Consider the following 136,836-nt stretch of genomic DNA (forward strand, 5'->3'; position numbering starts at 1 on the left):
CACCATCAAACTGAAAGCAGTACTTGAGTCTTTCAGCCAAAGCAGCCAGTTCTATTAAATTAAAATCCAGATTTTAAAATAAATGTTATTACTCTTTCCAAGATCATCCTTGATCCCTTCTTTTAAACCTCAATTTTTTCAGCAGTTAAGTTGCATTTGCCTTATTACAAATGAAAATATCAAGAAATAAATTCTTTTACTACTTGTATTTGTTTGACATTCCTCTCTCACATCTCTCTATTTTTAGTTAAATTCTGTCTCTTCCATGCCATGTGCTAAAACAGTAAACTCAGATTGCCAGTTATTGTGGGTTTTAATAGAAAATTTCCTCACCTTAGGGCTGAGGATTTTTTGCGTTACTGTGCTCCCTCTGCTGGATAGTACCTGTTAATTTTTCGTTCCCTGAGCTGTACTAGTCTCCATGTTCTGTAAACAAGCAATCACGCTGCCTTAAAGAAAGAGGTATAAAAAGTGGGAGTGCGTCATGTTGATCTCCGATAACATGGAAGGTGACATCTGTAGGCTAGGAAAAATCCTATTGTCGGGCAGCTCAAAAAGCCTTCAGCAGACATTTGAGGAATAGTAATTTACTATCTCTTGAGCAAAACCAGATGGACACTAAATAACCTTCTTTCATTTGTATAACTTAGAGAGGGTGACGTTGCTTCTCATACTTTGGTAAGTACAACCGTATCCTCAAATGTCCCTGTAATGTTATTAGTGTCTGAGTCTAGTGGCATGGTTCTCATAACTTGCTTCATCCTTTGGCAAATCTTACAGAGTCACTGCTGGGCCAGTGTTTGCTCAGTGGAAAAAGCAAACGTGCTCTCATGCTCAGTGCCAGCCCCACAGCAAGGTGGTGAGAATACGATCCTTTCCTGTCCCCACTGCAGTGGGGCAAAAAGGAGGAAGAGCAATACTTCAGTTTTGTTTCTAGAGGTGATTTTGGTCTTTGAGGCCTTTGACTTCATGGGGTGCTTTGGGCTTGTTCTCATGCTCACCTTTCTCTGGCTGCTGTCACACAGTGAACCTGGCTTTGTCTGTCCTTCCTTCCTTCCTGCCTCCCTCCCTCCCTTCCCAGTGGGATGTGGCTTGGGTGGGCACTCCCAGCATAACTGATTGAATGTCACAGTCATCTCTCATTTGACCCTGGAACCTCCTGGCACTCCACCCCTCCAGGGCCCACCCCAGCTTCCCCACGGAGCACTGCCCAGATCAAACTGTGTTTCACAGCCTCCCAGCACTTAGCTCTGTGCTGGCTGACCCAGTTGGTTCTATGGAAAGGAAAAGGAAAGTCAACATCCACTTCAGTTGCAGGTGGATTTTCCCCATCTAAGCTACTTCTAACCAGATCTTGAGCCATGGTTTTGCAAGTAAGCCTGATACATTTGCAGTTTCCTTCAAATTTAATGTAATGTTATAAATGTATAATGTTATAAATGTTATAATTGTATAATGTTATAAATGCTACTGCGTATTAGTAACAACAACTGGGATTGTCTGTTTAGCTTGGCATGACTGCCCTTATAGATTGGTCCACATTTCTCCCATATGTTAAAATATATCAGGCTGGTAGCTTATTAATGAAAATAAATAAAAAATTGCCAATTGTTAGGGACAGCAATTTATTTTGTTTAATTTACCATTTATTTAATTTACCATTATTATATAATGGTAACTTAAATTAAGTATCATTATTTACTGTTAATATTTATTTAATTTAATGTTGTTATATAATGGTAACTATTTGACTCCTGGTTCAACTAGGAGATTTGTTTTGGGAAAAGGCATTATGGGCAAATTCTAGTTAAGAATTTTTTTTCTCAGTTCAGTTTTAAATTTCAATATCTGGACATATAAATTAATTTTCCAGGTCTTTAAATCTCCCAAACGGTCTTACAGTGAAGTAATGAACCTAATTATTTTCTCTGATTCTCACTAATAAATTAAACCAACTTCCATCTACATGTACGCTTTCTTTTACAAAAGAAGGTGCTTTTAAAAACCATTTTTAAAAGAAAAAACTGGTTAGAAGAATAAGTTTCCAATCCCTAAAACCTTCAGTTCTTCCTGTTTAGAAGAAAAGAGTTGCTTGGTACATTCTTCTTTTCCTAAATAATAAAAGCTTTTGCTGTCGAATAGATGTTTTTCCTTAATTTTGCAAGGCCTAAATAAAGTCAGCATTAGTATTTGCACAACAATTTGTCCTAGGGTCAATTGATGACAGTTTTGCTGGTGGTGGGGCTGGGCTGAGGAGGCTGGAAAGGACTTCTGCAAAAGGAACCCTTAATGCTGAGGCTTCCAGGATGAGGCTGGAAATCTTTTGCCTCAGATGTCCATTGAGTTATAGCAACTAAAACACTTGACAGTGCTTGTCTCAGCAAGAGCATACACCATATGCTCTGGGACTATTCCCAAACAGAATTCCTATCCTCCTAGTGCCACAGCAAGCTCATTAATACCCCAGTTACCCATTCAGTGGGACTAATCCTGCAGGCCCAGAAGTCAGTGAGGAGATTCAAGTTATCTTTAGGATGCTTGAATAAAACCTTAGACTGCATTTGCATGATTTAAGTCACACCACAGGAATTATTTTCCAAAGTTTTAAATGCTTGCTAATTTGCCAGTTTCTTTATTCCAAGCTACTTGTTTTCCTCCATCTTATGAGGAGCAGTGATATGAACTGGAAAAGGGAATACATTTGTGTATTTGTACATTTTTGCTATTTTCCTAAGTTTTTTCCAAAGAACCACTAGAATAAGCTTGCAATGGAATTGTAACTCAAATGCAAATATATATGTTAAACAAGTTTTTTTCTCCAAATATGTGACCAGTTCATGGGAAGATCTGTGGAAATTTCATAGTTGATGTGCATAAAGAAAATGCCAGTTTAAGCTGCTGTAGTTCTCAGTCAATTCCAGTCATTCTTTATTGCTCTATGGCCACACAATAAATTTAATTGAAAATTAATCTTATTATATGTAAGAGAAGAAGAACTGGTATTTGCCAAAAAGAACCCCCCTTCAGGTCCCAATGTTTTTCCAGACTATGTTTCTTCATATGTTGGAAAATTTTCTTTTCACTCCTATGCATTTTAACAGCAGTTTTGAGGATTTTTTTGTTGGAAAAAAAGATAATTAGGTATGCGGGAAGTGAGAAGGAATGAACCTACAAGCTATACAGACAAAAGATACTATTTCATGTAAGTATATTTATGGTAGTGGGAGGGAAACTTAGATCAAACTTAGATCAAGAAGAAAAGACTGGAGAGGATCTACTCCAGATTCCACCGATGTGATAACAACTGCTATTACTGTACCCAGCTTTTTGAATTGAATATTGATAGAAATAAGTGAATAAAAGTCTGAGTAAACTGAAATGTGTGTTCTGTCTTTGTAAAGTGCACTTTTTTTCAGCATCTGGAGTACCAGAATCAACACCCTTTTATCCAATTAATAGTACTAAATAAGGACATCAGCTGACAGGAAATAAGAAAGTTCCTATGGCAACTAAAAATAAGCACAGGAGGAAAAATGCATCAAATGCTGTCAGCAGACAGCACAAAAAGTGGCTGCGTGTTGATAATACGATACAAGCAGAATTAAACCCTACTTGTAAACATGCACATTTTAATCGCTTTTAGTGGTACATTTGTTTTCTTTTGTTTTGTGTTTTCCCCCCCAAATCAGACTGTGATACCTTGGTTACAGAGTCTATTTGCCAATATCTCAGATTGGTTGCTGGCATAGGATCCTGGTTTTAAAGCCTATGAAAAACAGGGACAGAGCCCTGCATCTTCAGGGGAGCAGCTGTATCCCCTCAGTTTTGGACACTGATCTAAGAAAGCCTTTTGGTGCTTTAAGTCACATGCACCTCTGGCAGTCTCTTTCCACATTACTCTTTGGTTCCTGCACACAAAATGTTTGAGAAAAATTTTGGGTAGAAGCAGAATGTCTGGTACAGCTGTGCCTTGTGGAAGGAATAGAATTGTATACCTCATGTAGATACTACTCACATTCATTTCAAGTTGCACTGAGCCTGAAAAGCTGTAGATGATGAAGTCCCTGGTGGAGGGGAAACCTGGGTATGCAGCTGCACAGCTGAGGCCACGTGCAAGCTGCTCCTTTCATCTCAGTGGGAGAATTAGTTTTAAGGACAGTTTAACTCTTGAAATTCCTGACTTATCTGTTTTTCCTTCCTATCTAATCTTCCTACCTTCACCTCTCTCATAAAAAACAAACCCAAACCCCTCCCACCCCTACCAGACGTGTGCATGGCAGAGAATTCTGCATTGCTTCCTTTTGCTCCCTGAAGTTGCTGCCCTTGCAGACACTTCCAGGCTCCCCCTTCTGATGCACAGATGTGCTTTTCATAGTAGAAGTCTTCTGCTGAGCAGCACAGGACCCTGCCAGAGTGCTTCTGTTCACCACAGCTTGTGGGGTTGACAAACCCACTATCAGTTTCTTGGCTAGCTCAGGAAACTTGGTTTCTGAGACAGAATATTCAGCCTTGCAGGTAGCAATGGGATTGTATTTCTCCCCAATTATTTCTATCCTGTTAAGTGATAAAAATGTGAGAGGATGCCAAAGCAAGGCCAAAAGTAAAAACTGGAAGAAATATGGTGAGACTGTGTTAGTGCCAATGAAGATCCCTATATTTACTCACAACTTCTGTAATTTCTGGTTTTTTATATGTCCATTCTGGTTGCTACCCAAATTTCAAATTCAGTACTCAAATTGTAAAAGGAATTCCATTTTTCCAAAGACAACTTCATTTTCAGTTTTAATGTTATACAACTCAGAGGACCTTCTGGGGTGGGAAGCCCACTCCTCATATATGGTGAGCAGCTATGTCATATAATTGCTTCCATAAAACCATTTTGGGTGTGTTGCTGTATATATATTTATATATGCTTCCCAATCCTGTTCTGTGCTTATATGATAGTGTATGTGAGATGTAACCCATCATTATGTGACTCAGGCTGCAAGTCGACACATGTAACCACAGGCATGTGGAGTATGAATAGATACCAGGCACTGATACTATTATAGCTTACTCTGCACTTTGGGTATGTACAGGCTGCTGCGAACAATACCAGCCCTCTGTGGACTACACTTGCACTGCCTGCATGTCACTGCATGCACAACTCCAGAGAAATTTAGGAACAGATCATTAGGTAGTCCACAAACAAAACATCAGAAACTATGTGATAGAATCACTCAAAGGGAATCACTTTCTCAAACTGGCTGACAAGAACAAGCATAAACATGTTGTGCTTTGCTCTGGCACAATTAGCACAGCAAAGAAATTAGCTGTCTTCTGATTGAGTAAAGATGGATACTACACATAAATACTCCAGCAAACAAAATGCTTCTGAAATTATCTGAACCACGATGTCACTGCAAAGGGAAATTACACATTATATTGTAACAGAAATTCAGGGGATGGCAGCTGGGTGTTGGCAATTACCTCTAGATTGATAACAGACTCATTGTTATTCGTGTCGTGGCTACTGGGGCAGAGCAGCCTGTGTCCGTGGGAGCTGCACGCCTTGTGATAGGAAACATTTGGTCTCTGAGCCACCCGTTCCTGGTAGCAGTGTCAGGCAGGTACAGCCTAAAGCAGGAGTACAACCTGTTCTGTCCTTCCCTCCTGTTTGTGAGCCCACTGTGCTCTTCAACAGCTAGAGGAACTTATTGACCACTTGCCTGGTGCTGCTACGGAGCTGGGTAATTGCAGCGATTACAGTGATCAGATTACAATGTAGTTTTTCCTACTGTGCTTGTGAAATGCTGCAGCTCATCCCACCTTTTATTCATGGCAGATGGCAGATCTGCTGAGTGTATGAATGGGTGCTGCAGGACTAATCCTCTTTCCCCCACCCTGCCACAGCTAGGTTATATTCTTCACCTTGTGTGAACTAGCAGGGCAGTAAAACAGACAGCATGTCTACTTTGTTCAAGTCAGACTTGACATTCAGTTTATCCTCTCACGTTCAACAGCTCTCTGCTGAGTTGAAATAACAGCAACCAACAACAAGCAAAAAGAGCATCAGCAACCTCATAATTTTTGTTCTTTAGGTGAACAGATACTCTTGATTGGCTGAATCTAAAGACAAGTATTAAGAGATAAGTAGAAGAAACAAAATGTGTAGTCTGAATATTTGCATCAAACAAGTTTTAAAGAATACATTGGGACATTGGAATTGCAAAGTTAAGTTGGGTTTTCTTGTGGTTTTGGGGTTTTTAAAATACATTTTTGAGGTAGAAAATGCCACTGTATCTCTTACAAAATTTGTTTAGTTGTAACACAGAATGAACCAAGGTGTTGTACTTATACCTGTAAGACCTATACTAAAGGCTGCTTCTAGAGGCTCGGAACGTGATTGTTGAAATGCTGACGGCTCAAAATGTGAAAATGTATGGAGGTTTAGGTCTTAAAAGTATCTACAAAGCACAAACACCAATTTTCATATCAAAAATGTGCTTCAAACAATTGAAGTGCTAAAAGAATTTCAGAAGTCTTATTTGTGGAAGGGCTAAATGAAATGTCTTTCCTCTCTGCTGTGACATTTGTCATCTTTTGTTCTAGTGAAGTCCACCTCCACCCGACCTGGTGAACGTCTTCATAACATAAGTATTTGGCTTATTTATGCTCATGGAAAAAATTTCTCTTCTAGCAACAGCAACAACTCTTTTGACAAGTGCAGTCAGATTAGTCTGTCCAGCAGTGGCCACTGTGTAGGCCCAGAAGATGAGAGGGAGCCTGCATTGATTATCAGTATTTCAGCAAAGTCCATTGTTGAAAATGTGTCTGGTGTCGAAGAGGGAAAGCAGAGGCACTCACAGAGGGTCTGAAGTTCAGGTAACTCCTACTGACCAAGAATGTGAGCAAACTCCTAAAAGAAAAACACTTTCCAGCTGGAAAGAAGTGAAGATGGGGGGAAAAGGGAGAAAACGGGAATGCCTTTGCAATATTAATGTGTAGTGTAATGGATTTTTCTTTATAATTACTCATGTTTTGAGAATTTCATACTAACAAATCTCATTTAGTGGATCGCTTGCAGATTATGAATGGCAATTCTCTTTGTTTCATTGATGAAAATGTCAACAAATTTTTATATAACAAAGTTATGCTAGTTATTTGTGGACATTATACTTGAAATAAAACATTTTATAGTGCCTTTGTGAGCACTTGGAACAAATCTTCTGATATAAAATTGGACAGTGTGCATACAAGAAGTCAGTTTGTGTTGTTATGGGAGATTGCTGAGAAACTGAAGGAAATTCTGAACTTGGCAGATCAAATGTTCTCTTTGTGTATTCATCCTATTCCGTTGGAATTAACTTTTCTTATTAAAAACAAATGTAAAATTTTGCATGGAACTGTTTTTCAGCTAATTTAGAGAAGGATCTGTCATGTGCTTATTCCTAAGAATGGCAAAACACTTTTGGCTAATACTGAAATGAAGTCAAAGTTGTTTAGTACCTCATAGGACTGAGCTAAGAGTAATCAGGGGTGATTCCACATTCCTGGGACCTCAGGCAATGAAGTAATGTCATCTACTTAGTACAGATATAGCTGTCCCACAGGAAACTTATTGTATATGTCTAACCTCAGAATAATTAGAAATATTTTGTTTTATTAGTAAATTAAAACCAGGAATTCATTGCATTTTCAAAACTGAGAGTACTTTTCTTTTTGAGTACATAATTTTTTTTCCTTACTCAGCATGTTTCTGTTTCTTCAGCAAGTGTAATTTGGAAGAGGAAAAATACATGACTGATGCATTAAAATCAATCATGCTAGAGAATGCAATATTCAAGAAGTTCTCCAGTTACTCTGGGAAAAAATCTAAGTGATGACAGAATGTAGTGCAATGATTAGTACTCATTTGCCATACTGAAGGCAGAAATATTTGATAATTTAATTTTACTCATGATTATAAATGCTTCTTGAATTCACTGGAATGTCCAGCTATATCACAGCTTTTGAGATAACCAGGTTATCTTGCACATGCAGCTTAAGACACATGTGGCAGAAGGGCAAGTGACATGCATAAGTCACTGTCCTGAGCACAGTGCAGCATGTATCATTTGCATCTCACAAAACATGTTTATCATTTTATGCTAATATATGGTAAGGAAACTTTTCAAAGAATTATAGCAGGAGTGTTTGAAATCTTCTTATTGTAAATCACTGGATTAATTTATTAAGCGTGGGCTCCAAATCCCTGTTCCAAGTTCAGGCCCTACAAGGGAAGGCATGCGTGGGTGACAAGTGCCTGGGAATCTCTTGATGACAAAGGACACAGGACAGAGGTGAAGCCGCCAGAAACCTCCATTTTGCTAAAGGCTGTGATGGTAAGAAGGATGAAAACCTTCGGGGCTTGTGTCCATAATCATCTACTGGTGGTTTGAGCTGAGGAATGGGAGCTCCAAGGATGCCAGCTTCCCCAATGAGAGGCATGAACTGGGAGACAGGAGCTAGGAAACCCTTAGCCCCTGTTAGCAGTCTGGTCCCCCAGATGGCACAGGGTCCTTGGACTGCCCCTGCACTGCTAAACACAGTGAGACCACAGAAGATGCTTGACCTATTGACCACTGGGCATAGGCTGCCCATGTCCACCCTACACTTGGCTCTACATCTCTTCCAGCTGCCCTGTGGCTTTCCCACGACCCCAGCTCACTGCTGCTGTCTGAAGTGACGCTGTTGCCTTGCTGTGAAGCTGAACTTTGGCTTCCCAAGGGCCATGGCATGGTACAGGGAGGCTGTCTGTCCAATAGTGGAGTCTTCTGGGACAGGAGTGGAGACCGTGTCCAGTGGAGGTAGTGCTGGGGGATGCTGGAAGCATTAAAATGTATGGGTGACCTCCAGCCTGGAACCTATTTACCAGGTAAGAGACTCTTAACCAAAGTCTTAGGTTTAGCCTGACTTATTTTTCAGCTGTCACCTTGTGTTCATGGAAAACCTGCTGCTTAAGAGGACTGCTTTGTGAAGCTGCATCAAGGACAGATTTTTACTGTTTGCCATTGGATTGTATTTCAGTACTAAATCACATCAACTCCAGAAACATCTCAGGAAAAATGGAAAAAATTGCTGCCATCATCCCAAATTTTGTTTGCATTTCTTTACATTAAAGCTCTGATTCTGCAAGAATTTTGAAGCTGATCTTGTTCTTTTGTGTTCTAGGTTTCAGGAACATATTGTTAGGTACTAAATCATATCTTGGTTTTGCATGTACTATGTTTATGTATTGTAAAATCATCTAGTCTAAATGGCGTTCCTAGGGAAGCATATCAGCACTTCAAAAAATAAGATTATAATTTTCACTGCATTTTGTTGCTATTTGCATGTGTTAACATTATGTATTTAAAAAAGTGTTTAAAGGATACAAAGTTTAGAAAATCAAGCAGTAAAACATAATTCTGTTTCTTTCTGGCAGTAATCTGTGCAATTTTAACTAGCTTCCTTTGGATTTATGCACTGTGATTAGTCTTTAATTAAAAGAACACACATTTTTTTGTTCTTGTCAATGAACCTCTTCTAATGGAACTCTTTCAAGTCAGACCCCTGGCATGGAAGCATGTTTCATATAGATGGTCCATTAATGAACTCAGTATTTGATTTTACCCTTGTCTTCAAGGAGCATCCAATGCTGATTCATTTCACATTGCGCAAGACTGATGTAATGCAGAATTATTTGTTTCCTTACAACCGTTTCTTTCATGTTCATCATTAGTGTACTCAGCTGTTTCACAAGCAGTAATGAACTTCCTGCCATACTTGTTTGCTGCAATGAAGAGTATTATTAGTCCCATTTTTCAGATAATAAGCTGAAGCAGACAAATATGAATAATAACTTTAATTACAAATTTTGGACACTGAGTTAAAAAACAATAGACAAGTATTCTTCAGATTTTATTAGTTCACAGTACAGCCCTCCCTGGTGTCAGGTGTGGGTGTGAGAACCCCACACTTCTGCAAGACCACCACAGTCTTTTTCTCAAGCTGATGCCTGGCTGAGGAAGGATGCTTTGGGGAATGGCTTTGTGAGGTTAGCTGGCTATAAGGCCTGGAAAGGAGATCCATGCCTTTCCTTTACCAACCATAGATAAAGGAGTGATCCCATTGATGCAACCACCTTGTGTAACATCCACCTTAGTTTGGTTGTGTCTTCTAGCACAGCACAGCTGGGAAAGGCAATTGTGGAGGCAGTCTGGGCTTAGCCTCCTTTATCCTGGGGTCAGAAAGAAAATAGGCTTAGCATGGACAGAATCCTTGGAAATGCTATTTATCAACTGCTACTGAGCATATGCTATCAGATATTTTCTCATTTATTTATAACTTGTCTATATTTGCACATTATACATAGATGTGTACCATACACATAGATATACAACAAAAGACTTGCACATCACACAAAGACTATTCAATGCTTAATTCATTTCCTTGCCTCAAGACATCATACTGCCAGAAATTATTTACAAAACTGTTGAAGTAATCACTGGTAAATAGCATGATTGGCAAATAATATATTTTCTGTTGATTTTATTATTGAAAACAACTGGACAATTGATGCTAACACTCTTTTGGAAATCAGACTTGGAACATTTCAGCCCCAACAGTTAAATTCTGGAAGAGTTTTTAACAACTGAAATGAAGGGTTTCTACTGGGAAGAGTTTGACAGCATTAACTCCAAAGAGTCTTCACCATTCAGTCTGTGATTGCTTCTCCCAAATTGTGAGTTGAAAATCATCTCCACCCCTAATTCTTGCCAGAGTTACAGTCCCTAGTAAGCAGTGAATGCAGGAGTTTTGATTTTTTTAATTGGATCATGGGGGTAGAGAGATTGAGTAGCTCTAGTATATAGTGTTTGTATGAAGACCCCACTGCAAAAAGCATTTATGGAAGTATTTGATGACAAATTAAGAAGTAGAAATTATTTGTGTGTATAAAGTACACAATGCCTGTAATAAAATTTTTTAGTTTATTAATCTTTCTGGAATGAGTAGGAATAGTGTTATCTGTTATTTGCATAGCTGATAACTTCCAGCTGTAGAATCAGTGTGTTTATAGTTTTGGTTTGATTTGGTTTTAGTCATATGAATTTAATGTGAGAAAGACACAGACTTATGTTAACCTGAGTCCTGTCACAAATAAAAAACCCAGTGTGTACTTGTCAGGGCAAATAAGTTATAAAGACTGTATAAAAAGGAGTATGTATCATTGTGTTACAAATGGTTTTGGGGGTTTTTTTAGTTTGTGCTCATAGAAATACCAGGTGCAACAATGCCATTACTTTTTTAATAAGGTTATCATTCTGGTAGTCTGGGCTTAAAAAGAAAACCAAAGGGCCTCACCTTTGAGGTGTTTCTTTAGCTTCAGTTAAGGGCAATACTTTGTAGAATCCATGCAGGAACTATTTTAACAGCCTGGGGTTAAAATGGGCTTATTTTTTCCATCTTTGAGAATTGTCAGTCATTTTCTATCTGTTTATTTCACAGTCACATTCCAGTTACAACAGGTCCATAAAAACTGGAAAATGCAGCATGGAAGACATTATTGAGGTATTTATTAGAATATTTGGTGTGTCTATTTGGAAGGGGGCGAGGAAGAGCATCATCAAGGAAGTGTTTTCCTTACACTTGCAGGACATGAGCCAGTGAACTTCTTGTGACTGGAAAGCTTATACCAGCACATTGCAGAGAACAGATTTTCACTATGAGCACAGTCATCCCCCAACTGCAGATGTCAGGGGACAATAGAAAAGCCAGACTTTTGTGATTGATTATGCAAAATTGATTGGACATATCATAAGAGTCAACATCCTGAGTCATGTTTTACCAGTGTGGTGGTAAAATTATTGATATTTAAGAGTATTGATAGTTGAGAGTTCTGGCTAAGAAGTTCATCCTAAGTAAAAGAACAGTCCTTTCAACTAGGAGCTTGCAGCCTGTTTGTTTCCCCTCCCCAGTGCTAATTGTAGGAGATACAGGGTATACCTGATGGTATCAGCTCCATGTCCTTACCTTATTTACTGTGTGAGTCCTTCTTGGAGCCATGGCAGCCAGCAAGCTACTGAAGAAGTCTGTCCTCCTGTTGGAGATGGATACTGGAATTTGTTAACACCACAATGACCTTTTTTCTCACCTATTTTATTTAATTTTTTTTTAATTCCCTGACACAGCCTCTATTAGAATGATTCCAGGCTGCAATCACTGAGCAGAGCCTATGGGAACAGAGGATGATACTGTTCACATGTTATCTCACTGTGATCACAATTAATAAACTGTCTGACCTGTTCCAAACTGTACAAGTGTTATTACACACTTGGATTGTCCAGATCTCCCACTCCAACCTGTAGCCCCAAACTTTGATTGCAACAATTTTTTATGATAGAAAAATAAGAAAATCACTTGTATATTAAAAAGAAAAATCTGCTTTGTTTTCCCCTTCACTTCTTCAGTTTTAAGTCCTTTAGAGGTCTTTGCATGGCATTCCAGTAATCTTTATCTTCAAGAATTCAAGCAGCTTTTTTAGCCCAAAGCAACAACTTTTAAAGGTACTATTTTTTTAGCAAGACCACATCCACTCTGAACAGAAACATTACTTGGAATTTATAATGTAATATTGTTTCTCTGAGTCATCATAATGAATCCACATTAGTTTATTATCACTTACTCTCAGCCCCAACACATTATATAAATGTTGTTGAGTTGCTTGTGTATCTGAATACCAAAGTCTACCCCACTGTTTCTGTTGTCCTGTCCTGTGTTGATTAAGATATTAATTGCTGCTGCTCCTGGAGTAATGCTGTTGTCACTATACATGCACCTAAAACTGCACATCATCATCTACTCAGACAATATGGAACAGGCTACATTTAGATTTGTAGATATTATCACTTATGATTAAAATATTTGTAGTCTCAAGGTACAACCCATAAACATAAGAGTTTATGTTCATGCTTTCCAACATAAAAAATCCATCCTTTGTTCTTTAAATCGAAAGGTCTTAGTTTAAAATAAGAACACTTTTCTTTAAAAATGCTATTTATATTCATGGCAATGACAGACTGTTCTAAGGCATAATTTTACTCTTACTATTCTCAGATGTTAATGAGTTCAAAAGTGCATTTGGCCTAATAAATCTTCACATTGTATAAGTCTCTCAGAAAAGAGGGTTTGTTTGGTGTGTTGTGGTTTGTTGGTTTTTTTGAAACTTTGGAGCTTTTTCAGTTTCTGCTGCATTGGTTGAAGCTTTCCTGAATTACTTCCAGTGGAATTTTTAGTTGTGAGTTGCAAACACAATATTTTCTTCATTTGTGTTATTTCAGCTAAAGCTGATAGACTGAGTTAAAAAGGCAGAAAAAGGCGTTTCTGTCTTACAGTTTACAAACAAACTCCCAAATGGGCAAAAAATAATCAGTTGAATCTGAAAATTAAAGAATATATAGACATATTTGTGACAATATTCTTGCATGTATGGCTGCTTTTCAGAAGTGCCTCAGCATCTTAATGGCACTGATTTTGATGGGGAAAAAGCAGCTGGCCTATTGCAGCAATTCTGAAATCCCACAAAGTAATGAACTCCTTTATTAGGCAGGGAATACCTTTAGAAGTGAGGCCCATTTTGACCAGAAGCAATATGTTATTTCACTAACTGCAATTAATATTTCTTTTGCATAATAATGTAATTTTAAATACAAAACATAGTCTAAAAGCTTCATTTTTATGGAACAGCAGTAAGGGGTCATTTATTTTACCTGTAGAAGCAATTTTAACAGGCTCTTTTCGTGTATTCTTAAAGTCTTAGTTCTATCTTTCATCTGAATACTGCTTATAAAAATCTTAAGACAAAATAATCACCAGGAGGTGTGTCCATCACTATTACCTGACATGAATAGATACATATACATAGACATAGACATAGACATAGACATGGACATAGACATGCACATACACATACACATATACACATACATCTATATATGTGTACAACTCATCATCTAAGTAAATGTACGTGGGACAGATCAAAAATATGTAAACAGCTTAAAAATACTAAGTTCGACATAGCATAACATAACGTAACTATAACAAAAATTGAAAATGAACATGCCAACCAATGAAAATGAAACTTTGTGGTCTGCTCTGGCAGTGCCCATAGCTGGAGCTGCTGTAGGATGCTGCCCGAGCAGGGTTGGAGCCCAGCTGTGCAGCCAGCAAGCCAGGACACTGCCAGTTGCATCCCCCTGGGCGCAGAGAGCACAGCCTGTCATGGGGAAGGGCCTGGGTGGTCTGCATGATACACAGGCCTGTTGAATAACAAGCCAATTTTCATCTTTTAGCTTCAAAAGGTACTTTCTTCTTAGCAAATCGCTCAGGGGTTTTTTTGATATTTTATTCTTAGTGACATCTTTTTGGGGGGCACAGAAAGATAAAAATCAAGAGACATTTACTATTTGTACAAATACTCCATGCTTATTGCTCATAAGGAGCAATTTAAAATTATACATCATTATTCTATAAATCAGATATAGACAGATAACTTACTGGACTCCTTCCAATGTACACTGAGACATGCACCAAAATATCAGAGTGTAATTACTTTCATTATGTATTCCAATTAATCTGAAAACAACTGAGTCTGTAAAGATTGCATCCTGCTAATTTTTTCTCACATAAACCCCAATATTATTTATAGAATTGGTTTTCCTCTGTTTACTTGATTAAAATATGGACTAATCAGGCACTGCTTTTCCAGAAATAGTTCTTGACTATGATAATTGGCTGTTTTCTGAAATTTTCTTTATTTAGCCAAAACACAAGTGCATATTTTACTTCATGTCCATGCTTTAAACTTATGTCTGTCTTGGAACCAATGACTTAACTAAAAAATCTAAACAAGAAAGCCATTTTAATATGTATCTGAAGGAATATTTTTTTTGTGTGAACCCCTGTTCTGATACTCCAAAGATGTTTTGTTGTTTGAGCACAGTTCTTTTCCAATAAGCATTATCAATTCTTTTATTTTGAAGATTATTTTATAATGAACTCTTCTTCACCTTTGACATTGCTTCAGTCAGGAAAAGGATATGTGTCTGTTGCAGGCATATAACTGTTTCTGACCCTGTATTGTCAATGATTTAGACATTCTTCTTTGTCTTTCAAAAGCAATGACTTTTCTGTCTTTATTGATTGTTTCAAAATCTACTTCCTTCTTCCTTTAAAATGGAGATTCATTTTTGCCTATTTAGAGTTCTCCATAAAGGGGAAAGAAATTACATGAATCTTAAAATGTTGTAAGATATTAAAATGTTAGCTAAGAATATACTATTAATGTAGAATTTTTTTAATAAAAAGCCTTTAGCTCTCATAAAGGATTGGAAAGTTAAAGGAAGAGGCTCGATTGCACTTCCCTGTATAATATGTTGTGGTGATGGCAGGGAAGTGTATAGCAAAACCTGAGCCCTGGGATGATCAGATCAGGCCAGGAACTTTCTCCGCCCTTGGGGCAGTTGAGAAGGTGAGGTACAACCCTGATGACAGCTGGTGCAGAGTGCAGGCTTGAGCCAGCCCTCCTTTGGTAGCTGGGCTCTTCCCGGGCAAGCGGTACCTGCGTGGAGAAGATCACTGAAAACAAGGATGTCTTGCTGTGGTGGCCAATGTGCAGCAGGCCATAGAGCTCTTCGGTGGAGGGAGGAAGGATACAGCTTTTGCCGACTCCTAATCCCCCAGCTTCCTGAACACTGAATTAATTAATTATGCCTGTAATCCTCTCCTCCTCTGTCAGTTTCAGTCTTCTGACCTTGTTCCTCCCTCTTGGCCCCTTCTTCACTGGCACCATGCTTCATTCAGTGCTTAATTACTCCGCTGCACTTTATGTTCTCTAGTTCGAAGCCCCTGTTCTTTGTTTTGTCATATTCTGGTAATGCAAATAATCCTCTTCCTTTGAAGGTATTTGTATTCTGTGATCCTGTCTCCCCTGAGCCTTCTCTTTGGCAGACTGCAGAAACTTGAGTTTTGTCTGTCTAACCTAAGTCACTAGATACCTTTGAATGATGTTTTCTCTGTATGTGTTTTCTGCACTTTCATGGCACTTCCAAGCTGCGGGGAGCAGAATATACCCCAAAGAAGGTCCCAGTGCACTTACCTACATAAAGCATGCCATATCCTGTATTATTTTTACAAAAGAACAGTGTACAATCACTCATCCCCCTGGAACTTTTACTGCAGCTCTTCATGTGAAGGAAAGTACCAAGGAAAAGAGGTATCCATTAATCTACCAGCAATTTGTCAGTTTAAAATCTCTGCCCAGTCTAAAATCTGTAAGTCTATGATTCACCATGCAAGGCATTACTGAGGCAATAACTGTTCAGAGACCTTTTGGCTGTGCCTTGTCTGAACTGCACTGGCTGAACACATTGATACTAATAAAGCTATTTGTGGCTTGCATTGACTGATGAGTCTTTTTGTCTTTCCTAAATATTTTCTTACAGGTGCAAAGTTGATAGAGGGTTATGATTCATGGCAGTAAGGATACACTGGAGAAGATAACAACCAGAAGTCGTAGGGCTCCTTCATGTCCTGGATCCTTCTCAGCAAGGGACCGTGTAATAATGTACAGAATGAGTTAATTGGAGAAGCTATGGAAGTACAGTGAGCAGAAAATGTGCAATGGTCTCTGATGCACAAAGGTACTGTCTGCAAGCACTGATGCCTCAGCTGGTTTTCCTCCATTATCTGGTCTGCTATTTATTTTTGACCTTGATGGTTTAATCAGTGCCATGCAGATTGAATGCTTCAGGTACCTGGAGCTCATGGAGGGCTACAAGAGCAGGTGCAAAGAGGCTCATGGTAATGACTGCCATTCAGCTCTGTGCAATCTGGTTTTATTGGAAATTATTTGTTACAGATAAATATCTCGAATCATTAATCATTTTAAATCTCTTTTGTCCAAGGTATCTTGCATCCACTAGTAATGACTCCAAAAGTTAAAGAATAAAACCTGTGCCAAAAAATACTTAACTTTTTTTGCTGTGTGTCTCATTGTTTAGAGAGTATTCCTGGAAAAAGTGAAAGTAAACTTAGGACAATGCTTTTTCTAGAATACTTGTTTATCTCAGCACATCCTCTTTTTGCTTTAATATCATAAGTGATAATTGCACCCCTAGGGTGCATCTTGGCTGATATCTAGACCACATCTAAAACTGTTTTCATTTTACTATGAAGAATTGTTTGAAATGAGAGGCTGTGGATGCTTTAATACCAGGGCCACAAAATGAGCTATCAATACATCTCTATCATTTAAAAAAGCTAAGTGATGCTGAGATTTATTAAATACCAAATATCATTTCACTGCTACTGAATACCATGACCACATTCTGTTGCATTAAAAACAAAGGAGAAAATATAAAAATTATTTGCTTTATGCATTCAGAAATCTCATAGAGCCCAAATAATAACTCTGGTCTTTACTTGGTAGTACACAAAGGATATACCCTGTGCCACAAGATTTCCCAAAAACTTCCTGCTATGAACAATGCTTAATGGCTTCAGTGGAAGGAAAGTTACTTTTTCCTGCTGTTATTGCAAAGTCTAAACCAAAGAACTTCATTAAAATGACGTTGTGCTTTCCAGCACAAATGATGATATATTTTGCAGGATTCTCCGTAAGAGGTAAGCAGCATGGATGGATCTTTCCTAGTCCTTACAGGAGACACAACTTGAGAATCCCACAACGTGCAGTAGGCATAGTACAATAAGTTGTGATTAATCATCTGCCAAGGAATGCCAATAGGCAAATACCCTGGAAAACACCAGTGTGGCTGTAACACACATTTTGCTGTAACACAAGTCCTCAGGGGACAGGTAGGGAAAAAACGAAGGGAGCGCAACAGGTAAGTTCATATTTGCAAAACAAACCTCTTCCAAGCCTGGCTCTTGTGTCATAAAGCAGTTCAGGATGTCCACAATTGCCTCACAAGCTTTGTGCAGGCTCTGCCCAGGAATGTGTTCAGTGTGAAGAAGGTACTCTAAAATATAAATACTAATAATCATTCTCAGTCCCTCTCTTCTAAAATTATAGGTGTTTCTAACTGAACAGAGTTGAAACAATCTTTACATGCTGGTCTATATAAATTCAGATTTACTATGGAAAAATATGAAGTCGCTTTTCCTTATGTACAAGATTTTGTGGATTCCAAGACAATGGTATGTAATTCCACATTCTGTTCCGAATTCCATTCTTCTAATTTCAACACATTAATTTACTAGAACACGTTGCAATCATTTCTCTTTCCTATCCTTCTCCTGGAGGAGGGGGCTGAATAAGAAAACCCATGCAACCAAAGTTTATGGTTAAATGTATTTTCTTTGACATGACATTTATTAATGATTTTCCCGCATATCTTCACTTCTTCACTTGGAAGACAATTTCTTTCTTAATATTTCTGACAAGAGGTAAATGCAAAAGGTGGCTGAGCAGAGTTACTCCCCAGGATGTGGAAGCTGTAGATTGCTTTTCCTGCTAGAGCTGAGCCCAGGCTCAGCACGCTGCCAGTCAATTGGGTGCTGTCTGGCACCACCCTGCAGTCCCAGCTCAGGGTGTCCATGCAGAGGAAGAACCTCTGCTTTTTGTGCTTTTTGGGTCTACTATTTTTTTGGTACAGGGTCCAAAACCATTACATTAAAAAAAAAATCCAAAAACACTTTTAAAATTTTATATCTTTAAATATTAAGCATTGGGTTTTGGTGAGCTGAATTACCAGAAAATTTGTGGATTTTTTCAACCCATTTTGTATGCAAGAAGATAGAAACTTGCATGTATCTGCTTGTATCTGATGTCAACAAGTTGCTTGGTGCAATGGGAAAACTTTGAAAATGTCTCTAGTCACAAATCTCAAGAATGCAAAAGGCACTCCCATCGATCTGCATCTGTGATGTAACAGTCCACTCTGTTTTTTTCTAAATAATAATATGTTTTATAGAAGCTAATCCAATGCATTCAGCCATAAGAGTATGAAAGGAAAAAAACAAAACAAGTATGGCATGAAACGTGTGCTGGGCAGTCTTCTGACGAGTGGGAAAAATGTGAAAAGAAAGTACAATTTTATATTCTGTGCATTCCAGTTCTTAAAAGCCATCTGAGCAAAATGTCTACTATTAGCTGCCCTATAAAGAAGAATGGGAAATGGGTGGGTAAAATATGTGAAAAGAACAATAGTCTAAAAGCTAATTGCTCTTATTTCCATATAATTCAAAAATATAAAATTGCCTGAGCAAAATTACTGAAGTGATTTATTCCTAGCCTGTGAATAACCTAAAGCTTACTTGTTTCCCTATTCTAAAAATGCTTGTGTAGGAAAGCTGAAACAGGAAGATCGTGTACGCACTTCTCTCCAGGGTGAGGTTTGCCATTCAAAGATGGTATGTAGCTCTCAAGCCTGAGCAGGGACAGGTGAATCTGGAGATGCATCCTTCCCTTGCTCAGGCCTCAGACCCCCCACCACAGCTTAAGAGTCAGCACCCCCTTTTTATACAAGGAAGAACTACTGCTGTCCCCAAAATCATCCTGGAGAGGGTCTTTGCGCCAGAATATGTGCTGCACTGTCTCCCCCACAGCACGGGTGTTTGGAGTGACTGAGAAGCCAAAAGTTCATGGTGCCACAGCTTCCCTCAGCCCTGGTCCATCAACCTGATTTGCTGGACCTCTGCTTTGTCTCACCAGAGCAGAGGACAGCATCTCCTGCCTTAGCAGGAGACTCCAGTGGCAAGAAACACTGCTTTAACTGAAAGTAGCAATTGAACTCAATAATGGCAGTGCTACATAGCAGGACATCAAGCTTAATAACTCAAAAGTTAGGACACTAAGCACTCACAAAAAAAGCACACATCAAATGCATTTCTTGGAAAAATTAAAACAATTAATCTAAAATTACCGGGATAGAAAAATTTAATTAAATCTATAGAACTGAGTGAAAGGCAGTATTGTCACTCCTGTCATAGTATCGTAGACTCATAGCATAATTCAGGGTGGAAAGGATCTCAGAAGGTCACTAGGCCAGCCTCCTGCTCAAAGCAGAGTCCCCTTGAGCCCAGACCAGGTTGCTCAGGAATATGCCCATTTGTGTCCTGAAGACCTCCAGAGATGGAGACTCTGCAGCCCCTCTAGGCAGCCTCTTCCACAGTGTGCTGGGGAATACCTGATCCCTTTCAACTAACCTGAGTGTCTCTATTTCAAATTCTGTCCCTTGTCTCTTGCTCTCCTGCCATGTACCACTCTGATGAGCCCAGACCTCTCCTCTTGCTAAGAACTCCCACAGAGGTGCTGGGGGGCTGCTCCTGGGTCCTCCCATAGCTTTGTCTCTTCCAGGCTGACCAAGCTGGTTCCTCCATTCTGTTCCCAAAGGGAAAATGGTTCAGTCCCCACCCAGCCTAGGGGCCTCTGCTGAACTCAATCCAGTTTGCCCATGTCCTTCTTTACTCAGTATCTAGAAAATCCCTTCCCTCAAACTACGGACTAATGCAGCCCAGGAGAGCTCCCAGTCACCTTCTCCTTCATGTGCCACTCCAAGAGTACTCACTGAATGATTTCCCAAGGAAACAACAGTAGGCTGAGCAGTCTGCAGTTCCCTGGGTAGGTTTTTGTGCCCTTTTGAAGAGGAATGAAACACTTCATGTCAAAGGAAGTGAGTAGAGGGAATAAAATAGAAGAATTTAAGCTCTGGCTTACTGTTTTTCAGCTTACAGATTTTCAGCTAGGTCAGAAAGAATCAGAACCAGAACCCTGAAAGATCTATTGTCTTCTGGAATGTGAGAAGGACAAATTAGGTCAGATTATGACTGCTACATAATGCTAAATCTTACAGTGATCAGTGTAGGATGCCTAGGGTTTGAGTATTAGAAAGAGTATAAATGAAGGGTTCTCCTGTGTAGAACACCATCTGGTACCCCAGGACACCATCTTATCTTCAGCAGTCACTGAGTTTGGACTGGTGGGGCTCTCAATTCCACCTAAACCGCTCTGCTAAACAGTCCTGGTAATCCCATTGGTTGCAAACTCACTAAATTCCTTTATAGCTCATTATAACTTTGGTAGCAATAAATTACATCATTAAATTCTCTGTTATGTTGTAAAAAATGCTTCCTTGTGTTTGACTTAAAGACAGAGTTGAGGCTGTCCCTTAGCTCTTGTGTACCAGGAAACAATGGGAAATGAACAATTCCCCGTTCACCTTCTTTCCATGGTGTGCAGTTCTCTTGGGTCCCATCAAAGCTGCTCTTGAGCATTTTCTTTCCTGATGAACTTCCTTTGGGATACATTTCATATGTCCATCTGTCTCTCATCCCCTTCCCATGTGTCTCTCCCACAAACACCAGTTTGAGAACTGTTTACAAAACAGTCCACAGATCTCCTGGCAGACTCTTAAGAAAACACAGCCTCTAGCCAAAGTCTGTGTTTTGGAAACTGTTTTTCCTAAGTAAGTATAGTTTCATTTTTATTTTATTATCTCCATTTGCTAAATGAGGTTAGCTAGCATTTTACAACAGCTATATTTCATCAGCTGGAAAGAGAGGAGAGACTCTTGTGCTGTGTTTGGAAATGGGAATGAAACATGTCAGGAATGGCTTTCACCAAGGTCTTTCAAGTTTTTTGTATTCAGAGTGCTCCCCACATCCCATGTCAAGGTGACCGCCCCATGGAGGCCATCGTTGCCACTCAGGAATTCAGGTGGGAGGCTTTGGAGGAGGGCTTGGAGACTGGAAGGGAGAGGCAGGACAAGGATGTTGGGATGTGAGTGCCTGCTCACAGTCCTGGCTGCCTCATTCCCTCAGGAGCTGGAATCATGCTTTTCACACCCCCTTTACCTTTTCTTGGGGCTGGGTGCAGCACCTTTTCTGTGCCAGCACTGGGTGCAACACTTCCTCTCTATCAGTGCTCCTGCACAGCACAAGACAGTCTTAAAATATTACTCTTGGTGCAGTCAGTATTTTGGTTTTAGTGACCTTAGAATCAATAGTGATATAAAACAGTGCTGGAAAATTATTTCTTGCTGTGAAGGGAGAGTTTCAGCACACTGAGGTGATGGAGTAGCATGTCCTGGACTGACTGTACCCACAACTCCATGCACTGTTCTATAAGGCTTTAGTATCCATCATGTGGCAGAGAACCTCCTTTCCATTGTTTTTATCATATGGAACTGCTAAGTTGCATTTTATCCCTTTATTAGCAAGCCAGGTCCACCAACAATTTTAATTCTGCGGGGAGAACTTACTTTAGGGGTAACTTTTCTAGTCATTCAGTCTAGAGCTGCACATGTTGTCCCTACAAAGCAAACTCCTTTCTCTGTGTCTCATCCTGTCTTTGGTAAACACAAAATCCACCAACTCGAGACATTAATCTAAATAGAGCTGGGAAAGGCTAATGTATTGTTTTTTCCTTACAGTGACCAATAATGATTATCAAGTATAAAAAAGAATAACAAGGCAAAGCTACTGATTCTGTCCTGAGTGATATTTGGTTGTAGTCTAGGCTTTGGAAAACTTAGAGCATTTTCCTCAAGTTTATTGTATTTCATGTGTATCTAACTTATTTCTCAGGTTTGAGTTTGTGTGGGCCTTCAAGACATGTTTGTAGTTTGTGGGTGGATAGAACCAATGGGGAACTTCCTCAGATGAAGCCTCTGAATTTTCTGTTTCAGGAGTCATACACTCTTTAACATTTCCTTTTTATGTAGTTTGGTGCAGTGAGGGTGGGGCTGCTCAGCCTGGAGAAGAGAAGGTTGTGGGGAGACCTCATCTCAGCCTCCCAGTATCTGAAGGGGGCCTGCAGGGGAGCTGGAGAAGGACACCTCATCAGGAACTGCAGTGACAGGACAAGGGAGTAAAGGGGACAAATTGAAAGGCTTTAGGTTTAGATTAGATGTTAGAAAGAAAATCTTTACTGTGAGGGTGGTGAGACCCTGGAACAGGTTGTCCAGAGAAGCTGTGGATGTCCCATCCCTGGAAGTGTTCTTGGACATGTTGGATGGGCATTGAGCAATCTGGTCTAGTAGGAAGTGCCTGTGCCCATGGTGGTGGGGTTTGAACGAGATAATCATTGAGGTCCCTTCCAACTCAAACCATCCCAAGATTCTATGACTCTACATCAACACTCCAGCATTTATGTTTTCTCTTCCACAAATAAAGCCTTTTGTTATCTAGCAGCTCCATTGCTGTGAGAAGCCACACAGACAGATAGTGTCTGGATCTAGAAAATTGATACTTTTCTATTTTCCTGTCACAGTAAAAGGAGCAAGCTGAAGGTACTTAATGAAGCTGATGTGCATTTTGTTTGGCAGTAGTGTCAATACTTTGAAGATCTTTCACTTTTATTTTTTTTATTCAGCCATTTAGTACGTTGTATAAGTTTTCTTAAAACCATTGTGTGCTAGAATGTTTCTTCTTTTCTTATCCAGACTTCTCTTCTAATGGCCACAAGCCTTAACTGTGTAAAGAGAAGAGAAGGCCATAACACATTTGTTTAGCCAGTGCAGATAGCACACAGAAGATAAGAGCATTTACCTATGGCTTACTCCAGTGCAATCTCTTACAGACTGTGCTGAAAACATGCAGACAGGCAATCTGCATAAGGTTTCTGTGTGTGCTCTGGACAATATTTCTGACTAGATCCTCAGCTAATTTAAATCAGCATGCGTATGCTGACTTTAAAATTATGTCTGTTATGTGCAGTGAATATGTTTATCTCAAATTTAAACAAAGTTTAAAGATGGCCAAACATCACAAGCTCAATTAGCCAAGAACCCATTTATTCCTACTTGAGTGATAGAAATTTTAAAGCTGGTTAAAACTGTTATGCAGCCAAATGGTTTTCATTGGGCAAACTTAAAAACCTGATTCAGAAAAGCTTCCAGTATATATTCAGTCTCTTTGCTATTCAGTAAAAAGGATTGATACAGTACAGAAAAGTTCCACAAGTTTCAAGAGAAAAAAACCCCATATTAATTCCACAGAATTCATATGGGGGAAAAAGAAAAAGTAGAATTTGATTTAAAATAAATTTTCATGTGACCCATAAAATTACAAACCCACCAGTGAAAGAAACAGATAAATACTTAAAATGTTCTTTCTGTAGGCAGTGTTTCAGATTATGATACTTTGTTTCAAAACTTGTCAGTTTGAAGTTACAATTCCTATGCACTCTTACTCTTTGTAGTAATTCTATTTTGCTACATTATGATGAACACTAATAGGATTGCCATGGGTATTTTGAAAAATGTTCTCTATAGCTGTCTGTATTCCATTGTGTGTATTGTTACATCAGGTTAAATTCTGTTAAATCCTATCTCATAACTCTAAGGGGGATCTTATTTTCATTTATGATTAAAAATTATTGATGATTTCTGTTTTCAAAATTTTTCAAGACATAAATTTATAAACCCTAGTTCATATACATATTCATCTCTAGTACTAGGGTTATAATTCATTAACTAGAACTAAATAATGTACACATTTATTTTGCATACTGTCTAATTACACTTACTTTATACAATCTAAATTACTTATGCTAATTTTTTTTCTCTGAGATATACATAACATTTATTTTCCACTTTGGTTAGTTTTATTTAGCAAGTAACTATGACAGATTTTATTTATTCACACTTCTGTTTTTCAGTGAGGGTATTTTCCTCTCAAAACTACACTTAGACATTTTTTCATGTGTAGCTGTAGATGTACTTTTATTGCTAGATAAATCAGAAAAGTTGAGGTATTCTCCTTCATCAGTGTTCTTGGTGGGCATACTTTATTTTTAAAGGACTTGTGGAAAATGTGGATATAATTTAAGGAAAGAGTCAGTTTAGGACTTTGTTAGACATTGAAAAGAGTTTGAGGAAACTACAGTACTTAATCAAAGTTCTTGAAGATCCTATTTCCTGAAGTATGAGAAAAGAAAGAAATCAATATTTTATTAAATAAGCTGTTAACCACAAAGGTTTACATCATCCAGCATGAGTTTCTGAACAAGGGAAATGTAAAAAAAAAAAGCAAAAATTCCCCTGCTTTACATCCCCATGGAGGACGTGGGCAAATTCCTGCCTCCATGGTGAACATTTCCCTTGTGGCATGGTGGGAACTGAGGAAGCAGAGCCCCCAGAGCCAGTGCCACTGCCACTGCCGTGCCCCTGCCACTGCCGTGCCCCTGCCACTGTCCCTCTGCCCCGTCCTCCTGCCCCTGCCTGGCTTCTGCTCCCTCTCCTGCTCTGGGAGCAAGTGATAGAAGGTCCATAAAGAAAACTGAGCTGTGCCTCTCTCCAGCAAGGATTACCTCTGCCTTTCTCCAGTCTCTGCAAAGGTTGTGGTTGAAACATTGTGTTTAAACCCACATGAGTACAGGACAGTTGAATATTTATCTGGCTCTATTTTCTTTGAAGAAGGATAGAATAGAATCTGATGCATTTCTAAGTGATTGCAGTATCTGGAAATACATCTTTCTTTCCTGCATGGAGCTGTTGTATACCCATTCTGAAGTACATGGAACAAGATTTCTGCTTCTTTCTAATTCTTCTTCTGACATTTTTCATAGTCTTACTGTTTCTGGAAAGTCTCCAATATGGAAACTGCTAATTCACAATTTTTTGTTGCGTGTTGTTAAATTTTTAGTTTTTGGCAGTTCTGAAGAATCAATCTTCAATCAACAGCTTAGACATTTTCCCCAATGCCTATATTCAGAACTGTTAAAATATTCTATATTTATATATAAATATATATTTATATCACATATGCTATATATCAAACATAATTCAGTTCTGCTGGGTTTTTCTCAGGTCATCTGCTGTGGAAAGTTCACAGTTCTGATCAATCTGTTAGATCTACAAGACTTTCAGTGTTTTCTACCCTTTGTCATAGTTTTCAGTTTCACAGTGAGTTATTAGGACCCTTTTAAGCCTCTTCCCTTAAGCAATGCCCTAGGCTCCCTGTCCTTGTGCTAAAGCTAACTCTGGATGCTTAACCTCAGCAAGGGAATGTGCTTCCTTGAGATTCACACACAACAGCCCAGCAAAATGCTCTCTTTCTACTTTGACACCATGCTGTTAGAGGGTTAAGAAACTGTGTTTATTTGACTTATCTTCCATTACACGCAGGGATTCTCCAAGATCCACATATCTCTCAGCTCTGTGTTTGGATCCTTCACTGTGCACAGCCTTCCCGGCAGTCCCCTGCCTCTCCAGTCACGTGTTGTATGGTTTTAGCTCCTTTTAGCTTTCTGTTTGTTCTCTCAATCTCTAGTTTCCCCTGAAGGTTGGAACACGTTTATGATGTTCCCACCCACACCCTGCTCCTGGGATCTGGCTGCAGTGCCTCAGTGTTCCATGGTTAACACTACCCCAGGTACCACATGATGCCTGTGACAACAAACCACTTCTGACATTGATAGAATTGCAAGAATGAATAACCAGCATCTTGTCCACACCACTCCTCATTTCATTCCCCTTAAATATCTTTTTGCACATAATGAGTTCTGCTGGTTTAATATTTGCCCATTTGGAAGATATTCCCACTTCTGGACCATCCCCACTGTGTTTCTCCTATACCTGTACCATCTCTATGATGATTTTTTAAATAGCTGGACCTGAACTGTCACCAGTAAGGGTAATTTTACCTCATCTCAAACACCATAATTTCTGGTTTTATTGTTATTCCTTTCTTACATATTGACATAGTCTCTAGGCTGGCTGGGTGCAATCACTCGGCGGAGCAGAGGGGAGCAGAGAGACCAATGCTGTCCAAATGTTTGTTCCCTGTGGTCATGGTTAATAAACTCCCCTCTGACCTGTCTTATGTTATACTTATGTTATGAAGCACTTGGTATCCCCAGATATGACACTTGACAAAACTATGTGTCATTCTGATTGCTATTAACAGTGAACTGAGTGCTTCCCACAGACCTACCAGCAGTGACTCCTAGGTCTCTGTTCTGTATGGTAATGGCCAATTTTAAGTCCATTAATTTATATATGCCTAGTTAAAATTTTTTGCCTCCATATTCATTGGTTTGCATTTATTGCCATTGAATTTTTGTCTGTTATTTTACAGCCTGCATATCCAGAGCCTGTTCATCAGAATAAATGTAGGAAAACATAATCTGAGCCAGGTACCATGTGTTCCCATTATAGGCAGCAGAGAGAAAGAGGCATCTCCAGGGCCTTGATTCCTCCAAGTCTAATGTACATATCCCAAACAGACCAGGGGAATCCAGCCTGTTTCTCTCCACTGAGTACAAAATGAGCCTCTGGTGGTTCTTTGTTTCTCTAACAGCTATGCTGTTGTTAGGTAAAATTAATCCCACCTGTTGTGAGCTGTCTCTTTCACATTGCAGACAGCCCTTTTTCATATTGCCCTAAACTATTTTGTATCATCTACAAACACTTCTATGCTGCTATTTGATTTTCTCAGGTGATTTTTGTGTGAATGGGACAGGCACACAAGTCCACAGATGCTGGTGGGACTGCCCTGGAAATGTTCCTTTAAAAAAACCCAAGAAAACCCCCATGACAATTTGTTCCTATCCTTTCTTTCCGACTGTAAGAGCTTTATCTATTTAACAATCTTTTAGGAAGGATGTTCTCAAAATCACTTCGGAAACACAAGCATGCTTCTTTAACAGCACCACCATAATCTTGCTCTCACTGACTATTTCCAAGGAGCTCAGTGGATTTATGATGTAAGATTTACTCCCTACAGAAGTTCTAGGCTTTATTATATGTTTCCTATGTCGGTGTTCCTACATCAGCATTACACATCTATAGGTGTTTGAACCTTTTCTAATTTTCTTTTCAATACTGAGTTCACATTTACCTTTTAAGGGGAGGGTTGAGCAGTTTAAGCAGTTCTTTTACAACTCTGGGGAAATACCTTAGGGTTCTGCTGATTCATTGCTACCTACTTTACTGTTCTGTCCTAAGTAGTCCCCTACTGCATTTGAGCTGCTCCTATTTGCTGTCATTAGGAAAGCCTATGCAGTGGGAATGTCCCTGAGTTCTTCTTTGTGGTCACCAAGCCCACCTAGCTTTCCTCTTTCTGGAAACCCCATTGGCCCTATTGATTCCCTGATTGCCCACAGCAAATTTGAGAGATATTTCACTACATCTTTTGGATTTTTTAGCAAATTGTCTTCAAAATGTTTTTCAGACTTGACTCCTTATGATCTTACCTTTTGCTTACCAGAACACAATCTACACTTACTTCCTGGAGATTTGTCTTTGATGTTGTTAATATCGATAAAATATTTTTTGTTCTGTTTTGTAGAAAAAAACAATATTCTGATAATAGTGGATTAGATTAAGTGAAGCTATGACCTATATTAGGCACATATCTGATTATTATGGTGAAGGTGTAGTTTGTCTATTTCTGCTCATGGTTGGTAGTTTTGGTAACAAGAAAGAGCGTACTTTCCATTAGTTTGGGATGGCCCAAGGTGGGCAGCAGAGGTATTTGTTCTTTGGTACCCATCCTTTTCATGGCATTTTTAGAATGCTCTCTGCTTCATTAAAAAAAGAAGAAACACCTTCCATTTTAAATTAATTGAGTTAATACTGTTTTCACGAGAGAGGAGATTCCTCAGAGGAAGGTCAATAACATAATTAGCAAAATATAATTAAGACGGGGGTGCTGAAGAACAAGAATCAAGCCACTGGCCAGATGCTTCCCTTAGTACAGCTGGTAGGCTGGTTCTGTCCTTTGGCTAGGCTTGTGAAAAAGACAGAATTTAACAAGAAAAAGAAAGTTCTTCGGTCTGAATATCTGGCACTTGAAAGTCAGCATGTACTGTGATTTGCTTTTCTAAGCAGTCAATTTTTTTGAGCTTTGCATCATGAGCAAGAAAAAAGGCATAGTTTATGTTCTTCATTTCAAAAGTTATTTTTACATCACATACTAATTTGTAATATTCCATTTGCCCTTTCACGCATATTTGCAGATATGAGCCCAACTGAAGCCTGAAACAAGGCCATTAGTATGGCCTACCAATGCATCCATACTCTCAATTACTTTATCTTAATGAATACTCTGATCTCTGGGACACTTTATAGAAATAAAAACTAATTTTAAATAATATTTGAAAGTTTTGTTTGGGACAGTTCATAAAGAGAAGAATCAAGAATTATCCAGTAAATTACTGGCAATGAGTTATTGTTCTTGCTCTGTTGATAACCAAGGGAACAGAAGAATTGCTGTAGTTTAGCAGACGTCTGCTGCGATGAGTCTGTTACCAGTGATCAATTCCTTATGTTTCAAAGGCATATTATGTAGTAACCCACACAAAGGAACAGTTTTAAATCTCTGGAAGCTACTGCCTGATTTAGAGCCTGAAACATGGCAGTGAAAGTCGCAAGTGTTTCAACTCATCTTTTCTTAAAATGACTCCTGTGAATACCTGAAATGCCAAGACCTGGTTCTACCTGCACACGGCGGGTTTGGTTCTGTTCTTAGTTTTTAAAGAAGAGTTAATGGGTTTTCATGTATTTACTTGGCATCTTCAGAAAAAAAGTGCATCTTTATTTATCTCTTTGACAGGTCCTGGAAAGGCAGGAGTTTCCCCACACAGCTTTATGGGGGCAAAGTAACCACAGCATTAACAGAGGAAATTAAATCTTTCTTACCTCCTCATTTTTGTTTTGCAAACTCCAGACGTTTCTCCATCAGAGCACAAGATGCAGCTAGCTTCTCACTGCTCCTAACTGGATTAAGACTAATTTTACATACAGGAAAGCAATTTTCCAATTGCTAAGCACTATTATCTTTCAGCAGGTTTGTTTTTATTAACAAGGGGAAATCTATGTGCTTTTTTAATTGTTTGTAACCCTTTTTCTTTGTATGATCCAATTCTCACCTGGGTATATAATTCCAGAAAGACTGTAAACTCTAGTAATTCAGTCACCCTGAGTGCATCTTTAGGTGTTTAAATGCTCTAAATATGCTTTCCTGAAGCTCATTGATTAACATAAGGCTCCAGATTTTATTTAGTGGCCAGTGATTGTTTCTATAAGTATGTTTTTGACCATGGGTTTAATTCTTTTGGAAACCTTACTTAGGCATGGATGAGTGATGAACCATTACAAGTCATTCACTGTGGCGAAGGTTAATCAGACAAATCTTCTCATTAACCTGAATCTGATTCTCTTCTTTATTATTGAAAGACAATTTACATTTTCACAGTGAGGTTAAGGAATGAGTTATTACGCTATAATATATATCCATTTATTGAGCATGCGTGCAGTTTACATGAGAGTTATTAGAATAAGGAATATATTTTGCAAAAGTGTTTTGTAGTGCTATTCAATCAGAAACAAACCCACAGTACGCTTAAATGAATAGAAGACTGTTCTTTTCCAGTGTACAAGTACATAAAAATGACCTTGATAGCTCTTTTCTTTTTTTTTCTATTTCTATGATCCTATACTGTCTTTTTTTTTTCATTCTGCCAATACTTTTTTCATTGTTTTGTATTGATGTTTCATTTTCATTGGGCTGCCTACTTGCTTAAATACATGACTTTCCACTCCCCTCTGTGGTGATCTCCATATTACCTTGTCTAGCCTTTTCCCAGACTTGCATGTAGCCCTAGTAACCTTATAAGTGGCACAATGTTGTCTCCAAATAGTATGTTCACATTTTTGAAAGAGATCTAAACATGGTGAGCTTTATTTCTCAGACTAATGGGTAAACCCCTATTTATTTATCTTATTTGACAAACATGCTATGCCAGTATGCCATGAGGAGTGGTATGTAGATTGCAGGGCAACTCATTCCTTCTGTCATTCAAAAATGACTTACTTATTTATACAATTTTTAATTATGTATGGCAGTGTTCTAAATGTATGCCTCCATCTATATGTGGGAGAGAGAAAGAGACTGAATCCTCTTTTTTTGCAGTCACTGGACTTTCCCTTAAGATTCACATTGCAAAATATGGAAGCAGCAGGATTTCCTAGCACATCCTACACACTTACAGGGATGTCAAACTGCAATTTAAACACTTAAAATCTTGTTTCTCTTGCTAGCTGACCCTGGCAGAATCATAAGTCTCTAGGCATCTACATTTCTGCCAGAAAAATCCTTAATTTTTTGAACGATATGTTGGAAACTTGACTGACACCATCTCACTGCTGAGAGCAACTAGGTGTTCTCATATATCCACTAAACATAGCAATTTCTTCTGTTAGATCAGTGCTTTGATTTCTTCTCCAATCAATGTTTTATATCAAAAAACTGAATAATTTTGAGAGCAGAAACTGTTTTCCATGCTTTCTCCAAGTGACTAGATTAGAGTCATTCTCATTCTCATTCTTGCTAGCTCAACAGACGTGCAATCATTTAAGTAAAAATTACCCTGAAGAAACTGGAGAATGACATACAGATATATGTTGCTGGCCACAACAAGATTTAAGTTAAAACTGCCTTGGCAGAGGTGAGTGGGCAGGGCTCCCACAGACCTGGATGGTTGTCCTCATTGCTCCTAGAAAGCAAGGAAACCAAGAAGGTTGCATCAGCAGCTTCCTGGGGCTGAGGGAGAAAAGGTGTTCCCCCTCAGCTCAGTGCCAGCTAGATGAGAGAGTTCTGTATTCCTTCCGGTGGCTTTCCCAGATCCTGTTCAGAGACACATGGATGTCCCCACATATACAACAGGGAGCATAGGTATATAACTCAGGGCTGGATGTTTCTATGTGGGAAAAGATACTGGATTCATCCCATGTAAGAGTCAGCCTGAATTATTGCTTGGAATTCTCCATTAACTTCAGAGGAGCTCTGCAAGGCCTTTGTTTCTGGCTAAGGTTCCCAAAGTTAGTGAGATGAAGCCGGCTGAAAGTGTCAGAAGTTCAGAATTGCGACACTTGATATTGCAACTTCTAAAGGCTTTTGTGGAATGACCTGGTGGGGAAATTTTTGGTTAGGTAAATGCAGTGATATTTTACGATTGACTTTTATAGCCCTGGAAGTAATTTAAAGAATTCTGTAAAATAGCTAATGCCACTACTCTAGAAGCTGGTATTAACTGCCTTTGGTCCAATAATATTGAGGGATCAAAGCCATTCCTCCTAGGTCTTGCTGTAATGAAAGATGGGGTTTTAACCATTCTTTAAAAGCAGTGAATCGTTTCAATTCTTTCTCTCCTGAAAGCTCTTTCTATCAGATGTATTTTGATAGAGTTAGAATCATGTCCCTGTTTTCTTACTAAATGTTCCTATTTATATGTTAAAAAAGCTGGCAGGTTTGCAAGTACTGAAAAAAAAAACCTCAAGGGGACAGCATTTTTTAAATGGAATGGGATTCAAAGTGAGAATTCATGAATATGCCTTTGGCTGGCTATGACTGCAATTCTTAGAGAGATCTGTGACACTCTCATTCAGCAGAGTCCAGCTGGGAACTGGCATGTTGTGTCTGTGCAGCCCTTTGCTCTCCGCATCCGTAGAGAAGGAGGTCAGTCCCAAGCCCCGTGGAGGGGGAGGACGTGGGAGCTCTGGTGCAGTTTGGGGAGGGGCTGTGGTTATAGCTGGAGAGTAGAATCTCTGCAGGGGCTCATGAAACCTGGACCACTGTCAGCCTTTTATTTGGTTCTTGATGAAGAAACTGCGGATTGGGGAAACGTTCCTGAGCTCAGTACTAACACACACATCACTAGAAATCTGTTCTGGCATTTGCTGGTTTCTTTTCTTTGAACACTGACTCTACAGAATAGAAATTACCATATTGTGCTGTGCACCCTTAATACAGAAAGCAATTATAATCATTGCCAAGTCAAAAACATCTGCCTGAGGGAAGATCTTGCTGGTCCAGACCATGAAGCTGTTGCTGTGAGGTTATTCCAGCAGTAACCATTTATGGTTATTCCAGCACTATTCTGTTGTGTGGCTCAGTTCACTTCTTCTGATGGTGCTTCCATCTCACTCTTTTTCTACATTCCCATAAACGGTGGGATGAAAAAGGCCTTAGGAGCTGAGAGGATCTGGAAGAAATACTGCCAGCTGCCACAGATTAGATTAAGTGCTGTGCAAGAGCTATAGGGTGGTAGGAGAGATGGCACCAATCAAGATACTGGTCTAAATTTTTTGCCTGATTGAAAGTCACTAAAGCCTAAGGACATACACAAAGATAACTCATTATTGTACTTAATGGGCAGTTGGTTGTATTGCACCAGGTTTCCTTTATTTTACAGAGTAATTGGACAAAGCAGAGTCTTGCCATACCAACAGGCATCATCTAAAAGCCAGGAAATATTTCTGCATATAGAGATGGAGGGACCACAGCTGCTTGATTCAGAGAGCGAATTTAAAAAGTAAATGTATGAATAGAGTCAATATGGAATGGAAGATGCACAAAAAAATAAATGTTTAGAAAATCAAGGTCTCCTATTTATTCTTGAGCATAATGCCGAAACAAGGTAATTTGAAATGGAAGTGAAAAGCAGCATATCCTGAGTGGTATATTATTAATTTATGGTGTTGATTGGCTCATCAAAATGAAGGATTTAGTAAAAATAAAAGCAAGGAGAAATCTCTGTATGGATAATAGGAAGATCTAAAACCTGTCAGGCAGCACTGGATGACACAAGCCACGGGAACAAAAGGCAGGGCCTTAATTAATTGGCAGTAGATTTCATGTCCCTTCATTTTGGCAGCAATCTGAACAGGAGTTTCAGATGGCCAGATCATTTCTCTGGTCACGTGTTGCCATGCTGTACAGTCAAGCTTAAACATTTTGCTAAAATGCTCATGAAGGCTTTTGTGTATCCACATTTCCAGCTAAAATACATTTAACATGACTTCAATTGCATGTGCCATGGACAGCCTGGTGTCACCACAGTTGCTTTTCACAGCCTAAGCAGCATTAAGGAATGTGAATTTGACAAGAAACAGCTGAAGAGGAGTACACTCATTCCTAAGGTAACTCCACTGACCTTGCTGGAGCTGATCCAAAGTTCAAGTTTAGTCTTGACCTGTTTTCCGGTAGTTCACAAGTTGTGTGCCTGAAGAACTGCTTCTACTTCTGCTCTTCTATCCATCTTTGTTCAAGGTGATAACAAAAGAAGTAAAAAAGGTTCAGGGAATGGTGACAAACATACTTGGAGCACAGGAAAACTCTCATATGAAGGGAGGTTAATAAGGTTGGAGTGGTTTCTCTTAGAGATAAGACAAATCAAAAGGAGGCCCACAAAAAGAAATCTAGAAGGACTCATCCATGTACCCCTTGTGACGTACTAAAAGCCCTTTAGAGGTCTACAACCATGGAATTGAACTAAACTGCTGCTCCCTGCTGCTCCCTGCCAGCTGGATGAAAGTTGGGCTCTCTGCCTCGTGTCTTTTGGGCTATAAAAGCTAAAAATCATCCATATAGGGAAGTAGCAGCTCTTGTCCCTGTTTCCCACACAACAAAAAATAGGGAGAGCCACAGAAAATCTGGGAGCATTCCAAGTCAAAGGAAAGGAAGATACCTTTCAACGTGGTATATCCATATCAAATATCCATGGAACCAGGCAATTAATAGTGTTTGAACTTATTGTGGTTTGTAACAAGACTTCTCTGGTTTATAAGAGCTGCTGGTGAAGCTGAGTGCAGCTCTGCAGCCTAGGGGATGCTGCATCTCCATGGGTGGAAAGGGGACACACAAAGACTGGCAGCGAGCACGCTTCCCAGGAAAAGGCAAGGCTCAGGTGTCTGAGGCTTCAGCCACCCTGGGGAGGCAGCTGCCCGAGTCCAGCCATCATCCTGCATCATCTGAGCCAAGAGAGTCAGCCCAGCTTGTGAACGTAGCCTGTGGTCAGTGCGGACAGCAGCATTCACAGAGGGATGAAACTTGGTCAGAGTGAGCACAGTTTCTCATGCATTTGCAGTAGACAGGCAGCAGAAACAAGCCATCAGTTACCATGGTTCAGCTGGTGTTTACTAACTCGGGGGTGATGGTGAAATATCACAAGACCAAGTCCTAAAAACATGCCACCTCGTGCCTCTGTATTTCACAGGCAGCAACCATTGTAACCATCTCTGAGGAGTCACCAAACAAGTTCCCTAAGCAGCTGATGATAGTGCTGTACTTTCTCAGCAAACTCAATTTCATGGCAGTGTACTTTATTTGATGAGTATTTCTTTTTTGCTGCAGGGCTTCAGCAGCAGTGTGGATGGAGACTGCCATGCCCTTGCTTCCTACCATGTGGTTCACTCACAGCACACCTGGGTTTGTATCCCAGCAAGCCCCAGAAATTGTATAAATCCATCTTTTGTGCCTGGGCTGGGTACTCTGGCATGTTCCTCACTGCCCAACAAAGACTACAGGCTTGGCTGTCATTTGGGAAGTGGGAGGGATCAAGGCAGTTCCTGGGATATTGTGGGACCAAGCCCCAGAGATGACAGAGGATCCCTGCTCCCGAGCCTGGCGAGAGATCTGATTCTCTGGGGCTCTTCTTTCTAACTTCTCCTTCTTCCTTAGAGAGTCTTTCAATTCCAGTTTATTCTTCACTTAATATGAAGGGATTTACACTGATCACTCTTGTTAATAGCTGTTAATGGGAATTTTATTCTTGAATCTCCTGTGTTTGGAAGTATAATTTTGTTTTCAGAGCAAATTTAAATTTGTAAGTGTTCATGGGAAGAAAAAGTTACCAGACCACCCTCTGCACTTCGTAGCTGATGTTATACAGCCTTCTCTGATTAGCTTTTAAAATCTATTTTTAGCTTAAATATGTAGCATCGAGCCCTAGACACAAAGCTTGATGGTGCTTATCACTTCAAATACGCTATCAACAACCTCCTCCCAAAAGGAACAGATTGTAGGTGTGTAAGGGACTCCCTTTTTTCCTCCTGCAAAGTCTTCACGTTTGATATCAAAAAGCTTGGCTGCAGCGAGTCCCCCAGGTGCTTCAGCCTGACTCCAGAGACGGCTGAGGCTGCAGGTGAGCTCCCTGCAAAAACTGGGGCAACCCCAAGTTCAAAGTGAAGCAGCTGGAGCTGGATGGGATGCATTCCACAGGCACTTCTCCATTTTTAAAAATTCCCTTTGCTCTATTATATTATAATATTTCTCTTTTACTTCTCATTTTCCTGACCCAATTAATGTCTTTGCACTTGAAATGGTTTGTAGAGTTAGGATTTGAGGAGAGGTAGCAGAGTAATGCTGTAAAAGCTGGGAGATTTTATCCTGTAGCCCTCTGTGAGTGCCCCTGTTTGTGGTCCCAGAGGCCTTTGGACATGGTAACCTTACTTAGGGGAGTTTATCTAAGGAATTGAGGTTGTCATACAGATCTTACTTTGTGGGGATGGTTGGGTGGATTTGGGATGCTTGTGTGAAATTGAGTGTATACAAGTGGGTAAAAATAACAGTAGAATAACAGAATATGTAAAGTAATAGCCTTTCAGATGCCCAGGCAAAAGTAACAGGTTTGTGTGTCCTAAAGCACATAGGAGGAGCTTTCTGGTGACTAGGTGTAGGAATGTTTACTTATGCCCCAAATATCACATTGCCTTTTGATTTTTCTTTTTTTTTTTTTTTCTTTTAATGCATGTGAAAATTATTTGAAAAGTCAGCTCTAAAAATAATAGTGTTGTGCAACAACTGCAGTATTTTTTCAGGTGAGCTTTGAAATCTAGTGTTTGTGTATATAGTTAAGAACACATAAGTTCTTCCATCCCAGACTCTCACATCTGTTGAGCTGATGTCTGGTGTATTTGCTCTTTTCTAGGATAAAATTACTTGCTTTTAGGTCGAGCAAAAGTTTCTCAAGGACCTTAAGTAGGAAAATGGTAGGAAATATGGCATATTCATCATTTTTTCTTGCGACATTTTCCCAATTTGAGAGGTTCCTAAGCTCCTCTTCAGAATATGGATGCAAATGTTAAGTTATAAAGGTATCTGGCAAATTATTTTTACAATGGATTTAGAAAACTGCCCTGCATTGCTCAAGTGAGGAGGGATAGGTATTTACCATTTCTGCCATAACAGCCAATCTCTAGAAATGGGTCTGGCCATTTCATCTTCCTTATTCTGATAGAAGAAGGAAGACAAGTGTAACAATCTGTATTTCATTAACATTCAAAGTTGATTGGGTTTTCATGGTAATAGGCTTTTAATGATTTTGCATGGGAGAATGTTTAATGAAAGAGGAAACATCTGTTAAGTACAAACATAGGAAAAATAATTTAAGTCATGTAGCATGGCAGCATATTGAAATTTTTATTGTAACTTGTGTTTCCTCAGTTGTGAAGTGCCCTCATCTTTATTCCATTCCATATACAGTTTAGTACTCAGCTGAAATACTCTTGTTAGTGACTGTTGATTTTTAAAACTTTCACTAACAGCATTATTTTGCAGCCCATTTTCAAATTTTAGGAATAGACCCTTTATTAGATCACATCATATGGGTCTCTATTCCAGAGGGCAAAAATAAGATGCGTAAATGACTTTATTTTTGCCTCAGTGGATGCTTGTACAGGCCACTCTGAGGCATCAGCTGACGGGTGTGGATGCTGTGGTGGGCAGGTGGCAGTGTCTGCTCCCTCTGAGCAGCATCCATGGAGATGGGGAGGGATTTCTCACACAGCCCTGCAGCACCAGCAACAGTGCCCCACTGTCCTGAGCTCTGCTTCACTGGGGGACACACTGATGGATGACAGCACGTTTTCCTCTGATCTAGAGACATTTCTGAACCTTACTAAAGCTGCCTTTTGCTTCAGCCAACGGACAACTAAATTCACTTAAAAGGAAGCACCTAAAATCAGAAGTGCCATAGATAAATGAATACAGAAAAAAAATAATTCAGTTGCTGCCTTGCTCTTGTTCACCCTATCTTTTGAAATTGTAGCGAAACTCCACACTGCACTTTCAGGTGAAGAGCAGAGCTGTCTGTGACTTACAGGCTTTACTTTACACAAGGAGGGATTGCTGTTCTAATCCATCATCCAGGTGAACTGCATTGCATTTAGCCAGTAAAAGGTGGATACTGGAGGAAATAGCCCATTAAATTACCATTACCTAGGCCTAGAGAGATATTCCTGAAGAAACAGATCACAAAGGTGTGAAAGAGCAACCAAGTCTCTCCTCAGCTCCTAGTTTTTTGGGATTGGAAAACAGACAGCAGTGGTGCCTGTGTCTGGGTGAGTCATGCAGCTTAGAGCAAGGACTTTTAAAATCTTCTTATCCATTACAGAGAGACACGTGTGCTACACCTGCTGTGTGTTACATGCAAGCTGTAAATCAGGTGCTGTAGAGGACTTTTCCACAACCTTTGCAAAGCAATGCAAACCAGTGCTTCATTTCATGCAGTATCTGTACATCTCCTTTTATTTGTCAGCTAAACTCTCATTCACAAGAGGAAGCTAAAGATCAGAAAATATTGCATACATTTGTAAATGCTGTAAATAACCAAGTGATTTTTTTTTCAAATTACAAGATTCCTTGTGAATTGTCCTTTTCCCTAATATAAAATCCTGGAAATTTGTTCAGTTAAATTTGGTACATTCCTAAAATCCAGATCCAAAAACGCTCAGATGTCTTAGCTGAAAATTCCTCTAACAATTAAGTTAGAGACAATGATGATTCTTAACATCCAGCTGCAAATGGTCTCAAAACATATATCAGTGTCACTAAGTGGACAGGGTCACATAAAACTTGATTTTTCCATCAAATTGCATGACAAAACTAGGAAAAGTTAGGTCTCAGCTCTTATCTGCTCTATGTTGTGGACTTAGATGTGTCTTAACAGCAATGTTTATAAAATGATGTTAATTTTCACACTGTGAGATCTTTGGGATAGCACGGCTTTTTCCACATTGACACACTTTCTGAGGAGTCAATCACTTTCACATATTTTTTGTCTCTTAAACCTATCATTCTAAATTGAAGCTGTTAAGAAAAAATATTCTTTTTCTTATGAACACACACAAATGCTTACAGAAAGGCTCCTGACTAAAGTGAGGTGTTTCTGGGCCAAGCTAGGAGGAAGAGTGAGGAGAGCAGGAGGGAACATTTCTCTTCTTTCCTTCACTGTGGAGGAGTATCCCAGGCCCCTCCCTGGGATTCTGAAATCTTTGACTGAAGTCAAGCTTCCCTGGTTTCAAACTTGGCAGGAGCGTGCCCAGATGCTGGATGGTAGCTGGGATAGAATTAACTGGGAAGGACTCACTGAGTTACTTCTAATTAAATAATTTTGTACCATAATTTTAGAGAATTAGACATTGGCATAGAACCTCAGTCTGCTTTCCCCAAAGCCCTGGTGGAAAAGCTTTACTCCAGCCTTTTCCAGACTTTTAAATATGTTTGTGGAAATCTTCCCAAGGTCTTGGGTTTTCCTTTGGTTGCAAAATATGTAAGTTTGGACTCTTAGAAACTATCTGGGGAGGAAAAATATTTCCTATTCAGCTCTTGTAACAAAACAAAACAAAAAAGAATAAAAGAACTTTTTCTTTTTTGCTTAATTATAAAGGTTGCTAAGAGATAGATACTTCATTCCTTAAAATTGCTTTTTCATGGTACAGTACAAATGTTAGCAGACAAAGCAAGCTGATCTTGCTGTATTGTAAGGTGTTGCAGAGAACAGGCCAATAAATAGATTGAAAAGAAAAAATGGTGGGAAATGCCTGCTATCAAATTAATTAGATATTTAAATAGGAGGAGCTGATTTCTGTAAAAGCAAGAGGATTTCTGTAAAACCAAGAGTGCCTTTTAATCTTTCATAGTGGTTCAGAGATTCAGCCCTTGAGTGAAGAAGTCCTAGAGGACAGCTCTAATGTGTTGGCAAGCAAAAATCATGGACCAGTGAATAAGAAGGCAGTATCTGCTTTATAAATACATAGAGACAGCTTCACCTCTATAACGTATTCATCATGAAGCATTAAAAGCACTTTGGCCCCATGTCTTGAGGAACATTAAAGTGTTACTGTTACTGCAGTGCATTGCCTCTCCTGCTTAATGTTACGGCACACTCAGGGTGTCTTTTGGGCTTGTAACGGTGGTATGTTGCAGGGTATTTCTTTCTATTTAAATAATCATGGCCCTAATTTTCAGAGAGTGACAATATGTCTGGCTGAAATGGAATCAATGGTACCAAACTCCTTTATGCTACCTAAGGAGCTGGTCATGTGTGCTTAAAAATAACCTAATGAGGGAAGGACCGGTCTGTCACTGAGAGGTTTGGTGACCTACTTCTGCAGCTCTCCTGCTCTTCTGGGAAAGCTCTGCTGGGCTTCTGGTTCTTCATCTCCTTGGTCTCCCCCAAATCACTCACAAAAGCAAATTCCATGAGAGAGAGAGAGAGAGAGAGAGAGAGTGGCTTCTTCATATATGAATAATACACAGCCCTATAAATGATTAATAAAAGCTAGCAGTGACTTTGAATGATGGTGTAGTAATTCACACTAAGCTGTTTAGATGGTTCCCAGCCTTCATCCTGGCAGTGCACGAGGCACCTGGGATGAATGATTATCCTGTCATGCAGACTGTTGTTTCCAGTTGCTTAAATTGAGCTCTGCACATATTGGACAGCATCATGCAGCTGATTATGGCCCACCACATGGATGGTCATAGTCAGAGTTATTAACTTTTTAAATTGCTCAAAGATGCATCTGTGGGAATGGTGTCAGCCACAGACTGAGAGCTTCATGCTTTGACATGCTGGAACTTAGAGCTGGACCAAACAAACATCTAAACTTGATCATATTTAATTTAATCACATGTGCAGATAGTCTGGTGAATCCTGTGGAGTGCCTAGTACAGAGCAAAGTCCTGTTGCTCCTCTGGTGGTGGATATGTTCATGTTATCGTTCTCCAGCTGTTCATTCCATGGAAAGTCATTGCACTCTCTGCTGTGCCTCCCTGAGCTCTCTATGGTGTTACATTTGTGTGAGATCTATCCCTAAAAAGGGAATTACAAATTTTAAAAAGCCTTGCAAAAATGAGACTGTATTTAAAACCAACAAACATAAAAACCCAAAAATTAGAAGCTGGGCATTAACTGAGTAGCTGGGAGCTGAGTAAGAGAGGCTCTCCATGGGAGATAGAAGAGGAGCAGAAATCCAACCCTGTCTGGTCACCTGCAGACAACTCAGCCACTTCTCACTTACATCCACCACATCCCAATGTCAATCAAAATGGCCCAGAAAGATGACACGTGAGAAGTGCCAATTTTTCTCTGTTAATTACAAATGGATCCTGAGGTGGTTTTCTCAAGTATAGATGTCCACCCTCCAGAGCCCTAAAACTCGAGGAGGTGAGGCTTACCTTTTAAATTCCTATATTCCCTGTTCTCTGCAGTGTTCTGTTAGGCTGCCAGTACACAGAAGAGTAAAAGGCCACAGCATAACTAGCAACCTGTTGATCAAATAAATGTGCTAAAATGCTGTAGTGGAGAAATGGCTGCTGATGTGGAGCTTGCAGGGGTGTAAAATCTCCACAGACACCTTGTCTCTGACTATGGCCTGCAAAGGGGAGGTGGAAAACCTGGTTGGCTTATCCCAGATAGAAGGAAAAACACCAAAGTATTTAGATCCACAAGTGAGGCTTCCCTCCTCTTCAGGGGAAAAAACAGGGCCCCAGAAGGAGTTTGGTGCCTTTGTGCTGGTTTCTGAGTGAAGCAAACCTTTGAGGGGAAACAATGCTAATAGAGTCATCGCTTTGGCACATGAGCCCTGCTAGAAAGGAAGCCTGTTAATCCCCTCTATAGCCTCTCTATTTATACCCTTAGGCTGCACATAAACTGGCCAAGTACAGGAACAAAAGCTGACTAGAAAAATCACTCCTGTGATTGTTGCTCTCCTGAGCTATTATCCCCTTTATTAAGGACCAGGCTCAGAACAACCTCTCTTAAGGACAATGTTTGTGAAGAAATGTGATTATTATGCTGATTTAGGTGAAACTTGGCCCTCCAGCAGCCTCTCCCTCTGCCCTCCCTGCCCATTTTCCTTATTGTGCTCTTAAGTGGCGGTGCCATTGTCAGGCTGGAGGAATGCCCGGTCCCCAGCCCTGCCCCTTGCCTCTTCGGGAGATCGGTACCAACCTTGTGTTCCCAGCCATTACCTAAAGACATTTGGTTATAGAAGTTTTGCAGTAAAAAGAAAAAAAAAAAAAAAAAGGATTACGAATTTGTGTGTCATTTTAGAGGTGGGATCTTCCAGAGAAGGACAAGGTGTGGAACTGTTCACCAGACTACTGGTGTCCTTTCTGATATTCTTTTACTCATGACAATTTAGAAATCAGTGTTTGAGATATTTAGTTTGTTTCTTCAGTATATCTGAAGCTCATTAATATTTGGGATTATCCTCTCTGTTGTTTTTACTTAATAAAAATCCTCTCCAATTTTTCTGTCACATGTTTCACTGTGACTGAATGGAGATGCATCTTCTCAACTGAATGGAGATGCATCTTCTCTGGAAGGCAATAGAGCCCAGGTTTGTTTGTCAGTCAAATTACAAGAGTAAAAAGATGGCTCTTCTGATCTTTCTGCAAAGAACATGTCCAGACGCTTTTGAAGAAACTCATCCTTCATTGAAATGCCCTTGACTGAGAAGATACTTTGAAAATATAGAGTGCAAACAACTCCTCCAGTGGTTTTGTTGGAGGAAAGGGAGCAGGAGGGTTTCATCATACTTGGCTATACCGAGCATGGAAACCTGTCTGCATCAAGAATAGCTGTGTTACAGCTTATATTCCTGCAATGAAAATTGTTAAAAAGATCAGGTTAGACTTACCTGTGAGAATTTTACAAATTTTGACTAAATGTAACATTTCCATTAATGTATTGCCAGTATGATTGAGGATAATTCATTAGGTGAACACAGACTTAAGGGGCCTATGAAGTGAATAATGGAGATTCTTGAAGTAAAGTAGTAAATATCTTTTTCAGACTATGTGCTTATAGTTTGCTAGCCCTTCCAGTCTTGGGCAGTCAAAAATTTTATCTACAGGATACCCTGACTTTTGAAGTCACAATCCTATTTAAGGTCAGACAACAGGAATAAATGAAATCAATGTAAAGAACCATACGTTATTCTGTCGGATTGTTTGTACTCCATAAGCTATTTGTGAAATGAAATTAAGTTACTCTAATAATGGTTTAATTATAGGTAGGCCAGACGAGACTGTTGGTATTTAAAGACAAGGCATGTGTATATTTGAAGACATGAAATTCCTGTCACAATGGAAAGATAAAGAAAAAAAAAAGGATGAAAAGATAGAGTGGTGTTTAGGCTTATGTCTGAGGCTGACTGGAGCCAGATGTTGGATTTAGATGTGGTGGTGGCTGGATTCTTTTGAGCTTTCTGCTGCTGAGGGTGCACCAGAGTGGGGCAGAGAAGAAGTTCCCTCATGCTGTTGTGACCATAAGCTGCAAAGCACAAGTATAGTCAGTCCTCCTTCTTTTGAAGACCAAGTAAAAGCCAGAAGCAACAAGAGAAATCAAAGGTTTGCGAAATTTTGCACAAGTGTGACTCATTATGGGATATGTAAGTGGTCAAATTGGGTGTTTCTAATTTTTTTCAAAAGCCAGACAAATAAGAGGATGTTTATTAGGTCATATGTACAAATCTGGCATTTCTGCAGCTGGAGGGAAGGAAAACCTTTCTGGTTCAGAACTGAGGTTTGGGCACACTTATATCTTATTCCTGGGTGAAGAAGAGCGAATTGGGAGACCTTTTGGCCACCATGCTGAATACACATGGGCTTGGCTGTCTGAACCTGCAGATCATCTCTTGCACATTTAACCAGGAATAATCTTGGAAGGTGTTGCACAAAGCCCCGAGCAGCCATGTAGGACTTACGGTACCAAATATGAGAGAAGAACCACTGGGAATGTCCTGACTCATTATTCTAAGAATTTCTTTTTCTATTAAAATATCTATTTAAATAAATAAGTTTTTATTTTCATGAGAATTCAACTTTAATTGAAGAGGGATATCTGAAAAATGAAGTGGTATTCCTGAGCCAGATGTTTGCCAGCATTATTAGCGGCTTTTTAAGAAGCCAGTCATGAGAACAGGGCTTGCTCTGTCACAGGTCCTTCAGTATTCTCCTGGCCAAGCCTTGGTAGATGTTCATCTTCCTCAGAGGGCTTGAATTTGGTCTCCTTCCACTTTCCTTCTGGCGTCACTGATGCATTTTGGAGATGCATATTCACAAGTTAAGACGTCACACATTGCTTTCTCCTGCTCTAGCACAAACAGGATTTAATATTAATATTTTTTTACTTAACAGTGTAAGTTGTTTAACCTAAGACCTGTTAATCTAAAACCTGTTAAATTTAATACTGATAAATTGAGCACTTTCTTAATGTATGTTCACATTCATTGAACATTCATACATTCACAGTCACATTTATAATCTATTATATATATGCAGTATAGATGTGATGCATTGGCTTTGTAAACAACAACAACAAAAAGACAAGAATAAAAAAAGCATTTTCAAGCCAAGTAACTATTCTGTGAAATAATGGAACTCTGAGAGCTGCAGTTCATTCCATGGGCTCAGTTGATCTAATATATCATAAACCCTGACAGGGCTTGATCCCCCAGCTTTTGACTCTGTGTTCCTTCAGCTCTTGCTCTGGTTCTGGTGGTGTTGGGATCTGTAATGAACCAGGTTGATTCACTTATCCAGAATAAAATTGAAGAGATGAAAATGGGGGGATTTTGACTTGGGTTAATGAGTTCAATCATCTTCACAAAGGGCCTGAGGAATGCCCGTAGTGAAGGTTGATGGAGAGGGAGAATGATGACTCTTAGGTAGTAGAGATCTGTTAGACCCCCTTAGCTGCCTCTTCCACCTCCCCAGCCAGGAGCCCAGGATCTTCAAGACTTTAAAGCGCTCCAAGTGGGTCTTGCTGTCCTACCCTGCTCTGCAGTGACATGGTGCCTTGCTCTTTATGTCCACCAGCAGTTGTGTCCACTGGCCCTGTGATGAGCTGGTAGAAGAATATTCAGTATTTGTATGATTTTAGTTAGGTCTCTCCCAGTTTTGCATCTTGAGCTGATTCTTCAGGATGTCAAGTAAACACAAGTGATAGTTGAAAAATGTGCAGAAAAGCATGGGGACACAGGATATGATTGAGCTCTAACAGGAGTGGTTTAGATTACTTGAGGCTGTAGGCTTCACTGCTACAACAACCTGTTTTCTGCATTTTTGTTTCCCCTTTGCTTTGGTGGATTTGAGAGGCAAAGTTATATTTTCCGAATTGGACTGATTTTTTATCTGCACAAAGCCATTTGTATACAATGGACCTAACTGATGTCTGGGTTGCAAAACTCTGTACCCACAAGATACTGAGAGCAGGCTACAAGAAGGTGAATCTATCTCAAGAACAAAGGTACATTATTAATTTTAATAAGATTGTACACAGACATGACAACTAAAACCCAAATCACCAACTCATGTTTGCTCATCAAAAATATCTGCAGCTGGTCTAAAGAATTTGATGAGGTACAGAAATCAGCAAATAATTTGTCATAGACTCTGACAAGACTAAATGAAATTGCAAGAAATAGATGGACCTGTATGTCCAGGCTGATCCATGTGTCAAGTACAGTGTTATGGAAAAGTTCCAGCTCTGTTCCCATACGTACCATAGATCATACTTTTACTGCTTGCTACTTTGGGCACACCTCTTGTAGTCAGGTCTCTGTACTTGACTGGGTTTGTGGTGTGGGTGTGAACTATGCACAGCTTCTGTGTGCCTGGGACTGCTAAAGGCCATTGGAGAACTAGAGCAGACATTGTCCGTGATTTAGCAGTAAAACCTGTTTTCATTACTAGGTCTCAGGTACTGAAGACAGCCCAAATCCTGCAGTACTGGAGCTTTCAATAAGACATTGTTTGTTCTGCTGCACTGTCAATAAGATGTCATTACTTCAACTGCAAGATAAGAAAGGATTTGTTAATGGCTCCTCTTGGGGGATGGCGACATTTTTTTTCCCCTCATAGATCACTGGGGAAAAAATACAGGAGCAGGCTGACAAGGAAAGAAAATCAGTTTAGCACTTTTTTATTTTCTTTTGTTTTTCCATTTAAACAAAAAATATCTATGCTTCTCAGTAAAAGCTGTAAGCTATGGAAAACACAAAATCACCCTTTTTCTTTTATTTGTAGTCATGTGCAAAACCAGTGATATAATGTTAAGTGTTCATGTGCCTATACCTTTTCAAGAGATAAAAAGAAATACTTAAGCGTATTTTAAAAAGAAAGCTGCTGTAAGCAGTAACAGGTCTATAACCTATCATTAATCTGGAGGTACAGTACTCCAGGGGAGGCAGATCAGTTTTTGCCTTTCCCAGGTCCAAGTAAGTAGTTATTAATTAACAGCAGATATGGCAAGAGGTGTTCAGTCCTTGCTTTGGCATAGCTGTCAGTGCTGTAACCCAGGGGCTGCATGGCTGGGCAGGGGCTGCATGGCTGGGCAGGGGCTGCACGGCTGGGCATGGGGCTGCACGGCTGGGCATGGGGCTGCACGGCTGGGCATGGGGCTGCATGGCTGGGCAGGGGCTGCATGGCTGGGCAAGGGCTGCATGGCTGGGCAGGGGCTGCACGGCTGGGCATGGGGCTGCATGGCTGGGCAAGGGCTGCATGGCTGGGCAGGGGCTGCATGGCTGGGCAGGGACTGCATGGCTGGGCAAGGGCTGCATGGCTGGGCATGGGGCTGCATGGCTGGGCAGGGGCTGCATGGCTGGGCAGGGGGCTGCTGCTGCCCTTGCCCTGAGACCTCTGCCTCTGGCCAAGACCTTCTGCAAGTCCCCTTGTGTGGTGTCCCCTCTGTCCCAGGCTGCACGGCTGGCTCCTTCACTTTGCTGCATGAAACTCCCACATTGTCCTGGGCCTTTGGGAGTCCAGGTGACATTCTGGCAGTCTCTGATAGAACAATGACATTTTTTTGCAAAACCACATTTAGGACAATGATAAAGGGCCCGATCCTGTGAGTTTATAGCCATCTGTATAATCTTCTATATAGTTAAAGATATGAGCACACAGACAGCATGTCTGAACTTGGAAAATTTATTTGGCTTCAGGTGAAAGCTGAGCTCAAAGCACAATAGCTCCACCTGAATAGGGATATTCAGAGGACACAGAGCAGGTGCCAAGACCAGACCTGCTTGTTTGCAGCTGCGCAGGGGATTCTTAAAGGCACAAGCCTGCCCATTCATCTGTGTAACCAGCTCAGGCAGGCAGGCAGGTCCCTCTTTTTTAAACTCATTAAAATAACTGTGGGATGAGGAGCCCATTTGGCTGTGCTTTGGTAGAGTTTTTGGGCCAGAGGCTGCCCTGAAACTGGGCTACCTCTCCCACCATCTCATCTCTACTTCCCACCCTGTGTGACCCCCTGTGGCCACAGCCACCCATGCCAGCACAGCCACCGTGCCAGCACGGCCATCCATGCAGCCACCCTCCCCTGCCCAGTGCACAGCTGCACAAACAGGAGCTTGGCAGCAGGCAGCCCCAGGGCAGCAGGGAGAAGGCAGAGCCCCTGCCTCCTTATGCTGGCATGGCTGCCAAAATATTTTCACAGGACAAGTAATCTTAACCCCTGGCAGCCTGAGTACTCTGAGCTCCATAAAACTCAAGAACACAACAAACCCCAGGCACCCTCAGTCCTCAGTGGAGGGGATGGGTATTGGGGGCTGAATGCCAGGCTGGGGGTGCCAGTCACAATTTCCATTGGCTTTCCTGGCTCCAGCAAGCGAAGATCCTGCAGTGCCCATCCAGAGAGGCTCACACGTTACTGCTCCCTCGGAGCAGCCAGACCGGTTTGGAGCATGACTGCATGAATGAGCACAGTATGGCTGTAACAGGACACCGGGTGGGATCCCAGAGAGTGGGAGGGTAAGGCAATAGCTGCAGGGGGCTGGGGATCACAGCACAGCTTACTTAGGCACTTGTGGCAATCATAATTTCTCAAAAAGCTGAGAAATTATGTGAGAGACTTACACGGACACTATGCAAATACCTAACATCCCCTGCCCTGATATTATGTTAATGCTGTCAGAGTTGGTTGTAATTTCTCTTGTGTAGCACAATTTAAGATATGATTTTCTCCCCCACCTTGTTCTCTCCCCAACTCTCTCTTCATATGCTAGAGGTGGCTTTTTGCTGTCCTGGCCTTTGCATGCTGCACTGTCGAATGCAGAGGGATTTTCTCCTTGGTCTGTGTTGTGTACTTTTTCTTCTTTTTCTTCTCTTCAGCATTTAGGATATTAACATAGCCTACGTATTTTTAGAGAAGAATATATCTTGATACAATTGATACAATTCCTGATGATTAACTGTAAGGTTAATCTCAGCAATTAGCATTGTTTTTACAGGATGTATCAGAGAATGCAGCAGAAATTGTAGAAAGCAATTTTAAAAGACTCTTGTTTTGAGGCACTTCCAGCTTGTAAATAAAAACCACTTTCTTCAACTTTCCTAAAAAATAATTTTTTACTATTATCTGGCTATTAAAACACATTATTTTCTTACGAGGAAAATACTGCTCCAAGTTGTGTTGAGGTTATTTATTACTAACTACATCCATATCTTCTCAGTGTTTTGCATACCTGCTGCCGATCCATGCTTCAGGTTCACAAAAATGCAAATAAAATAAAACTTGCAGCCGCCATCACTTGCTCCCCTGTATTGGAAAAGCAGCCTTATGTAACAGACTGGAAATGACAGGTAGGCATACCAGAGAAAAATCTAGACTTGGTGTGAATTGCTCATACCTTTGCTGACATCTCTGGTGATGTGCAGGCAGAGCACAATAACAGGGTTGGGTGTTCCAGGTGGGGCAGAACACAGTGTGCTTTCATCTGGTATAGACTGACTATCCAAAATCAGTGCACTTCATCTGTTCTATGACAGAAAGAATTACATTCTAACATTACCAGAAATAAAATCCTATGCTTTGGCTATTTATATTAAGTAGGAAAATAACTAAAGGCTGTTGTTTGAACAATTTTAAATGTGTAAGTCAATTCAAAACTGCACAATCCTCATATGGATTTGGGCTATGACGATACTTTATTTTTCTGCTTGTAGGACAATAATCCTTTTATGCTTTATTCTAAAGTTTCTGCTGTTCTTGCTCTGACAAAGCCACACTGAAGCAAGAATGGCAGGGCAATGTGGGTAGTGGCATGGGTAAGACACGTAGCCCTTAGTCAGCAGAAACCAGGTTGGAAGTCGTGGTACTTCTGCTTCTACAACTGTCATAAAGCTGCTGGAAGCAGATCCTGAGAATCTCTGTGTGAAATAAAACCAACACACTGCAGTGCAAAGAAAATATCTATTTAAAATTACCCTCTAACCTTTCTGTTCTCTACATCTTAGGAAAGGATTTCCCAGAAGCAGAGAGCAGGACCCAGAGCAGAAGCAGAAGAGAACTGATGGCTGGAAGGCAGGGAGAGAGGGACAGAGTGGGTTGCCTGGAAGTGGGAACATCCCAGACTCGATCCAGATGAAGAAATAAATGATGACTCTGAAACATAACACAGGGTTTATCATGACAGGAGTGAAAGGTTATAAAGACCTAAACTGTTTATTTGTATGAGAACATAATGGTTCTTGTCATCAACGTGGTGTTGGAAGGAATGACTTCCATCTAGGGGATGCAGAAAAACCCAGAAGATAAATTTCAGCACTAGCAACACTTTAATGGAATAAGATTGAAAAGGAGGATGAATACGGAAATTAAGACAGGGATGACACTGTAATAATTTAAGTGTAGCATTTGGGAGCAGCAGTATCATTCAAGGAAAAACAAACAACACTAATCAACATCAGATGTATTGATATTTTAAAATAGACTTTATTTAATGACAATAAATATAAAGAAATCTTAATATTCAGAAACTAATTGCAAACATTCTTAGAAAAAATAAAAAATACACTCTTACATTCTGAATTTTATTGACATACACAGAGTCTAAAACAGTGGTGATAGTCTGTAATTTATGGTGCTTGGTAAGGCAATGAAATGGTCACTGGTCCAAATTTACCCTGACTTCAATAGATCTGTACAAGGTAGGAGTCTGGTCTACGTATCAAGTGTAGAAAAAAGTAAAATGGAGTCAGAGTTTAAAACAAATGCTGATTTTTCCTTCAAGCAGATCTTTAATTAAAGTGACAAAGGCTAAAAAAGAAAAAAAAAATTACAAATACTCATATGTTGGCAACTGGCCCCCAGCATTTTGTTCTTAAGCCTCCGCAGAGCTTCCGGCACGCAAGCAGAGCACATTTCAGCAGCTGGAGGTAGAGGCTTCAGAAACTGCACAGCTTAACTCAAACTATTAAAATGCAATTATTAGGCACTGTGTTGGTTTCCCTCTCCTTTCTCTGATTCAGAACTCTGCTGTGAATAACACTGAGCACACGGCAAACTGAACTGAGTTCCTGATGTAATGTCTTCTGAAATGAAATGTTACAGCTACATTAGCAAGGAGCATGGCATTTCAGAAGCAAATCACTCGAGCAAAAAGTTCATGTTGGCTGGGTGATGCCCATGCAGAGCTCACCACTCTTCAGCCCAGCTCTGGTTTCAGCAGACTAAAGGCCTGCTGGTGGCCATTAAGTGCATATTTAAAGCTGCCTTCTGGGTCAGTTGGAACCAAAAGGAACTCAGCCCATGTGTGCCCAGACTAACCTGTGATGCCCCCCAGAAAATGGAGACAAGTGGAAGACCAGTTTCCAAAGCACATTTGTTATTTGAACAAAAAAGGTTACATAGAAACACACTCAGGGCTGATTAGGATTTTATTATGGGAGGAGCCCAAGCCACAGGCACATAGGCTTTGCTGATGTAGCAGGTTTTTTAATTGTTATTTTAAAGGCAGGAATATAAACTCTTCATGACACTGAGGGCGAATTCTCCCTTTAGGAAATGATGACAACTGATGCAGGAAGAAACAACTTGGAGACTCCCCAGGTATCACACAGGGAGCATAAGTCTAGGCACTTCTGAAAATCAGCCTTCAGCCCTGCCACTGCTCACAGTATGACAATTAATTTGTTTCCTAGTTTCTTCAACTCTCAAAGAGCTTCCTTAAGACCAAATAATAACCTGAAATGGTCCATTTTGTGCTGCATTTCCACCCCTTTATCACAGGATGCCTCCTTACCTGCCCTCTAACACCACACCTGGAAAGGTATTTAAGGCACACTGGTACTGTGATCACTGATGAGGGAATAAAAATGGCATCTCTCATCTGAACACAACTGCAAATGAGAAAGGTCCAGCTGAAAGCTAAAATCAAAAGCTTCAAGTATGAAAGGAGCCAACTGTCTTTTTTAAACCAACTCATTTTCCACAGGGAAATCCTGACTACTTCACTAAAATTGTTCCTTAATAAAGTTTTTGGACAAAACTTTGCTTCAACTGAAAATTTGGTATATTATGCAGTGACAGGACAAGAGGCAGAAACTGAAACATTTTTTCACTGTGAGGATGACTGAGCAGTGGCACAGGTGGCCCAGAAAGGTTGTGGAGTCTCCATCCCTGGAAATATTCAAAAGAATATTTGACCAGCCTGGCTGAACAGGGAGCTTTGGCTGTAACTGGTAAAAAAGGAGAGTTGATGACCTTTGGAAGAAGGGGCAGACAGCTCAGGAAGATTAATGCTATGAGGTTTTGCAGGAAGAAAATTAGAAGGGCCAAAGCCCCACTAGAACTTAATCTGGCTACTGCTGCAAAAGACAATAATAATGTTTCTATAAACATATCAGCAACTAAAGGAGGGCTAAGGAGACTCTCAATCCTTTACTGGATGTGGTGGAAAACACACAGACAAAAATGAGGAAAAGGCTGAGGTACTCAATGCTGTTTTTGCCTCAGTCTTTAGTAGTGACACCAGTTGTTCTCTGAGATTCCAGCCCCCTGGGAGGAGGGGAGGCAGGGGCAGGGAACAGAATGAAGCCCTCATGATCCAAGGGGAAACATTCAGTGACATGCTACACCACTTGGACAGACACAAGTCCCTGGGGCTGAATGGGTGCTGATCTGCTCACAGCTTGGGCAGATCTACTGCTGGCTAGATAAAAACTGGCTGGGTGGCCGGGCTCAGAGAGTGGTATTTAAAAGACATGTAGATGTGGCGCTCAGGGACATGGCTTAGTTGTGGACATGGCAGTGTCAGGTTAATGGTGAGGCTTGATAATCTTAAAGGTCTTTTCCAGTCTGAATGATCTTATGATTCTATAGGGTTTGCTTCAAAAGACAGGCTTGAGTTACATGGCACTGAGTATTTGGGGATTTTGCTGCAAAGTTCATAGGTGTAATTCCTTTTGATTATTGACTGGATAAAATGCATCTTCCAAATGCTGTTTAATTTCTGTAAATGGACTTCATACTTAAAAAGTTATATGAATAATCTGCCTAAAAATTCTGCATATCTATTGCATTTAAGAAGAGTACAAAATTACAAACATAATCACCTGGTTTATAGAGCACAGGCATATTTTTCTTTTTTTAAAAGGTTTTGGTTTTCATGATTTATATAAATTTGTTCATTAAAACTGTTAAAAGAGAAAGCAAGTTAATAATCTGCAATATCACTTCTTCAGGCACAAAATAGCATTCCACATGCTTAATCTGTAATTCCCTAATTCCCAGTTTGCAGCTGGAGCCAAAATAAGGGGGGAGATCAGCAGCCTGATTTGAAGATGACTGATGACTGTAGCACATGCCTCCATACCCCTGACATCCTTCCATATTATTCAAAGCTTCACAGCATGGTTAAGGCCTATGAAATGGTTTATTCCAACCTCCAATTCCAACAGATTCATAGTCTTGTCAGAATTTATCACGCAATGTTGTATCAAAATGTTCAGCTGCACATTCGTCCTATGTCAAAACCTCAGGGAAGAGCACGTTCTGGCGTGAGAGAAATGCAAAAGACAGCCCTCCACAAATATTGATTTAGTATGTGAAAAGACTTTTAACATTTATTGCTTTTACAGGTAGGAGACCTTCAGGGCCATGAGCATTTAGCTCAGAATGGGCGAGTGAACTAATGAAAGAACATTGACTGCGGAAAGAATAAAATGCCTGAGTTTTCTACTCACTTGGCATGCTGTAAGGTCAGTTTGTATGCATTGATTTCAAAGGCAATTCTCCTGTTTACACAGAGATTGATGAACAGGATGGGCTTACAGTCCTGTTGCTTCTTGTGATCCAAGTCCATGATTAATTGAAATATCTTGTTATCCATTTAAGTCTCAGTATGCATAGCTAATTCAGAATAGCAAACAACCATGCTTAGTATGTCAACTCCAATGGCTTAACAGTGGGATTTTGAGTTGTATTTTCTTCCTTTTTCCTTCATGTTTTGGCTTTTCCTCTTCATTTTATAGCTGAGGTCTGTATTAGCAAGCAATCAAAACTCCTTCATTGGATGCGATGGTATTCTTATAGCAAATCATTCTTGTTCTTAAGGTTTATTCAAGTTAGACTAGTTATCTAATAGCTGATGCCTAAGAAAAGTAGAAAACAGCCTAGGTGTTTGGGAATTAATCTGCATCTTCTTAAGAGGATAAATAATTTTCCCCTTTTTCTTTTTTTTTTTTTTTTTTAATATGTTCTAAAAAGCTGTTTTAAAAAAAGATAACTCTTGTCTGCATTGCAGTGGTTGCATTTGTCCAAGGGAAACTGGTAAGTGAGCATGTAAGAGCTGCAAGAAACAATGTTTAGTACATCCAAAGTGCTTGATAGCTATTGGTAATATCTGGACAGATATTAGCTGTCCAAGTACTGTTATTCCATATGAAAAAGTACTTATTCATCTTTAGGTCGGAACGTGCTGTCTGCTCCTTTGATGATTTTGTCAGCTATTTTGCCCATGGTTTTTTTCACACCTTTGAGATCATTCTCGTGTAATAGTTTCTGTGTGAGGTACTTCTCTCGTTTGACCTTGCTCTTGGTCTTCTCTGATACATCCGGAATTACATATGAAATAATAAACTTCACAAAGTATATGACATGCTGGGAAAGGTGAAAATGAAAAAAATGTCAGTCAGGCTGAACAGGACATTATTATCATTATAAATGAAATGTCACTTTTTGTCTTAAGACACTGAGCTGACTCAGTGCCAGTATCTAAAACTGTAGAAAAAGATTTTAAAAAGACATGACTAATAAGATAGAATAATTATCTGATAAACAATAATTTCTGATTTTCCAATCCTGATTTGAGCAAGGACTTCTCTGCCTGCTTTGGGGAAACCCTGGTACACAGCACTTCCCTCCTGCATGGAAACACTTTTTACAGTTTCCTATAAGATTTTTTATGTTTGTTCAAATCACTCTGGGGCAATTACTTTTCTCTGATACAGGAAATCTGCTCTAACCAGTTTCTGATGACTTCAGTAGTCCCTGTATCAGGACCTAAACACATTTTATAATTAAATAATACTCAATATTCCTCTCTCTTCGTCTTGGACTGATTTCCATCTTTCGTAAGCCCAGGCTGTAGCTGAAGAGGAAAGAGCAATTGTTTTTTGATGGTCATCTAGAGAAGATCATTTCTTGCAGGGACTGTCTTTATAGACTTCACTCTGCCATGTATTGTACCTGCATTATGTACGTGCATTACAAACAGGTATCGTGCACATGCATTCAGGACGCTATGTGCAAACTTCCTCTAAATACATGTATTCTATTTCTGCCACTAAAAATTATTCTACAGTTCTTGAGAAAAGAAGCTGCAGCTCTGTGGGGCAATCTTCAGCTGATGTCATGATTTCAGGGAATTATTTTTCCAGTGTTGCTACTCCTAATTTACATCTCCCAAGTTCTTGCTCATGCTAGCACAGATCACAGCTGCGCCTGGACCGAAAGCCTCTGAAGGATTTTCCACAGGGAGGGAAGAGACTAAATAGGCATTGCTCAAAGCCCCATACACTGACCTCCATGACGATGATGAAAGCCAGCTTGGCTGCAATGACATGCCAGTAGTATATGTTGTGCTCGTACTGGTGCTGGTGACCAGGAGGGTAGCGGAGATCCCGGTATCTGGAAGCAAACGGGAAAGTCAGGAGCTGTCTCTGGCATCTGTGCAGTACGGCACTGTGGCCAGAGGATGGAGCACGACATGGCCCTGCTTCACGTGTCCAGAACAGTCAGCTCGGGCAACTGCTGCGATGGGCAAAACCGTATCTGCCAGGTAAGCTATATTTGGCTGAAACGTCGTGGGTTTTTTTGCCATTTTATTAAGAATTACTGATAAAAATTGTAAGGTGCTTTTTTTTTGAAAACTATCAGTTAGGAGAAAGCCCAATTTAAAAAAAAAGAATTTTCTGAGTAGCACTTATGGGTGAATACTTCCATTCCATTCAGCCATTCAAAATAAGCTGGGTTCTCCTGTGTTTTAATGTTTCTTAAGGGATATTGTTTTCTGAATTAGATGGCCCAGAAATAAAAACAACTATTTTTGTAATTGGAAAATGACAAATACTTATTTGACACTTGCCTGCATGTTGTTTGTTTCCCGAGCCAAGGGGAAGAAGGCTTGCTTTCATTCTTGAAGTCTGATATATTGAAGACAGAAAGTGTGCTGTTTATGTACCCCTCCATAGTGTGAGTGCTGTGGCTCCCGTAAGGAGGGACAGAAAAGGACCAGTAATAAACCAGACGAGGAATCATGTCAGATGTAAAAGCAATGATCAAAGCCTGCGTTTCAGACAGAGAAGACAAAAAAGCAGAGCAGCATTAAAGAAATAAGCTTTAATATGCATTCCTTTGCCATATACTTATCATCTCAAAAGTTAGCATAGGAGCTAAAAATAGAAAATATGTTCTTTTCCCATCAGTGGCTGTTCATTCTGTAAATGAGCATGTAAGTCTCTCATGGGCACAAAACAATCCCTTTCTGGCATGTGTACTCTGTACAGTTCCTAAATTCTGCTAGCTCTGCTGAATGTCTTAAAACAGCTATACTATAAAACACTTCTTTCACATGCATGCAGAGAAGATCAGCAAATGTGCTTCTTATGAGTACTAATGAGATGCTTGAAGAAATTCTGCCTGATGAAACTAATGGAAACAACAGAGGAGTTTTTCAGTAATAGAGAATTAAATGTCACCAGGTTCTCCGATGTCTGAGTAAAGGAATTAAATAAATTAGATATATAACTGATCCATCTCTGATCCTAGAAACCTCCCACCCTTTCTGAGGTGCTAGCCAGCCCAAATTCATCTTGGTACTTGTTGCCTACTACTACAGCGTAGTACATGTGGAAACTACTCTTGATGCCAAGATAATTTTTTTAGCAGCAGCTGCACAGTGCTGTTTTACATGACGTGACCATTTGTTTTTATCTTGCTCCCAAGAGAGTCCCTGTCCTACTCAGTCTGCTAGTCACAAACTGGGTAGGAAATACGATCTGTGGGTTTGTTGTGGGAAGTCTTTTCTGAACTCATGAGTTTCCCAAAACATCCTATTCTGGAGGACAGGTTAACTATGTTTAATCCAATTTCCTCCCCTGCTACTTCAAGTTCAAAGGGTTTCCCTGTGAGGAAGACTTTCCACTGGCAAGACCTGCAGCTGAGTATTTAGCAAGAGGCTGCCCAGCCAGCTCACGACAACAGGCGTCTCTGGTGCCCGGCACCTGGGAAGGAGCGACCAGCTGCACTCCAGCAGCCCCAGAGAAGTGTTTTGTCCCATACCAGGATAAAAATACCCACTTGGCAACATGGATGGAAAGAACCAGGGCAGAGACATGGAAGAGAAAGGTGTGAAGGAGGGATCTGACGAGATCAGGCGGGAGGAGTTTTAGGCACAGATGTATAAAAGAGGCAGAAAAAACTACAGGAAAATCATAGGACAGAATTAGGGGCAAAGTCAAGCAATAATGGGTAACAGAGGAGCACAAAAACTGGTTCATATCTGCTTCCTATTCCCCATCATGCCAGTCTGTAATCAATGAGATCTGTATTTCCTTATTTTGATGACATAGGACAAAAAAATTTTCCATTTTTGTGCAGCATTTCCAGCCAGACAATCCCAGCCTGAGGAGGTATTTGTAGCAGTTGCTGAAAAAGGGAAGGGGAGAGAGGGGAAAGGGTGAAAAAAAAAAAGTGGATAACTCTTCTACAGTTCCTTGAACAATGCTTTGGTGGCAGTGCTAGCTAAATGAACATCCTGCATCTGCCTCCAGCAGTTGACTTGTGCTCTGTGCTGGCTTGGGCAGTCCTGGGCCCATTCAGCAGACCAGATGAAGATGCTGATCTGACTGGGAATCACCCCTGGATCCTTTCCCTGGTCTGATTCATCATGTGTCTATACAGCACTTGTGCCAGCACAATGCAAGAGGCAGGACCAAGGGGGAAGGACAGCAAAGGGAAAGAGCAGGGAGTTGAAAAGGGGGCAAGACCCACCCTACCTCAGGTAGCACCACTGCCAAATGATGAATAATATCCTAGTGTCTGACCTTTTGAGTTGGCTTACTTTGAAGAACCGGAAAAGCTAAACTGTAGTTAAGATAAAAGTTGCAGAAACATTCTTTCTGAGACTGTGGCCTAAGATCTGTATTTAGTTCTCCAGAATATGGTTACAAGTGAGTTCAGCTGAGAGAAAGTTTGGCTGATAAGAAATAAAAAGAAGGCATCCTAGGTCTAAAACTCATTGAAAATTTTCAAGGATAAGGTGTTTTTCTTGTACTGCACTTTGGCTTAAATCAAATGTAGTTGGCATGCACTTTTAAAAACTGTTTTTAAGCATTACATGCCAGTGTGAAATGAAGTGAAAATTATGTGTTGTTTATATTTACATGCCGAGTAGGAGTTTTTGACTGACAAGAAGTATATAGTACTGTGTCTTGCAGCTGCAGGGAGACGACCTCACAGCTAAATTTCTCTGTTTTTAACTCTGAAGTAGAGTTAAAAGTAGAGTATAAGTAGAGTATTTGTAGTCTGAATTACAAGCATAGAAAATTTTTGTTAAATAAACTTTGTTTCTGTTCATTAGCTCATCTAGTCAGACCATAAATGAATTATTATCAACTTAACAGTAAGGCAAAAAAATTTCTTCTCCCTTTGGACCAAATGAGTTTGATGCTGCTTCTTTGTATCAGAAAGACACTGGAATATGGTATTTACAGAGCTTAATATTTGATCTTACTGAATCTTTTTTGCAAGGCCCCAGGTCTCTCATCATCCTAAATCTGAGCCTTGTCTCACTCTCCTCCCTCTCTCAGAATGATCTCCAGATGTGCTCCAGAGAGCTTCAAGGACAGAAATACGAGAACTAATCCTACGGCATCCTCTCAAAGGAAAAACTTTTTTCCTCTTGAATTATGGGCTGCATTTCAGACTATTGCACTGGAGAACTACAAACAAACAGCACATTCTTTGCTTCCCAAGCCTTACTGCACACAGTTTTCCATTTATACCATAACTAATTAAAATCAGTCTTCAAATCAACAACAGATGCAGTAGCAAGTCCAGTGCCTCACGGCAACTCACAAAACTGGTAGCTTTGTGCAAAAGTTGATAGCAGCTGCTACAAAGGTAACATGCATGAAGGAGAAGATGCACCAAGGGGAAGATGATACACTACCCAAGTATAATTAGCTGTAACAAGTCATGTAAAAGAGAAGAAACACGTTCTGTAAGGTAAGGCAAAATCAAGGCAGGGTTGTTAAAGACTGGTGACTTGGATCAGTTCCTGGATGTCAAAAAAGGAAAGAAACCCACTCAAAGGAGGGAAACAGCTTCTAGCATTTGCTCAAGCACATGGCTTCATGGCCCACACTTCATTAGCAATAAATACCAATCTCTTTGAGGTCCTCACAACACGTGCAGCGGGGCTGTTGGAACGTGGCAGTCTCTGGAGCTGAGCCCCTCGCACGCGACAGCCCCCAGAGTGAGCGGCCGATGCTCTGCTTGCACACTGACATCACCTGCCAAAAGCAGGGCACAAACACATTCCTCACAGAGGCCTACACATGGCCAAGTCAACGTGAGGTCACCAAAGCCACTGTAACTCTGCCCTGAATATCACTGTGATACGGCACAATATTTTAAAGTAATCTTAAGATACATGTTCAACTTCTAGTTTCATATTGGTACTACAAGATCCAGCTGGACTGACTAGGAACTACAGTTATCCAATAGCATAACATATTTGGATCTCTCTGAAAACAGAAGAAAACAGTGACCTTGTTGAAAAAGGCTATTATTCCCCATGGATAGTCTGAGGTGTTATTGTGCCTGCAGAAGAAACCAGTGGTCATTATTCCTTTAAAAAAGGCCAGCAGCAAGAATTTTCTGTAAGTTAATACATACTAGCTCCTGTTTAGTAATCCACAAATAATCCACAGTGATAAATAATAATGGCTTATTTTTCTTCCCACAATGCAGCCTACAAATTAAATAATGGTGAATTGATACAAAAAAGGTGAAATGTCTGAATTTCATTGTTAGAAGTATATTAATCAGAATTTTTTTCTTAATAATTTCAAGAAACTATTGAAAAATTCTCTTAAAATTCAGTTTATTGTGTACTTAAAAAATTAAGTACAACTGAAGAACAGATTAGAGTCCAAATTCTCAGAAAATTCATTCTGATACACAATTTTGAACACACGTGGTATTTTTCGGCGCACAAGAAAGAAGCTGAATTTCTGTTTTAAGAACGTGTGCCTTAAGGATCATTTCAGTTGCACTGCCACACACAGCATTGCCACATTTGGATGCAGCACCTGCAGAGAAGGCATTTTCTCTTTAGCAGCTGCTGCACCGTACTTACGTTGGTGACCACGGCCAGAATGGCGATGCCCTGCAGGATGGGCTGCCAGGCCCCGATGTCCTGAGCCTTCTGCGGCACCATGCGCCTGAACTGCGTGGTCAGCTTCCACGCATCCAGCCGGATTTCCAGCATGTTGTTCATGAGAGCCAGCAGAGGAGCCAGGGGGAACGACGCCACAAACAGGGTCACAAAGCCAAACTGAATAACTGTGAAAGGGAGAGGTTACATGCATTGATGAGGCTTTCATTTCCTGGAGATAAGCCAGTGCAGGCATGTATGGTTTTTATACTCCAAATTCAGGTGGAAGAAAAAAGAAAGCATAGCTCGATTCCTCGTGACTCTTTGGGATGAGAAAATAGCAGCACAACAGTACCGGAGAAACTTGCTAGGTGAAGGCAACAGGAAAATATTACAATTCACAACACAGCATGAGGAACTATTCTGGGTATTCAAATATCCATTTCTTTCTGACATCTTTGTCATGAAGACCTGGAAATCTCATGACTATCTGTCTCTGCACTGAACTGGAAGGCCCAAACCAACAATCATCAAACTGGTGTCTGGGTACTGTCTTAAGCACACTGGCAATGTTGTCATACAATGGATGGTGGCAACAAACCAGCCACGGCCTGCCAGCTCCGAGGTTACCAGCAACGAGTCCTGGCGACTGCAGAGCTCCAGCAGAGCAGTGTGACACAGGGCTCTGCTGTGCAGCACCAGAACGTGACAGGGCTCTGCCCTCTGAATGCATTTCTCACAGGATTAGGCAAGGAAGCAGCAGCACTCCTCCTTGTACAATCACATGCTGCTTCCTAGTTATAAAATGGATTAAGGCTTAGCTGCTTAATAAAAGCTTGTAATACCACCTGTAATGGCTCAATCAAAACTTGTCTCAGAAAACATTAATGTCTCCTCTGCCCACCATATTCCACATTGCTTGTGTGAAGATTTTCTTTTGAACATGTTTGTACCCAGCAGTGGTAGTGAATCCAGACTAAACTGTTCCTTACCCATTTCAAGATACTCATAAAATAGTCCAAGTTTTCCAATGGGTTGGAGGTGGTAGTCATGCTCCCAACGGGGAACAACTTTTTCTGATCTAGCAGCTGCAGAATATCTTCCAATTAGATTCTTGACCAAACTATCAGACAGGGAGAAAAGGAACACTAACATTGGTAAAAGAACCTAAGAAGTCCAGTAAACGCAAAAAAAAAAAAAATTGGCATTTCTGCTTTTACATTTCTGCTTGTAGATTTAAACAACAGATTTATTTATTTATGAATTATTCAAAACTTTCTTCCTAAGAAAGGCAACTTTTGTTGCCTTACCCTTCAAGTGGGTTTTTACAAGCCATAAATAAGAGTGTAAATGTACCAGAATCACAGTGATTTATATCTACTAAATGAGTTAAAATAGTAACTTATACATGACTTTTAAAATCCCAATGTATAACAACAAATCATTCCAATCAGTATTAAGCAAGTCTTCAGTTTAATATTATCATAGCTTTTACTACCTCAGTTTTGAATATGCAACCTGAAACACATCAAGTTTGACATGCAGAGGAAGGAAGAATTTCTGATTAGAATTAAAATCAGTTAAAACAGCAGAGACAGCAGCCCAGACTACCCGACCAAAAAAGACTCTGAAGACAAGTCTTATTCTTTCGGAACACAATATGCACTTACCAAACTGAGTGACCAAATGCCTGAAGGCATCAAGCAAAACAGTGTTTTTCAACTATGGAAGAGCAGATTACTTAATAATTTGAACTTACGGAACAAGCACTTCCTGAATGTTGTTCCAGATGGCTTTCCCTCCCACTATGATGGCAAGCTGGGTTGTGAGCTCCAAGAGACATCCACCTGGATCACACTGAAGGTTGGGAGAGACAGGAAAATTTTTTTGAGGTTGGGTAACTTTTCAAGTATGCATGAAACATTTAAAATTATGCATCTCTGATTTATTAAAATAACATTACTGAAACCATTCAAAGAAGACTGTCTAGGCAAACTTTTCCAGTAAGGTATGCAAAAGCCAAATCCAGGCCACATATGGTAGGTTGACAGAAGAGTGGAAGAGTGAAATACCAGGTGAAGTCATGCAGCTCTGTGCTATCACCAGGTCAGGGTCACCCAGCAAAACAGGAATGCTTCCACTGATATTCTCTCTTTTCTGTGTGCCTAGTCACAGATTGTAGGACCATGGTAAAGTACAGGTTTTCTGAGTATGTGCAATACATTTCTAAGCCCAACTGGTCTTGTGCCATACTCTTTCATGCTAGGGGTTTGTAAGGAGGTAAGTTGGGAGGCAGTCACTTTTAAACCCTAAGGTTAAATATGTACAACTATGTTTTACTTTATACACTCCAAACTGCAGCACAATACCTGGATTAATTACACATTCTACATTCTTACCTCTTCATTGCGATACTTTCCCAGCCAATAAACTGGGCTTCCAGGGTGACCCACAAATTTACCCTTAAAGAAGGCTATGTAGAAGCATGAAGAATAGTAGTTGACAAACTGGAACAAGAACATCTTTGTGGTCAGACTGTTTTCATAATCAGTCTGTGTCCTTGGAAGTTCTGCAATGGAAAAAAAGTAAATAAATTTTAAAAAACCCAACCCAATATACAAGTAACCTACAAGCTGTTCCAGAGCCTCAGCTGCAAAGTATCTGTAAGCCTCATATTCCTTTATATGACTGAGAGCATTATCATTTAGATTGTACCTAATCCCCATGTATACTGTAACCATTATATAATTCTAAAACTCTATGTGTTGTAAAAAGAAAAGAACTTGTTCCCTGACAATAAAGAAAGAGAAGAAGCAAAAATTCTAATAACTCAGGGGAAGAAAAAGCACCCAAATCCAACGGACTCGACAAAGATGCAAATGTAACACTTTGAACTGATGAAACAGTATTAAGTGAAAACACCAAACTACTACAGGCATCTAAAGTAAAATAGCTACTTTGATGTTGATGGCCTGGATATAGAGAATAATATTATTTGTTACTGTTTATCTGTTTAAGAACATCAGAGTGGTATGTAGCTTTGGAATGGTGATCTTAGTTCACTTATTTACAAGGAAATAGCTATTTTCCCCATAAACAAAAGCTAACATAATCGAATGTGTTATGCCTTATTGATCTGTTTTCATAAAGCTTGGTTGTTGTAGTAATTTTCTTTGTTTTGTCTGTTTCACAAGCACAAAACTGTAAACAATCCATCTTTCATGCTGCCTATGTAAGGCCTTTTCAGGCAAAGAGCTGAATATCATATTTCTCTGATACTGAGAAAATCTATATTAGAAAATTTCTAGGTGGTATCGTGTGATTTTTGTGGGAAAATTCTGGAAGATGTGGATTCAGGTGTTCACCTACTGCAATACCTACTATACATATAAATGCTATTTTTTTCTAGCTGTTCTACCCCACGTTTCCACCTGAGGTAGAGCAGCAGCATACCGAAGTCAGTGATCAGGATTGCCACTTTCTCGTAGACGATGTTGAGAATCATGATGACAACGAAGCTGATGAGGGAGGCGGTCACTGACGTGGCCGTCTGCGGAGTCAGGTACTTGCGGAGCGCCTCCGTCCCGTTGACGTGCTGCGACAGCTTTGAGGAGAACGCCAGGAAAACTGAGAGCCTGTAGACAATGATTCCAACAACTGAAGCAATAATCAAAAGGATCTGCCAAGGGAATGCAAGAAAATATATTCATGTTCAACCACCGACGTTAGGAAAAAGTGAGTTCAAAACACTTTTTATGATAGGCAAAAGGAAAGTAATTTTGTGCCTGTCATTCTATTGCAAGAGGATGATCAAATAAGATACAAAGCAATAAATAGAGAATCCATGAAAGAAGCATTTTTTTCATGTAACACAGTAAATCTGCAGGAAAGAAAAGAGATGGTCTGTTTTATGACTAAGAACAAGGGTTTTTACTGATGTAAGCCAATATAACAAGAAGTGTAATCAAATCTTGCACCTCGAGGCGTGTGATGGGAGAAAACTCTTCATATTGGACAATGGGCAGGATGGCAAATGTACTAGTGAGTCTACATTGATTATGGAGGGGGCTGCACCTTCTCTTCCACATGATACTATTACAGACTACAGACCCCATCAAAGGAAAAGAAAAAATTGAAGCCAAGTCATGTGGTCTGCAGGAATTGCAGTAATGATCCAGGTACCCCATCTTGCTTGCCATCTCCTCTTTCTGTGTCTCTTCCTGCTTTTATTTTTTGCTAGTTCTCTAGCTATTGTTCAGTTTAAGGTCCACAGGCTGTGTATCTTCTTTTCACTATCTCAGCAAATTGCCATGAACTACCTTCCCTGACCCAGCACTCAGTAACTGTGCAGTAACACAAGTGACAAACCCAGAACAAAACTCTTCCCTGCAACACGGAGTCTGCCCTATTTAAATCCAACTGCAAATGGGTATTTCTTCCTTTGTGTTTAAAATGTGCCAATGCTGAGGCTCTCCTGGGCTGCCAGACACCACTCTATCTCCTCTCTGCATCCTTTCACTGAGAATGAGGTCTTTTCCAGCTGCTATATGTGCTACAGATGAGGAGCATGCTAAAACACAGAGCTTTTCAAGGCAATCTCTCTAGGCCTGCTCATTGTGTTATATATTGTGTCATGGTTGACTGGACTGCTTTCAAGGTTTAGTTTTAATTAAAGTAGCAGCTCTGGAAGATTCAAGAGCTCCCAGCTTTGCTCTGTTAAGTGAAACACAAAACCTGAAAGAGGTCATGGACTGTGAGACACAATATGGAAGAACACAGCTGGAACAAATCAGACAGAAACTAGCAAGGAGGAAAGCACATAAACCAAAGTCTTCCCCTTACTGCCCCCCTAAAAGCAAAGGCATTTGTCTTAAAATAATGAAGGAAAAATCAATGGACCACCTTCACAAGCATAACTCACAAGCTACAGCTGCAGGATATTTTGATACTGTATGCTAATGACTACTGGGTGACCACAGCTATGCGTCCATACATTATGGGCTTGATTTATGCATGAGATGGAAATCCAGCTGAACCTGCTCCATTCTCATTTTTTGTTCAGTTCAGGAGGACAGTTACTAGAAAAGTGAATTTATGAGGGGAAAGAATAAGAGAAGAACTTTACCCAGAAGAAGATGGCACTTGTACAGAAAGTCATCCGCACACACTTCCCACATGCAGTGTATGGCACATGTTCTTCTTGCTGTAAAAGATTAGGAAACAGATCAAGGAAGCACACAATCCTCTTTCATTTTTTTGGTGTGCTCCAATTGAACTCTTTATTATACTGAGGGAAGAAAAAAAGGAAAAAAGTACCTTTTTTTGGTTTCCTGGAAACTCAACATTTATTCACAATTTCAGAAGTCTTGCCTGATTATAGGTGTCTTTTTTGCTGCCCCTTCTAAGACAAAAATGATTTCCATAGAGGTAGAGGGCCCTCAGATGTTATTGACTTCAGCCATTACAGAGTACATACTTCTTTTGAATGGACCCATCCTTCTTGGCTGATCATGGCATCCAAAGTAATTATCTTTCAAACTTCAATGGCTAAATTTAGCAGGCACTAAAAATTTTGGTCCTTGATCTCTGTATTTCTCAATGTATTCCATACGAACAATGGAATGACTTCCCCAAGGAAAATGACTACCTCAATGTGGTACTGTGAAAATTCACTGAGTCTTTAAAGAATCTCTGAGGATCAAAATAAAATATTTTAGCATATTCTTCACTCTTTGAACTGTCTGGAAGGAACTTTCTAGCTATGACTTTATATATTCAAGGTGGCATAGGTTTACAAGCTTTTTGATAGCACAAGATATAAAAAGAAGACCTCTATAGGATAGTTTCAACTATGGCAGTTAATTTTGAAACTTTTCAAGTCCCTCTAATAAACACCACTATAACGTGGATGGAATGTGAAAGCAGTGCAAATGATTACACAAAAGACAGAGTAATCTATTGACAGAGAATAATAAAAAGTGAAACTGAGCTTGAGTAAGCTGCCAAAGCTAAAGCTACCGAAATGTATAATAAATAGAAATCTAAACTAAGATCCTCATAAATATGAATCCTCTGTCATTGAAATGAGGCTTATCCTTGTCTCTGCAAATTTGTTGTTATTAATCATAATTTCATCCATATGCACTTAGCAACAATAGCTATTTATACATGTTTCAAACAGAAACATCTTCGGTTAAAAAACATTCCTGGCATAATATACAATAATGCATCGTTTCCCTTTATTCACCTTTTTTTTCCTGATGCATTTCTAGGTAAAGATAGCAAATGCTCTGTGATCTTGGCCTCTGGCAGCAACAATTAACAATTTCTTGGGGCATTTAATAAAGTAGACTTAGTCTTCTAAGCTGGGGATGATGCCTACTTCTGTTTACTTAAGACAGAGGAACCTCAGCAGTTCAATGTCCTCAAACAGGCAACTACTTTAAAGTGCTTTCAGTTAGATTTCAATTCCCTCTCCCTGCATCTGTACTTTATCAAGTCACTCTTTTCAGACCAGCTTACCAATTTGAGGCACTGCTGATTTATGAAGCTCCAGTCCTGAGTCACCATTTTCATGGTGTCTGCTCACAGCATGCCTACACCAGTTGTCAAAATATTCCTTACCTGAGTGATTTCATTCATCACTATGTGAGTGCAGCGAGCTTCGTATTCTGGGCGGACCTGCTCCTCTTGCTCCAAGTACTCAACTGTGTCCCATTCATACTCCAGCTCAGCCTGCCGTCGCTTCCAGAACTCCAAAAAAAAGGTAACTACCCAAAGGACAGACAAAATGAGCAATACCACATGAGTACTGGATACTGTTTGCCCCCTCTGGGCTATAACACATGGCTCAGTATTCCATACAGCTTTTCACAGACATGGAATAAAACCTTTATTGGCTAATGCAATGGGTGAAAACAACTGGATCTACTCCTATAGGCAATTATGAAGTTGGTTGTATATGTACTTTAATACGAGAAACCTGAGGTAAATGGTGGTGTAACCACATACTAAAGAATGTATATACTTTATCTATGTATTTTCTTTCTGCCTGATGCAAAAATATGAGCACTTTGGATTTTATATTACAGACTGTTTTGAAAAAGTTTAACATGGGATACTTAAGAAAGTAAATAGTTTGGATATGTGAAGACAAAATGCTGGAAAGTGCACACTTCTAGAAAAATTGGACTCAGTATCTGAAAAATTGTCACAGGGAAGAGCTCATGCTCATTCACGCTGCAATTTTTGTGTAGACAAGTTATCAATTTGCAGGCTACAAAACCAATGTCTGTTCAGGTAAAACTGCTTAAATACAGCTGTCTTTCCTGCTCTGCTAGCACAAACCTAAAGAGACTGCAGCTCTTTCACATGGCATGGAGCTTAGAAACTCCCTGGGCTGGGCCAGCTGTTTTCCTGGACTGTGCTCCTGCAGCTGGAAGTGCTGAGGATCAGGTACACAGATGCCTAAGTGGTAATGGTTAAACATGAATGCAGCCAAACTCATGACCTTGTCCCAAGACATTACACAGGCAGATCTGGCAGCAGAGGCAATGACAAAGCCAGATGGGAAGGCTGGGAGGAGCTCAGGATGCTGGGTGTCAGTACCATGCTCCCTGGCACACACCTGGATGCTTCATTCTCGAAGAGGGTGCAGTCTCAGATTAAATGAGTGGTGCGGCTCTGCAGCACTGTTTCCAGGAGGAGTAGTACCCAACCACTGCACTTTCATTGCTCTCATTGTCTGGGAGTAATTAGCCCTACAATTTAGGGGTTTTTTCCTAGTTTGGCTCTTCATTCTGAATGATGAAACCTCAGCAGCATGCAGTTACAAGTCCGAACATTAAAGGTTATGTCTAAAATCAGGTGTGGTTGAAAAATCCCAAACTGAAACATTTAAAAGCCAGGAAACTCCATGGGCTGGGCTGTGAGATGACCTTGGCATCTGCAAATGCAAAACTCCAGAAAACCCTGCTCCCCTGATTCCTCAGGGGCTGCTTTCACGAGGACTTCCCCACCCCTTCATGCTTGGAAGCAGCAAGGAACTGCAAGTGGAGGACCAGATTCTCATCTGCTTTCTCTTGCAGAGCAAGGACATTAGTCTTCCATAAAACTTTAACTGCTGCCCAGCCCAAATCACAGGAGTCTACAGGCTACACTGATTTGCTCCAGCTGCAAATTCAGCTGCTGCTGGAGAGCCCAGAAGTGCAGGGACTCCTTCTGTGATGACAGCCTCACATGCTAACTGTGACAGAAGGGCACATAACACAGGGACAGCTCTCCCCTATTAGCTGTGTTGTGTCTTCCAGAGCAGGAAAGGAGCTCCTGCTGGATTTGCCATTTTCCTTTTATTTTGAAGCAAGACTGTTTCAACAGTGGAAACACATGACATTTCAGAATCAGGAGATCAAAGCAGTCATTTAATGTCATTTTGAATGGTGTCCCCTTTTGTGTGCTCCCCAACACTGCCCTTCAGGCCGGCCCAGGTATTCTGCCTCTGAAGCTGTGCCACCAAGGTCTGACAAGAAGTGCCTCCACTAGAGAACATTTAACTGACCTTCCTCAGGGAGGGGACCCAGGAATGGCAGCAAGTGAAGCAGAAGCTGCCTCTTGCTCATGACCTCTGCCAATCTAGTCTCACCAGCAAAGGGAGAATTGGCAGAGCATCAATGTATGAAAAGGGCTAGCTCCTGAGGCCAGATTTCCTGGTGTTTTATAGTGCTTTAGGATTTTTGAAGGGAATACACACAAGAAAATATGCTCTTATTAAAGTGTATTGATGCTAATGATGCAATAATGTATCTAAGATTCTAGTATTAATTTTAATTGTTTTGGACAAGGAGGTCTAAAAAAGTAATAGAGCAAGATGAAAATTACAGCTGGAATTACACCAGGACCATGGGTCATTTGGATGCAGTACAATTTTGGCTGAATTTCTGTAATATAATTCACCTCTTTATATAGTGGACTTAACAACAAGAATACTAATAGACCTTGCAGCCATCTCTATAACCATGAAGCTTAACTTTGTAATTATTGCTCCTGGAACCATTCTTCAAAACAGGAAGCACAATTTTAATTAAAAACCAAATTGCCAATAAATTAACTCTTGATGTGATGGGAGAAGATTACATTAGTATCAAACTTCTAATAACTTTTAATTTAGTGAATTCCCTGCTGGTATTTTGACTTCAGCATATGTTTAGGAAAAAAACTTCCTTTTAAAGTTATACATTTTATCTTACATTTCTTTAAAGGAAGAGTTATTTTGAAGCACTTTAGGTCATCATAGGGAAATAAAAATAAAATATGTTTTACAAAGGAAACAAATTTTGCATTCTTATCAGCCTATATATGAATTCAAAATATTACATGAGATACATTCTCTATAGCCCCTGGTATGCAGACCTAACATGGAACTTAACTTCCACAATTACTGGATAAGTCATTGCAATAAAAGCCAATTAACAAAGCTGCTAATATGAATAAAATATTTTTTTCCTAGGGAAATAAACCTTGCCTAATCCCTTGAATATTAGCACTAAGTGTTTTCACCTGTGGGAAACATCCTGGTTTCATATATATTTTCTCTGCTAAAAGATAAATCTAGTGCTTATAACCTACTACACTTTTTACAATCAACTTCTTAACTAAAGACAGAAGGAAAAAATTCCTGGGAAGTATAACAAATGACTATTTTTCAATTGCATTGTGCAGTTACACAGCTGTTAATAGCACAAGCATCTCCATAAGTCTTTGGGAAAAAACCCAGCTCCTCTGACAGATATACTTAAGCATGTGGCTGGCTCCTGCTGGATGAACATGTAGCAGTATTGACCACCTCCCTCAGACTTTTCTTCAAGTCATCAGAACAGATACTGACGACTAATTAAGACTACAATTTTTTGTTTGTTTGTGATGAGTTCCTGTGAATGTGCTTGTTTTCTATGGAACTACTTTCCAGTGAATTCCTGAGTGCTAGCAAATGAAGTCAGTGCAAATTTATCTTTGGCTGATGCTGGAGGCTTGGCCAAAATTAGACAACAAACCACAGTTGTTGAAACTGACTTACCCCATATTCCCATAAATACTGCAAACACCAGTGTTCCATAGCTATCAAATATACAGAGTTTCTGGAAAAGTGGAAAAGAAAAAAAAAATCTTAAAATATAACTGACCATTTTTTATTCTTCTACACTAACCCAGAACAGAACCCAGAAGCTGCTTACTGAAAATGTTGATTTTCAGTTTTTGTGTAGTTTCATAAACAACCCTTGTGGACAGTGTTTCCTCAATTTCTGTCCATGCACACCACTCTCCAGTAAATAAAGGAAATTAAATGCAAAGTTCAGAATTAAAAATAAAAGCCATATATGCATTATGAGTGATAGTAAAATGGAGTGCTATCAAACTTCCTTCCATCTGGTGCTTACTAAGAGGAAAAACAGTGCTTCTGGTCTGGGAACTCAGGATGGAATTATGGATTTTTAGTACAGCCACTAAGGCCATGGGCACATCTGGTTCTCATAAGCAGGATAACAAATAAGTTAGTTAGTAAAAGCACACTGATGAAATACCTTTGTGGTCACTATCTCCCTTTTTTTTTCCATTATAGCTTTTTCCCTGCAATCTTATTTCTTTTACTACGTAAGTGTGCGGATGCAGCACATTAAAGTTGGGCAAAATATTTTTGATGAATAGCTGAAAAATTGCAGTTTTGGGACTGAATCTACAGAGAGGAATGATGAAAGGCTAACATTAGCTTAGTGAGACAAGGTAATAGGGAAAGAAAGTGAGGTTCCTTTTGACAGGAATAAAGAGCAGGCAACAGGACGTGGCTGAGTGACAGCTTCTGTCATAGCCAACACCAGCCTCCCCTTGTACCCATCTTCTCCTTGGCAACACAGATCAAATTCAAGGCAGGGATCCAGATAACTTCTTCATGCAGGGAGGAGGCAGAAATTAGAAATGTCAAAATAAGCTTTAAATGTTTCCTTAGGAAAATTGATTCAGTTACTGGATCAAGGCTTTAACTGAATTTTTCCTTCCCTCAAAACCAAGTACCCCCAAATGAAACCAATTTTCAGTTGAAATAATTTTATTCTCCTATCAAATAGTGGTAACAATGTTAACTAAAAAAGATTAAATTTTTCATCTTAGATCAAGTAGGAGCAATTAATGTTGTTGTTGTTACTTTTTGAAGTTGAGTCACTGAAGTTGAGTATCAAAAGGAACAACTATTTGCACGTTTTTAGCAGTTCTGCAGGATACTGATGGAGGACCAACATTGCTTTATATGTAGCTCTAGGGAAAGTGCAACTAAAGATCAAAATCATGTCTAGAAGCTGTAAATGGAGTTACCTTGGATGATTCACAAGTGATGGTGAGGTTCCAGTAGGTACATGCTCTATCACACTGAGGGCACATTATGATATTACCTCCTATGTTGGGGTCACATACTTCTTGGCTAAAAACAAAACTAGTCAGTCACTCACCAACACTAAATAATTCTTTAGTCCTTTTTCACACATGAAGACAGTGCAATAATCTCAGGGAATTAGGGAATAATTTACCAGTAATCTCCACCAAAGGATTCCACCCCTTGCCCTGGCAACACATCCCCATTTCCATTCATAGTCCTCACCTCAAAAATGGATGACACATGAGGAAAATCATTTCCATCCCTTGTACATGGTGATAATTCTCAAAACTGCCTACACTAAAAATAAAACTCTTAAATAATATTCTTAAAAGATCTAACTCTCTTCAGTAGGAAGCCCACGGTTGCTTGCTATTGTGGCAAGTCTAAAGGGAGAAGGAAGAGCAGCACTGCCCAGCAGAACAAGGAAAAGCTGCAGAGCCCCAAGGGCTTCCTAGGCCCTGTGGTCTCCTAAACAGGATCAGACTGGAAATTGTGCAGAGGGGAGCTGCTGCAAGGATTCATGGGTTTACAGGTGTATCTCCTGAGAGATGGCAAAAGAGCTGCCATCTCACACATGCTAACCCAGCATGGTGGAGACCAAAGGTAATGTAATTACCTCCTACCTTACATCAGGGGTTTGAACACCAGGGAGGGAGCTGAGCTGCTAAAATGAATTATAATTCTGGCAAAAAGCTAAATGGGTAAAAATTGGGCACAGGAGTGGAGCTGTGGAATAGCCCTTCAGCATGGAATGTGAGCACCCTTCCAGGAGGGATCTACAACTGGATGGTCTGTAGGTCCTTTGACACAATGCCATCATTTTTTTTTCCCTGGGTCATTTGGCCATGATTGAATTTTGTTGTGTTCTGATGAGAGGATCTGTGTCATGGCTATGCCTTGCATTCCAAGGTATCCTAAGCAGCTGAAGGCCCCTGTGCTGTTGCTCTTCCTATATTTTACCAAATTAGAGGAAAGAAACTTTTAACATCTTTGGGTATCCAGTGTAAGGATTACCACAGTGAAAATTACGTATTATGCCAATTTGTATTGACTTCTGATTGTCACTCTTTTCTTTGTGTTTCTACACCAGGTATGGTGAACCTCATGCAAAACAGAAATAAAATTATGAAATAGCAAACTCCCAGATGTCTATCACTGTAATGGTCCATGGATATCCATTATTTATCTAATATTTTATGCCTTTGTTTCAAATCCACCATGGCAGTTGTTCTTGGGCCCTTTAATTTTGCTTCCTTTATTAAGCAATGTCTTGCAAGCCCTGTACTATCCCCCTGCGTACAGGACTGACCAAAATTGTATGTGATATTAAACCAGGTACCTCCATGTGCAGTTGTCCCTTGTCAGGTATCCATAGAGAAAACAGCCAACTCCTACAACTGCAGCCACAGTCAGCATATTTGTGTAAAAGCCCAGCCAAGCAAAGTAGATGCCAATTTTCTCTCCATAGTATTTCCTGTGGAGGAGAAAAGTGGTTTTTTTTGTGGGTTTTTTTTTTTTTTTTTTTTTTTTTGTTTGGTTTTTTTTTTCCTGAAATGCAAGTAAATTTGCATTTCTGTTTCAAATGGTTCTTCAATTCACACATTTTATGCCAACCCATATTGTCATAGTCCTCTGGTTTCAAGTTTGGGGTGGAATAGCATTGCATGCTTTTGTAAAAGGATAGAAATGGTGGGAGGGGAAAGGAAAAAGAGAAAAGATCATGGCTTGCAAAGAAAAATTTTAAGTGGTTGCCTTTTCATAAATCAGCTCATCACGAAACCAGTCTCAAATTATGCTCCTGTGCATGAGCTGATCTGGGTGTATGTATCTTCCCTCAGAACTGACCTGTGTCTCTGACTTCCCCAAAACCAGACCTATGATGTAGATTTCTCTTTCTCCCTGCATTAGTCCAGCGCCAGTCACACCAACCTGATGAAATCCAGGGGCTGCAATTTAAAAATGTTTTTAGGATGAGCCCATTCTCTGTAGAGGAGATATCGTTCACTTGGGCAGCTGGGATCAGTCGACAGGTGCCTAAAACTTGACTGCAAAACAGAACGAGCATGAGAAGACAGCACTAAAATCTAACCAGAACTGCTCCTCTCTCATCTCTACAGATGACTTCTATGACACAAAGCTAGAGTCTGGAGTAGCTTTTAGACAGTCTTTCTGCAAATCTAGGAAAAGGAGCAGCAGCTCTGAGAGCACACCAGGATTCAGGATAGAAGACTGTCAGAAAGGCACTGAATGCTAAAGTAAATGCTGTACATATGTGAGCTGAAAATAACAGGGACTCATCATGAACTTAATCTAAGCACATGTCAGCATCTTGGCACTTAGGAATAGAAAATAAAAAAGGATCCGTTCTAATTAGAGAACAGGACTGAACTAAAATGGATTTTAAGTAGCTTTAACATGCTACACATGCTTTCCTTCAATACTGTACTAGAGTACAGGCTGGAAAGACTGAGAGAAAAATCCAGGGTCTCTAGTATCTGTTTTAAATTTAAAAAAGAGTTCATATGGAGATAATCTTTGTATTTCTTAGTAGGCTATTAAAAAAGCTATTCCAATAAACCCTGCTTTGTTTGAGATATTTTCCATTCTATATCTGTGATGCAAAAACGTGAGAAATGTTTGTAGAAATTTATCTGCTACTTTTCATTTTCAGCATAGCTGTTATGTATAATTTCAACTGTATAAAAAGACAGTCATTAATTACTAGTCATACTGAGTCCAAATTTCCCGTGCTATGATAGAAATATCCTGCAAGGCAGGTTTTAAATCTTTAAAAGGAAACCTTAAAAATGGCTAGTCACAAATCTATTCTGTAAATCCAATTACTTACAAGAAACATGGTTTGTCTTGATTCTGCCTTAAAAAATTCTGTGAAAACCTTGGAGGCCTCCTAAATATTTTAAGCCAAGTCCATGCGGCTGAAGCAGTTATCATTCCTGACCTCCCATGTTCTCAATGTCTCCTTGACAGAACACACCTTGGACACAGAATGGTGGCTCTGAGGGGGACAAGTTGGGATGTTGCAGTTATGCAATAGATAGAATACAGAAAATTAGCCCTCAGTCTTTGCTCACTTTGCATTCACAGCCTCACATGGAGTTGTTTCTTTGTCAAATGTTCTGAAATCTGATTTTTTCTCCTTGATTTTTTTTTAGTGCTATTGCTAGCCTCAGTATGCAAAACAATTTTCAGAATAACTTTCTTATTCAAATTATATAATTTAAAAAGCTTCAGAAGTGTAGCTGCAAAAGCTGGAATTTTTATTATTGCAAGGTGAAATTGAAAGCAGTGAAGCTTTTATCTGCAAGATTCTGACAACACCTGTGAGGCACTGGACTGGCTGGGCAGTGTCCTCCTGTAGAAACCTGAGTCTCATGCATGTCTGCTGCAATGTTTGGGAACCAAGGGACTGCTTCTCACTGTGCAAGACTTTCACACATCCTAAAATGAGATTTGTAGTCTACATCTTTATAACAATGTTGACAGAAATTCTAATATTGGAAAATTGCATACTAATGAAACATTGATTTAGTACTGATAATGCAGTGTGTCATGGGAGCTATCTCTCAGTCCAGGTACTTTACTGAAATACATCTCCCAGAAAATACAAGTCTAAGAATCTCAAGTAAAATATATTGTTTTTCATTTATAGAAACACATTTTTAACCAAAAGTGCTTTGGAAGAAAATCTCTTTAGCAAAACCACATCCTGTTCTTCTATGTAGATATAATACCAGTCCAGGAATAAGGTAATGAATAGTGCTTCTATTCTTTGATATACCTCGAGGATATATATATCTAGATACAGTTCAGACCTCTAGATATAGTTCAGACCTCTATTTCAAAAGTGTATTTTAGTTACAAGAACCAGACTTACATCATGAAGGGGAAATGCTGCTTTGTAGATTCCAGTGTCCAGTAATTTGTTAATGCCAAACTTTTTCACATTATTTTTTGTTGCATATTCCACACGGGACAGGATAAAATGAACCTGAAATGAAAAAAAAAAAATAAATTGTGTCCTTGCAACCTGAAAGAAATCATACACAGCTATACCTGTATCAGCATACAATCAAGTTAAGAAAGAGTAAGCAGTACTCTTAAGTGTAGACAAAAATAATTGCACAGGGTGTACAAACCATTCAAATCCCTCATTAAAATTCAGGTGGAAGAGAAATAGGATAAATGTAACTAAAGTTTTCCTTCTGGATTGTCCAGGCTATTTAATAAATCACAGAGGACTGTTGCATCCCAAACATTTTAAATTTTTTAGGATGTTCCACTGAAGGTAATTACACTGATCAGATAAAAGGAATAGTTTCTTTTTATGGGTAAATGCTAGAACTATTCTATTGACTTACAATTCGGCTTCTGGTTGCAGGATTGAAAAATGTGTCCTTGTCTTGGATGTAGAAGTTGGACAAATGTTCCTTTTGAAAAGGGGCAGTGAAAAACTCTTGCTCAGGTTTGATGATATTTTCGTCCACCCTGAACAGCCTACTGAACCAGTTGAAAGCTGACTTTCGGGTTTTCAGGTCATTGTGTTGCAGGGGCAATTTGATGTGCATCACCTCGGCGTACGTGCACAGCACTTCCCAAGGTGCATGCACCTTCACAAAAATAAGTTTCTCATCCAAAACCTGAGATAAAAAAAAATATTGAAAATAAATATGTAAGCAAAGAACTTATCATTTTAACAATTCTTGAACTATCTAGAATTTTCTTTCTCTTTGCAGCTCATAGATGACCCACTCAAAGTTGCATTCATTGTCCATCCCAGCAAATATATCACTGGCTTCTGTAAAAATGCTGACATGAGGAAACATTCAGGCAAATGAAGGTATATAAAGGTATATAAAAAAGACAATTAAATCTTCCCTTAATGCTTAATGTTTACATCTCTGCAAAGTACTTTACAAAGCAACTTAAGTGTAACACTTTGCCCATACAGGGTCATTTGGACTTTTTTTATTTGTAGATTGACAGGGCAGGCATGGCAGGCAGGCAGCTCCCCTGCAGCTCAGTTACAGCCCAGTGTGATGGGAGCAGGCTAGGCACTCATGGGTGCTCCTGTGCAACAAGAATTCCAAACCTCCTACAAAGAATGGGGAGAGGGAAAGGGAAATTAGATGGAACTGCTGAAAAAGACAGTATGGGGCACATTTGCTCCCAGGAGAATGGCCAGACCAGCAGGAATATGCAGTGGGAACCCTGACAGCCACTCCTGCCTCCTGTCCACACGTGGCCTGTAGTCCTACTGCTGCCCTGCATTAGTGAGTGTCAGCCACATGAAATTTCCTTATGTAGCCCATTGGCTCAGGGGCACTGGTCAGATATCTGATCCAGCCTGGGGATATGTCCAGTTTCAAATGTTTTTCAGTCATAATCACAGCAGAACTATTGAAGCAAAATATAAGTATCACACCAGGTCTGCAGCAGCCTTCCAGACAGCAAGCATTTACTTTTTTATGAATGTGAAGAACCAGACTGCATTCTTGGACATGCAGCAGGAGCCCTCACAGCAGACAAATAAATACTGTGATGCCATAGATTCTGGGTAATTTGGGAGGAAGGGGCAAAGCACCCATCTCTGGAGCTCACTATAGACTACCAGACAACAGATTTAGATGGAAGTGATTGTCCTGGAGAGGGAGACACAGCTGGAGCACTGCAGCCCTGCAGGGTAGGAAAAAAGAGAAGGCATTTGGGGGGGCTATAATCCTCTCTGCCAGAGACAGCAGCCCTGCAGCTGGTGTGCATTACCTCAGTGCTCTGGAGCTGCCTGCAGGCGACATCGCGGCCTTTCGAGAAGCAGGGTCATCCCTCTCCTCTGGCAGGGGCATTCTGCCCCAGACACACACTAGCCTCCCACCTGTACTACACAACCAGAGTATGGGAAGTACCTCTCTGCCGGGTATACACGGTAATTTTTATCTTGCAAGCTCTGAGCAAACATGACCTATGTAATCTCCAAGTTTCATGATGTAATCTTCCAGCTTCCCTTCTTTTATTTTGCAGAGGAAGGAGCAGACATAAGTTTAAAAAGATTTTGCATCAGATCTCAAAGAAACTGCTAATGGAAGAAAGGTGGGCCTTTTTTTCTTGAGAGGAGAGAAATCTTACAGTGAATTACTATATCCAGTTTCCTTAATCCCACAGGGCAGCTCTGCTCTCAGAACAGCCATTCACACAGAGAACAGCACTCACCGACCTCGTCGCTTCTAGTTGCAAGCCATTGTTTATCAGGTTTGATTCATATACTTGTCTCTTCCTCTGTTAAAAGATATTGAACACTGTAAAACATCTGTTCCAAATTTCACAAAAAATGTATGCATAGAAAAATGGAATTGCTTCCCAAAACCATCATTATGTTATCTCTATAACACTTGATAGCTGCTGTGGTAATATGTACAGTCCTACCTTCTAATTAACCTGGATCCGTTTTTTTGTCTGATATGCAATATAGTCCTCAAATGCAATTGTGGACAACTTATCCTCTCAGTTTCTGGTACATTTCAGAGGTGTAAGTATGACTCAGGTTTTGAGAATTTGTAAATCTACTCCTGAAATTTTGATCTCTTTCGCCTTTAGTCACTAAGTGAACTACATTATTCTTCCTTTAGAAAGTCTTTATCTCAAATGCATTCCACCCCATTTTCCTTCCAGAAACCTGTAACTTTATGATTCTTTCACAGTAATCATATGTGTTCACACAGTGGTTCAAACTGTAATATCCCACTATATTTGAGTCCATGGACTACATCCCCAAAGGAAGAAGCTGAGAGCTGTAGCACTTGTAGAGTCAGTGGTGATATTCCAGGAGCATTTAATGTCCAGAAGGACATAAGAAGTTTTTCTAAGCAAAAATCAAATTTGTGGATCATGTTAATTTCATTTCATAGTTACCATCACTTGGCAGATAGTTAATTGCAAAAAACCTGAAATGTCTTTCCAATCTTGAATCTGCTTCTCCATACAGATGACCTCCTCCCAAGAAACACAGAAACATCCCCTTTCCCCTCAAATAAAAAATGTGCAAATCCATATGGGATTTACAAGAAATTTTGAAACTCCATGTGAAGCAATCAAATTTAAAGCTATCTACACCAAATGGGTAGTTTCTCAATGATTTATTTGTTTATGTGAGTCAAGGGTAGCCAGCTCTCCCTGAACTACAGACTGCATGTCAAAATACCAGCCTGGGTAATGGGGGGCACCTGTAGGCAGCTGGGGCTCTTAAGTGAGCAGTTTGCTGGAAGAAGATGAATTTAATGTAAAGCTGAGAGCTTTATTCCTGTACCAGGTTAGACTAGGGCTGCAGTGAGGTTCTCAGAGTGACCTGGGCACACTACTTTCTTTCTCCCAGATTCCTTTCATGCCAATTTCTTGGTTGATTAATATGTGCTTAAAGGAATTGGCATCTCCCACTACAGGAACTTAAAGAAGAGGGTCCCAGTGCTTTTTGTCTTGTGGTTCTCTATAGCAATTCTAGCTGCCTTAACATCTGTGCACAGGATCCAGACCTGCTGCTACCATGAACAATCAGAGTCAATTAATGACCCTCTAGATAAACCCTTGGGAATTTTGATAGGTATGTAGAAAGTCGTCCCCAGGGCTAGACTCAAATCTCACCCAGTCTAGGGGCAAAAAGATGCTTCAGCAAATGGGTAAAAACCATTTCAGAAAACTTCTTCAGAAGTTCCACAGGAACAGGTCAGTTCTTGTACCCAAATAAGTTTCTGTACCCAAATAAGTTTCATCCAGTTCTTGAATATTTTAAGATGGTTATAAGTCCCCAAACAAGAAAATGCTATTTTTCCAAAACTCTAGCAAGTCTTGAAATTAATAATTATAGAACTGAATAACAATATGAACAGCCTACCCCATTTATAGCTCATCATTTCCCCGCTGCAGCAGCTGCATGAGAAAATTATCTCAATGGACTAATTTCGTATTTTGTGAAAAAGTATTTTTCTTATCTGTTTTGGGTTTTCTGCCTTTTTGTTCCAGTGAATATCACCTTCTACTCGAGCTAGGCACAAGAAGAGCCAAATATTTCAATCTGTTGTTTTTTTCTCTCATCAACACTTATCACCTTTCTCCTTATTTCTTGCATTTTTCAGGACAAAACCACAAACCCAGACTTTGATAGCACCCTTCATTGAGGGATTTCTCCATGTCTCAGAAATTCACTTGGCTATTTGAGAGAGTATTATGCTGTTTATATTTTTTCCTTGTATATATATATGTATATATATATATTTATCTCTGTGTGTGTGTAATATAGACATTTATGGTGTGTACATCTAATTATCTTTGTTGTTTTTAAAATCACAAATGTGAATGAGTGTTTTTCTTGCAGTAATACATTTTCTTGCATTTTCAAGATATTCACTATCTCTTTCATAGATAATAATGTTCTCCAGTCTCCTTTAAAGCTAAAGGTTTTCAGCCACCTTGGCTTCTAAGTAAACTATATAATGATTTCCTCTGCAATTCTTTGTTTTATCAAAACTCAACCCTCTTCCCAGTTCAGTAATATATGTAGTACACAACACAGGAGTTTGTCACTCTAGTAGTAACTCTGCTGCTATTTCATCCCACCACTTTGCTTCTTCCATATTCACGTGGTTGTTTTTAAAGTAAACACTACTCAGTCACGAAAGTATTTCAACCCAAGTTCTGCTTTGTTCCAGCAAATCAAATAGGCACAGGGCTAAATACCTGTTTGATTTTCTTTCTAAAGAGCATAAAAATACATGTAGAGCAATTCTCATTTGTAGAAGTCTAATACTATTTTTAAAAAACTTTTAATCAGATTCCTTTAATAATTGATTATGGCAATAAGTTCCCAAAATTAAATTTGCCCTCAAAATCTTAGATGAATGTTGACAATATTAAGGTTTCTAATAATGCATAAATTCAAATAGTGAGAAAAAAAGCCTCTGGGAGCCTTTGCTAATTAGGGGCTTTGCTATTTTATATAAATGATTGAATTATGTGTATAATGATCTATGGAGGAGCTAGACTTTTACCCAGAGGAGTCTATAGTGGTTTTGCATTGACTGGGGAATACAATATATATATATATAATAGTTTATTAGGCTGGAAGGTGGAGACCATCCAAAGTTTACTTTAGTATTTGGCATTTTGCTCAGCTACCTGCAAGGCTAAGTTGCAATAATAAAGTAATCATGGCAGTGCTGCTGATTCAAATCTGACATAGGTTTTGATGATTGAATGGCTAGTCAATAGACTAAGACACCTAGGATGCATAATCATACACAGTCTTAAGAAAACGAAAGCAGAATGTAGCTAAATGCCAAGTATTACAGGCATGTGGAAGGATCAGCTTTTGTGATCCTTGTGAACCATGGTGTTTTCAATTTCTGGTGATTGTCTTGCCAAGCTGAGGAGATTAACAAGATTGTGGGTCTGGAAATTGGTAGCAGACCAGTAGCATCTTTCCCCCTGTGCATTGTAAATGGTAGGGAAGACTTGCTTTGATTGCAGTGACAGAACACCAACTCATATCTTTGCTAAGTTTCTTTTGTGCAATGTGGAAAGTTCCCTATCACAATATCCATGTGGGCTCAGGGAAAAAATCCTAAATAAAAAAGAGAGCTTGAATAGCCTCCTCTGCCTCATCTGACAGACAACAGATAAATCACAGTCAATAAGAGAAAGTACATGGGGCCCAAAGCCTCCCCTATGAAAAACAGCTGAAGGAAGTGAAGAGGATCATTGTAACAATATTAGCTGCCTCACAGTTTCTTTGATGGTGTTTGGAAGCTTTCCTCAAAGTCCCAGCTGTCAGCATCAGAAAACTAATTGACTGAGCAGCTCTGCTCTGTAAGCTTCTTTCCCTTATGTTTGAAGACAATCATAAAAATTAGAAGCAGGACATGCTATAGAGAATAAGCCCCCAAAATGCAAACCCAAAGAACTCATACATACATATTTTCTGATATACCCTTTGATTTTAAGCCAGCTCATGTTTTTTTGCAACCTGATCCATGACCACACAGAACTGGTGATACTGCAGTCCAGCCCTGCCCTCAACAACAGCTTCCAGGCACACTGTTTGGAAAGAGCCATTTCTCTTACAAATGAATGTAGTAACTGCAGAGTAACTCCCTCCTTCTATCTGTCTTCATATTTTTTTGCCATCCTTCCTTCCAAAGCAGTAAAATTTGGGTTTGTGGTTGCCTCAGGAGCAGAGGTTTTACTTCGGTGAGTTTCTGCTTCAAACCAAGCCATCCAGCTGAGATGAAGGCAGGTGTGACCGCCCTCCTCCCAGTGCCAAAGGTCCCTTCCATACTTAGCAGACTTCCTGAGTAGGTTGGCTGAGCACACCACAGGCATGCAGAGCCTGTCATTCTCTACTGCTTCACATCACTGCATAAAATGGCACAGAGATACCCTTTTACTGTAAACCCGAGTGCTGTTCTCTCACTGCAGGTATGACACATGCTAAGCAGCGGGATAAGTATAATTCTTGTTTGAAAAGTTACCCAAGCTTATTTTTGGTCATGTTTTTTCTTTTTGTGGCTTTATTGTTGTTGGTTATCTGAACTAGACAAGTATAGAGGCAGGAACTGTTTGCTTATGAGAACAAAATTCTCCAGCTCTGATGAATTTGTCAGAAACACTGTACTTAAAAACCCAAACAAGATGTGTGCAATATTCTCCATGAGTGATAGTTTCATTCAATTTGGGAAAAAAAAAACAATCCATCTATTTCTGAGAAGCACAGATTCCTCCATGGCTGGAAATGAAGGTTTTGCCCACATTCCAATTTAAATTACTGACAGTCTTTCTGTTTATTTCTGTTGGGGGGGAATAGATGGACTAAAATGACATTCTGCATTGATTTATCTTGAATTTACCTTTCTGGCCCTGATCCTTTGACTTTCAACAGTGAGCTCCTTGAGGATCTCAACAGATGAAACTGGTATTTGGGAGCATTCCTGAAGAGACTGGCGATATTTAAATTCTATTCTGATGGTAAGCTATCCTGACAAATAAACTACATAAATTGTAGATTTAAAAGATGTGCTTTGGGCAAGAATTTCAATTGCTTTCAAGGTAAAGTTTCTGGAATCTTCTCCTGGCAATCTCATTTTTGCTAGTGCTTGCAAAATTAATTGTATACCAACTTTAAAAAGTTTGGAGTTTGAATTGAGTTGCATATTTGAAACTTACCGACTATCTTTTGGATCTATAAATTATGTTAGACACTTCCCTGAGGCTGTCATTTCATTAGTTTGACTTTGCCTACCCAAAACCAGATTTCAGAAACAGATGAAAATAACAGAAGCCCTGTGGATCTCCAAGAGCTTCAGAATCCCATATATTTTTTTCCTTCTATCAAATCACACCCATGTTTTATTTCCTGCTGTCCTCCGAGCTATTTCCCCAAGAATATTGCTTACTACTATAAATTAATGCTGGACCTTTCCATTACATTCATCCAATTATTCAGAAAAAGAGCAGAAGCCATTCAAATCCAATACAATGATACTCCCAGGATCTGAGTCTTCTCTTGCTGCAGAAGAACACGTGGATCTGTGCCCTGTTTCTCTGAATCTGGTCAATTGGATACCTAGGTTCGGGCCTGATTTTCAAACCCTTCTGTCTAAATTCAGTAAGAATTTGGGGACTTCTCAACATTCATAATGTATCATAAAAAAACACCCAATGCAGCACACAAAACATTTCCCTTCAGAAATCTACAGGTGTCCACTAATAATTTGAATTCTGAAGTGACTTCCACATCATTCAGTTGGGTGGAGTGCTGTGTGTGTCAGATTTTTTTCCCAGTGACAAATCTCTAGATTTCAGAGACCTGTAACATTGCACACAACCAGTGCAAAACTTGCTCCTGACTCCAGTGACTTGAGGATGTCACCCTACAAGAACAGACTTCGCTGAATCTTCCATATTTCGGTAATCTGGACTTTCCAAATTCTGTGCACAATAAAGCTCTATAAAACTATCAGGGAAGTCAAAGAAAGAGTAGCATGGGCAAGGAACCTATTCATGCTTAAAGCACCCTGAATTACACAAGATACTACTTATAAAATTTGGCGTTTTCAGTTCATCATTGATCAGACAGTGATGTATGCAGCATTTAAAACTGATTGTACATGGCAATGCTCCTTATTTTGGTTCCATTTCATCACAAGGGTGGAAGCAATTTTTCTCAGAAAAATTACAACCAAATCAACAACAATGTCAGTAAAGACAAGCTATAAAGTAGGTTTTATGCCAACATTGATGAAATCTGAGCGTATCTTGGGCAGCACCAACCCCACATTATTCTGGGAACTGTGATAGGCCAAATGTTAATTTCCTTCCTGGAATTCTAAGAATGTAAAGCTGCACCATAAATATAATCTTAATTTCAATCTCAGATATAAGTTATATGTGCACAGTTCCCCTGTTGCTTCAGCTTCTACTTATGCATGGAAATACTAGTTTTGGCTTCCTTCTGACACATCCCAGTCACCCCAGGCTCGTGTGTCACCCTCCTGGCTGTACTTCTGTCCATACAGGTTTTGTTGGCCACTTTGTTGTCAGGCTGCACAGCTGGCTCTTGTTCAGCTTGCTCTCCACGAAAACCGCTGGGGCCTCTTCCACAGAACTGCTCCCCAGCCACTCAGTGTTCCCCTTATCTGGTCACTTGTCTGATATGGTCTTGTGCTCACATGTGTTGCATGTGGGTAGATTGCTTCCTCTTCCTCAGCACCACAGAGCCAACCTGGCTGCAGATCTTTGTGGAGCTAAGACCTTGGAAAGTAAAATTTTTATGCAAGCACCTACCCACAATCTCCTGGTCTAACTATTAATGGTTTCATTCTGGCTAATGTCTTAACATTAATGCTGCACTGAAAATACTACTCCACTGCTCACATTTAATTTCCATCACTACTTAGAAAAGATGCTCATTATATTTTTAATATATTTGGGCAATGGCCAAGCATTACAAACATAAATGTAAAATGCTAATTGATAAAAACAATTCTTTCCAAAGGGGCAGCTTTTTTGTCTAATTACCCCCTTCAATTAATTTATACTGCTGATCCTGTGATCATGTGTAATACAACACCCACCCACGGCAGGACTCCCTCAAACCCTACTAACGACATTCCTTATGGCTGTCCTCCTAATGCCAACAACAACACTGTGTAATGAGTATCAACCAGCTTAGCTACAGGCCTTCTTACTCCTACTCTTCTGTTTCCTAACTGCAAATTATTATTTGTATACGAGCTGCTTTCAGTGATATCTTTGTCCCTGCCTGTCTCTACCAGAGGCTGCTGCTGGGACATGGACTATTACTAAATCAGAGGAGGATGTGGGTGGGTGGGGGAGTGCAGATGCCAAGGGAACAATCTCATGGATGCTTACTTCTCAGGCAGTTCAGTGGCATAGCTGAGCTCATTTTTGTGACCCTGTGTGCCATAAAGAATGTAGTCCTCTGATGGAACTGATGAAATTATTAAAGAATAATTCTTACTCTATTATTGTGCTTCATTGCTAAGGAGCTATGGAGCTGTGGATGCTAAGGAGCATCAAGAAGTCACTGGCTTGAGTCAGAAACTTTGCAAGGTCTCTAGCAAGGGTGAAGCTGCTGAAGGGCCAAGGGAAAGAATTATCTAGATTTATTAAGAAAAATTCTGGTGGCAGATGTGCAGTTATTTCCCTTGAACAATTAAGCTATGTTATCAGAAGTCAGCAGAATGTCAGCAGCTGTGTTTATAACTGTGATCTGGAGCAACTGGTCATCTCCCTCCTTTGCGTTCCTCTGAATACTCTGATTTTATTACCAAAGTCCATTAGGGGCCTAATTGAATCACTGCAGGTAGAGAAAATTTTCCCAGTGTGAAGATCTTGGTGTCCAACTCTAACCTGACACGGGCATTCTCCTGCTCACATCTTCCGAAGGGGGGCCTCCCATCCAGGATGTGCTCTGAGGTCCCAAGCTCACACTGGCCAACAGGATGTGCAGTGCTCTGCCCACCCTCACAGCAATCTCGCACCTCGAGCCCTGTTCTCTGCTCATTTGATGGGCTTCAGCCTCCCAGCTCCCAAGAGTACTCTGAGGATAAGGCAAAGCAATTGCTGTTCTGGGTGAGGGCACTGTTCTTTCTGCCCACAGCTCTAACACCCAGTATATGAAAAATAACTCACCTTTTGCTTTTTACGATCACTCCTCCTATGAGTCATTTTCTTACTTTCATCTTCATACACCAAAACAAAGTCAATTCTTCGCTGCCCATCTTTGAAGAACAAGGAGTCAGGCTTGTCATCAAAATCCACCTGAAAGGCAGGTGGCATAGGTTAATATGAAGATCTTTGCTCACTAGTTCCTTACTTGCTTCCCTTTACACAGTATTTCACTGAACATAGAAATTCAACATAAATCAGCCTTGTGTAACAGGAAGCCCAAAATGGCAAAATTGCACAGAGTAAAATGAAGAAAAATAAATTATCCAGAGGAATTTGTCAGGTCTCTGCATGACATCAAATCTACAGAACCTTGACCTAACTTTCTTCTTTAAAAATGGTACATTACATTTTCATAATGAGAGAAGCATGGGAAGCAGCACCAGTACCAAATAATGCATCTGTCTAGTAATTTGTACACCATCATGGACATATCATTAGATAGTTTGTCTAGAAAATTGTTTTTGCCTGATGGAAGTCTCAGAATTAGTGCATTCCCATCTGTTCCCTTACCTGAACAAATGTAAGGGATTACATTTGCAATTATTAAAAAAAAAAAAAGCGGAAAAAAAAAAAGCAAAAAAAGCAAAAAAAAAAGCAGTTGTTTCATGCATGCTTACTTAAACCCACCACTGCCAAGAGAACAAAGAACATGGTCAGAGCAGAGATGAGATCTCCAAACAGACACATATTATGTGGATTTATTTCTCATTTTATCTGCAGCAACTCAGCAAGCAAAAACACATTGTTGTGTGCCACACATCCATCATGTTATAACAGATGCCAAAATCAAAAGTTTTAATATATCCATAAGCCATTATCTAGTCCCTGGAGGAAAGCAGGATAGATTGTCATATCCACTAATAACATCTTAATGTGTTATTTCATGCATGAAATGATACAGACACTTTGGTGACAGGGAAACCTGAACGCTTGAATAATGATTCTGTAGTTTCTTAGAGTACTCTGGGGCAATATCACACATTACCACCCCCCTCCTTTCAGGTAATGTACAGCTGTAATGTTATCCAAGTCATGCTATGTAATGTGCACCAGCCTCTCAGGTACTTGGCCAAATCTGTCCATGGTGTAAACGGAGGTGGTGCCACTGGAGCTGATCCCAAAAGCCTGAAGTGGGACTCAGCATGGCTTCAGAGACAGGAACATCTTCAAAGCTGGCAAGGCTCCCACTCAGAACTGCAGAGGAGCCTTGGCCTCCAGCCGACTGGGCATGGAGGGTTGGCCAAGCTGGGATCAGGTCAGGAAAAATGACACAGAATAATCTCTTGCATTTGCTGTGGATGTAGCAATGATTCCCAGATGTCCCATCCCTGGAATTCCCCTGTCAGTTCAGACCAAATTTCGTGAGACATGCAAAGTTGGGTTTTGGAGGTCTAGGATGTCTGGTCCACAAAAAGACCACAGAAATGTGGTTATGGTGCCAGAAACCCCAGCAGTGCAGCCTGAAATGGCTGTTCTTCAACTGTGAAGAACCAAGAAGAATGTCAGTCTTCAGTCAGGAGCACCCAAGTTCCAGGGAGCATATAGTGTTTTAGGAACCACGTGTCAGTTTTTCCAAAACAAATTTTCTCATGTTTTTTTGCAAAACCTCTCCGTGTAGATTATATTGTAACAGTTTATTGGCTGAATCAAAACAGGCAACCAAGACATGTCCTCCTGTAATTATGACAAAATTTCCATATTTTAAATAAACTTGGGTAGTTTAAACTCACAGGTTTTTTATGTTGCATGTGCAAAGGCTAGGACCTGCTGCAAACAGGTCCTGTTGACTTAGTTGCTTCAAAAGTCTGAGCAGATTTTTTAATAGAACAGTTTTCTTTGAATGCCACCTGTGTGCTGGGATTTGTGACAAACCTGACAGCAAGCAGCTGCTGACACACATACACATATGGCCAGTGTACACACATTCTGCATGTTAGTTTCACAGCCTGGGATAGCATTTAGAGACTACCTAGGCAGTCGCCAAATCAACATACAATCGCATACTGTGGAAAAAGTTTTAGGAAAAAAAAGGCATTCAATTTCCAGATGACATCACCCAACCACAATGACACCGAGTTTCTCTATCAGCCAAAGCAAGTCACAAGTGTGAATTTCTAAATTCTGGAGAGATGAAGTTGGCATAGTCCTATCAAGAAATCAGAATTGGCCATGACAAGCTTTCCTCCTGCTGAGGGCTAGTCACAGGTGTAAAACACAGCTTTGCTGCTATAATTGCCTCTCGGGATCTTTTGGACCCCAAGATTGTTAAAAGTCTCTTTTCCCAGCCTGAGCGCTTTAAGAATGAGTCAGAGCCCTTCAGTTCTCCGTCTCAAGGCAGTTTATTGCATCTTATCTATAAAAAATTTTCTCCTGCCCTGCCAAGATCCCTCCAGCAGGACAGTTCCAGGCACACTTCCTGCCCCCAGGGCAGAGTTATGTCTTTATACTAAAAACTACGTATACAATGTTTACAATTACTTTCCAATACCTATCACCTATGTTAGACAGTGAGCTTCTACTCTAAACCAATCTGTAAGTGCCAACATCACAGCAGAAGATGGAGGCCAAGAAGAAGAAGAAGAAGGAGAAAGGCTGGACAAGCCCATCTTATCTCCTGAACCCCCATTCCAGAAACCCCAAAATCTACTTTTCCACCCCGTGATAACTTCACTGTTATTCTACCTAAACTGTTGTGGCTTGCTGACCTTCATACAAGGATGGTAATTTGCTCCATGGGTCATAATCAAAACCACAGGTGTTTTGGGCTCCGTGCCAGGGCTTCTGAGCCCCCTGCAGGGGTCTTGGCCGTTCTGGACAGCCAGAAGGATGTTCTGGTTTCCTACAATTTCCAACCTCATTTAAAACATAGCCACAATGATTTCACGTTGACAAGATTCGCTGTTAGGAGGAAAGCACCAAAACCAGCCAACAGCCCCTGTTGGGACACAGCCTGGGAGGTGCCTGAGCAGCGGGCACAGAGCCAGCCTGGGAGCTGCTGCTCTCCCCTGGGACCCCAGCAGGCTGTGGCACATCACGAGCTATGATGGCTCCATGTTGCAATGTGGAAACACAGGGCCCAGATCCCGTGAAAATGAGTAACAGGGGGAAGGGTTGCCACTGCATAAAGCACAAGGTCTTTTAACTGGGCTTTTTCCTCTTTGGAATCTTAGAAACATCATTATAGTAACTTCTGTTTAAAGACACGCAGTCTAGTTGTGAAAGTCAAGCACTCAAAAACATAAAAGTAGCAATAGTTTTCTTTCCACTGCAGCTTTTAGCACATTTTCTGATATGACCTGTCCTCAGGATAAAGAAAGACATGGAAAAGAGTAAACGTAAAATCAAGTTTTGATAGAGGAAGATTTGGTGGTAATTTGTGTTTGCATAATTTCACTGAGTAGTTTTCCTTTAAATGTAGTCTTTTCTAAGGTTAAAAAAGAAGTGATAACTGGATTATCAATAATAATTTATCATATTAAAAACCATATATACAATAGTTATAAAAAACAATTCATAAAATAAAATCTGCCTGTTAGCCAGCACTCTGACTGATAAATTTACTTACATAAGTGTTGACATTCACGTGTGTATAACTGTTATTGTGTGCATACACCTTTATCTCTCTCTTTCACACACTATGCACATATAAATTGAATATAGCTGAAATATTATTAAATATTGGACTGCATGAATTCAGATACACAGAAGTTTATACTTATGGAGCTAACTTCTTATATGTAATCTCCATTGCTTTTAATCACAAGGACATTGTTCACTTGGCCTTTCCATGGACACTTTATATATCAATAGAATAATAAAGAATAGACTCATGAAGCCTGAATCTTAAGAGATCAAGATTTAGACCTATAAAAATAGATTGTTATGTAGCTTATAATAAATTAAATATTGCTCAATTAAAATTAAGAAGTAAAATGTAAAAGAGAAAGTAATAGCCAAGTTTCCAACAGCCACATTAACTTACATATGTGGTGTATTTTGTAATCCCTACTGGATAGCTGGTAATGAAAAATCATATATTATTCAACATAACTACCCAGGGGAAAACAGGACTGGAAACCAAAAATATGTAGTGTACTTTGAAGTTAGCATTTCCTTTGAGACAATGTTTGTTTTGGTTTTTTTTAAATATGTAATATTATTTGACAGTTTTACAAATGTTACTATCATACCAAGGCACACAAGCTTGCATGCATAGACAAATTAATGGGGCTGAAATTTCAATACATAGTTTTTTAAAGTATCAGTAGCAAATTACAGCCCCAAATAACCAACAGGCCCATTGGCACCTCTTCTAAAACACAGGACAATTTACTGCACTATTTAATTTTTTAGCCTTGGCATAAACGCGTTTTTAAGTACTGGTGGAGGCAATCAGTTGTGCACTCTAATGTTTTAATAATACTCTAATGGACAGCAGGTTAATACTGATTAACACCACTAATAAAAAAATATATATCTATGTAGCTGTGAAATACTAATTATACTTAGCACACAATCTGCAGCCTTTAATAACTGTCCAAGAGCTGCACAACCAACTGCTGCCTACCAGGGAACTATCAGCTGCTTTTTTAACAGAGGGAATCTGAAGGAGAGAAGGACCTGGTCATGAATAAAGTTTTTTGTAACACTGAGGTTACACTTCTGTGGGTTAGTCTAGAGGCAGCATGGCCCCGTCCATGTGGCTGTACCTCTGTGTTTAAGTTTGGAGCAGGTCAGATCAGAGCATCACAGGCTCTTCACTCCAGAGAATGAGACCGGAGGAGCCTGTGGCAACCAAAAGCGCAGAAATGTGTGTAAAGCAGACACCACCTCCTCAGCACCAAATGCTTCTCCACAGCCCCACTGCTGGGGCCTCAGTGCCAGCAATGCACACCAGGTGGTGGGTGTGGGTTCCTGCTGCAGCTGGGACGCGCTGCACTGCTGCAGCCACACTGAACGCGCTGGTCATAAGCAGTGCCATGCCATCAGTGCCAAAAGTGCCCTGCCATGCACTCCCCTTCCCTTACACACCTTGTCCTCCTGCTCCCTGAGTGTGCTCCCCTGTGGCCACCTTGGCAGAGGAATAAGGAGCTTCCTGCCCTCTGATAATCCAGCACAAGCCATCACCAGCCAGCAGCACCAGCTCTTCCAGACCCGGGACACAGCAGCACTTGGAAAAGGGCAAGTGGGACAGGCAGACAAGCTTGCCCCAGCACAGAAGGCTGAGGGAGCAGTTTTGGCTTCAAATGCCCACTCCATGGCAGGTGCCCTCAGCCCCTTGACTCAGAGTTCACCAGGAGGGAGACTTCTGCATGCCCTCCTCACTGTAACCAGGCTGGCAGTGTCTAAGGGAGCTGCGGTGTGTCACTCAGAGCTGCCCCTGTAGCCATGGCTACACACGATGCCTGCAGCACGTTAAAGGAGAATGTGCAGGCAGGAGAGCTCCTTTCAGCAGCAGCTGTGTTCCAGGGAGGAAAAATGGCTGCACTTCCAAGAAACCTGCCTCACTTTTCCAGGCTTCTTTAGACATGATATAGTTAAATATTCAGTGGGGATAATGGTGGGATGGGCAGCACAGAGACAAGCATGAAGAAAAATATGTGCACAGGAATTGCAGCTATTTATTGTTTACTATACCCTGAACAAGCACAGTATTGTAAGCTGGATTTTTTAAATAACAAGAGATTCTGCAGGAATGACTTAGCTAACTGGAAAGATGATAGAAGTGCTTTATTTTGCCTGCAAGAGCCTTTGGTGTGACTGTCAATAGCGCCAAATGTAATCATTACTGGAGGGATAAACTACTTGTCTGCAACCTCACATAATATTCAGATATGCTTCAAAATAGCATCCTGCAGCATGCCAGTGAATAAATCAGTACTGGGAAAGAGGAGAGCAGAGCAGAGCCTGTGTAACATTGCCTCTGCTGATAGGCACCTGTAAAAAATCCTCCCACGGGCTCAGAGACAGGCACATGGGGGATCTGCAGGCTGCACTTCAGCTGTGGGTTTTATGAAGGGGAAAATTTCAGAGTGACTAATTAGGAGCACAGTTATTTCTCTCTGTCTGCTTCAGGAAACTTGAAAACAAGTAAATAAAAAGAAAACAATCTATATTACCGGGGTGTCAGGAAACATAATTATTTATAAATGACTTTGAGATCATCTGAAGAAAATGTTACAGAAGTACAAAGTTCTTCTTACTATCACAGCCATATAAAAAGATTTTTATTGCTTTAGGTTCTGAGCAACCTATAGAGACAACTTTCTGCATTAAGACCAACACAAGCATTTATTTCTGGATTATATTGATATATATAATATATGAGATAGTACTGGAAGATGTAAGTTTATTTGCATATTGCATAATAATGTTGGTCCGTCTCTGGAGGGCCATAAAACTGCTGTGCCTTTAACATTTTACTTTATTATTCATATCTTTTAATAACAACAGAGGACTGTTTTCATTCTCTTTCTAGCAATAATGCGAATATTAGCAAGCACTTCATCAGAAGAAGGCTTTTTTTCTTTTCCTCACCACGCAAAGGAATTTCAGCTATGTAACAAACTGAAATAAACTGAAACTAAAGAGAAGTAGAAAAAATATGGGGTGTCACTACAGTCATGCATTTCTGTCAGCAGAAAGCAGCTGGTAACTGGCCAGGCATTGGGATGCCTCGTCCCCTGAGCTAAGTTTGGACCAGACACCCACTTGACTTCCTGTCTGAGCGTCAGGTTGCTGCTGCTGCAGGAGGATTTCCAGTCACTCCTGATTAGAGAGAGACCAAATGGCCTTGCTTTTAAAGAAAATGAAGAAAGTGTTCACTGAGAACCTGCTTTTCAGCAACATCCATGGGATGCAAGAGCTGGGAAATTCACTCTTTTGAACTTCCCAGAAGCCTTCTTGCAAAAGAAATTGTATGTGAGGGGCACAGTAATAGAAAGTTTGAAGAAGTCAACCCTGCAGATATTCACTCTCAAATTATTGTTACATGCCAATTCAAATTATCTACCTACAAAGCAGATAAACTGCAAAATGAAACACTTCAAGGAAAAGCCTTGAATTAATGCTTTCTGTGCAGTTTCATCTTCCTTGTACATGTTGTTTATGATACATTATTAAATTGTTGCATAACATGAAATTGTCTGTGTTCCTTGTAGTAGCTATGGAATACTCCTTATTATCGTCTTCATTTAATGTCTGGTGGGTTTTTTTTGGTTGTTTCTTTTTGTTTGTTTGGGGTTTTTTCTTTTTTTTTTGCTTGTTTGTTTTTTTGGCTACACCTCATTTAAATAGCTCAAATGCTTAAAATAAGGATTTCCTTCTGACTATGCTTTTGGTATTCTCCTCATAGAATTTCAATGTTTTGCAAATGTTGTGAAAATTTTACAAGATCCTCCAGGACAGAAAGCAACAGTATAACTCTCATTTTAATGGCCATCAGGCGTCTAAACATCTACACCAAAACCTGTTCACTGTCTCCTAAGTTTGGAGCTACAGCTTTATACAGCAGGACAGTGACGTCTTTCCAGAGAGCTCAGCAATTGTCTCTCTTCAAAGAGCAATACACTCAACTCCAGGTCCACGTGTCACTCTCCTGCAAATGCAAACAGGGCCATGATATTCTCCTTTGGCACTCAGGAAAAAGAAAATCTGGCTGCAACTCTACAAGTCTTGCACAAAAATCCTTTAGCAGGGATTGCTCAATTATCTAGGACTGAACTCAGTTTTTCTAGTGGTAAGAGCCTTTCATTCCTTTGCTGCAATTTCCTGCCACATTTAAAGCTTTATGAAGTACCACAAACAATATCCTCACAGATTTTTGGCTTTTTGGAGATAATTGTCCTATTCATGTGCCAAATGAGGCAGGGATCCTGTAGCAAACTTAGCTTATGATCCTGTAATTAGAGAAAGCAGCATAAGAAGAACAGGACTGTTTCCATTAGCCAATAATTTACTAAGTTTTGGCTCCTCAGAAGAACTTGCAGAATCAAATCAAATTTCCAGAATACTTCTGGCTGCAACACATGATCTAAGTTTAGACAAAAGGCACAGTACTTCCCTTCTATTCAACTGTTTCAGATCAGGCTTCCTCTTCAGCCTCTGTTTCTAGCTACAATTAACTAGAAACAATATGCAATAATGCATTTAGCAGAGGTTCAGCAGCTGTCAATTATATCTTTCTGTCTCCTCCAACACACTGAAACTATCTAGATCAACAAGGAGGACTTGACCCAGAAGGAGCAGTGCAGAAATGCTGCTAAAACTGAGAAGAAATTACAATTGCTGGTAAACATGAGTTACCAAAAATAAAAATCAATGTTGACCATCAATTTTCAGTAGAAATAAAAATAAATTTTACCAAGACTGTTCAGAGGAGACTGTTCTAACCACAAGGTACACGACATTCCAGCTGTTTTGATGCTATTTCACTTAATAAAAATACATTAAAAAATCAATGAACCACAAGGAGACTCCAAGAAGGATTTTTATAACATCAAAGTCTAGGCCCTCATTTGGGAAATGGAAGCTCTTGATTGCACCTCATGCTTCAACAATGTTTAAACAGCTTCAAATGAACATGTTGCTGCAAAACACAGGGTCAGGGGAGATGAGGATGTCTACCTCCCAGAAGGAAATTCATTCCCAAAGTTACTTTGGATATTGGCTTTTTATGAGATCTGAGGCAGGGGTTCTTGAGCTAGAGCCAGCAGCCTGCTAGCTGCAGAAAATCCTAGGTGAGCTGGGAACCTGGAACTTTGGACAAAGGCAATGGACACCTCCAGGTCTTTTTTTTTGTCTTGTCAGTTCAGTCTCTGGAGTAAGGAATTTCTCAGTGTCTCCAAGCTTTCTTAGAGCTTTCTTGGGTATGTGTGTTTATATGTAGGGTGTGTTCAGAAACATTTATTCTTGTACACACACACAGAAATCCTGTGCATTTGTGAACAAAACTACGTAGAGAGAGGAGGTGGACGTGTATGTATCAGTTTACAGTGAGTTTATATGGGTCACTAATAACCGAGTCCAGTGCCTGTGACAAGCTGTGCTTTCAGATCTGAGCCAATTACTTCAGGTGCCTTTAGGGAAATGGGGATTACAGCATTGCAGATTTAATCACAAAGATGAACTGCCTCTGATGCAAATGCAAAGGAATGCTAGTCTTCTGGAACAGCTACTGGACTGCTGCATACCTAAAGAGAGAATTTTACAGGTATTCACAGTTAAAGTAAACAGGTACCCACCCATTCAGGTGTGTGAAGGTTTTGCTGGTCCGGCACAGTTCCGTAAGTGGGAATAATCACCTGGTTCAGTTCCAAGACTAAAATTAAACATAAAAAATGAAAATGTGTTAGCATTTTTTGTGTTATGGCTTTTTATGGGTTTATAGTTTTAAAATTATTTTTTATTAATGCTTGGTGGAGAAGCCAGTTAATTGCACTTATTTAGTGTTTCAGAAATGGAACAATTGTGTGTCACACTTCAGTTACAATCAGCAGGTGGCAAGAAAATGAAACACCAGGATGACAAGGTAATGCTAGGAGAACATTTTGGCAGTGATGCATCCCTACAGTGATGCAAACAGCATCCCTTTGCTAGTATTTTACTAGTTATTTAGTGTTTCAGAAACTCCAGGGACATTGTAGCAGAAGTTTATTTTTCAATGAATAAAGGTGTCAGCACTGGCTCCAGCTGTGCCAATAACCCTAGCTCATACTGGCTGTACCTGTCAGGCAAGAACAAATAACAGTAGCAAAGAATTCTTCACAAGGCTTGGAATGGGTGCTACACAGGTGTGATGCTGTAACATTCACTCAGTAACACATAACCTAAAAACACACATAAAACTTCAGTGGGCATTGATGCCTCAGCTACTCCTCACCCATTCCATCAGAACTTGTTAAAAACGAACAACCTGGAAACTGAATTGGTTTCCTGATATTACAACATGAACTGAAAATGACTTTGTCAAATATGCTACTGCCTGAAGCCATTCTCAAGCATACTGGGAATGCTGGCTACCAAATCAAGCCCCAGATAACACACAAATCCATCCTAATAAAACTACTGGAAATAAGGTGCAGAAGCTCTACAATTGCTGCAAGGTATTTGCAAGGTTTTGTTTCTTCACAACTATTTTTGTTTCTTAAGGAGAAGTCAGATAACATCCTGAGGCTGAAGATAACATCAAGTAGCTGAAGGGAGCAGGCTGCTTCCTGCCTATGCATGACAGGCAGATGGGGATCCCATCTGTTATTTTTAGATCCTTAAATCTGAGACATATCTTAGTTAAGTCTGTCCCGTGCTGAGGAAGGGCCATGGATAATGCAGGTACTTAAATGCCAGTGTTGTCTGGAAAGGATAGCCTCAACCTACCAAAAAATACTATAATACTGAAAGAAGTTCTCCAGACTCTAAAATAATTAGCCTATAGTACTTTTAGAATGGCTCAACACCCATTAGATACAAAGCCAGGAAAAACACAACTGATATGCCTGGTTATGTTTTGGTTTAGTTTAGCTTTTTTTTGTTTGGTTTTGGGTTTTTTTGGCTTAAAACCTTCATTGCTAAATGGCCACATTTTCAAGACATTTTAAGAAGATTTTCTTTTTCACTGATGATGCTCATTTATACCAGCTGAAGATATGTCAAAACTTAGAAAAATAGCACACAAGACTACAAATCAACAGAACTCTCTCATGGCCTCCAAGCAAAAAATTCTTGTTTAAGTACCCCTTCATAGAGTTTGGTAGGGACTCAGTTCCAGGTGGTGTTGTCAGTTTCCAGATCTCTGCTCTGGTGATAGTAAATGCTCCAGGGAGAAGACAAAAGCAAGTCAATTAATCTTTTCTGAAATATTAGAGCCATAACCCAAAAGTCTGCCCAGTTGAATAATCAAGGTCTGTGAGCTCTCAACAACATTAAAATGTTCAAAAACATTCCAGAATTAAAAAAAATAAAAAAAAAAAAAAAGAGAGATGGAAAATGTGGAAAATGTGGACTAGTGCAGCATTCAAATGTCACATGGTGAGACAATACATTCAGACTCAGAAAACACAAGCACCTCTCAGCAGCTACTGAAAAATTGCTGAACATGTGCATCATTGTGGTTTAATGGATTCAGCTTAGACTGGGGTGAGAAGGGAAATATATAATCTCAATGTCAGTGCAATGGACATCTCCCTGCATTTCCTTCATTCTTTATTCTCTGTGTGGACACAAAGATATCCGGATACAAAGTATTTCTGAAAACCCACAGAAGAAAGAATGTTCCTGCCCACATGTAATGAATGGGCAGAGGGAAGCAGAAATATAAGCATCTTGTTTTGAAATACAAACAGTTGCTCTGAAACTCTGTGTGCCATTACACAAAACATGCAGGTGTGGACACAGACATGAAGACTTCCAACCACTGAACTGCAGAATCAGGAGTTAAAGTTGCCTTTTTCTAAGTAACCACACCCCCATCACCAGTTCTGTCTAGAAAACCCTTCAGACAGAACTGAAGCTGGGAACATGGCATTCACAAGAATTCCAACTCTCCCAAATCCTGATGGATCTGGAGCTGGTCAGAAACATCTCTGTGAAATTTGTGAGTACAGTTTGCCTCTGCATCAGGCTCTCTGTCAGGAATACCTTCCTCCTGATATGCTGAATGTCATGGAAACTTTAAAATTGGGTCTATATTTAACACCTTAACACATTTGTACTTGAAATAATGCTCAAGAGAGTCCCTGGGTTATTGTCCCTAAGGAAGAACTTATGTAAAAGGGGCCTGCCACTCTCACCTCTCATGAGACAATAGCCAAGAACTTCTCTCAAGTTAATTACAGCTTAGCATTCATGTGAATCCAAAATTACAAAGCCTTGACACTACTTGAATGGGTACTTAGATAAGATTTGTTTTGACAGTGGTTTGCAAGGGCAGCTGTGCCAATTTGTGCAGTTTTTATCTGGAAGAGACCATTCCAGTCTCTCAGAAATACAAAAACAGTACTGCAAAACTCAGCTTTGCCAGAAAAAGGTGCACCCACACAAAGTCATTTTATACCCCCAAAATCACTTAATTTATTTCTCCTCCCTCCCCTCCAGCATTACGGTAAAGTCAGTTTTAAGTATGGAAGAAAAAAAACCTGCAGCATAAAAGTTTGGTGCTAGACACTAAGAAAACCCTCCTAACAGCAAGAACAGTAGAAGAGAGTGCCTGGGAAGGCAGGCGAGGTCATGTGAGGTCTTTAACATCAGAGATTATTTAGTAGAGATGAATTAAACACCCTGGAACAATTTAGGCCATGCTGAATCTGGCATCACCTTTATGAGGTTGGCCTGGAGGAGCTTTCGAGGTCTCTCCCCAGACCCAGCTTCCTCTAAGTCTGGTCCTAGTGCTCTCATAGCTATGTCTAAGGGCTGCTGTGCTCAGATTTTATTCTAAAATAATAGTTCTTCTTACTGATATCTTCTTCAGAAATGTTACCACTCCTGTTAATATTTGAGTTACAGTACATCGAGGTTGGATGTTTGTGTTCTACCACCCAGCCAATTAAAGCAAAGGAGGTTCAAGGGAACAAAGAAATCTACTGGCTTTGTGCCAGCATACTCTGATTTTAATTGACAGATACATCAAATTCTGTCTTCAAGCAATCCAACAACATATGCTTTTGTCAGAACACTTAACCTAATTTCTTTCTATGGTAGTCATAATTCTGAGTGTCTGCTCAATGATACCAGTTGGTCTTTGATCTAGTCCTCTCAAAAGATGCTGTTGTAAAAATTCTAAGTACTGAAAATGTGCAAACTACTTTACAAGAACATCTCGGTGGTATTTGAGCTGCCAGTTTGTCAGGGGTATTTCCCGCTGCCTGGAGATTGTTCTTCAATGCAGGACACTGAAGTGAGCTGTCACCACCTCACACCTTCCCTCAAATATGCCTATGCAGAAGGACTAAGTAGTCCATGTTAATCCCACACTACTTTTTTATAACCTGTGTGTATCCCTTCTTTTGGCCAGGCCATGGGAGATGAATCCTGCTGTTTATTCTACCAGATATTTTTAAAATGAATTTTCTCTACAGCTTTGCTTTTTCACAGGTAAGCCAGAATTTCTGACTGGATTGAATAAAGACAAAAAATTCCTTGATAGCTAACGCAAAATTTCCAGTCTTTTCATTAGTTAATTGTTATTGACAGTGGATGGTTTTGTAAGTTCGGTGATTTCTCATTGCATAATTCAAATTAAAAGGCTTTAATGATCATTTCTACTAGCAATCTCTACCTATATGTGAGAGGCTATGGCCTCCTGATAATCATGGAAGATGATCTGCCTTTGTAAAACTATAAAGAAGAATTAAATATAAAGAAATAAATCTTTCCCTGGGGTCTGAATAGCAAAATAATGGAAGCTGTCCAAAGAACATGCAGTAGGGATGAAAGGTTTTTTTGCATCTGTAAATTAAAGAGGACTGAGAATGAAAAAAAGCAGTATCTAGAATTGAAAAATGATGCAGTCCCAAAAAAATTAATGACAAGAAAACCACAAAAATGTTGGATAAACTGATGTTTGAAAAGACCACTGGGCTTGGCTTTGTAACAAGGACATTGTCAAATGTGCCTGAAGATGCCAATCTTTTTGTGACAAAGAAATTCTATGTATTTGTTATCACTGATTTCCTCTCAAATGAAAACAGTCAGAGGCAAAAAAGAGCTGCAGCACTCTTTTGGCTTGTAAATAACCTGCATGAACCCAAATTAGTAGGCACCAAATTATTCTGAGAGGTCAAGAAGATTTCACAACACTAAACTCATAGTGCCTGGTATCTAACAAGCCTGTGAGGCATTGTTAAGGACAAGATCTCAGCCCTGGCACTGAACATGGTACCTCACGAGCAACCAAGAATGCAAAGCCAGGAAGTGACTTCTGGAATGCCCAGGCTTTGCTATGGAGATCACATCACCTCTCACTTCCCACAGAGTTTTGGGAGAGTGATGACAGTCTCTCACAGAATTTTTAAACAGTCTAAATTCTCTTCTTACAGGGAGAAAAATAAGTTAATATAACACTGTGCTCTCCGAAGTACAAACCCGATGTGCTCAAGAACATCTGCTCAGCCCTTCAGTGGGACTTGCCTGCAGCATGGAGTTCCTGTTCCCCAGAGAGGGAAGTTTACAGTGTGGTTACAGAAAATGAGATGTTGCAAAGCCAGGCCACAGTGCTGGGGCACAGCAACTGCTCTGCAGTACTGGTCAGAAATATCTCTGCACGCACAGAGCAGCAGGTGGGAATGCAGCAGGGCAGGAATGGGCAGCAGGCGTTTGCTGAAGGAGAACTGAGTAGATGGTATTTCAAACCCCCACTCAAGCTTCCTCACAGTCCTGTCCTCACACAGCCATGCCTGGAGCAACAACGCTCACTGCACACAGAAATGTGTGAACACTATGTACACAATTGGACACGCTCAGGTCGCTCAGGCCTCAAATAGATTGCAAAGAAAATCAGTATAATAACAAAATACATCACTGACTGGAAAATATCAGGAAATATTTACATGCAATTTTCATCTGAATTGACACATTTCCTGACACATTTGACAGCACTGTCACCACATCAGAAAAGAAAAAAAAAAGTGATTAGTAAAGTCTACGTGTTCTAATGAAAATCAAATGAAAAGATCATATCATGTTTGCCACAGTGAGGCTCAAATAACTGGATGGAGTCAGATTGTTCCCATCTGCTGGGATAAATAAGAAGATCCAAAGACTGTGGTCTTTGCCCAGATGCCGATTTTTCCTGACTAGTGGTTCTCTGGGCTATGATATTTCCTCCATGCACATATGAGAGCAGACATTATAAAAGTATCAATGGTTTCACCCCATCCCACCAAATACTACTGGCTTGCATTTAGTATCATTCATTCTGCTAAGTTCTGTGATTAGAATATGTTTAAATTAGTTTCATTTCATACCTCATTGAAGAATTATTTGATAATTTCTTAGAAAGAAATTATTCAACAATTAATTGAAAGTCATGCTACTAAACCCCACATTCTTCACTTTCAGAAAAATTAAGTATTTGGAGAGAAATTAAATTATTTTTATATCAAACTATGCTTTATAACTTATCATTTACAGTTAATAAGAGATTTACAAGCTGCCTTCCATGTGAAAGTCTTGCTCACTTTGTGTCACCTGCAGCCTTACAGCATGTGAGAAACATGGTGACAATTAGTAATGTTAAAATGTAGTAATGCCAAAATGGCTTTCCAGCTGTCAATAAATTACATACTTTGTACACTTACATAGAGCAGATCTGCAGGTATCATCAACCCAAAAACCTAATCTATCCCTCATAATGAGGAAAACATTGATTTTCATTTCAGAAGCCCGAGGAAAGCTAATAATGAAGCTATAGATGCTGCTGGAGCACAAAGGAAGTGAAATGGCGGTCTTAGAACATGATTCTTTCTTGTTTGAAAGACTATTCTTTCCATTAAGTTATCTTCTTTTACAGCTGTGCAAACAAAGGATGGGGACATGTGGAATGACTTTAAAAAATAAATGCTCTTTCATGGCTAACCCTAAACAGGAAAACATTCAGTTGGCTATATAATATAGGCCATTGCAAGTCTGGGTCACTGTAGTTCACCAAAAATAATAAAGTAAATGGCAGGCAGTTATAAAACCAAGAAATGTGACTTTGTGGAAATGATTCTGCTGATAGCAGTACCTAAATATTTAAGAGACACTGAATTGCAAAGTTTAGGGGGCTCAGTAATTGTAAAACAGTTCTTATGTGTTCAGAACTCAAAGAGGGCCAATTGCCCAAAATCTGTGGCAAAAATCCTAAAACATTTTAGTGAGACCTGGACTAGCCCCAGCCTCAGTTTCAGAAACAAAACACCGGGCTAATGATGTTTTAGTTACAATTCTGTGATTTCAGAGTAATCTGCTGAAAAGCCAGTGTTGGCTCCTGTTTCTCACTGCTGCAGTGCATGCCAGAACCAACCTGGCTTCATCCAGTATCCACATCCAACTCCAGCTGACCGTAAATCACTGCAGAAATTCAGCTGCTAATTACAATATTCCACATGGTTTTTCTCAAGCTAAACAGTTTACTCACGTTCAGTTGGAATGGCTGTCAGAAAGAATTATTTTGGCTCTCATCTGTCAATAGGCAATTTAAAGATAAACAGCCTTTGGTTTTAGAATGTATTAGCATGTCTACCTGCTATAATTTTAAAAAATATTTTATATGCTTTTCAGTGTAAACTGATTGTATGCATGGCAAACACATGGCTTGCTTTGTCAAAGTAATGGAATACAGAGATTAAGTCATTAGGCACCAGGCTGATATACTTTTCAGGCATTAATATCAAGTTGGACTATGGGCTTGAATAATTTTCTCCACATATATTGTTTTTATAATTGAGTAAGTAACTTAAATATATTAAAATGATGCAACAAACAAGCCTTCTTAAATTTTTCAATTAAGGGCTGCTGTGGTTTAATTATATATGGAATCAGGTAGAAAACTACTGTAGTGTTGACTGCCAAATGAGCCTGTTTCATGATTGATTCTGTCACACTCCTACAAACTGAGGCATACTTACATGCATATGTGTTTCATTTCTTTCATTTTTAACAACAATGGAAACATTATAATTCCTACTGTCAAAAATGTAAGTTCATAGTTTCTAGAGCTGAGAAAAATAATTACCTCAGTCACATTAAGAACATAAGACAAAAGAGATCAGCTGGGTCACTGAATTCAGCACCAGCTTACAGACAACTTTGACTTTTAGCTCTGTTAGAAAGTTCTGAGAGAAAAATTTCTTTACTTGGAATAATCTGTTTTAGCCTGAAAAAGGGATCAAGAAGAACTGGCTGCATTTTTTTCCTGTTGCAGTAAATAAAATCCAGGTTGCAAAGGGTGAGATAGACAAATTTTAAGAACCCAAAGGGCATTAGGACAGATTTGCAGAACATAGTAGGCATTTAAAGTTACAGATAAATTCTTGCTGATGTATTCCAAAATGCCCAAGCAGATTGAGAGATTTAAGCCAAATTGTATCAATCATAGCATATGGCCCTTAATGACCAGAATGAATCAATTTCATTAATTGATACATCAATTTCATTATTATAATGAAATGAAATTACTAATGTTTCTCTTGCTTATTAAATTATTTTAAATGCAAAATGTTTCATAAATGTACTTTTAAAAAAGTATACTGCATCTTTAAGTCAACTAATAAACATATTTTTCTCTATGGTATATTAACTCTACTTACCAACAAGATGCATCTATATACAAGTTTAGACTAAACAGGAATTATCTAGTAGATTAGAAAGAAATTATCAACAAATGGACAATCAAAGAAAGTGAGCATTGAGCCATATACTTGCTGAAATTAATGTGTGTCTATGGAATTAAAGAAGAGATGTAGGCCCCTACAGCAGGACTTGGGAGAAATCAAAACATTCAATTCCAGAAGTACAAACTGAAATAATGATTTTACAACTGCTAGCTAACAGGAATTTCCTGCCTTACTGTCAGGCACTGTGGGTAATTCCCTGGGGGTTGCCAGGAAATTGCTATACCCAGACTGGGTACAGCCCCTGTGGTGCCCTCAGAAATGTCATTACACAGTAGAACACAAGGGGTTTACTGCCTTAGCTTCTTTACCAATAAACAAGAAAAACTTCTTTTTCTAAGAGAGTCTTTAAAATAAAAATTCAGGTTGCTCCATATTACAACCCATGAATTAAATCAGTAACTACAATCATTCCTCTTTGGTTAATGTGGCTCTAATGGTTTTCAGGGTTCTTCTGAAAAAGAAAATTATAGAGAGATGTGGCAAGCAAGTAGATCAATAAGACTCCAAACTCAAACTCATGAACACTGAAATAGTTCTGGTTCAAGACTCTTTGTCATTGCAGATCCTCATTCTAAAGACACAAAGGAAAGGACTGGATCCTGGTTTTTCTGTTTCAGAATTTTTTGTGACTACAAAAAAGGTAAAAGGTACAGTGTAATACCACTTGATCTAGCCCAGGAGATGTAAGCAGATTTTAAGGCAAAGGAAATAGTTTTTCAGTATAAATCCCAAACTTTTTTCTCCAGGACCCTACCTTCTTTTGTGTACAAGATGGGGCTGCAATGACGATGACTCCAGGTTTGGCTAAGTAAAACTTGTCTGTCTAGAACTTTGAGTAATTTTTGTAAAAGACAGATAGTATATAGGGCTGTTGGAAGATTGAAAGAAGAAAGATTATCTCTTTGTCAAAGAATTTGCATACAGCCTCAGAGAAGGGGCCTGTGTCCCTGCTTCAGGATGTGATACACGTGGTGCTGAGCAAGCTGCTCAAACAAGGTTTGGCCCAGCTTTTGTCAGCAGAGTTTTCAAGCCAGCTGCCCAGGGTGGTGCTGCCAGGGAGCCCAGCACTTCTACAGCACAGCTGGGCGCTTGTCACTGAGAGAGACCATTTACAACAGCATGTAGTGACCAGGGGGAATGGCTTACAACTGAAAGAGAGAGTGCTTAGATCACATTCTAGAAGAAATCCTCTGCTGTGGAGGTGGTGAGGCACTGGAACAGGTTCCCCAGAGAAGCTGTGGATGTCCCATCCCTGGTTGTGTCTGAGGCCAAGATGGATGGAGCTCTGAGCGACCTGGTCCAGTGGAAGATATCCCTGCCCATGGCAGAGGGGTTGGGACAAGATGATCTTTAAGGTTCTTTCCAACCCAAACTGTTCTATGATGGTTCTATGATGAAGTGTGGTATGGTATTTATAATAGCAAAAGTGGAAAATGCTCTTGTTTCTGAAAAATGTGTCCCAAAGCTTTTGGCATTGGTGAACATTTTTAGACAACTTTTTAAGAAGAGCAGGGAGTTTATAAACTATAAACACAGAATGGGATTAAGATCTGACTGTACAAAGGTGGTTAAAAATTAATTATTTTCTTGTGGCCCTGCAGAAGATGCATTCCTGCCATTGCAATTGCACTGGATTCCTGCCAGTGCAATCTGGATCTCTCTGTTCAGCATCTTGTGCTTGCACAATCCATTCAGATGTGTTTTACCTTCCCCACATCTTAGTAATCACTTCAGCATCCTACATTCCTGTGAAAAGAGCCTGAAACTCCATGACTCCCTAAAAACAGGAGTTTTAGGCAACCTGACACTGACATCCCTCTTGGATATAGTGTTCAGGTGTGGCAAAAGCACCATAGAAACACAGAGGATAAAAGAAATGAAAATGTTCTGTGCAATGCTTGGATAATTTGAGTTAAACAAGATGTGGAGCCATGCTGTTTATGAGGAAGATAAAAAGAAATCCGCAATTGCTACCAGTTTACTAAATGAGGCAATGGACTTAAGAGGAAAAAAAGAACAATGATTGTGTACATAAACACTGTAACTTGCATTTAAACAAATGGCAGGGAAATGGAAGTTGTCTGGGCAATACTAATGCTGACACTGCCTAACTTCTAAGTGCTTGACTTCATAGCCTTAATGCTAACATTTTTTAGTCATAATATATTATTAGCTGCAACCAATTAGGGATGCTATGGCTCCTGCCGGTAACTGGTAAAATTTGCATTTAAATACGGAGAAAGATTACTACTGGCTATACTGTATTATTTAATTATACAGTCAGTTTAGAAATGAAATTATATCTGAAGCATTTGAGTGATTCCCTTGAGCAGAAATGATGTAATAATTATTGCTGCAATTGGCATGAGGAAACTTTGCTGAAAGTCTAGAATTTCACCTAATCAGGCAATTTGATTAGTGGTCCATACGCAGCAGCACTCTGTGCTGCTGCAGAGTAATCTCAAAATGCACTGCAAGAAAAGTAATCACAGTAACTATGGACACTTTTTCTCACGGATCAAATTTATTAAGTTTCAAAAGTCAGTTCAGAATAATGTAATTAGTGTAAATTCAATACCATGATGGAAAAACCCACAACCAACCAAGTATGGTTGTTTTAGCTCATTACAATCACCATGAATAAAAATTCTGGTTTCTGCTGAAAATTCTATTTGTGATGCCCAGTAACTGCAGCTGGTAAGATCTGACAGCTTTGTGCCAGACAGAAGATCACATACCACAGACCCTGTGGCTTTGAAGACACAGAGGTTTCTAAGTTCCTTTCTGGGAAAAGAGGCATTAACAAGAAGGATGCATGTGTGCACACAGCTTTCTAATAAAAGTAGTGTGGGCAGTCTGATGGAAAATAAGAATATGCTCCTTCTGCCTGGCATTGAAAAGTCCACTCTTCAACTAAAACTAAAAAATAAATGCATATGAAAATACCAACTCAACAAATTTATACACAAATACATTCAAAAAACACAAAGGCAATAAAAGCAAGTTCTAGAGACAGCACAAAATTTTTTCCCTGGACTTTGAAAATACAGAAATAGAAGGATGTAAGATCCCAATAGCATTACAGTCTCGTAACAAGACAAGGATGGAAAAAATTAAGTATATTTCTCTGGAGAGAGAATGGCACGCTGAAGACCCTGGTCATTTTAGTCACTGGTGAAGAGCCCCCAGGTTTAGGTGACTGAATGGACAGATCAACCACTGCACATTCACAGGCCAAGCCCTGAGCTTAGGCAGGGTTGACAATTAGCTTTCTAAGGTGATGCCACCATCAAGCCCTGCCTTTGGCTGCCATCAGCCTCTTGTTGGGATGGGTGCTCTGTCATCTGGTTTGTAAGCCCAACTGCTGGCTTGTCCTTTCTGTCAGATGATGTCACACTACTGCCTCGTGGTCATTCAGCTGCAGGGCTGAGTGCTAGCTCCTGGCCCTTGTCCTTGGGCAGAATGCCTGCTCCCAGACCCCAGCTTTATTTCACAGGAGTCATTGGCCTGCATCTTGCCTCCTGTGCAGTTCTTACTGCCCCTTTTCACCAGCCAGTGAACACTCAGGCTGTTCCCATGTTTTACACAAGGTCAGTGGTGCACCCAGCCCAGCCTCCAGGCCCCAAGAGAATCCAGTGGTGCTTTGGGTCAGAACCACCATTCAGGGTCCCAAAGTGTAAAATGAGGGCACAGAGGCAGGGAACCTCCCACGTACAGAATCAGACAGAAGTAGTACATTTTTTTAGATCATAAATGCTTTTGAGCCTGCAGCTGCTTCTTGCACGTCTTGGCTCTGAGGTGAGAGAGGAGCAGCAGGTTTCTAATCACCTATCCATGAGTGGCACATTAGAAATATTCCCAGATATATTACACAGTACTACAAGCTCTGAGATGCCAAAGATACCTGAGAAAATACAAGAACAGGGCCGACCATGGGACAGGAGAGTTTTTTGATTGCTTGACATGCAACAATGTTAATAAAGTATAAGGTATCTAGCTTAAGTGCTTAGGAACAACCCAAATAGAAGGATTAATACCTGGCTGGAGTTGTACTTCAGACTTCAGTATGGTCACCCACCACCACTGTGAACAAGCCTCTCAGAGTAGGAACAGCAGGACAGCTTTAGACCCAGCAGAGTAAGCACATGATGGTCTGGCATAAAGTGCCATTTCTAGATTTCTCTAGCAATTGCTGCTCCTTCACGGAACATTAGCTATCCTAGATTGAGTAAATTCTCTCTATCAGTAAAGAATACTCATTAATTTAAAAATACAAATCTCCTTTTGCTTAGCACAGAGAATAAAAATGTGTATTTTGACAGTGTATCTGAGGAGGGAGCTAACAGAGCTCAGGACTATACTGTAATGATCCTGATGAAAAATTACTAGCATCAAATCTTAGATACTGTTCAACTATAACGAAACCAAGCAGCAAGAATAATAAGGAGGAAAAAGCCAAACCCTTCCTTTACTCCTATCTCACCTACACCATAGTGTAATTCCATGAAATTTTTTAAAAAGCCCACAGAAGAGGAAATCCATGCAAGCAGGGAAAGACATTTTACTTTGGTGTCTAGAAAAGAATTGTAAAGAATTGTAAAGAATCCTGCTAAACTGTTTTACGATGTGATGAACATACCAGATGGCAGTAACACAGGAACAGCCACAGGGCTTGCTCATTTTGTACAACATTACAGATCTCCATCAGAGAGACCAGTGCTGAGAGACCCAGCGATGGCCCTCGCCACAAACTCATTTCCACTGAGATTCTAATCCATTTCTTCAAAACTGTGGAAGGGAGAAAATGTAAAAAATCAGTTTTGCAATGAAATAAAACCAAAACCCAACCAGCAGCCTCTAGAGAGTTGTTTTTCATTTAAGCTGAGTTTAAAATGCTTACGCATCTCGTTACTACAGTAGGGAAAATGCAAGTGTGATGGGCTGTTAGGAGGTTAGTCATTATCCCTTATATGGGGATAATATATATGCTGAGATTTGTTCTGTTTTTGAAAAGGCTTTACTGCAGATTTCATTTTTTGTGACAAAGGTAAGAAAAATGACCTTTTAAAATGTGTGGATCCAGCTCCTAGACTGCAAGACTAGGAAGGTTCTAGTCATCCAGTGATCCCTGCAAGGTCATCCAGTCTGGTCCCTGAACACAAACCAGGGGATTTTAACTCCAGATTTTAATTTAGTTTAGTATCACCAAACTGGAGAAAAACAGAAACATGAAATCATGGAATGACTCCTCTATCCCTGCTTGCTCCAGGCTGGCACTTCAGCTGTGCAGTTTGGACCTGAAGAATATCCTATGCCACTTGTAAGTGACATTTCTCTTCTGCATGAGCCAGATCTGGTCATATGGACTCAAACCTGGCATTCTGAATGCCAAGAGAATGACTGGCCCTAAAGCTGGCACAAGAAAACAGCAAAGAAGATTGTGATGGATATGGAAAAGAACAGAAAGACTCATCATGAAAGCAAATAGGATTTCTCTAATGTTTATTTTTGCATGCAAGGTGCTCCTAAGGAACATTCTGATGAGACAAATTGTTAATGGGTTTGGTTGGTGAACTACACACAGTGAGAGATGCAGAAGCTCTTCTGATGGACACATTTGATCTTAGAGCACAGGATAAACATCTATCCTCAATGCATTTAATTAAACTCTCCTACATTCTGAAGAAACAAATGAAAATAAAGCAACCAAACCACAAATGATAAATGGAGTATTATTATTATTTATGCTTTCATAATGAAAAATGTTGGAAAATAAACAACTGAAAAAACCCCACACTGAAAAGCACCTACTGAACAGCTACCCCCAGGCTCTGGGGACTAAGACTGCAACATTTACACACTTAGATAACTACATAGACTCTGCTGGATCCACTCATCTCAAAAGAATAATTTTCATGTTTGACTTGTAATCCTTCCCTACATGGACTGGAACATAGAAAGGAGCAGCAGCCTGCTACCTCAGAAGTTTAGGCTGTTGTGTGAGAACTACAGGAGCAGGCTGCAGGTAATCCTGTAAAAATCAGTGTTCCTACCACAGCCTGAGACAAGTACATGGAATGGTGGCAGTGTAACAGCTATCAAAAGGTTGAGTCCAAACTTGAGCCCAAACTCCATAAAATATCATTGGTTTTATGTTTTCTTTCCCTGAGTAATTCCAGTAGAGGTAGTGAGATCTTATCTAAAGCAGCTGCTAAAACACAGTACTGCTGATACTTTAAGAAGTAGAAAGGATGAAACCAAGAAGCAGCACAAGCTGTTTACTGTTTCTGTGTGAACACTCTCCCTCCCCTACGTCTCCTGCATGCCCAGAACCATGGTACACATGCACATACTCTGGAGGCTGACTCTCTGTAGGACTGTCACCGCTTTGGAGAGGACTGTTGAGTTTGGCCTCCGGTCAAAAGTCTGATAAGCTGCTTTTATACCTCCTCCAGGGCTGAGGGTCCCCAAGGGCCTTCTTGAATTAGAAGGTGTTTTCTTCATTGCTTAAAACAACGTGGTTTATTTTTGTTTGCTTGTTTTTATCCCAGATCAACTAAAACAATCTGTCCTGAAGCAGGAAATATAAAGAAGACAAGCTACTTCTGCTTTTGTCATGAGACAAATTTGCCAAGATCAACCTCAACCATACTGTCAAAAACACTACCCCTTTACAGAGGGAACTAGCATACCCTGCCTTCCTTGTGTTTTCCAGGAGGGCAGCCCTCCCACAGCAGTTGCCCCAAGCTCCAAACATAGCAGCCAAGCTATGGATTTTTAGCAGCCAAGCTGAGCCCTTGGTGTTCCTCACCAATGCCAAATCTCCAGGCAGCAGCTATGGAGACTTTTCACTGGGAGCTGACATAATTGATACAATTGTAATTGCAGATGGCTGTTTGGTCAGCCTTCAATGCCTGTGGATCAATGAACTATCTAATTAGAAATCTTGAGTTAGATTTATAAAATTATACCCACTGCTATTAAATTTGCATGTCTCAAAGGAGATATATTTGAATTTCTGTAACGAGATGCTCAGCATGTTTGCTTTAAAGTATTTCCCACATTCTGATGTTAGACAGTGTGTTTATAGGAGGGTCCCAAAAAGATACTTTTAATTACTTTAAAAACAGTGAAAATAAGTCAAAATCTAGATGTACTTTTTAGCTTGTGTGTCGGTGCAAAGACTCTGCCTGCAAGCGTTCTTGGTGTTGGACTCAGAGTTTAGAAACAAACTGTACTTTTGTTTCCTAATGAGTAAATTGTAGTTTTAACAATTAAAGGACTCCCCAGATTTTACTGTGGTGACCAGTGACAGGACCCAAGGGAGTGGCCTGAAGTTATTGTCAGGGGAGGTTTAGGCTGGATATTAGAAAAAGGTTCTTCACCCAGAGGGTGGCTGGGCACTGGAACAGGCTCTGCAGGAAGTGGGCAAGCACCAAGGTTGGCAGGGTCCATTTCAACCATGCTCTCAGGCACATAGTGGGATTCTTGGGGCTGTCCTGCCTGGAGCTAATAATAATCCTTGTGGATCCCTTCCAAATCAGCTTATTCTGTGATTCTGTGAAAGATGAACTTTGCTTTTCTCGTAAACTCCAATAAACTTACAAAAACATCTGGAGCTCTCCTTGGCTGGACTGCATTGCCCTTGAAGTTTTCTCTCTCCTTACTTGGTTATCAGCAAGGAACAAGTTAAAAATATATATTCCAGCATTGATTCTTCTATTCTTCAGGTCATTAAAAAAATTTATTACATGTTTAAGCCTTACCAAATATTGTAGGAGCAATTGCTGGGTTGTGTCTTAAGTACTACCATCATTTTATAGATTAAATTGTGCTTTAGTGCAAAATTCCTTCTTGTATTTTATAGACAGCAGAATGATTAAATGAATTTAATTATTTTTCCTAGAATAAATCAGCATATATGGAGATGATGAAATATTTAATAGAGATATTACCTCGATTAGGGAATAATTCTGCTTTTGCAACATTGTTTACAAAAATGATGCTATTCCCACTCTATCAAAGGGACTGCTCACAAGGGTAAAGTGTGCCTTGCTTGACCTCATCCTTATTCATTAATGCCTGTAAAAACTCCATTAGACTACTTACAGAAAACACACAGAAAAAGAATACCAATAATCTTACTAATATTGCACACAAACTAATAAAACTCTCTGGCACTGCTAGAGCCCTCTGGATTATCATCTCAGCCTTCTTATTATCTCTAACTGCAGTGCCAAACCTGCAGCAGTGGAAATTTTTTTGCTAATAACTAAGGGTATAAAGATAGTAATTTTTTTTCCTGCTAATTTATCCTGATTTTAATCAGATAAATTACTGATGAACACATTTCAGTTTTTGCTATATATTAAAAAATACATGAATGAATGTATTTTTGTATGTATGAATGTAATACAGCTGTGGGCACAGATGAATTATTTCAATTCACTGCACCCACAGCTGTATTATCTTAGTCCCTTCTGCAGTTTATTTTCCTGATGAACTCAATTGGAAGAATCTTTATGCCACTGCTTAATAAGTTCCTGACCAGACAAATAGGTGAATATAATTACAGAACCATAGAATCACAGAATGGCTTGGGTTGGCAGGAACCTTAAAAGCCATCTAGTTCCCAACCTCGCTGCCACGGACAGGGACACATTCCACTGGACAGGGTGCTCAGAGTTCCATCCAGCCTGGCCCTGCTCACCCCCAGGCAGGTGGCACTCACAGCTCCTCTGGGGAGCCCCAGTGCCTCAGCACCCACAGCAAACAATTGCTCCTTAACAGCTGCACTGCCAGCCCTCCCCAGTGAATACTGCCTGCAGCTCTTCCTCTTTCACTTTCAATTGCTTTCTGTCTTTCTCAGTCTGTACCCAGAACTCACATGTTTCGTCTTCACTTCCATTTCCTCATTCTTTACATGACTTCAACACTTTTTATTTTATGAGAGCCTTCAGGTAAGACCCTGCTTTGTGCTACATGAGTCTCTCCACTGATCTAAGCTCAAGTCTGGTGCTTTTCTCAGGCTTTCTTGAATCACAGTAACAGACCACAGCTTCTCCACAGGCTGTTTGGTCATGGCTCTTAACTCCTCCACTGTGTTAGCACACCCTTGGATTACTAATATCAGTTGCCAGCATCTTTAGCAGGATTGCTACACCACCAAAATTTAACAATCACTTCTCATTCTTTCCAACCTGATCTACAGCCCAGATGACATTTTTTAGTTACTATTCCTCCCACAAAGGAAGGAAAGAATCCACGATATTTCACCCACTGAAAAGTCACTAATCTCATCCCCTTCTCCTGACACAAGTCCATTAGTATCACCACACCATAGGAGGTGCAGGGTATCTCAACAATAGCTCTTCCTGCTCCCACTCTTCCTAGACAGTGAAGATTCCTTAACTGACTGCAATTTCCCAAACTAGTAGAGGGACAGCTCAAGAGTCTCTGCTGCAGCCATGGAAAAAGAGCCAAAAGCTTTCGGGCTCAAGAGAAGGCTCTGGGGAAACCTTATTGTGTCATTTTAGGACAAACTTGGGGCATATAAGCAAGATGGGGACAGATTTTTTATCAGGGCCTTTAGAGACAGGACAATGGGTGATGGTTTTAGGCTAACAGAGGGTAAACTCAGTCTACCTATAAGGACCAAGTTTTTAACAATGAGGTTGGTGACACACTGGAACAGGTCGCCCAGAGGTGGTTGATGTCCCCTCCCTGGAAACATTAAAGGCCAGACTGGATGGGGCCCTGAGCAACCAGATCTGGTTGAAGATGGGGCTCACAGCAGTGGGGCTGGACTAGATGAGTTTTAAAGGTCCTTCCAACCCAAACCATTCTGTGGTTCCGTGATCTATCTCCACCCATGCTGGAAGCCTGCAGGACAGGCACACACCAGGGGAACTCAAGTTTTCCAGGCATTTATCCTGCTGCACCAGCTGGTCTCAAGCAGCACTGAACACACAAGAGGTAGTAGCTGTTTCCTACAGTAGAGCACTGCTGCTCAGCTCATTCTGATGACTGTAATGTAAGCAGTCTCTTATGCAAATATTTAATGTCCGATAATAAATCATATCTAAAAAATGCTGTAGAACCTGACTAACCAGATTAATGGGGCCAGATGAATTCTATCTAAAAAAAAAAAAAAAAAAAAAAAAAGAAAGGAAGGGAAACAATAAAAGCAAAGAAAAATCTGCTGTTGGTGGCAGTTCTTACAAAACTTTAATTTTCAGTTGTGTCAAAATGATGTTGACGAATAGTGGTTTAGTTGGAAATTATTTTAATTGTATTTAATGTAAAAACTAAATTGAAGTGCCTTTACACTAATTGAAGTGCCTTTACATTCTGAAACTAAGCTGCTGTTTCTACCACATGAGTCACAAAAACAATGAAAAGAATGTTTATGGTCCAGCGGACTTGCAACTAAACTTCTTAAAGTTCAGTTTGCAATTTAATATATTTTAATAATTTTCCAGTTTGAATCTGGCACTCATTAAGGATGCCTCAGAAGCTCACTTCTCAAGTCCCTGCAGGAAACCCTGTCTATATGTCTACTGCTGTTATCAAATACTTGAGAATGGGGCAGGTAAGAAGAGAGTAATTCCATCAAATTAAGCAAAAATATATTTCAGATGGCTGTGTATTCCCTTGGGATACAATCAAGGGAATTGATTGTCTTCTGTCACAAAGCCTTCAGAGAGATGTGGGATGCCTGAGTAAATTGTGAGGGGTGGAAAAGACAATAGATCTATGCTTAGATACTTGCATTCTTAGACTGACTACCAAAACCAATCCATTGTTTGGTGGCAGTGCACATGACTGGCAGTTTTCATTTGCCACAGACAGCAGCAATAAGAAGATAAAGTGTGCAGTGTCCTTCCCTGCAGCTTTGCATTGCTACCACACTGGCACTGAGACTCCCCAGTGAAATACAGGGCTAGAGTGCCAAGGAGACCTGGGCTGCTGCTGTGGGCTGGCTGGGGGTGGGAATACTTTCTGTAGCCGAACCAGTTTGTGCTGCTTCACTCGTTTGTGACATTACAGCCTCCAGTTTTCACTTCAGCTTCCAGATCCATCAGACTGGAACCAGGACACCAGACAGCAGCAATTCCTGAGCAGTCTCTCCTCACAGCCAATGCAGCAGATTAACTCACTCTCTTCAGAGGTAAGACTGTTCCACCTACACTCACACTAAGAATGAGTTTGAAACAGAAAACCCTAAAAACTGCAAGTGGTATTAGGCCCATTGAATATTTGGCCTCTAGTGAATATTTTTAGAAATTTCATATTAAAATATATATACCAAATATCAGTTTAATAATATGTATTTTGTACAGCAATATTTCAGACTGTTAGAAAGGACCATGCCAAAGACATGCACTGTAGCACTAGTGACAGTCCACTAAAAATAATCTGATTTTTTCTATTCATCAGGATACAGAGCTCAGCACTTGCATAATATTTCTCCCTTCACCTTTGTTTCCTCAATATGGGAACAGCACATAAACCAACCCATGGCACCTTCTCCAGAGCTGTCCTCCTTGACATTCACCCTCTGTTAAATAAATTATCATGCTAAACACGCAACTGTAGCAGTTCCATATGCTTAAGGCCTGAAGCACCTTTTCTAAAGGTTTTCTCATGTCAAGCAGACAATATTTAGTTTTATTATTTGTGCATTAAGTAAAAAGCACAGCAGTCAGTAACTCCTTTTCCTGGCTACACCAGTTAATCCCAAGCTTAGGCTAATGCTACTTTATTTGACTTTTGTAAGGGGTACAAGACTATTTAATTTATGCCATGTAAAACAAAAGCACCCTTGTGTTTGGTTGTATTTTTTTTGTAATCACAGCAGAAAACACCCATTTTAGTATCAGATTCCCCTTGAGATTTGCCACATGTCTAATGGCAAACTATATCTGAAGTGCACAGCATACCACCAATCATTTCCAAGGAATTGGCAGGTATGAGGAAATAGCATGATGAGGTGATTTCTGTCGTAGACATCTTTTTGCGAAAATCTTTTCTTAAGATTTTTTTCCCTTCTGAGAAGCTGAGGCCTCAGAAATAAAATGTAAACAATGGTTATCTGCTGCTGTGGAATGCAACAGGTGGATTTTTGATTGGCCCATCTTAGATGTTTATACTTAATGGCCAATCAAGGCCGAGCAATCTCGGACAGAGATTGAGAGACCTGCTTTTGTTATCATTCTTTGCTATTCTATTCTTAGCTAGCCTTCTGAAATGAACCTTTTCCTTCTATTTCTTTTTAGTATAGTTATAGTGTAATATATCATAAAATAATAAATCAAGCCTTCTAAACATAGAGTCAACATTTTCGTCTCTTCCCTCATCCAAGAACCCCTGTGACCACCGTCACAGATTTCAATGATAACTTTATTGAATGGCATAAATTATAACAACTTTATGGACAACAGAAAGCTGGAAGGAATGGCTCACACCCCAGAGGTCTGTGCAGCCCTGCAGAAGGATCTCAAGAGGTTGGAGAGATGGGCAGAGAGGAAGTGTCTGAAATAAAGCAAAGGCAAATGCAGGACACTGCACATGGGGAAAAATAACCCTCTGCACCAGGACAGCCTTGGGGCCCTCCTACAGGGAAGCAGCTCTGTGGAGAAGGACCCGTGGATCCCGGAGGACAGCAAGCTGCCCATGAGCCAGCAGTGCCCTCGTGGCCAGAAGGCCAATGGGATCCTGGGCTGCCTTAGGAAGAGCGCTGCCAGCAGGTCCAGGGAGGTGATCCTGCCCCTCCACTCAGCCCTGCTGAGGCACATCTGGAGCGCTGTGCCCAGTTCTGGGCTCCTCAGGGCAAGAGAGACATGGAGCTCCTGGAGTGGGTCCCACAGAGGGGGACAAAGATGATCAGGGGAAGGGAGCATCTCTCTTATGAGGAAAGGCTGAGGGGGCTGTGCCTGTTCAGCCTCAAGAAGAAACGACTGAGAGGGAACTTTGTCAACGTCCATCAGTATCTGCAGGGAGGGTGTCCAGAGGGTGTTTCCAGGCTCTTCTTGGTGGTACCAAGCGATAGGACAAGAGGCAACAGGGAAAAACTGATACACAGGAAGTTCCACCTGAATATGAGGAATAATTTTACTGTGCAGGTGACCAAGCTCTGGAACAGATTGTTCAGAGAGATTGTGGAGTCTCCCTCACTGGAGATACTCAAGAACAATCTGGACACAATCCTGTGCAATGTGTTCCAGGATGACCCTGCTTGAGCAGGGAGGTTGGATCAGTGACCCACTGTGGTCCTTTCCAACCTTACCCATTCTGTGATTCTAAGTATTTCCCAGGCATATAGTAACAGATCTTATTAATAATTCTTCTCTAATTACTCTTGAAAGGCCCTTTTGCGTGGAAACACAACATCTGTTATGGCATGTGTACATGTTCCCCTCCAAGTCTCTGATCTCTTCAAATTCAAGTTCTCTATCTGCATTTTCATATTCTGCCTAAAGGACAAATCAACTGATATTAGGGCAGTTTTTTGTGAGCTTTTGATTGCATTACTTTTAGTAACTGTAACATTATAGAACTGCTGGAGTTCTGTACCACATAACAAAATTCTGGCTTTTCCCTACATATTGAATTTAATGAGTTTTCTTTTTTACAAATGGTAATGCTTGAAAGGTAGTTTTAAAAAATCTTAAGTTGTTGAGCCTAACAGTGTAGAGTATTCCTCCTCTTAAAGGAAATTGTGGCTTCTGTAAATAGAGGAAAAAATTCAGGGAACGACATGTGATAAATATCCACCATAACATTTATTACTTAATAATTAGGAAAAGAAACAAAACTATTACCATTAAAGTTGTGCAATTTGCACAACCTAATACAGTGGCAAATTAGTCCTCCTACAGTTTGTAGACTTACCTGTAATATGTTCAGTACAGCTAAATTCACAATACAGGAAGAAAGAATATTTTCACAGTACAGGAAGTTTTTAATGGACAACTTTGAATTCAGGTATGGTAAAAACCCTTTAAAAATAGATTTAAATTTGGTATATGTATGAAGGTTGTATAAATTTCCTAAATTCCCGCCTGATTCTCTGATCTCCTCCAGAATTTATGAATTATAAATAGCTGCAAACTGGTAATTATATTGCAATTAAAGATTTATATTCTCAGCATTTGGTTTTTCAGAGTTTTGCAGAAAAATAAATAAATCAGCCTTAACAAGCGAGTGGTACCAGCAGTGTACTTTCAAATGGGACCACACTTGGTGACAAGGTTAGTGTCATTGTGTGGCTTGGATTGTATCCTCATCTGTGGCCTGGATTCTGCAAAGGTGAAGTGGCAGAATTTTGGGAGAGAAAAATGACAAAGTATGAAGAGACAAAAAAAATGTGGGTAAACCATCAGTGTAACAGATATAAGAGAAAGGACATGAAGGCATGAAAAGTGGTTTAGATGTTGGCCAGTATAACACTCCAGTGTTTCCTGGACCTGTGCAAGTCCCAGCTCACCAGGAGGAGTTTCTTGCTGCCCCAAGAGTAACTCCAATTGTAATTTAATAGAATGACTGAGACCATGTGTCTACATTCCTGCTTGTTTCTGCAGGAACATACACGCATGAGATGTCCACACAAGAGCAGGGTCCCAAACAGAGGGCAGGGAGCAGAAATTCTTGATTCTCAGCTCATCAGACAGTTTATGCCATCTTCAGGAGCATGGAGAATTGCAATGTGCCTCAATCATTTTTTAAGTTGATTGCAAGTATGAGAAACAAAAGAGAAGAAAACCAGGTGTGAAAAGACACAACTGGGGCAGTTTTACTCCCTACTACTGTAGGCAGACTGAAAAGGAAGAAAGTGTCCATTCAGAAACAAAACTACATTTTTAAAAGAATCTACTTATAAAGTCTTGCATGTTAAGAAAATATAAGATCTGGCCCCTTTGAAATTTTCCAAAGGTGAGGATTATACTTAATAAATTGCAGGACAAAGCCGTACTTCTGAGAAAACAAATTTAAGTGTTCAGGCTTTCCATTGCCTTTAGAAGAATTCTGTAGAGAACTGCCCATTTCAGACAATCATGAAGGAAAAATGGAGTAATTTGGAGGACATTGTGGGTATGTTGTATTTTCATATTGGAGTACAGTATATGATATCAACAATATTTGTAGGGTCATACAAGGAACATCATGTTATTGGAACTATTGAAATGGAAAAAATAAAAGCTCTGGGCAGGCAGCATGACTAAATGCAGTATATGCCATGAGGAAACAAGAGATCATAACAGTGAGCAAAAGTAAGGAGGTGAAGAATAGCTATTCTACACCATTTGGATTACAACATCACCCCTCAGGGCAGGGCTCCAGTTGTACAGTGGGCTGAACAAAACTGCTTGTCTTAGGCTCCACAGTTATTATGTTGCTTGAATAAACCACTACTTTTGTACATTTTTACTGTAGTTGCTGAAAATGTGTCCAGAACAACAGCATGAAAGCCTTCTTAGAAAGAAGAGCTGGAATTCCCCCTGAATCCTCATCAGCACATTGTGTGAGAAGAAAAAGGCTGACATACGAACATCCTTTTCTTGGTCATCTAGAAAGCACAGTCTGGTCATTATTGCAGCAGTGTCAAAAGATGACAAGATGTAGACTCTAGGCTCAAGAAGCAAATAGGATATATATTTGAGTAAAACCAAGACCACAAAGCGTAAGCAAGTTGCTAACATATCCCTATGAAGACAAAAGCAAAAGCACTTCTTGTTGGATGGGTAATCAGGAGGAATGCCTCTGGATATTGTCTGCACAAGTTAATTTTTTCTGGAAAGCATACTCAAATATCCTGTAAATCCTCAAACACAAGCAAACCAATTTGGATATGGTGTGAAGTTTGCACTAGGGAAAGAATAAATTATGGGGGAGGAAAAATGCCACTGATGTAAAAATCCTCTTGAAAACAGCCTGAGTCCAAATAAAAAAGTTGTCCATGTTGTTTAAGCATTGGAAAGAAAAAGTTGCAACTTGCCAAAAAGTCTAACCTTAGGATAAGACTTTCTTCCCTAAGCACAACTCTGATCCAAACAATTGGTGTCAAAGCTCTGTACAACAGGCAGAGCAGCTCTGGTACCTCCCTGTGGACGGGGACTCGAGTACAGCTCTCTCTCTGGATGCCTGCCCAACACTGCCTCTGACATGAGTGGCTTGCTGGTCATCAGCATGGACAACCAAAACCAACTGTATGCCAAAACGAGACAGATCGCTCCCTTTATGTGCCATGGCTGCAAACTTTGACATTCCATAATAATGCTTTTCTGATGAGATATAAACACTCTGGATTAACCTTGAATAGAACTGGAAAGAGTGCAGAAATCCTGCTTACTTACTGAACGAGGGATGATGTCCTTGGGAAAACTGCAGATGCAAGTTGCAAAATAAAACTGGAGGTAAATGGATGATTAATATATTTGTCATACTAATAAAACAGTTCTCCTGTAATTATACCTAATATAAAAACCTTAAGACAGTTACACATGCATTTTGCAAGGAAGAGTAGCAAATGTGACAAAGCCAGGTGCTGTGTAACAGGCTCTGCATAACACAACAACTCATGAAATCATCACTGCACAATTTTTAGGCAATTTTGCCACATAGTATGAGTTGTTCCCAACTGTTGTATACAGTATATGAAACTCATGATTTGCTGGCTCTGAGAGCTGAACTATCCCCAAGTTGGATAAAGAGTTATGAGTAGGAAAAAAATCAGTTGTTCTCTGGGGTGAAGAATGGAAAAGACAGCTGTTGATTAATACACTGCAGTGCTGATCCACCCTTTAAATTCAGGGAGTGGAGTCAAACAATACCTTTGCTGCACTTCATATGGAAAACTGGATTTGTCTTTGGACTATTACTGTAAGTCAAGGGATACTCCCATCTGAAACAAAGGCTAATAATGTTGGAGGAAAGACATTCCCTGATTTCCACAGACAGTGGGTGAGGCTCAAACTTTATGCACTTCTGGAGTGAGCTAACTGAACAAATGTGGCAGGCTGTATCTACCATTATTAAGGATTAATATTTGGAGGCAATGAAAAAGAGAGAGTTAATGTCACTAAAATTTTTTACAAATGCAGAAACTCAGACCAAATATTTAAAAAATCATCAAAATATGTGCTTTTCAGCAAAAAGATTCACAGCCTTTTGGAAAATAACGAGCAGAAACCCTTTTTATTTGTTAAAATTTATATGTACAGGCCCAGCTTCTACTTGCTTGTCTAACTGACTTTTACTTGCATTCTTTATTTGTTAGATTTATTTTAACAAGTGAACTAGAAATAAAAGGCTTTAGAATATCTTGGCTACTGCAGCTGAAAAACAGCTTCTGAACTGAAGTAAATCTGTGTCTCTTCAGTGAAATGAACAGACCCCTTCAGTCTGAACCAGCTGAGAAACAACCCCTTTTGGGCTGTTTTCTGGAAATACTTTAATAGAATTCATTCCCACAGTAAATACAATGTCATTGTCCTGGGCTACTGGCATTGGAACAAGACTTACATACACTTTGAATTTAAAACTCTCTGTCCATTTTAATGTCTGCTTTTCTGGCAGACACAATATGCCTTTTTTTCCCCCAGCAAAATCACTATCTTTCTTTGCTTTGCCAATTTCCTCCTTCCATTTTACTTTGTTTTGTTGGGTGTTTTGTTCTGCAGGGAGGGAGTGGTGTCACTGAAAGAGGGTAGGTTTAGATTAGATATTAGGGAAAAGTTCTTTACTGTGAGGATGGTGAGGCACTGGAAGAGGCTGCCCAGAGAAGTTGTGGATGCCTCTTCCCTGATTGTGTTTGAGGCCAGCCAGGATGGAGCTATGAGCAACCCGGTCTGCTGGAAGGTGTCCCTGCCTACGGCAGCTGTGCTGGAGCTGGACGATCTTCAAGCTCTCTCCATCCCAAGCCGTTCTGTGGTTACCCTTCTCCTTAGCTCGGTGTGAGGCTAAGGCACCCCAGTCGGGCAGCGCGGGGAGCAAAGGGATGCAGCGAGCGCCGGCAGCCGGAGCGATGGCACGTTCGTGTTTTCCTAAGGACCGAGGCACCGGGATGGCACCGGGATGGCACGTTCGTGTTTTTCTAAGGACCGAGGCACCGGGATGGCCCGTTCGTGTTTTTCCAAGGACCGAGGCACCGGGATGGCACGTTCGTGTTTTCCTAAGGACCGAGGCACCGGGACACGGGCTGTGCCCGCGCTGGGAGGTCACTGCCGCCCCAAAGGTCTCCGGCACCGCGCTCCCTGCAAAGCGCTGCTTCTGCCCCCTCTCACGCGTTTCCCTCAGCTCACAGGGAAAGGAACAGGCAAAGTTTTCGGTGCTTCTCGCCCACCGAGCCGTGCCGATGCTATAGAAGCGGGACCATCGCCACTGCGCTCCGTAAGGCAGCCACACCTGGCGCACACCCGCCCGCAGGGACAAAGACAGCCCGAATTTTCCGCGGAAAAACGCTCAGTAGTTTCAGCGGAAGGAGGCGAGCGGCGGCGCGGCTCGCTGTCCGCCGGTGGCTCCCGGCCCCGGCCGGCCCCAGCCCGCACGGCCAGGTGCGCTCCCGCCCGCGGCCCCGGCAGGGACTGCCCGAGCCCCGCCGAGCCACAGCGCCCGCGATGAGCCCGCTGTCCGGGGAACCCTCCCGCGCCAGCCCCCACTCACCGATCTCCCCATCATCGTTATCATCATCTTCCTCCTCCTCCTCCTCCTCCCCCTCCAGATCCAGCAGCACATCCTGGTTCTCCACGCTCATGCTGCCGAAGTTGCGGTGCCCCGTGCCCGCTCCCCGCCGCCGGAGCGAGCCCGCCCCGAGCCCGGGCAGCGCCGGGGGCGGAGCGCGGGGGGCGGCCACGGCACCTTCCCGGCAGGAACGGCAGCCCCCGCCCCGCCCCGGCTCTGCCCCGCTCCAACCGGAGCCCTCTGAAACCCTGGGGCTCTAAAAATGTGCCAAAATACGCACCCAGGCACCACTGATAAATACTGCTGGAAACGTGAAGCCTACGGATGGAAAAAGCTCCAAAGCAACAAGTAGAGTTATTTGGAAAAGGTAATGGAAATTGAAGAGAGAATGCTCAAGGACTGAATAACAAGCCCATCTCTAGACCTCTAGTAATGTGTTCGACTCGTTGTTGATTATTTCAGAGGGAAGAGGTTGTTGTCATCTCCATCTTAGCCTCCAGACACAACCTAGGGGAATTTTGCAACACAGAGAATGATGAATCGTCACTAAGCAGGAATACTGTGGGGGCAGAAGTACTTATAAAAGGGGATTTAAGTGCTCATCAATATACTCATCTACTCACATGTGTTGGTTCCAGGAGCAAGTAAAGCGATACTAAAACTGCAAGACATCTGGAGGAGTGCCCAGACAGGAACTGGACTGAGGTGGTATAGTGGGAAGAAATGGAAATAAGACTGTAAAAATGGATTGAAGAAATGGAGGAGCAATATTTGGGGAAAGGAGAAGATAAGAAGCACAAGATACCATTCGAGGCATTTTTTCCTGCAGAAAGCAGTAAAAGCCCTATAAGCAATCTATTTTCACTCTCCAGTCTGTTGTTGATACCAAAATGACTCACAGGACTCAGGATGTTTAAAGTACAAACAAAAAACTGGATGAAAAGCCATTTGTCAGATAAGCTTGTTGCTTGTTAGTATGGTTATCTGTTGTCAGGCAGCTGTGGTTAGAGTCACAGTGGGGCCTGGTATTACAGCAAGTCTAAGTGCAAGCACTTTCAGCAAAATAATAGTTCAGAAATTTAATTGCAGAGTTTTGAATCAGCTCTGCTTAGCAAAGACCTTCTCTCATAGTCTGCTTAAAGACAGAAGTGGTCTGCAAATGCATCAGAACAGAAGCTACTTGTTTTGCCCTCTTGATAATGCCTCACTGGTATTATGGTTATCTGCACCATCTGACACTGCATTTTTCTCACTCAGATTAGGAAAGACTCACAGAACTGAACCAGAGAAGGGGGGCAATATGATGGGGGGATAATGGTGCACAGCAAGATTTGTTCTTTTGTGTCCTAAGTTAGAAGCATAGTGTGCTGCCCTGTGACACATCCAATCTGCCTCTGACCATCTAAGAACAGGCCTCACTCACTGCCGTGACTGCTTGTCAGGTTTCACACTCTGTGAGCTTATGGGGAGGGAGTGAGTTATGTTGCTTCCAGCCAGGAGTGGTCACTCCAAGATGATTCATTTGCAGACACGTCATGGTTTTGATGTGCCTGGCACACAGCTGCAGTAACATCTTTACATACCTGTAGTGTGTAACATTCAGCTGCCCCCTTTTCTTGCAGGTCCTCCCCAAAATGTGGCCCTGGCTGGTGAGATCTTGTTTCACAAATGATGGGAAGAGGGCACGTTACAGTCAAGGTACAGCTTGGTTTAGGATGGTGACGTGAGATTTGTGCACTTGGATACTCTCCAGGGACATCATTGTTACCTTGGTTACATACTTCCCATTTTCACATTTAATGAATGAAAATATAATCCAATAATAGCTAAGTTAAAAAAAGAAAGAACACTTCAAAACCAGGCTTTAACAAAATGTGGAGTTTTTTTAACTTGATCCTACTAAAAATACAGGTAGAAGATCTACCTCCTGCTCCCAGCATAAAGATTTCTCCCAGTATTTTACAATATAGATTGTAATAATAGAAATAAAGATTTTGTAGGCTTCATTCAGCCTTCAACACCTGAACGTTCAATTTCATAGATTACAGAGCTGAGTTTTGCAGATATCTTAAAAAATAAGGGGAATATTGTGTGCAAAATTCACATGAAAAGCATGTATGTTGGGAAAATGCAAAGCTGTTTGTGTTTTGACTTGGTACCAGATGAAAATACTTCTTGAGTAGTTTTGGTAAAACACCTAAGCTTCAGAAGCTCAGTTTTGTTATTACTGAAAAACAGATTAAAAAAAAAAAAAGTAAATGAAGACCAAAATGCAACAGCACCACCCTGCTGCCATCTCTTTGTCAGATGGATAATAGCAAAAGATCCACTCAAAGAATTGCAGTTGGGTTAACTCTAGCCAAGTTTTTCAAAAGTCATCTGAAATGAAAAAGTTAGGCTAAGTAATCCCCACCCCGGCTCACACATGACTGTATTCAATTTTATTGAAGAAATAAAACTTCCTGGTGGTGAGAAACAGAGACAGTTCATGGAGCCAGTGGAAAAATTGCTTCCATGGGTAAGGGTTTCATAGCAACTGTAACAATATAGGTCAGGAAGAGAGTAAAAGAGATTGTTTAGCCCAGTAGTGAAAAAATTCTGGCGCAGGCACCAAGTCTTTAGCTGGCGTGGATCTGGGCTGGCACCAGGAGCTCTGAGTCACAGGGCCTTTGACAAAGGATCTGGCACTGAGCATCTGAAGCTTGCTGTCAGTCACTGCTCTGGTCCAGCCCCCAGCAGAAAGGCAGGTTTGAACATATCCAGACACTGGTGACAAACATTTGCCATCACATGCTTCACGTTGTCTGGTGGGGAGTCCACGAGGCCCCCAGTTTCACTCCTGTTGGTACACAGCCAAAAGAATTTTGCAGCTTTTGAAATTTTCTTCTTGTCCTTCTCCCAGCATCTGTGAGTGCAGCTGGTTGTTGTTCTCTTGATAATGACATATTACATGTGGAAAACTATCACCTTATTGCCTCTGAAGCTTTCCTCATCCAGATTACACAAACCCAGGTTTTCCAGCACAAATCACTGTCTGTGCTTTTCTCTCTGTTGCAAGTTAGTGTAAAAAATGCAGTGTGAGAATCTATGGTAGGAGAAGGTGATATCATTTTACAAAAGCTTTTAAGTACATTGGCTTTACGCACTCACAGTCCTTTTCTCAGTGATTGCATTCCTTTACACTCTCACATCCACACAATTACAAGAACCAAGAAGCAAATGTTCAGGTGGTCTGGGCAGGGTCACTTGTGTACAACACAGAGGACCAGGGGGCCATGGAGCTCCATCCTTGGGCAAACCCAAAAGTCACCTGGACACAGCACAGGTGGTCTTCCTGTAGCAAGGGGCATGGACAAGATGACCTGCAGAGGTCACTTCCAACCTCAGCCATTCTGTGATTCCGTGAAGGGATGCCAGGCATCAGGTCCTCATCATCTCCCCTGAGCAATGATAAACTAATTTTTGGACAGATGTTTTGTACCCAAGAACCAAAAATCACTACGACATCATTCTTTTGCATTGTACTTCTGCTTATTTCCACCTCCATAAATTTTAGGCAAGTCTGGCCTGAGTTCCTTAAGGCCAGAGTCTGTGTTATAGATGGGCTGGAAATAAAAGGAATAGTGTATTTGATGTGATGTGATATTACTTTCTTTTGTTAGAGGTAGAGCTTTCTGCTGGCAGGCAATCTGTGGTCTCATTTGACTGGAATGGTAAATGCAGGAAACAGTCCCCCTTTCTGTTGGGGACTATGCCCTTCCTTCAATATGAATATAGTTCATTTTTTAATAGAATATAGTTCATTTTTATCATGCTTATGCAGTTATATCCACTTATCCTTCATTTCTGCCCTCTTAATATTTCTACTACCTGTCAATACCTCTGTACACTGTTTCATTGCCTCACCCTTTATTTTAATGTACTGTGCTCAACAACAAGTACTGTATTCCAAGTAAGAACTCATCCACAGTGAATACTATTGCTGTACCATTTTGGACATGATTTTCCTTCTAACATGGCCACAGCAACAATTTTCATTTTTGTCTTTCCACAGTTGTAAACTCATATTTCTATTGCATTGTGCAATAAGTCTTAGATCAATTTGTCTGGCAGTTTCCCATTTTGTATTTCTGTATTTGATTTTCTGTTCCTAAGTGGACATTTTTACCCTTGTTTTTATAATATTTCCTCATTTGATCAGTTCTTTCTCATTTTTCAAGATAATTTTGAATATGAGTGTTTTTCTTGGTGTCAGCAAACTGGTGGGGGACAAAATTCATATGGCCTAAACCATAAGCCTAGCAGAATAAAGTCCATGAGCATGTAGAAAGCAAACAGTCAGAAGATTTGGAGGACTGGTAGGTCAGGTGTGCTCCAAAAAAACCTTGGTGGGAGTTTTGTGGGGAAGATAGCAATTATTGAAAGATATTAGGGCCACACTGGAATATTGTATCAGTGCACATGAAATTTGGGAAAGACAGCAGGAGACAAGTATCACTGTGTGAGGATTTCTTTAAGGATACAGGAGCTGGAGTGGTTCATCACTGTGGGATTCATTGCAGAGCAGAGAACACAGCTGTCTTTCTACTCTGCATTCTCAGTTGGAATGAAAGAAATAATTATCCTGGGGACCAAACAAAGTCTATTATTTCACATTTCATAAAACATTAGACTTTTTAATAACTGCTGGGATATTGTGCCTTTGTGTCTGAAAGCAGGGGACTTTAGCACCATTACTGAAACTTTGAAACTCAGAAAGAGAAAAGAGATCATTTGAAATGCAAAGCCCCTGCTATAATGGAAGAACAAATTCAGAGAGAAGATTAAAACTAACTAAAGAAATAATAAATAATACATATATAAATATAATATACACTTAATAAAATGGTATTTCCCCACAATAAATTCCCTTAAGTGCATCAATATAATTCACAAATTTCCTGCATTAACAGTCAGTAAAAGAAAATGTAGAAGAAACTTCTTCCAGTTCACTGCATTGTGTATTTTTCCTGTATTGTTAAATTGGTGCTTGCAATCTGTTCAAGCCTAGAGAGAAATGACTGTGAAGAGTTTTGAGATAATTTTGTTTCATCAAGCTCTTATGTTTATTTCAGTCTGATTCACAGATAGGGAGAGCAGTGAATCATTAAGGGAAATTAAATTACCCAATTTCTGTACAGCTCTAGTATTTTTCTTTTACCTCGGTTATGTTTCCAATTGCATGTAATCCTCACAGATTTCTTAATTCTCACTCTTGCATGCAGCCTCTAGTCTGAGATGACAACTTCAGTCTCTTTTGCCCTCTATTGAAGTGAATTGGTAATAACAATTACCAAGGAAATATGAGCTACAATGCAGAAAAGAGGATATAAATGATGGATCTCAGAGCAGTGATGTGTGTAATTACTTGATGCAGATGTCTCGTAAGGGCTGCCAAGTCTTCTGCTGACTGCTACCTGTGAATTCCTTTTGCCTTCTTTCTCTAGCTGTCCTTAGTATGGTAAGTAGATGTGGTAATCATCTGGGAAACCTTTTGTCTGATATTTCCAACCTGTTTAATACCAAGCTTTTAATTCTTAGGAAAGGTGTGTACATGTCCAATGTGTATATTGGACATGAGTTCAATGTACTGTTATTGAGTTCAAGTACTGTTATTTTTTTAACACAAATATCTGAACTCATATAGTTCAAAATATTTAAACTTCAGGGAGATAATGAGGTTATTTCAAAAGGTGAATTATGAACAATAACATTCAGCCATTTTCTTGACTATATGCTGTTCTAGTTTTATGATATTTTAATTCTACTTGCAAAAAAAAAAAAATAATTAAAAATGTCCCAAGTCTGTGTGGATATCTCTAAGTCCCAGGAAACACCCACATGTGTTGGTTAGTCCAGGTGAGCTGTGACTAACAAGGCCAGGCCTTTCAAAGCCAGGGCTGGGACCTCTGAAGGTTCTGGGGATGCACTGAGCTGCTCTGAACTGGCTGTGGTACCTGGGCATCACATCTGACTGCTGGGGGAGTTATGGCCCACACCTGTAGGGCAGCCAACAGGTTTTGTCTTTGTGCTCTGAAAAAATGCAAAGAGCTGCATGTAGCCCTGACCTGAACCCCACTGAACAGACCCAAACCCCACTGAAATGGTTAAAGTAATTTGAATAATGCTGTACATCTTTGCTGTGTCCAAGTGCAGATACACTTTGGTTGGGAAAGTAAAGGATAAATAATTTGCCACACTTGTTGCTAAGTGTTTTTTACAGTGTCACTTTCTCAGTTACTTGGGAAAAATGTTTGATCTAAGCCAACACAGAAATGACACAACCATAGCTGAATGTTCAGACTACAAAAAATATACAATAAAGTCTTCAACAGTTTTTCTGATCTGAAATAAGAGCTGTATGTCCTGGAAAGATAAAGTTTGTGAATTTTTGAACATAAGGAGATAAAACTTACTGGAAAATTTGAAGTGACCATAATATTGTGGTAATACTACAGGTTTTTTTCTGCAGTTGCCACAAAAACACACATTAAAAAAAGAGAATGTTTCCAGAAGTTTGGTAATAGAAGCCATGATATTTTATTTTTAATAAAATACTTTTTAAACTTTTCTATTTCCATGTTGGCTTACTCAGACAATCTTCCCTGAGCAACTGAGAAAGATCCACTCTGTAGAACCCACTCAGCAATGTGTGTCACAAACTTGCCATTCCATTATCAGTGGAATAGATATTTTCCAGGAAAAACCTGGATTTATCTGATGAAAAATATGCATATGGGAGTTTATCAATGATAAGGTCAGAAAGGTTAGCCAATGATAAGGTCATTGGCTGTTACTTGTGCAGGGCACATCCTCTGCCCTCACTGTCATCATCTCCCCTTATTGTGGTGGCTGCTGCATCCAGCACTTCAGCCAATGTTCATTTTAGCTGCAATTCCAGTGGGATAAGCAAGTGCTACTTCTGCATGCTTTCAGTAAAGCTCGCTATTTGTGGTAAGCAAAGTGCTTTCAGTGACTGCTGCTGTACATCTCCCCCACCACCTGCAAGCACAGATTTTCCATTAAAAGTTGAAGAGAGAGCAAGAAAGAGGAATTCTGAAATAAATTCCACTATTAATTAAGTGACTGAATGTCAAAATACTTCCCAGCATTTTAAAGATAATTTGGGTCTATCCTGTGGCCATGAAACATTCTTCAAATAACTTGTCAATAACTGTTTCCTGCAGGTATAGAACAGGACCTTCTGACATTAATGAAAACCTGGCAAACAAACTTCATAAGGCTTTACTTATAGCTGAAGAATGAGTATAATTGCATACTTAACACTTCAATAGCTTTCCTTTATTTTCCAATCAGACTTCTTCTATCAGGATGGGTTGCTCTTCTGCTAGGGATGGTTTTAATTTTCATCTAATCTTCAGTAACACTGCTGTTTCTGGGTTGTTCCACTGTTAAATGTTATGTCTGTACTGGCTTGTGGTCACGGAAGTGGTATAAATCAGTAGACTCCACAACTGATGAAGTGAGAGCGTTCTGTGGCAGGCTTTAATGCTTGCACAGGACTTGGAGGAGCTCATGTGTCTCCTGTATCAACTCCTCTTCCCCTCTGCTGCAAAAGGAAGTGATCTTGTCACCAGTCCTTCCTCCTTCTCCACTCTGTTATGTCATGTTGCACATCACTGTATTTCAAATTTACTCCAAGGAGGAATTACACTGACAGGCAAACAAGGAGAGTTTTGGTCCTCCTGAAGAATGTGAAGAAAGGATTTTGCTGTATGCTGGTATGGAACACCAGGAGGATTACCCACATGCTCTGCAAAGTATCTTTATTGCACTTTAAAGAGAAATGGGTATTTCTTCACATGTCTTCCATGTCTTGCAAATGCCAAGAAAGAAAACCACTCTTATTTACTATGAAACATTAAATATGTATCTATATATACATATACACACACATATATACATACATATAGATAGATAGATAGATATAGATATACACAGAGTGTGAGAATTTCCTTACCTCAAGGTATGAGTCAGTTTTAAGCAGCTTCTTTTTACTCTCCTTGGGTTATTTTGCTTTTCTTGTTTTCTATTGAAAGTGAGATTATATGAGTCTTAAGGTGTTAGTTGGGTAAGACTGATCTCATTCCCCAGGTAGAAGCAGAAAAGGAAACATAGATATGTGAGGAAGCTGGGACCACAGATCAAGTTACCCATCCTTTGCCAGGTGTTTGACACCTTTGGTGATTCTAAAATGAGGAGTTTTCTGTTTGTCTCTGTGGCTTTGTCCTCCTCAGTGCAGGCTGCTGCATCGCCAGGAATGTGGATGCTTTCTGCTGCCCAGGATCCTGTTTTGTTAACGCTTCCTCCTTCGGCCACTTGCCAGAAAATCACCTTGGAAACCAAGGCACCAGTTTCCATGGTCACTTGGAGGAGCATATGTTTCCTTCCATTGCATGGAGTATCAGGAGGAGGAAGCCCACATGCTTTTTTTGCCGGAATAAATTCTGCAGTATTTGGCTCAAAGAGCTGCATCCCAACCTTATTTCCTCCATCAAATCCCCAGTGAAACCACCAGAACTGCAAAAGATAAGTGTAAAATGTGGCTTTACATTAATGTCCTCATAACTGAGATGTGAAATGACATCTTACAAACAACTTGTTTCTGACTTATTACTCAGAGAAACTCAAGAGTGAGATAAACAGGAATAAAACAGAACCTTGCTCTCCTCCTAATGCCAGCATGTAAAATTACATGAACAAGAAAAAGTCTTTAAAAGCATTCACCTCATGGTTGAGGTGAAAATTTGCAGTAGCTGGTCAATTTAAATGTGTGACTGTGCCACTACCCCACACTCAGAAAGGACCCATGGCTGGCTGTGAAAAAAAATACAAGAAATAGCACGAGGATCTTTCCTGACTCCCATGCCTAGTTGGATTCAAGCACTGTAGGATCAAAGGCTAAAATGCAGATGTGGAACTTGTTGACTTCCTCTAAGGAAAAGCAGAAATGTTCCTCAGGCTGCTGTGGTTAAGGTAAAGGTTCTGGGTAAAGGTTATCACAATTCCCCTTCTATCTAAAAGTTAATTACCTTCTGAAAGGTGCTATAGCCATCAAGTTCCTTAGAGAAACAACATGCCTAACCACAGGATCCAGAATGATGGTTATAATGAAGTAACCAAATCCATACTGCGATCCCAAAAAGTACCAGAAATCTATTTAACATTTTGGAACAGTATTCCAGATCTGCAGTTTGAAGCCATGGTGATTGCTTTGTGAACAGCAACTCTGTTTTGTTGCTGTTAGAAATTAAAGTTTCAAAGCAAGAAATCTTCCCATTTACAGACGAGACCATTCTCAAACTTGTGTCTGAGACGCCAAGTCTAACAGCTCCTGTTTCTTGATTCTTACTTTTTCTAACCTTCCATTCTGAAGGAATATTATTAGATAAACAGGAAATTAGGAGAATCCAAAGTCAAATACCATATGAACATTTTCTGTTATATCTGATGTTTCAGTATGGGGATGTGACATATCACTGCCAATGCAAAGAAGGGTGTGAACAGCTTTGATCTTATTTTGCTGAAGATATGAGCTGACTAAATGCCAACCAGCCAGTCCAGGAATGACACAAAATGGTAGCATTCCTGATTAGTTGCTCTCTCTGTAAGCTACCACACCCTAGCAACCCAAAATGGCCCTTTATATTATTTTCCACATCATACTGAACTATGCAGAAAATAAATTATATGACTGCTGTGACCCTTTCAAAATGAAAGTGAATAAGTTCAGTAAATTCAGGCTGTTAGGGGACACACTGGCTAACCTGGCTAACCCCTTCAAACACATTAACTCACAGAAATACATTTGTGGGAGCTCCTGTTCAATGATGAGTTGGTTCCTGCTACATGATATCCCCCTCAGAACACTCAGGATGCTTTTACTGTGTTTGTATTGCCATCAGCAACTTTGATTCCCCTGAAAGCAGCTGATGGTTTGCAGTAACCATAGCTCAAGTGAAGAGTTCACCTCTCACAAATTGATCAATTTTGTGGGTGCCCTGCAGAGCCATGGATAGAGTTACAGCCTTTAACTGCTAACAGGTGAGAAGAAAATCAACTCTGCTTAAATTAACTTGAAAGTTCACTGCAGAAACATGTATCTGCACCTTCAATACCTATTTATTTGCAATTTCACCACCGTGTTTTTGTATTCCATCAGTTACAATCGGTTTCTAAACACATACGGTAAATACTGCAGCACAGATTTCATCTTTTTATGGGCAGGGTGCAATGTGAATTGGAGCCTTCACTGCACCTCAGGACCCCTGAGAAGCTGTGTTCTTTTAAGTGTTTTCATTTGTTGACTATATACTCCAATTGTCCTGTACATGAACTATTTAAGCAAAGCCTAATATTAGGCCTGGCTCACTAACCTTTATTTACTTTTTGCTAGGAGATTGCTTTCCTTCTAAATTATGCATGCCTAAACTGCAAACATCAGTTTCTCCTTAACTCCCTCCCTTAGCTGGATATGACAAAATTAATTATGTTAGTTCTGTTAAAACTGTTTCCAATAATCCATTATTTTCTGCTGCAGCTATTTAAGCAGAAGCAACTTGGCTTGGCCATAGGAATGTGGCATGTCAAACGACTCTATTTGTCACCCTTTCTAAAATGACATAAAAATAATTAAACAACATGAAATGGCTGTGATCTTAATTGTGAAAAATTTAGGAAATGCCAAATGTTGGCTGTCTGCACTTTCTTAATGGGTTTACACAGTGTATATACTTTAGTTTACACTCCATAAAACAGCATCATGTTCATTTTTTCCCACCAGTCTTATGGAAAAATAACAACAACAGCAGCAACAACAGTAACATAATCACACATAATTATTATGTGGACAAAAAGGTCTACATAATACTTACTATTCTCAGGAATGGAGCCTTAGGTAGCTAAAAATGAAATAATATTGGAGCCCTGCCTCGGGAAGCCTTAAGAATGCATGCTTGTGACAGATTCACACCAGAGGAGAAGTGTCAGAGCAGAGTCCCAGGAAGGCAAGGTGAACACAGCCCTGCACATGGACAGTAGATATCCTGCCCAGTAGATGCAGGATAGTGTGGCTAAAGCAAAATACAGAATAGGTGCTTCTCTGACAAGGTTCCAAGCAAGGGTCCTAAGGTGAAAATAGCACTTTTTAATGCAGCAGTTAGGGTCAAAATGTAGAATCTTTTTCAATAGCAGCCTTTGTGCATGTACACATGCAAACAAATCTACAGTATTTTGCAGTATTTACATTATTTACAATAGAGAATGGAACTTCTATAAAATAATTTCTGTCAGTGATGCATCTCTGCCACTGAATATATTGTATATGGTTTTACTCTCAGACTCTGAATATAAATGTCTTGCTCCATGCTGGTTTTTGTTGCCTCTGCAGAGTGATTTTTCTCCTTCCAAATGTGACTGGCAGCTCTTAAGAGCAGCACACATGTGCTGCAGCTACCTGGGGACAAAACACTATTAACTTCTCCCAGGTTTCCCAATGCATGCTTATGTTTTGATTGTTGGGAAGACCTTTTTAAGACAAGGTCATATATGAGAGAAGGAGGACAAGGAGAACATGGCATTTTAGCTCAGCACATGGACCAGCATTGTGCTGCCTTGGCAGTGACCTACCCTTTGCATTTGCAGCAAGGAACTCCTGCTGACATCACCACTCACCCTGCCCTCCAATCCCTAGTCCATCTCACTTTTTGGGCTTGGTTTATGAAATATGAGGTTGTACAAGTCATAAAGAAAAGACCCTACTCTAGTCTGGAGAGCTGTGAAGAGAGCTCCAATATTTCAGGATGGAGATGGGAATTTTAAACCTTCCCATTCCATTTCTCAGGACTGTGTAAATCCAGCCATCTCTCTGTCAGCAGGGACAGAGGAGGGGGATAGTCCTTGGTGGAGCTCACCTCTATGTTGTTGAGAGGGAAATCTGGTCCCTTTTCATCTCCTCCATGCATGAGTCTTTATGTTGGACTTGACAAATCATCATTCACATGTTCCCACTGTTTCTGCCCTTAGAGGCACAACTCTCCTGGTACCACAGACAGTCTTAAACATATTTTTCCCCAGATGTTTCTGGGGACATTCCTCCTGGTGTAACCTTCCAGGGCCAAGGTGCAGTGATGCTCTGTGATGTCCAAGAGACATCCAAGCAGGCAGATGAAATGCAAAGGACATCAGACAGCACTGCTGTTTAAAATTACAGCCAGGCACACCTGGCTGTAGGCTGAGACTGATGTGCTGATGGGTTGGTTCATGGAGAAAGAAGCCCAGTTGAAGATAAGAGTCTCCATGGTCATGAGAGGAACAAACCGAGGTGCTGAACCCAGGTCTGTGTCAGCATTTCAGAGACCAGCTGCAATGCCTGCCTTGCACATGATACAGTGTTTTGACCTGGTTTTATAGCTCTTTTTGTAGAAGAACAACATTTCTGACTCCACAGTCTGATCTTTCACCTTTGATATACCCAACTAATGCAAAAAGATTTTTCCTGAGCTTTTCAAACCCTTGTAAACATCAAATCTCAAAGTCAGAATTTCATTCTGAATGATGGTTTCAGAGAGGGTGCATTATACTAAGGCTTGGACAAAATCTCCTTGAAGGAGTTTTTTGTAACAGCTGCATTTAACTCATAATAAAATATAGGGAACAGTAAAGCTCCTTCATGAAATTAGCTGAAAAAAGAGCCATTGCCAAGATCATAGCAATATACACTATTGTAAAGGTCCCAGATAAAAAATGGGGGTTTTGGGCTTCATAAAAATGCAAAGATGAGGACACCATGTGATGGAGGTTAATGTGAAAAGAAACTGCACAACCATCACAGGCTGTCACAAAAACATCAGAAAAGCAAGCAAATAGCCACAGCAAATATTAGAAATGTAGCCTCAAAAAAAGTCAATAGTCAGAGACATCTTTCCATGGCAATTCCGCTGCAAGGATTTAAAAATTGATAATAAGATTGTTTTTCGATAACTTTGGTTTTAGTCTTTGTACATTAAAGGAACAAAAGTCAGACAAGTATCTAACTTTAACATTGTTTTTTCTTTCTGAAGGAAACTTCCATTAAGTCTCTGAACACTGAATAGCAGTTCACATTCAAAAAGAAAAGCATCTGTCCCCAGAATCTTGTCATAGTTTCCTGTGAAATTCAATGTATTATGCCAGGAATAACAGTAACGAGAACAACAGATAAATATCATTATGGCCTGTGCTTTTTTCATACCCCAACTAAAACAGCTCCACCTCTCCTTCCTGCTTTCACGTGGAGCTAGGAGAGACTAAGTGAGCAGTGGTAGCACTTCTCCATGGGCATGGGCTCTGCCCAGCCAGTTAGGAGCAGGGTATCTTGCCCAGGAGCTCCTACCTCTGTCAGCCTGGAGGAACCTCCATCTGATCCTTATTGGGAAGATTAAGGCTGTTTCCAGGCTTGAAGTAGCACTTGAAGCTTTGAACACCAGGAATACTCTCTGGTGCTTTAAGGGACCTTCCATGAACCTGTAAGTGGTTCATGGAAGTACCATGGAAGGCCAGCCAGTGGGTCTGGCTTTCAGCTAATAGATTCTCCTTCTTTCGTCGGTTTCTTGCCTGTACAGTATCTTTGGCATCCTTGAGGAACATGTCTTCCTTCATAATCTGCAAAGCTTCCTCGCAGCATTGTCAGAAGAGAAAAATGTTGATTTCCTGTGAGATCCAAGGGCCAAAACCCATGGAGCATCCCTTTGACTAAAATGGTCTAAGTTTAAAGAGACTCCTTACACCAGGATGTGTAAGAAAGGAAAGGGTGGTTGTAGCAGAAAGCCTTTGGAGGTTTGTGCAGACAAAATAAGTCACCAAGACAAACTGTGTACTGAAAGAAAGCCTGAAAGCTCCAGCCTGGAAGCACAGACTAGCAGCTCCTGTGAAGTTTGTTTGTGCATTTGTCAGCCTGAGCCTTATGGGACTAGTTAGTTCTTCAGTATAGTTCCATCTCCTAGAGCTCTTTGAAACTTTCTGTAGTTGCACACAGCCCTGAAAATCCAAGCTAGGCTTAGTATTTTTGTGTCCATAATATTTTTGCTTAGTATTAATGTGTTCATCATTCCTGAAGTGCAGAGCATGGGAAAAGGCTGCTGACATCCATAGGGTATAGACCTAAAATAAAGCAAAATGATAATTTTCAAGCATAAGAGTTTATTAAGAATGATGATTCGGGCTCCTTTAGTTATGGCCAGTGGTACAATACTCTCACAAATTCAAAAGAGAGATGCTACCTCTTGTGAATAGAACAGCTTGGTAAAGAAAATAGTCTCAGAATACATACAAGCAGTACAAAAGAAAAAAAAAACGGCCTATTAGGAGCTAACAAAACTTGGAAATTGTTTTAAAGAAAATAGTGTTCCTTGAAATCTTCCTATTTACATTTTGATGTAGGTATGGCCATACAAATGCTATGGGCTTTGAATATCTGGATGTCAAGGAGTTGCCTCTTCCTCATCCAGGAAAGGCGCCTGTCAAGTAAGCCAAACTGCTGGGATCTGTCCAGCTTTTGGAAGGATGCAGGAAGGCAGGGCTATGGGCAGAGGTAAATCTTGTGTTCTGGCTTCCCTTGGGTGCTTGGGACCCTTCAGCAGTGCCTGCCAGCATACAGGAATTTTATTCAGTTTTCCCCATTTTCCACTGTCACATGGGCCACCATCAGATGGTCTCAACATGCAGCAAAGGAGCCAAGTGTCTGCCTGGTCCTATGGATATCTGTATTTTAGGATGAAACATACTGCTAATCAGAACTAAAGATAAGCTCTTTCCCCAGTCATATCTGGGCTGGCTTTTCATGGAAACAGGTAATTATCACTAGTGTTCATTAGGAGCTATAAAATGGTGTATGTTGTGGGGGTACTGAGAAGGTTGGTGTGAAGGTGGCATTTGTGAGCTGCTTCATCCTGTAATGTCACTCAGCACAGTCACAAGGAAGCTGTCACTAGAAAGCCTCAACAGATGTTATTGCATTATCCAGCAGAAGAGATGCCATTAGGCATTCTGGCTGGAGGGAAAGGCCATTATGCTTCAGAACTCCTTTCCAGTCCCACACAGGTTAATAATTTATGACAATTATTTAGCTGATCTTGATCTAAGGATCACAAGGCACAGCTAGGCTAAGAAATTCTCAAGGCCACAAGACAAGTTATTGAGAGACCAAGGAAATGCAATGGAAAGAATCCAGGCTCACAGTCTGGCAAAGGTGAGTATGTTTAATTTACAGACTGCTTGACATATGTCTGCCTGTAGAAGTGGATCTTCATGGAAA

At 40.2% G+C, this 136,836-nt stretch overlaps 1 protein-coding gene and 1 long non-coding RNA gene across 4 annotated transcripts in view; one reads left to right on the forward strand and one right to left on the reverse strand.

The window, feature by feature from the left end:
- LOC134417683 (uncharacterized) overlaps window positions 1-3,379 on the forward strand; it is a 33,680-nt gene extending 30,301 nt beyond the window's left edge. For all 3 annotated transcript variants that reach the window (XR_010027612.1, XR_010027614.1, XR_010027613.1), the window contains one exon: window positions 1-3,379. This exon is cut by the window's left edge and continues 4,644 nt beyond it. This is a non-coding gene — a long non-coding RNA (uncharacterized LOC134417683).
- Window positions 3,380-49,790: 46,411 nt separating this feature from the next.
- ANO6 (anoctamin 6) lies at window positions 49,791-121,608 on the reverse strand. The gene is made up of 20 exons (XM_063155177.1): window positions 121,467-121,608; window positions 94,677-94,753; window positions 85,396-85,524; window positions 77,407-77,472; window positions 75,561-75,839; window positions 75,077-75,190; window positions 73,111-73,226; window positions 72,521-72,655; window positions 71,121-71,226; window positions 69,832-69,892; window positions 66,384-66,529; window positions 64,885-64,962; window positions 63,213-63,438; window positions 62,159-62,328; window positions 61,519-61,616; window positions 60,752-60,882; window positions 59,742-59,947; window positions 55,464-55,663; window positions 54,901-55,006; window positions 49,791-53,977 (listed from the first exon to the last, which is right to left on the reverse strand). The coding sequence occupies exons 1-20, from the start codon at window positions 121,555-121,557 to the stop codon at window positions 53,771-53,773; spliced, it is 2,742 nt and encodes a 913-aa protein (XP_063011247.1). The 5' UTR covers window positions 121,558-121,608; the 3' UTR covers window positions 49,791-53,770.
- Between the last annotated feature and the right edge of the window lie 15,228 nt (window positions 121,609-136,836).

The sequence above is a fragment of the Melospiza melodia genome, chromosome 4 (assembly GCF_035770615.1).
Source record: "Melospiza melodia melodia isolate bMelMel2 chromosome 4, bMelMel2.pri, whole genome shotgun sequence".
NCBI classification, from domain to species: domain Eukaryota; kingdom Metazoa; phylum Chordata; class Aves; order Passeriformes; family Passerellidae; genus Melospiza; species Melospiza melodia.

What these genes read in the sequence shown, in the direction of transcription:
- ANO6 (XM_063155177.1), bottom strand. Translation starts at nt 121,557, where the DNA reads ATGAGCGTGGAGAACCAGGATGTGCTGCTGGATCTGGAGGGGGAGGAG. An exon ending in ACCTTCACACACCTGAATGG is followed by an intron (nt 85,525 to 94,676) that starts GTGGGTACCTGT and finishes CCTGCCTTTCAG; the next exon opens with GTGGATTTTGATGACAAGCC. An exon ending in CAGCCCCTGGATTTCATCAG is followed by an intron (nt 72,656 to 73,110) that starts GTTGGTGTGACT and finishes TCTCCTCCACAG; the next exon opens with GAAATACTATGGAGAGAAAA.